Source organism: Sarcophilus harrisii, chromosome 3, assembly GCF_902635505.1.
Source record: "Sarcophilus harrisii chromosome 3, mSarHar1.11, whole genome shotgun sequence".
Classification (NCBI taxonomy): Eukaryota; Metazoa; Chordata; class Mammalia; order Dasyuromorphia; family Dasyuridae; genus Sarcophilus; species Sarcophilus harrisii.
The window spans coordinates 387,661,957-387,806,135 of NC_045428.1; positions in this window are offsets into that span (position 1 = coordinate 387,661,957).

Below are 144,179 nucleotides of genomic sequence, written 5' to 3' on the forward strand. Positions count from 1 at the left end.
TAAGAGTGGGAACTGATAGGGATCTCTAATGGAGCATCCCAAACTGTGTCTTTTGAACTATTCTATTCGACATTTTTATCAAAAACTTTTGATAAAGAGAAAAAGAATAGCTGAATAGACTTCAAAGTTCAAAGAAGGAAAGAGTGTTGGTTTTTTTTTTTGTTTGTTTTTTTTGGTGTGTGTGTATTCAAAAAAGAGGGGATTAGGACAAAGTCCTAGTATTTACCTACAGATAAGGAGTAGGATATGGATTATGAATATGCAAAAGAAAACAAAAAGGATTGGTCTGAAAATGGGAAAAGAAGGATTACACAAACATTAGCATGAAAACCCCACAAAAGAATACCCAGAAGGAAGAATGTTCAGTGGAGTCAAACCCAAGAAGAATGAGCACTTAAAAAAAAAAAAGTGATTGGTTTAAACAACAAAGATTTCATTAGTGACCTTGAAGTAGTTTCAGTCAAATTGATAAAAGAAAACCATATTGCAAAGAGTTGAGAATAAGTGAAAGAGTAAGAAAACAAAACCAAGGAATGTAGACATCTGGCTATGAATAAAAAAGAAGAATTATAGCATGATAACTTAAGAGAATATAAGTGTAAGCAGTGATAATAAGACTTGTGAGAGAAGAAAAGATTTTAAATAACTCATGTGAAGAATAAGATAAGCAATCATCACAGTACAGTAGAAGGATTATTAAGCAATTAACAATCCTGTTGAACTTATGCATGATGAATTTGCAATGGTTTGAATCGGATAAATTTTATGACTCTTCATCAAAGTTTAGCAGCCACTGGAACTACAGCAGAAAAATTAGCAGAAATCATTGAAGTTTAAATATTCACACATCAAAAATAATCGAAGTTTAATGATACAGAGAATTCTGGTGGGCTAGAGTTGAATCATAGAGTAATCAACAACAGGATCAATCAGTATAATGGGATTAGTCTAAATAATTTCTGAGGTCTCCCATTTCTAACATTCTATGATTCTAATATTTTAATCTTGAACCATTTAGTCTCTGATGCAGAAGAGAGAGCATTGGACTTGGAATGAGGAAGACCCAAGTTCAAATTTTGCCTTAAACACTTACCATATAACCTTGGGCAAATTACTTAGCTTCAGCTGCTTCACTTTCCTCAATTATAAAATTGGGTTAATAATAATAACACCTATTTCCCAAAGTTGTTGTGAGGATCAAATGAGAAATTTTTTAAAAAGAGAGTATTTGTAAAGTACTTAATACAATGTCTGGCATACAGTAGATATTTTTAAATGCTTATTTGTTTACCTTCCTTCATTTCTTTATTCTTTCTTTCTATACTGTCAGTCTAACACAATAGGTTGACTGGTCTGCCATGATCAAAGATACCCTTTGATCCCTTGGGAAAGATTTATTTTTTCCTTTTCTCTTTTCTAATTATCATGGTCCTGTTTTACATCAACTTTCAGAAAAAATAGTTAATGATATTGCAATACTTTTTGCCACTTGGTTAAGTACAATAAAGTGCACAAGACTATTTTTCCTAATATTAGAGTAATTTTGTTTGTTGTTCTTTAACTTCTCTTTAACTCTTTATCTCAGTTCTTTAGTTTTTCAGACATAGGTCACACATAATCTAGATATCCTAGTCTATCTGATCTTCCTGAAAACAGAGGGGAAGGAAAGCATTAAAAGTACCTTCCTTTGCACAGTCATCCATCAGCTGATGGTTTGGCACATACAAAATGGAAAATAACAAGCAGTTTCTTTATCTGACCTTCATATTTTCTTTCTATTTTAAGTTGAAGAAATTTTTAGGAGTTTGGGGAAGGAGAAGTTAGACTCTATTCAACATACCATAAATTCAGAAAGACACAAAACCACAAAGGCAGCCTTCAAAAATCTGTGAAACATATATAACTAAAGTTATCTCTTCTTTCACCCCTAGTTCTTTAGGGTAGCAATAAACTACATTAAATTAAAATGGCAAGAATTTTTATTAATAATTTATTTTTTCTAGCCATGACAGAGATGTGAATGGAATACCTTGACATAATTGAAAATGAAATATAGAGTAAAGTGGAAACAATGTACAAGAGGAGAAAAAGTAAATTCCCTCAGGTACTTATTTAGTACACTGAAGCAGCAATTTATCAAAAATAAAGTGACTTATTGGCACAGGCCAAATCTCAGGTGCCCTGTACAGAGGACATATAGGCTATATGGTCACTTTAATTAAGTAGTATCCTAAATCATTGCATATACCATTCTTCAAAAGATCCCCGAGTTTATCCATTGGTACAACCATAATTAATACAAATGGCAATCCCTATATACCTTATCAGATTGTCTTTGTTGAGTTGCTGCAATATAAAAGGAAAGGTTTTTCCTAAGGAATAATACTGCCACACAGTGATAACAGTCATAGAAGAACAAGTGTCAGTGGAGAATAGTAAAAAGCATATAGCCCTTATAATACAGCAAACAGTTGGTGGCTCCAACATGCAGCAGAATGAACGCTCTGCTCACATACCCTAAGCCACCCAGAATTCAAGCTTTATATAAGATTTTATATGAATTTTTTAAACAAAGAGCTTGTATGTATCTTGAAGTTCCATAACTATGAAAGCATGAGTTGAAGAAGAGAGGACAATTATGAGCCATCCCATGAATTCATAGAAAAGGAGTGTCTTTTAGTTTGGTAGATAATAGTTACCAAAATTCTAAATGAATTATAGCTATGAGTTCTTAATAAATGCCTCTTCATTTATTCCATCATAATTCTAGGAGACAGCACTTCCATGAAGAAGAAAAAATGTGACAGAAAAGTTTTATTGGTTTCCTGAAATTTGTTAATGATGCTGTCCAGGAAGTGGAAACCACAATGGGAATGTTTTAGAAAGCCAGGAGACCTGAGGACTCTGGGCTTAAGGTAGGCATGGAAATTAATAGAGGAAAAGATTAGGAACTGAAAGTAGAGGAAACAGAAAACAAACTTTGCTTACTTCATAATTTTGTAAAAGACCTACCTTAAGAGTAATTGATATGCAACAAAAAAAAAAAGGTTTGACCTAAAAAAAAACCTTAATATATTTTTTTTTCTCTTCCTAAAAAGGAGGTAATACAACGTCTTCATTTCAGCCAGTGAGCTGAGGGGAATGAGTAAAGATGCAGCCAGCTAGGGAAGTCATGTAATTAAGGGAATTGAATTTTCAGTAATAGCTAGAAGATGGAAGGAGTGGCAGGAAAAAAAAAAGACTGAGGATGAAGGGAAATTTGTTGTCTATCTAACAGGAATTCCAGAGGACTTAATGGAAAGTATGGATGGTGTTTATTTGGAATTTGGGGATGGGAAGATGGAGGTAGATGGAAATAAGGAATCAGTTGGTGGGGTGAATGGTAATGGAGCTTGGATGATGAACTATATGGTTTCTGAATCACTAGGATGTATAAAAATGTTGCTGGATCTAAGAACATTAATCAATGAGTGCAAAGCACAATTACTCTTCTCAAAGGAAGCAGGGATCACACTATAGTCAAGTGCAATATGAGAATGGAGGAACATTGTTAAATAGTCAAATGGGAAACCCCACTTCAATATTCCTCTTTCCTTGGAGGGCCATTTCCAGAGTCTCTTCTCAACCCCATCACTCAGGAAGCTCTTCTCCTTTGAGGTTCAAGCTATTCCTATCTACCACTTAATCAAAATCCTGGAAGTCATTGTCTACAAACTTGCAAATCATTCTCTTTCCTTCCTCTACATGTTCAGTATATGGGTCACACTTTTTCTCTTCTTTCCAAACCTAACTTCAAAATGAACATTGACTCTCCCTCAAACAGACTAACCACTTAGTTCCTCAACCTATTCACTTCTCAAGTCCCCTTTCTCCACTCTACCTCAGCTACAAAAAGATGGTTATATCCTTCATCTTGGCATAAGCCACAAATGTACCATCTCAATACTTCTCCATCTGTCTTCCTTAAAGAAAAGTATTCTTCATCCACACCATGATCTACAATCCTTCATTCTCTCTCATTCATCTCCCCTATACAATACACTCTCTTGTTTTCCCCATCTTATCCCCTTGATGAACAAATTCAATTTTATACTATCAGCCTCCTTATCATTTCACTAATTGTGTGAGGTCCTGGTATTCCTCAGCCTTGAATTCTACTACATATGTGCTGCTGAATGAAGGATAGAAAATCATATAACTGTTTCTACTGGGTCCATTACAAATTTAGATTAAATAACCTCAATTGGGCCCTCACTGTTGCTAGGTAATATTCCTATACATCCCTTATCAATTTACTGTCCCAATCTTGACATCAGCTTTTCTAAATCTTTTCATCCTTTCTCAAACTTTTTATACTCCTTCTACCCTCACCTTCTAAGCTAAAAAACTTGTTTTATATTTTATAGAAAAAAAATTGAAGCCATACACTGAGAATTCCCTCTTTTTTCCTCTTCCTCAACTCATATCACAAATATGCCTTCTGCTACCATCTCTTCCTTCACCTCTCTAAAATGATTAGGTGGTTTTACTTCTTACAAGGGGAATCCCTTCACTTGCTCAAATAATCCTATTCCATTGTGTTTCTTTTAAAATGTTTCCCCTCCCTGAAGCTTTTGACACTGGTAATCACTTTCCCCCTTGATACTTCTTTCTAGTTTTTGGAGCACCATTCTATCTTGATTCTCCTTCTATTTATCTAACAGTTCCCAATCAGGCTAGTTTGGTGAATATATAACTTGTTTATACTATTTGTTTGTTTATTGCCTCTCTCATTTGATTGTTAGCTCCTTGAGAGCAGGACTACCTTTTGTTACTCCCTTGTATTTCCAGTATTTAGCACAATTCCTGGAACATTCTAGATGCTTAATAAATGTTTATTGAATGACTGCTTACCAGCACATACCTAAAAATAGGTGAATAAGCTATTAATTAGCTTGCTTAATTAGCCATTATAGTGGCTACATAACTAGCACTATAGTGAAATTTCAGTGTGAAAACTTCATTCATTTGTACAGATCACTATCACTCTTTGGCTAAATATATAAATGTCAGAGAACTACTCATAGCACATGAAATTTAAGTGATTTGTCCAGAACTTTATACCTATTGCTAGAGGTGGAATTTGAATCTATGTCTTCCTGACTCCAGAAAGCATTATCTACAAGAGGCTATAACTTATCAAAGTATTTAACCAATGAAATATATAAAATCACTTCTGCCAAGAATTATATTGAAACAATTGTGCTTTAGAATCCCACTGAATTTTTAATGATTTTTTTCTCTGTGAATCCATTTTAAAAAATAAATGAATAGTTTTTCTTTGTATTTAAAATAAAATCCTCATAAGATTCTACTTCCTTTTCTTCGAGCTCCTCAAAGATAAAATTGTGTTTTGTTTTGTTTTATAAAGTCGGGTTTAGTGTTTTCAAATCAGCAAAATGCATTTCTATCTACTTTGAGTAGATGTTAGGCAAATAACACCCAAAGTCACTAAAAAGAATTTATTTCTTTACAAAACTGTCAGTTTTGTAGTTAATATATATCTCTAAGAAATATTTTCTTCATGAGTTAGTTTACTTTATATAAAAATGCAACTGATGACAGGTTAAGATTGTGAAACCTAAGAGCATGGAGAATATTTGTGTTTCTATCCCAGTGCCCTCAGTCGTCATTCAAGGAAACAATCCCTACATAGATGCAGCCTGGCAACTATTCCTGCAAATTTTACAATCATAATTACTTAAGATCTAGAAATGGATGTTCTTATTATAAACATTCTTAGTGCTACTAAATGGTTAAACATCCGAAACTGGTATTTTATTAGTGAAAATGTCATTAAAGAAGAGATATTAACATCTGTTCTATTGTATCCTAAGAATCATAGAATTTTTCTAATCCCCACTGCTAAAATCTTTCATATATGTTGTTTCCCCCATTAGACTGGGATCTTCTTGAATGTAGGAACTGTCTTGCTTTTCCTTAGAAATTTAGAATGTGATTTGCACATAGTAAGCCCTTAATACATGCTTTATTCATTCAATTCAATTTTTCTTTTGCTGAATGTTGGTGTTTTTTCCTTCTTTAAATATAATATAATAATAAGATGATGGTTGTCTCTGGGAGAGAGGGTTTCTTGGGGAGGTTTTCTGGAGGCAGCCTTAGTTTCAGTTACAAGTAAATAATTACTCCAAAATTGCAGTCAGCTGATAAAAGTTCAGATCTTTTATTGTGTCCTTCAATATAGCCCGTTAGCTCAGGCCTATCTCTCTGCTTGGTTCCAAGAGCTCTTGCAACTTTGTCTTTGGCTTCTGCCTCAGCTTTCTTCAGCCTCCAGCCAGCACCAAGTTGGAAGATGCAATAAATCTCTTTTGCCTCGAAGATAGGACTTGTGGGCTTCCTCCCAGAGTGCTCCTCTCCGACCCCAGTCAATGTTCCAGAGAAATTCTTCTAAGCTCTAACAGCTTCCTCCATATATATGATCTCCCAAAGGTTAACTCCTCCTCTGAGAGAGAGGGATTATGGGTTATCTCCCAGAGTGCTCTCTGGCCCTAAGAACTTCAAGGGAGGTGTGAATTCAGATATCTCTTTCTAAACCCTGAAATCTCCCAAACATGTGAATTCCAGTGAGTACTTAAATATTTCTTGCTTTTATGAGCTCTCTAAAAGGTGTGAACACAAGCATCATTTCTATCAGTTGTACTTAGTACCTTGTTTCAAGTTCTGGCCCAAAATATCTCCTTCTAAGATCAAATCAATCATATTGAACCATGCTAAATTAGATAATTATTGTCTCTATCAACTCTAATGGCTTAACAGTTTGTAAAGATTCCAACAGCTGAACAATAATTATATTTCAAAAAATCAAGTAGTTAGGGCCTTGGTTCTAAATTATCTCTTGTCAGGAATCATGAATGATAATTTCAGTTTAGAAAATGATCTATCGTTATACACTTCAACAACATTACTATATGAGAATCAATTCTGATGGACATGGCTCTCTTCAACAAAGAGAGAATTCAAATAAGTTCCAATTGATCAGTAATGAACAGAACCAGCTACACCCAATGAAAGAACACTGGGAAATGAGTATGGACCACAACATAGCATTTCCACTCTTTCTGTTATTGTTTGCTTGCATTTTTGTTTTTCTTCTCTGGTTATTTTTATCTTCTTTCTAAATCTGATTTTTCTTGTGCAGCAAAATAACTGTATAAATATATATACATATATTGTATTTAACATATACTTTAACATATTTAACATGTATGGGACTATCTGCTATCTAGGCGAGGGGGTGGAGGGAAGGAGGGAAAAAGCTAGGACAGAAGTTTTTGCAAGAAGTTTTGTCATTGTTGAAAAATTACCCATTCGTATGCTTTGTTGATAAAAAGTTATAATAAAAAAAAAGACAGAGAATATTAACCACTAATAGGATTCAAAAAAGCCCTTGTTTGGGGGTAACTCCAGAGCTATGCCTTGGAGGAAGCAGGGGAATCTTAAAAAAAAATCTCTTGTAGCATAACAGTAAATGTTATTCTTATTATAGGGAAAGGAGGTGATTTGCCATATTTGCATACGTGCTCCCTTTACAAATGGACACTGGCATTTCTGATTACTAATCTTTTGTCCCAACCAGTAAACCACCTAATCAGTGGACTTGTAGATGAAACCAAACAAATAGCATAGATTGAACACACAAAATGAAGTTGCAAAGGTATTTTCTTGAAGGCTGTGTTATTACAAAATGAGTTTTTTTTCTTTTTTACTTTAGGCCTAACTTCAAATATAGCCTGCTTTGAGGGGAAAAAAAGATGATCTATGTTCTAATCCAAATATACAAATCTATATTATATCGCTATCACATCAGAGCTAGAATCTATGGTCAAAAAGGAGAATTAGAACCCCAACTATCAACCACTTACACTATTCTTCCCAGATTTGTAGCCCTTAGTCAACCCAAGAAAGATGGGTAGGAGACTAAATAGGAGTTTATGGGAAATATTAATCAAGTGATAACAAGCAACTTAAGTAATCAAAGCAAAAGAGTCAAAGCACTTTGGTAGCAATGTGCTTCCTTTCCAAGGTTAACTTTTCTACCTAAGATTGCCTTTATTCTATTAGACTTCAATTCCATCAATTTTCCTTGAGTTATTCTTAATCCTAAACCTTTCCTTTTCAATCAGTTCCTTCTATATTAATATGTACATAAATTTTCTTTTCTCTAATATAAAACAAAAGAATAAGATTCAAAGCCAATAACAGAACTCTCCTTGATCCAATTACTTCTTCAAGGTACCCACTTATTAAAGAGACCTGGATTGGCCCAGAATTCAACATTCTTTAGTCCTGTCAGTCTGAGCATCTTTAAATATTAAATCTATTCAAAGAAAAAATAAGTTTGGTTGCTTGTTTGAAACTTTTTGGCTGAATAATCAGATGAGAGATATCTCTCAAGAACAAGTATTAGTGCAAGGTTTCTATTTTAAATGACTTTTTTGGACTGTATTTCAATTTTTCACATCAGGGCCCAGGAGAACTCTAGTTGTACAGAAATGTGCTGTTTTACTTTTCATTTTTGAAAAGGTTAATGTTCAGTCAAAGATATGGGAGCAAGGTTGGACCTATTTGAATTTTATTCAAACTGTTTCTTTCATCTTCAATATCAATCCCCATTTTCAATTACCTAAGCTCAGTTCAAGAGTTAAAAATCCCTTGGGCTATAAAATTTAAACAGTCAGAAGTATATTCAAATAGCAACTAGACTATTTGGAACCTTATTTTAATTTTCTCCCAAGATACATTTGTAACCTTAATTCAACAACAACAAATCACTGGACCTGCTAGAAAAAGATAATGATTGATTAATTGATTGAGTAGGAGTGAAGAGGGAGAATTTTTTTCTCAGTACTCACTACTACTTCTAAAAACTCACAAATGAGCAGAAAGCAATAGGAAATACAGAATTTTAAAATTATTTTAGTTAACAAAAACATTGTATTTCCATCAACTTAGTCATTTATTAAGCACCCATATACCAGACACTATGTTAAGTTCTGGAGATAAAAACAAGGCAAAGAAAAACCCTGCTTTTAAGAAGTTTACAATATAATCTGAAATAGACAACATACCAACAACTATGTGCAAACAAGTTTGCAGGATAAGCTGGAAAGAATCAACAGAGAGACTATTGTAGTTGTAGTTGTATAGATCAGTTGTTTTTCAAACATTTCTAAGTCTTTGTTTTCCCATTTAGTATTTTCTTGGCAAAAATACTGGACTGCTCCCTCATTTTCTCTTGCACCTTATTTTACACATAAGGAAACTGAGACAAATTTAACTGAGTTAAGTGATTTGCTCAGTCACACACCCAACAAGTTCTAATCTTAAGTAAGATTTGAATTTAGGAAAATGAGTCTTCCTGATTCCAGGCCTACCATTCTATCTTTCACATCATCAAATTATTCAATAGAGAGAAAGCTTTTATTATTATAAATCATAAGTGATTTTCCTTTCAGGCTGAATTTTGATGTGAAAATGGATGCGTTAACAGAGATCCTCTTTCATTTCTAAATTTTCTAAGTATTCTGATTCTAACAAGCTTAATTTTGGAACAGAAACATAATGTCACATTCTTACATGTCAAGTTTAGGTTTGGAGACATACAAAGGTGAATTGAAATCACCTTCTATAATACAATTTTTACAAAACTTCCATTATACAAAATGAAAATGTTCTTTTCAAAATTAAGAATTTCAACCCATTTTATGATCTTAAGTAACTAAGGTATTCAGTAGTTGTTACTATAGAACTTCATAATTCATCTACTCTCCAGTTTCTTCTTCTGTGGGTCATGACACCATCATAACTGAATGTGGGAAGGTCACAAAATTATGATTTATTTAAGTAAATATTTGATTTATATACCTATATACTGAGGGTTACATAAAAAAAATTCCTCTGACAAAAAGGAGTAGCAAGTGGAAAACATTTAAGAAGCCCTAATCTAGTCTATTCAGTTTTAAATAAGAGTCCCCTCTACTATGTCCCTGACAAATTATTGTCTGGCTTGTGCTTAGAAACTTCTAAAGTCAGGCACCCTATGACATCCCTAAGCAGCCCTTATCACTTTTAGACAGTCATTATTGTTAGGAAGCCTTATCTTCATTAAGCCTAAATTTGATCCTCTGAACCTTCCACCTCTTACTTAAATTCTCTCATCTGGAATCAAGCAAAACAAATCTAATCATTCTTCAAATATTTAATGACAATCACCATGTTCCTCCTTACCACCAAGTTGTTTCCTGTTCTGGCTAAATAACTCCAGTTTCTTCAACAAATCCTTATATGACATGACCTCTCACCAAACTGAATGCTTTCCTCTGGACCCAATCTTTGTCATCAATGTTCTTCCTAAAATGTAGTGCCCAGAACTGAATATATTATTCTCCATATATCTTGAGTAGGGTAAAGTACACCAAAACTATCACCTTCCTTCTTCTGAAAACCATATTTCATTTAATAATAAAATCTTAAATTATTAGCCTTTTTGATGAATGTTATATCATTTGATTCATATAAAGTTTAAAATTCATGAAAAACTCTAATTCTTTTTCAAACCATTTTCTACCTGCTCCTTGTGCTATTGATGATTTCTTTAATCCAAATCTATCATTTATACACATCTAACCCTATTAAATTTCATTCTAATAGTTCTAGCATTCTGGCCCCAACAAAAAGGAAAAAAATCTAATACTTATTTTGACAATCGTTCAAATATTTGAAAATAGTTCCCATTGCTTCTCCTTTCCCCAAAGTCTTCATTCTAACTGTCAAGTTCTCTAATGATATCAAATAACTATCCCCCAACAGGCAAGGTTTGCTTCTGAGTTTTATGTCACCTACAAATTGACAAGCCTTCCATTCATTCCTTCGTCCAAGTTTTACAAAAATAGTGAACAGCAAAGATTTAATCTGTGAAATACTCCATTTAAATTAATTTGTCTTCAAATATTTAAAGGACTACTACACACAAGAATAATTAGATTTGTTTTGCTTGATCCCAGATGAGAGAGGGAGTAGGGGAGAGAGGAACAGAAATGATACTTTGGACAACAAAAACCAAATCAATTAATTGATCAGTGAGCATGCAATTGTCAACAAGTACCTGAGGCACATAGCCCCTGTCATCTTAGAGCTTATCTTTTAATGTAAATAATAGCATCAATCAAGCCATGCTAGGCAGCAAATATCTACCCTCCCTTCTCATCTCAATGATATCTTTGCAAGAACATTCTAAATAAGAATTGAGAATATGCTTAATGAAATGCAAGAGAACAAGCAGATTTTGTAGATTATTTTTCTGCTTTTGACAAAATCCTGCTGTACTTCTTGTTTATTAATTTTTTGGGGAAAAAACAGTGTGAACAAAACATATCTTTGAAGATTCTTCTCAGACATGTTCCCCCCACACATATCAAAATCATATGTGATCATGATAATGTGATTATGCATGTAATTGCTCAGTAAACTACTAAGAATGCACATCAATCAAGTCACAAAACAGGGAGATGTACCTTCCAAGATCTTTATCAGTGTTACAGAAAAGGTCCTAGACAAAGCACAAACTAAATATAAATCATATGGCTCTCTATTTGCAAATGGCATTTTATTATTTACATTAAAGTCCTACACGTGCAATCTGCAGCAATGCCAGAGAGTGGCCAAACAGATACACTGATTCATGTTGTATGCAACATCACATAAGAAAAATGTATATTGCCCAGATAATGAGAAGCAAGCAGCCCGTTGAATTAGTCCATCAATATTAATTGTATTTATTGTAAATGTTATATTGTAATATTTATGTGGTAGCTAAGTATTGCAAATGGACAATTATTCAGGCCCAAATTTGAATAGCAAGGGGAACTTAGACTAGATCACATTTGAAAAAGTGAGAAATGTTCTCAGTGATATATCCATATTACTGATATATATACCATAAGCCAAAAACCCATCTTTCACACTAATATTCTTTCATTTATTCCCTATAAATATCACAAAACACAGCAATCTCAGAAGAATGTAAATAATACATTATCCAAAATGTCAAAGAAGTTTTGGTAGGCATACCTAGGTCGTAGTTACACATGGAGAAGTGACATAGAAGAATATTGAGATTTCAAGACAAGCATGTGAAGAAATGAACAGGCTGGTCCTGTTCAGTAGCAATAATGACAGATAATAAGTTGGAGTGCTACACTGGTAATTATGGGATATTAATGAAGTCAGAGAAATACCTCCCTCACATAAATATTATTAAAATAACTTACATAAAGATATAGATAAGAATAGCACAGGATCAGAAGATGGGGGGGAGTCAAGATCTACATTAGAAGAGAAATTAAATCAAGGATCTACCAAAGTGCCTAAAGTTAGGGGCCATCTCTTCACTTATTAATAAGAAATGTCTACTAGTCTTCACCAATTAAAGTATTGCTCATCATAAACATTGCAGAGGTTGGTTTGGTAGACTAGTGGAATGCTATATTGATTTCTCCTCCATAACAGTCACACTAGGATTCTGACACTGACATCACATCAGCAAGCTACTCCTGTTGGAAGCACAGAAGATCCTAATTGATCGGGATGAACATAGGTATTAGAGACTCCATTTTCTCCAAAGTCAGAGGGAATTATACCATTAATTAGTAATAAGCCAGTCAATCAAAATGTTTTCATTGTCTACTACGTGACAAGCACCATGTTAACCACTAAGGATACAAAGAAAGACCAAAAAAAGAGTCCCTGCTATCAAGGAAATAATGATTATCAAGTCTTTTTGATAAACAAAATCAAGCAATTGGGAGATTTTCATTCAAAATAATCTCTTGGTGAATTCAAGGACATTTCATTGGAGTCATCTGGGATTTCTGTAATGGGCTCTCTTAAAATTTCAGAAATGTATTGCCAGTCTCTACAATACAGCTAGGTATTTTGACCATGAAAATTGCCATAGTGGAAATAACGGGCAATCATAAAGCTAGAAACATCCAAGGTCATTATTCTCCACTGGGCACAAGATTCTATATTAAAGTGGTTTTAACTAGCGGCAAATAATGCCATTGTAATTTGTTCCTCCAGTCAGAGGAAAAGAATTCAGGTTGAAGGTTCGGATTCTCCTGCAGGGGTTGATTACATGATTGCTGGTGTGTTTATGAATAAATGATCTTAAAATAATATAGCCACAGATTAAGTACTTTACAAACATATCCCAAGGATCAGGGACCCCCCACAAGTAGCTCTAACTTACATGTATCCAGGATCATTCTGGAGACCTGAATCTAAGAGAAGTCAGAATCTCTTTGGTTGATAAATACCCAACTTGGATTATTCCAGGAATATGTCTGAAATAAATAAAACATGAACATGCTTAGATAAAAGGCTCTTGTCTAGGACTTTTCCCAAATACGTTGTCAGGATCCTCAAATTCATAATAAGCATTTACCACACAATATGAATATCAGATATTAGAAAACAAAGAAAGAAGAAAATAATATAATTGCTGACTTCAAGGAGCTCACAGAACTATTTCTCTACATTCCAAAGTAAATTACTATGGATTGTTGATGTCTTGGAAGAATCACAGTTTCCTTTCTTTAAAGCTATGATCAAAATGTACATGTAATTTCATAAGAATCTTCAACCATATAAGAAATATTGATACTTGCATATGTGTTTGTGGATAAGGTAATGGAGAAAATATCATATCAAGGAAAACAGAAAGGATAGGCTTGAGTCAAAAAAGAATTTATATGAATGCTGGATCTTCTCAACCCAGAAAAATCAGACTTTTATTGTAAATCATCCAAAGTAACAGAACATTTGGATGGGTTGATGAGCACACCAAGCTGACAAATTTATTGACATGAATGGAACAACTGAAATAGTAAGGTGAAGGCTCACTGTGATTTCCAGGAAAAAAAAGTTTACACTTCGTTGATGATGAAATGTCAAGGATAATTTAACAACTTACTGTGGTTTCATACTAAAGTCAATTTTTTTTTAAAAAAAAGAAAAAAGACAAAGCAGCAAAGTCAATGTTAGCTTAGAATCCAAAAATAAAAGCAAATGTATATAAAATTAAAAGGAAGAAGAGGGAAGTAAATTATTTCTGCAGAAAGAAACCATCATGTATTAAAGTCAATGAAAGGTCACAGCTAAAGTTCTTTTATAAGAAATAATTACTGTCACAGCCCTGGGGGACAGATGATTTTAAAGTTTGCTCTCCTTGTGAATCAGCAGGAAAATCAATACACCTGTATCACCTCCTCTAGAAACTACTGGATTTTAAAAAATAATAATTACTATGCAGTAATTCAAGCATATATGGGGTATGAGGTTAATTCATTAAATGGTATTCCCTACATTCATAGTTCTGCTGGTTTTAAAGTAGAAAGGGGTCTAAATGGTAGTAAGCCTGCTGTGGGAAGTCCTCTACAAATCATGATCTACATAAACATTATCCCCTGAAAATGAAGCATGCTATCATATTCTCAATCCATATTTTCTACCAACTAAAGTATCACTAACCACACTGACATCTCTTTGGGCCATTTTGCAAACCAAAAGGCAACTTCTAATAATTAGGTTTGGATGGGGCTACAAAGTTATCTTAATTCAACTGCTTTTGAGTCCAATTGCTCTTTGATTCACTTAAATACCTTTAATGTGTAGGTTCTATTCAAAGGACATAGATTAAAATGGAATAATATCTGTAAAGCACTTTGAAAACCTCAAAATAATATGTAAATATTAGTTATTATTATATTAAAATTGAAGAAAAAAGCTCTGTCTTGTGATAGTATATTTCTTCAGGGCCTATTTTTATCAAAATAGTGTGTCTCAGAGCCATAGCGAGGCAAGGAAATTGGCACTTTACCCTTGGGTAGTGAATTTAGATGATGCTAACATTTGTAGTCCTTTGACAAGCTACAAAAAGCATCTAGTTAGCAAGAATAATTAGTTAAAATAAGAAACTATTAGATGGTGATATGCAGTAAACTTATAGGCAGGTTTCCCTGTTGAGTATTATCCCTAGATTGCTTTATATGCCTCATTTCTGCCCAAGTATAAAAATTTCTAATTATAGCCCAGATATATATATATATATATATATATATATATATATATATATATATATATATATATGAAAGAGAGTTGGAATAGTAGACAAAAGGCTACTCTTAAAGTGAGAAAAATTTGAGTTGAAGTCCTTCCTTGGACCATAATAACTCTGTTGGGCAAGTCATTTAAGCTCTATCACCCATCTCATCTTTAAAATGGGGATAATAGTAATATCTTACCTCCCAGAGTGGTTGAGAGGAAGAAATAAGATAATTTTGTAAAGCACTTATACAGTGCTGGGCACATAGTAGACATTGTATAAATACTAGTTATCATGATCATTATTATTATTATTATTCTGCGATCATGGAAAAAGCATTTAACCTCTTAATGTCTCCAAATTATTCTCTAAGACTATAAATTACAGACGAATTGCCAATCTGCATTGTTGGAGGATGTTTCCATACCAGAAAGCTCCCCTCACCAATGAAATTATAAGTCCAGGCCCAAAAAATGCATACATGAATTCATGAATTTATAACAATTCAGATAAAAGACCGCATAGTAGTACCAAACCGAAACTTAGATACTCTTAAATTCTTACTTATATCAAAAGAGAGAAAAACATACATATGTTTGTTTTGCCCTGGCTTTTAAAATGCATTGGAAACCCTCAAGAGAGTATATCCTGAAAATTCTGAACAGTAGAACAAATGATTTTATTTTTATATAGTCAACGGAAACTTTAAAATAGAATCTGCCTCTGTTAAGCTTTGTTCTGCCCTTCATTTTTCCTTCTTCAATTCCTACTCTCCTTTAAATTCATTTGAAATGTCCTTGCTTCCCAGATCCTGCCCCTTACCACTGCTAACACTCTTCCTTTCATTCTTTCCATACTTCACATAACACTTTAAAAAAACTCTTTTTTCTTATCATATATATATATATATATATATACACACACATCTGATCTTATCAAATATATATACATATATCTCTATATATCTGAACATATCCATGCCTATCCATTCTCTGTGCAGTTCTCATCAATGCTCATAAACTGCCCAGATGCCAACTACTTGGAGCTTTGAGTTCTTTTGACAGTGAACATAGAAATGGAGCACACAAGCTGTCTGCTGGTTATTTCTTTTGCCATGTGACTGAAGCATCTCAGAAATAATCAACTAAATAAAGGGCATTTTTAAGATGAATTTGGAAGGGTGACAACAAGAAAATTAAAAAATAGAAAATATCTGCACAGATTTTTATAATAAGCATTGGCACTTTACCCTTGGGTAATCTAATCATTAAGAACAGAAAAGTCACTAACATCATAGTCCCAGATATCACTGGAGATAAAAGAGAGAGGAAAAGAAACTGGATTAGACCAAACATACAAAAAAAAAAAGCCCATTCTTGAGAGCATTGAAGTGGTCAGTCCTCAAAGAGAAGAGATACCAAAAATATGAAGAAAAAATCTAGCATAATTAGTTTTTTAAGTGACAAAGAGAGATCAATAATTACCAACACATATGATTACATTCCTTTTTTTATAAAGTACAATCTATACATGGATTGACAACATCCTTAATAAGGTTATTAAAAGAAACTAGCAGGCTTTTAAGTGAAATTTACACAATTGAACATATCTTCTTACTCATACAATTGAGTGAAAGATGTAAAGAAGAGATATCAAACACTCTATGCAAGAAGGTCTCATTGCAACCAGCACCACTCTCATGTAGAGGAACTAGATTAAAATGTAATTGTAAAATATTTAACCAAAATACATAAAAATTCAATAAAATAAAGATAGAGGTAATAGATAGTTTTCTGAATCTATATGCTCCCTGCTTCCCTTATCTACTATTTAGTAACACTTATTTCTGAATTTGATGCTATTGAGGTAGAAGGTATGACTTCGGTATTCTCAGCAGTACAATGATCCACAACTACTGTGAAAGACTTATAATTAAAAAATGTTATTAATTTCCAGAGAAAGAACTGATCATATTGATACAGATTGAAGTATACTCTTTTTTTAAATTTATTTTCTTGGGGGGTTAACAAATTTATGTTTTCTTTCACAACATAACTTGTATGGAAATAGTTTGCATAAATTCATGTGTGCCTTCTTAATGAGGGATGGGTTGGGGTAAAAGGGAGAGAATCTGGAATTCAAAGTTTTAAAACCAAATAAAAATATTTTACATGTAACTGGGGAAGCTAAAAATACTAGATATTAAAAATATATATTAATATAGCTAGCATTTATATAATACCTACTATGCATCAAGCATTAAGTGCTTTATAAATATTATCTTATTAGATCTTCATAACAGCCCTGAGATGCTATTATTATTATCCAAATTTTACAGATAAGAAAGCTGAGGCAAACATTAAGTGATTTGTCCAGGGTCACACAAATTGTAAATGATAAGACTAGGTTTGAAGTCAGATCTTCCTGACTTCAGGCCCAACTCATTATCCATTGTAACACTTGGCTGCCCCATAAAGTTGTCTAAGATTCTCAGAGGCAAAGACTATAAATGCTACTCCAAAATCATTGATTTATCATTAATAATCATTTATTTAGCATAGTATATATTTAGTGCATATAATAACACTACATACATATATTACAAATATATAAAATCTCAGTGAATTTTCACAAGAACCAACTAAATTTATAAAAGAGTAGGTTAAAAAAACCTACTCTTTTTTTAAGCTTTCACAAATATTCTAAATATACTATCTTCCTCTCCTAATCTTAATCTCTAGTTAAACAATTCAATTCTTCATTATCCTCTACTCTTAAACCCTTTGCCTCTTTGTTGTATCACTAATCACACCATGCCGAATCTCAGACCTGGATTATTTTCACCATCTGTCTCTTCCAATCCCTCTCATGCTAGAAGTCACACACCTTCATTGACTCATTCTACTTCAAATTTATTATCTAATCTCACCTGAACTCACCATCCCAAAATAATCCTCTTCCTCTTCCCTACATGATTCTCTGTTCTATTCATCATAGTAGCTATTCCAGAACTACTTGCTTTCTCCAGTAAATTCCATCTCTTTCTGTCTTGTGTAGCAAAATATCCCTATTAGATCTTCAGTCTTTCCTTATCTACTGGTTCCTTCCCTACTTTACTCTTTTGAAAGATAATAAAACAAGCACAAGAAAAGTGAGGAAATGAAAATAATAAAGGGTATAAAAAAGAAATTAGGAGATAAGGGGAGGAGACAGAGATAAAAAAGGAGATTGGGTAGGAAAGGAGGTGGAGGAAGGAGAAAAAGAGAAAAAAGGAGAGAAAATGAGATTTAGATAAAGAGAATGAGAAAGACAACATGAGTAATAAAGGAGACAGACAGAAAGAAACAGAAGGAGAGAGGAAGAGACAGAAAAAGGAGACGGAGTAAAAAGAGACAGAGAGAGCTGTCCTCACTAAGCACTCTGTGGTTTTGCCAGAGATATTAAAACAAAGTGAGCTTCTTCAACAATTTTAGCAGACAACAGGGAGTCCGGGATATTTGTGAATAGAAAAGCCAGGAATATTCCTCACTTATGGATACTTGGAATAAACACAAGGAACTTGCTGTTCCTATCATTCCAAAAGAAGTGAAAGGATAACTTGATTGTGCCAAAAGAGGCAGATCATAATCAGCAACAAACATTTTGTTTGTTTCATCTCCTGAAAGAAATTATGGCCAAGAATACCAATGACAAATCTTGTCATAAAGAAAATCACCAAGTCTCTGACATCTCCACAAGTTGGCATATTTTTGCTATGTAGAATATAAGCTAGAAGCCTGTCATAATTGTCCAAATGTTAATTTATCTTTTTTGGGCAGGAAAATAGCTGTAACAAGTTTTCCTGAAAAATATTCCACACTTAAGAAATCCTGAAGCTAAACAAGAAACTTGTCTTCTTCAATTTGTTTTCCCATTGCCCATTCTAGTAATTAGTGACTAAGCATCTCAATCTCTCAAACTGTCTGTATTATTTCAGCTTGTTTCTCATATCTAGAGAAGAATAAATAGATCGTTGGAAAATGTTTTCTAATTGATTTGTTCATTTATTCAAGAAAGACCAAATATGTGTTGCTGTTACTAAGGGTTTTCAACTAAACGGGCTTGCCATATTCTTTCATAAAGTCATTATACCTATAGGCACTTAATTTAAGATAAAACTACAATAGATAATGCTGCTCATAGTAAGCACAGATCCATAATAGCCAAAAACTATAAAGTTTGAAATAGTAGTGCATCCAAAATCTAAGGAATGAGGACAATAAACAATCATAATTGATCATGAATAATGTAGGGAAAATAAAAAGAGTGTCACTTTTATTAACAGTATGTGAAAACTAAGGTCTTGTGCTAAAAGAGGGGCCTAAAGATGCAACGTTAAATCTTCATTGTGAGTTTTTACACTTCAAAAATTGACAAAGCCTACAAACTAGGACTTGATTTATTGTTTTGTTGCTTTTTTAAACTTAATACAGAAAATATTAGTTATGAAGATTCAACTTAAAAGTGTGTATATTTTTTTTAGAACTGGTTGCTAAACATTTACCAACACACCTCTGATTAGGGATCAGTAATGGACATTTCAATTTTAGCATTTGCTGAAGGAACAATGCTACAAGCTAAGAGGTTTTGTTGACTTAAGAAGCTTTTTAGAAGTATAGCAGGAGAAGGAGGTATAAGTAATTCAGTGTCATTCTATTTCAATCTTACTTCAAATAAACAAAACATTATCATTCAATTACAGTATCACAGAAGTTAAGAATTGGAAGATACATTACCATCTGCTTTCTTGTTGCTACCTATGTACCACTGGATCTTTCCATCTGACTTGTGGCAGAAACCTCCTATATCTTTTGTCTTATATCCCATGAAAGAAGGGATTCTGTTGATTTTTTTATTTGCATCACCAGAGCTTGAAACAGCAGTTTTCATATAGTAAGTGCTTAATAAATGCTTTTTCATTTGTTCACTTAGGTTATTTCTGACAGTGTTATCTGGAACCACTTGAGTCAACAGAAATGGGCAATTTTTATTCATTCTGATAAATCTTTGGAGATTTTCATGCCTCATGCCTCTTTATTGTCATTTTCAGGTTGACAGACAACACTTTCAGCATCCCTGGGCAGGCAATCATTGACTGCTGTTCCTATTTTGCTTTTCTGTCTCTCAATGATCTCTCTTGTTACACCTTCTATGATTTTCTATATCATTCTTTGGAGGAATGATATTTGCCTCTCCTCAGAGCATATAATTTTCTCCTATTTAGAAAAAGTCTCAAATATGTGTTTTTTAAATAATCTTTATTGATAGATTTTACTTTACATGTTATATTTCACTTTATTTTAGCATTTCTCTCAGTGTGCCTCAATTTTCCACCTCTAGAGACTTATTTTTTTTTAAAGAAAAAAGGCAGGAAAAATTCAGCAAAACTTAGCAAAAAAAAAAAAAAAAAAAGGCTGAAACCTTGAAAAAGTTTGAAAATACATGTATAGAATCACATCTGTAGAATTTCTTAAAGTGCCTTTTCTTTCAGACCAGTTTCACTCTATATAATAATTTTGCAACATTGAATTTTGATAGTTTTGTGGTTGTTTTTTGTATTTATATTGCTCTAGTCATCATGTATAGTGTTTTCTTGGTTCTGCTTACTTCATTCTGTACTAGTTCATGTATATCTTTCTATACTTCTTGCCATTCCTTATTTCTTTTTTTAAATTTTTTTTATTTTTAATTTGTGGAATAAACTAAGCATGTTCATGACATGGAATTTTTAAAAGTTGATTGAATATGAGACTGCAAGTCTATTATGTATAACTTGCTATTCCTTTTAAATATATAACAAAATTATGATATAAATGATATTGTAACATAGTGATATTCCATTATACTCATGTTCATTTATTTAACCATTTCCCAAATAATGTATATCTGCTTTCAGTTCTTTGCTGTCATAAAAAATGCGTCTATAAATATTTGGTGATGTGGAACCTTTCTTCTTATCAATGGCTTTCTCAAGGTAAAAATCTAATAATAGTATCTCTGGATCAAAGAGCATAGGTACTTTAGTCATTTTATTTGTGTGATTCTAAATTGCTTTTCAAAAGAGTTTTTACTGATGCAGACCTTCACCTTAAATCCATTTTTAAGTTCTAATTGCTTTACTGTCCTTTTCCTTCCCTTCTCCCATTCACTAAAATCTGGACAAAAATAAAGTCTTCTTTTCTCTTCTTAGATCTCTTTGGTTCTTATTGAAGCCTCATCTCTATGTTCTAGTCATTGTGCTAGTACATATTTAATACTCATATAAATGGACATATTGTATTGCCAGAAAAGTCTGCTTTCTGTGACATACAGCTAACTAGTCTGTTATACATTGCTGTATTATACCATATATGCAAAATGTGCAGTGGATAGTAATACACAGAGGAAGTACAATTTTTAAATTGCTCAGGTTGTACAAATACCTTTTCTCCTCATTATACAAAATTCTACATGAGTAACATATAGATAAAGTATGATGATTCATAAAGTATTCACTTGGAAAGATTTCCTTCATGAGCTTTAATCCCTAGTGTGTTCCAAGTCTCCACCAGCTGCTTTGCCCCATTAAGAATGATTCCAATAGAAAGTCCAACTCAGTGAGTAGCAAGTTCCTGCCTAGAACTGGCATGTCATGAGAATTATCTCACTTCTGCCTCACTCTCCAGCTCTGCTTCACTTCCACAGAAGCTCACTTTCCCTTGTACAGGAGCCTTCCACTCTCTACCTTTACCAGCTGCTCTTTATGTACTATCTTCTCCTATTAGAATATAAACTTTTTAAAAGTAGATATGATCTTGCTTTTTTTGTTTTTGTCTCATTCCTGTTGTGTATAACCCCATTTGATGTCTTCTTGGCAAAGACACTTTAGAGTAAGTTTACCATTCCTTCTCTAATTCCTTTTACACAATAGGAAACTGAGCTAAACACAGTTAAACGACTTGCTCAGGCTCACAAAACTACTACGTTTCTGAAATTAGATTTGAACTCAGGTCTATCTGACTCCAGAGCCAGTATTCTAATCATTGTGATATTGTCCTTTCTTTGGCTTCATAAAACTGCACTGTTAGTTGCCCCTGCCACACAGAAATAAATAAATACTTAATCAATCCATCTATACATCTAGCCATCAAAGATCACTAAATAAGACAGTTGTTTTAAAGTCAGAGAAGCTGGGCTTGATTCCAGATTGTGAACTTAATTGTATGACCTTAGGGAAATCATATTATTTTCTAGGCCACAGTTTGCTCACCTGTAAATATGGGAATAATAGCATTTTTATTACTTCATACAACAGCATTAGCACTGTCTGAGAATAAACACTGAACCATATAAATGACCTACTATTAATGAGTAGGGGAATTAGGCCTATGATTCCATTGGTATAGGAAATTCCTAATGAGGAAACGTCTTCTACCACCGTGGATAATAATCAACTCTGAAATTTTTAGTTTTAAAGTATTTCCTGAGGAACTGGAAAGTGAGTGGATGCTCATCAATTGAGGAATGGCTGAATAAGTTATAGTATATGAATGTAATGGAATGTTATTGTTCTGTAAGAAACAATCAGCAGGATAATTTCAGAAGAGCCTGGAAAGACTAATATGAACTGATGCTGAGTGAAATGAGTGGAATCAAGAGAGCATTATACACAGTAACAATAAGATTATGTGATGGTCAACCATAATGGACCTGGATCTCCTCAACAAGGATAGATTAGGCTCTTCATTCAAAACAATTCCAATGGACTTGAAATGGAAAATGCCAATGACATCTAGAGAAAGAACTATGGAGACTGAATATGAATTGAAGCACAGTATTTTCACTTTTTTGTATCTTTTTTTCCCATGATATTTTCCCCTTTTGATCTGATTTTTTGTACAACTCAACAAAAATGGAAATATGTTTAAAAGAATTACACATATTGGGGTTAGATGGCACAATGCTAGAGCACTGGCCCCGGATTCAGGAGAATCTGAGTTCAAAATCCAGCCTCAGAAACTTAACATCCACTAGCTATGTAATCTCCTGTCACTTAATCCAAAGTGTATCATATATTTTGTATACACACAAAAAAATTTATACATATTTAACCTATATCAGATTGCTTGCTGTCTAACATGAATCTTACAAAAATGAATGCTGAAAACTCTTTACATTTTATTATTGAAAATTTGAAACAATTTTTTTAAAAAAGAAAGTGTTCTCGGGGTCAATAAGAGATTAAGTAAATTGTCTAAGATCATACAACTGGTAAATATTAGAGACAGAACTTAAACTCAGGTCTTCCTGGCCCCAAGACTATCTTTCTAACTGTATCATATTGTCCCTCTCTTTATTATTTACAACATTTGTTAAATATACACTTACAAATTATTTATTCTTAAAATTCAGCATCAAATAATTGTTTTAACCCAGGGACATGAATATTTAGCTTTCATGTTATATTTTACACAGATTTGCTAGAAAAAGCTAATAATTCACTTCAAACATAAAATTCACTATCTTTATAAAACTTTATAAAACTGATAGCCAAAAAAGAGGAAAGAAAGAAAAATAAGAAAAAGCCAAGAAAAACCAAAAAGAGCCAGTAAAAGCAAAAAAAAACTCTAGGCAAACGATAGAAAAGCACAGAATCCTGACAGACATGCACTGTGGTCTCATGGGAACCTTACTGATGAATCTTTCAAAATGTTGAGAGCCTTCCTTAGAAGCCAATTCCTCAGTGTATTGAATCCCCGACAGAGTTCATATTGTTTGAAATGTGACACCCAATTTGTTAGCACTCTCTTCCCTCATTTCTCAAAGCAGCTGAAATTTAAGGGCAGTCTCTAAGGTCATGAAAAAAAATAACCACAAGTAGGAGTATACATGGGTGTTTTGGAGAGCTGCTTCTTCTTTAGAATCTATGAAAAAACACAACAGAATTAACATTTATGCAGAAAATCTGTTGAATGGTAGGCATTTATGGTTCATTTTCTCTTTCTTTCTGGAAAACTAGGGATCTAATCTAAGGGAACAAATACATCAGATATATACATATCAGATACATAATCAATCTTTCCAGTTTGGGGTAGCTATCTGTGTAAATATTCCTGAATGATCTTTATCATAAGAACATCATATTAATCAAAAATAATGGTAATTTAGAAGGCAAAAATATGAAAAAATAAAAAGGTTGTCCTTGGCTTAAGACTGTCCTGCTGTAATGATTGATTTGTAGATAGATACAAGTGATATGGTTATGGATGATTACACTTTTTATAGAGAGACAGGAAAGGTATCACTGAACCTAATTCACTGCAGATTATTTTTCAAAGTGCTTTCCATGTGAATTATGTATGGAGAAATCAATATTAAGCAAAGTTAGAAGAACAAAGAAATCTAGTCAAATTCTAAAATTTGATGGGGAAAATTTTATCCTAATTTCTCTATTACTTGGAGTAGGGACTGTGATTTTTTCCCTCCAAGGACAAAGAATTTAAGCTTAAAATCCTTCCAAACCCTAAGATAATCGATATAATAACATCTACCTTTATACCCCTGTTTCTTCAAGTGCTAAATTTTATTTGGAGTCATATGGTATATTAGTTCCAACAGCTATACCACAAACAATTTATAAATTACAACAAATTTCAAAAAGTCATTCATCTTATTAGAGCAGTTGTACTTTTTTTAGTGAGCCTGAAGTCAGAAAAAAGGCAATACTCAATAAATTCAAACATGTGCCCTTCTTTCATTGACCTTGTTACAAAATGTCCCACTAGGAATTCCCTTTTCACAGTGCATAAGCGAGAAATTATTCGTCAGTTCTCCCACCTCAAGAGACTAGTGTTGGAATTTTAGTTTGGTTTCAAATTTTATCTATTATTGTGCAGTTGGCCATTAAGAGTCATAAAATTACACATTTTTCTTATCTTCTTCATCTTATGAGATAATTTCAAATAACATTTCAAAAATTCTAAAACTGATGATTTTTTAAAATGTTTTTAATTTGCTTCCATGTATTTGGTCAGCTTGTCATTAAGCTAAATTTAGGAAGAAAATAAAACCATTGGATTTATATATTTTTCAACCTATAAGCAGCATTTCAACAAGAGAGAGAACAAATAACAAAGACTTTTTCTCTTTTAGCTGGATTTGCTGATAATTAATATTTTTATTATGGTTTGCTACAAAATCCTCTAACAAAGAACTGTGTTATTTCTTTGGGAAAAGACTGAATAGTTAATTGTCTGACTGCCCTTTAGTTATGGCTCAGTTATTCCTTAATTACATTATTATTCACAGATGACCTTAATGGCTTTGATTTACTATTAAAAGCGGTATAATAAGAAAGCTTCAAAGCGCTCAGAGATAAAATACAGATAGATTTTTCCAAAAGCACCATGATAATTTGATATAAACAGCACACAAAAAAATCTAGATGAAACTGATACATCTATGTAAATAATACATTAAACAATCCATACTAGCCATATCCAAGCCACTACTGGCAGCTGAGTGAGATTTAAGTTGCTAGGAAGCTCCAGAGTCTAAATTCTATGTGCTAAGGGAAAAAAAAAAAGATGAAAATAAATAAATACATAAAATTTACCTGCTAATCTTTCTCCCCAACTCCAGTCCCAAATCAAGAGATAAGTGGAAATCTCTACCTATCTGTTCTAGAACTTCAAATTCAGTGTTTCTACAAAAAGCTGATGATCTTCCCTGTTAAGTTTATCACTCTTCCAAACTTCCCTATTTCCATTGAGGCAACATCATCTTTCCAGAAACACATGTTCATACCCTCAGAGTTATACTTACCTCTTTTTTCTCCCTTAATTCTCAGAATCAATCAGTCTTGGCAATTTGACCTTCATATAGCTAGCTTATTTCCCTTTCTTGTCAGTCACATGAGCATTCTACTCTTATCACCTCTTGCCTGAAGTATTTCAATACTTTTCTTCTGGTCTCATGGATTCCAGTATCTCCCCTATAATACACATGGCTATCAAAACAACCATCAAAGTCACAGATGCGACCAAATTCCTACCATGTCTATTTAAGTCTACTAATGCCTGTAGGATAAATTATAAACTTAACTTGAAAGAGATGAAGCTAACTGCCTCTGAAGGCAAACCATTGCACTTTTACATGTCACTAATTGCTAAGAAGTTTTTCATGACTTCAATCTTAGACTTACCTTTTTGTAACTTCTATTAATTAACTAAAATTAACCCTTGTTCTAACCTAAAGAACAAACAGGATAATGAAGTGATTTTTCCCTCCTGATTCAAAGAAAAAGGTGTTTGAATTCCTTTTCAGGAAGGTTGAATGACTTGCTCCGAGTCACATAGCTATTTAAGTGTCATGTTTCACCAAGTCTGGATTTTGATTTAGCTATTTCTGACTCCGAGTTTAGCACTCCAGACAGTATACCAGGTAGAGTCTACTATTCTAGTACATTTCACATTATCCTCCAGTAGTTTCATATGGGCAAGGTTTGAATTTCTAACTAAATTCTAAGTCACAGTAGAGCAAGAATAGTGTTTTCTCTTAAATAGATGCCCAGACAAAAGGAAATCTCATGACTTGTGATACAAATTCAGAAACAAGCATTTGGGAATCAATAGAAGGAAATTGTAATTTTTTAATTCCATTTTTCTCCCACAAAATTTAAAAATCAAGTATTCCAGTTATTTTCATGCTTGACTAACATGAATCCATAATTCATTAAAGACACTTTAACTTGAGTGGATAAAAAAAACACCACCAAATCCCTTTGTTTCAAACACACAGAAAACAAGACTCTAAGATTCCTAAAAAAAAAAAAAAAAAAAAAAAAAATTAACAGACAAGGCATGCACAGTGCATGCATACATGGTAAATATACTGGTTGTAAAGGATCATCTATAATTTGAATGTCTCACAATAACATAAAAACTGTTTTTAGTTTCCCTGAATAGAGCATGTGTGGTACTGTATCAGAGGGAATTCATAAGAGAACGAACTCATTAAAAAGATTAGAGATTCCTCATTATCCCACTTACAAAGTCAGCAATCACAAAATGAATTTAAATATAGATATCAAATATAGTCATTCTTACAGGTTGGGAGATGAAGACAATTTTTTTAATTGAGCTACTAATTTCTGTTGAATATCATGATCATAACATATGCATATACCTCAATTTCTATATAAGAAACTGCTTCCCATACACATTTCAGGGCTTAGTTCAAACCAGAGTTTTGGTGGATTGAGAAGAAAGAAAAAATATTTCACCTTTTTTTAAGAGAATAAACTATTTTAGGGCCTTGGCACACTATATATGCAAGTGGATACTGCTAATCATAACTGATGTTATCTATTCATTAAAGAAGCCCCAGGACTTCAACTTCAAAGCACTTCATGGGACATTTTTGTTATGATACGTACTTTAATAACACTACATGTAGTTCCTTTTTAAAATATTCATCACTCCATATTCCCCTCCTCCTTCCCCCATTAGGCTAAACTAATGAGATTTTGCCTTATGTGCAAGAAGGTGTCAATTATACAGTATATTTGAAATCTAGTTGAAAGAATTTCTGTTTAAAGTAAAAAGCACATTTAGAAAACTAGAAGTAGAACCATGCACTGAGATAGTAGCAAAGATTTCCAAGTTGTCTGGTTAAATGGTCCAATTGAATAAGGAATCTTTATGGATAACTTAAATCATTAATTCTCTATAGGGCACCATTAACTCACACAAGAGGCTAGTTCATCATGAAGGGGTTGTGGGTGGGAGGTCAGGGGGAATGAAGAAACTGATTTAGATTTGCTGTGTCATGCTTAATATAATCACTTACATAGCTAATTTTTTTTTTCTAGCATATGTGCTTTTTAAAGATGTGATAGCTCTCTGGAGAAGTTGTTCCTTTTGAACTAGTCCTTTATAGCTGTGAAATGTTTTAGATCATATTCATCCTTTCCAATTTTGTAATGCCAAAATAATACAGTTAATATATAGGATGAAATGAATATATGTCTTAATAAATTTCTTTCATTAGACTACTCAGCAATTTTTAAAAACTTTCTCATTAAAAAGAGACAGATAAAAAAGAAAATAGTTCATAAATTCTATTTGTAAATGACTCTATAAGTAATTTTAAGGGGAAGTTAGACATTTGATTATGTTCATTTTAAATTTTAAATTATGCTTAGCTTGCTTTGTAAGCCTTTTAAAGTACTGGAGTAGTGAATGGAGAGATGGCTTGTTGGTCAATCTAGGAAGACCTAGGTTGGAGACCAGTCTGTAATATATACATTTGGCTATATACTGGCCACATAACTTAACCTCTCAGAATTTCCAGATACTCTATCAGACTAATTGGACATAAGTATCATGTAATCATAGATTTTTCATGGGAAGGAACTTGAGAAGTTATCTAGTCCAACCCCCTTCTATTTCTAGATGGAAAAGCTGAGGGTCAGAGAAGTTAAGTGACTTCCCTAGGGTCACAAAGATTTCAGAAAATGGCAAAACTTGAATTCAGTTCTTTTGATTCAAATTTTAATTTTTCCATTATACCATGTAAAAATGGTATCTGGATTGAAAGGAAAAAATAGTAGATTTTGCCCAGGGAAAGTTTCCCTTAACATTGAAATCTTGGGCTCAATACATCTTCCCCCAAAAAGCTCCTTTAAATGCCTATTTAGAACTTCTAGGTCATGTAAGCAGCAAGGTGACAGATTAATATGCACCAAATTTAAGCAACTGCAATTGTTACCATGATCTAGAGAGCAAAGAATCCAAAAGAAGGTAAACTGCAGCCTCCCCCCCCAAAAAAAAAAAAAACAGAAAATTACTCTCAATGATCCTGAGCTCACTCAGTCCCTCAGATTCCTTCCATACTACAAGGCTACACTATTAAACCCAAGAACATAACACAGGCTTACATTAAAACCTATCCTTATACCTCATTTCAGAACCAGAGAGACCCTGGCTCCAAGGTGCAGTTATTTACATGCATCTCTTCAACCAGCTCGGCCTCCACACTTCGGGAACAAAAGCTTGTCAGGTGAACAACAATACTTCCAAGGTCCAAATTGCCACAGGTAATAAAAACAGGTTTTCAGCTGCCAGAGAAGTAAGGATAAAACAGGTCACCAGGACAGATGCACATGAGTTGCTGTGTAACACTCCACCAAACACAAAAGAAAGATCACAACATCCTGCTGGAGACAGTTCTGATCATCCAAGTCACTGGGGCAGAGACCTAGGCTGGTAAACTGCGAAATGCCAGTATAGGAGAAAGCTGAGACATTGAAATCTAGCTTCTAAGGACAGAGTCAGGAAGTGATGATTATATGTAATGAAAAAAAAAAAAACTAGCTGCATTCTCAATAAGACTAATAATCATTAATAGAAGATGGTCAAAGAATATGAACAAGCAGTTTTCAAAGAATGCAAAGTACCCACAATCACAAGAAAAATTTTCCAAATCATTAATAATAAGAGATATATAAATCAAATACTGAGGAAACTGGTAAAAATGACCAAAAAATGTCAACAGTCATTAATGGAGCAGTTATAGAAAGAAGGACATACTAATGCATTATTAGTATAACTATTTTTTTAAGCTTTTTATTTTCAAAACATATTCATGGATAATTTTTCAACATTGATCTAACTTACATAGTCTTGTGTTTCAGATTTCCCCCTCCTCCCTCCTCCCCCCTCCCCTAGATGCAAACAACTCAATATATGTTATACATATTAAAATATATGTTAAATACAAAATGTGTAAACATATTTATACAATGAGCTTGTTGCACAAGAAAAATCAAATCAAAAAGGAAAGAAAATGAGTAAGAAAACAAAATGCAAGCAAACAATATCAAAAGGAGTGACAATGTTATATTGTGATCTACACTCAGTTCCTACAGTCCTCTCTCTGAGTGCAGATTGCTCTCTCCATCAGAAGATTATTGGGACTGGCGTCAATCATCTCATTGTTGGAAAGAGTCACGTTCATCAGAATTGATCATAGTATAATATTGATGTGGTCATGTATAATGAGCTCCTGGTTTTGCTCCTTTCACTTAGCATCAGTTATGTAAGTGTCTCCAGGCCTCTCTAAAATCATCCTCCTGATCATTTCTTATAGAATAATAATATTCCATAACATTCATATGGTATAACTATTTTGCAATATAATTAGAATTACGCAAAAAAGTGATTAGAATGTTTATATCCTATGACCCAAAGATTCTGTGATTGGTTATGAACCCCAGAGGAAGCAAGGTATAAAAAATACACCTACAAATTACTTTTTTGTGACAGCTAAAATTAGAAATAAAGTAGATGCCCATCAAATGGGGAATGACTAAACAAATTATAGTAAGCTAATATAATGGAATGTAATGAATACATAGAAACATAGAAAGATCTATATAAACTGATACAAAGTGAAGTAAACAGGACCAAGAAAAGAATATACACACTAATTATAACAATGGGAAAAACAGCAACACATTTTAAAAGCAAAAGCAAATATAACACAATTATAAAGCTCAAAAGGGTCTCAAATTAGGAGATGTGAGAAAAATTTCCCCAATCTACATTTTCCTGGAGACAGGAGGTCTATTTATACTGTATATGTTTTTAGACTTTTTGTCATATCAATCAGTTGTACTTCATAATTAGTGGCTCTCTAGAAGGGGAGAGGAAGGAATACATTGAATATTATGACATAAGAAAGAGAAAATATCAATAAAAATGAATTTTTAAAATAAGGGCAAAACAATGAGATTTAAATGGTTTCTTATATCTCTTTTATATTGAATTTTCCAAAGTACTGTCAATATTTCAGAAGATTTTATCTATGTAGGGGCTTCATCCACCAGTTCAAAGCCCTACTTTTTCATGCTTTATGAGTTAATTTCTCAGTAGATACAACCAAAATTATTCATCATAGGGTAGAAAATTTTAAGCATTAGGCTTTTTTCACATTTACCAAGGTTTCTCCTCTAAGGTAGGACACAGTCACTTTTCCAGGTCATACTTAAAACTACCAACTTGGTAGGATCTATCAGAGTTTGCACTTGGCTTGAAAAACTTTTAATAACCAAGGATCATATGATTTGAATAATATACAGACAACAATGAGGCATCCTGTAGTAAGACTTCAGTGGAGGCCCCCTGAATTTAACATCACTCTAGGAAAGCAAAGGAATACATTTTTTTTATTAATAGTCTCCTTTCATTACACCCCACCACTTAATGTCTTATATCCTCTCTCTGTCAGAATTCAACAGATCAATGGCAAATAATAAATTATATTAACATAACTAATTAATTCGTTTGATTTCAGATTGCCTTGATTTCCAAAATAAGTGTTTTTGGCAATTATCTCTGAATTTATATTGCAGTATTTAAGATATCCCTACTCCTTCAATTCAGAGAGTTCTAGCACTTTTTCCTGTGCAAAGAACTTCCTGCTAAATCTTTCTTCCTTCTCTTGTTTTCCACAGAGCACAAACGTACCCTGTCCTTTCCATTCTTTTGTTGTTGTTCTTCCTTACTATTTAAATAATACACCTCAAAGTATTAGTCTTTGGTCTTTTTTGTTCTAATTCCAAACACAGTATAATGTGTATAAAAAAAAATTCCCTTTTTTAAAAACTCTCATTACCCATCATTTATTAATTACCCATGGAGATTTGTCACTTTATTCTGCTTGACACTTTTATTTTCCATATTTATGGTTCAGAGACATAAATGTGATAGACTATCAAAGATGCCACTATTCTGTACTGGTGTTTCTTAATCTTTCTTTGTTGTCTCTTTGGCTTTAAATGACCTAAGTTTCTCCCAGTTTCTAGCTGAGTTCTTTTATTACTTGCCAGTTATTTCCAACGGGCATAATGAACTGTTGTCTACTGAATCTTTCTGGGATAGAGGAAAGAAAAATTTTTTTGAATTTTTAAAAAATTCTACCATTCTTTTAACTTTTAAAATTACTAGTATCTTACCAATTATTTTAAATTTTATCTAATATAAATCACATCCTCTGTAAATTATGCATTCAATATTTTCATGGTGTCAGACATATAGATATATGTATTGTATATATTGTATGTGTATATGTAAATAAATACATAGACAGAAAGATAGATACACACAGACATATAGATTGATAGATATTATATAGAAAGACACCATAGAGAGGGAAGCTAAGAAGTGAGAAAGGAAGAGAAAGAAGGAGAAATAAAAATCTCTTGAACCCAAGTATCAGACTACAAATTTCATCTTATTAAATTTGACTCAGGAGGTAGAATACTTTTTTAACAACAAGGTTTTAAAATGTGTTTGTTGGTTTTGCTACTCTAGTCTCTTTTTATTTACTACCTTGTTTTTTTGTTATAAAGAATGTTCTTTGCTAGGGGAAGGAAAGAAAGAAACAAGTCATTATTAAGCAATTACCATGTATACGGCATTGTGCTAAGAGCTTTACAAACATTATCTCATTTAATCTTTCCAATAACTCTGGGAAGTATGTTCCATTAATGTCCCTATTTTAGAGTTGAGGAGATTGAGACAAAAATGAAGTCACTTGAACTCAGGATTTCAGATCCAATGTTCTATCCACTACTCCATTTAGATGGGGTAGGTGGGAATATATCAGGAAATATAGTTAATGTAAAAACAAAACATTAATAAAATTTAATTTTTAAAAACTAGGGGAAAATAATACTTGACTCAATAATCTAGATTGTCAAGATCTGTTTTAGAGTCAGACTCTCCCTTCAATGTCTACTATCCCATCCCTTCCCATTCTACTTTGGTCTAACTCTACTATCACTCAGACTACAGGTCCCCTTTCTTTTCACAAGGCAAAAATATTTTGTCAAATGCCTAGTTGGAACCCAGACATCATATCCTTTTTATTTCCTTAATCTTTTAGGTTAGTAACCCTGCCATTAATTAAAAAAGGTTCTTCTGGAATGTTTCATTCTTAATGAAGACACAATAGTTCAAAGGTCCTTTCCAGTTCTAATATTTCATAATTTTTTATCAATTATCTAGATTTTCCTCCCTCCCCCACACACCCTCAATCTACTGAAAAGAACAAAGAAAAAAGTTATAGAACCTCTATATCATATTATCAATCTAGCAAAATAAATTCCTATGTTGATCATGTCCAACAATGTGTTTCCTATTCTACATATTGGGTCATCATATTTCTCTCATAAGATTAGCTCTATCATGTTCTTTATAAGTTTCCTATAATCTTAGTTGATCAGAACTCAAATTTTTCAGAAGAGTTTTATGCTATGGTATATTGGTATGGTATATCAATATGGTATATTGATGCTATGGAATAAATTGCTCTCCTGATTCTGCTCACTTTTCTCTGTATCAGTTGAAGCAAACCTTCCCAGATTTCTTTGAAGCTCTCTTTCTCTTCATTTCCTACAGCACAATAGAATTCCATCATTCATAGAGTTTAACTTGTTCAGTCATTCCTTAAGTCATGAGTAACTCCTAAGATTCCCATTCTTTTCCACTAAAAAGAGATCTCAGACTACAAATATTTTCATATGTACAGGACTTTTCTTCTTTCTCTGGCTCAAAAGTGGCAAAGCTGGATTAAAGGGCTTATATTTAGTAATTTGGCCTGGAGGGGAGGGAGAAGGGAATAATTCCAAATTATTTTCCAGAATGGTTAGACCAATTCATAGCACCACCAACAATGCATAAATGTACCTGCTTTCCTACAGCTTCCTAGAATTTGTAATTTTCTTTTATTTTCAGCTTTGCCAATCTGACAGATATGAAATTTCAAAATTTTGAGAGAACACAAAGACTTTGAGTACCTGTAAATCCAGAAGAAAAATAACAAGGAGTTTAGAAATGAGAGAGTGAACACCTCAAGACAAATTTCACCATTTTTCCTACAAGAATATTTTAAAATATACTAGAGAGATTCACACATTTTAAAACATAGATACCAATGCATTTGAAGTGAGAGCATTTATATTTGGGAAAAGGCAAGGAAAGAGAAGCTATCAATTGTCATAGAGATAAGAGAAAAGGACATGGCTTACTGAATATGAGCATTATGACTGGAAGGAAAACTGAACTTAGCTTGAATGCTCAACTTTCCTTCCAACTCCTAGATTCATATTCAGTAAATCATAGCAAACTTATTCCTTGCAGCTTTCAGCATAAACTAGATAAACATAATAAAGTACTAAAATAAATTCAGATTTCCTCTATCTTATTCTATTACCTCAGAGTCCATGATAGAAGGGGAATGAATATCCTATCCATATTCTACATGCTTAAATTATAGCTAATATATCATTTAAACCCTATGTTTTCACAATTAGGCAGTGAAAAAAGTTTTTATTTTTTTGCTTTTTATATTGCTTACACAGTTGATCTCTCAATCTACCAAGATTCCAGATCTGAAAGAATTTTCCTAAAATAATTTTCATCAAAATGATTTATTCTGCCAGCAGTATGCCACCTGAAATACTTCAAGTTTGGGATTGTTTTTAGAATGTTAAGATCTAAAGCCAAGAGGTTATTAAACATGAAGATGCCAACTGTTTTCCTCTTTGTTGTTTTTCCTCTTGAAGCTGTAAACAGACACATTATCCCTGGAAATCTCACTATTATCAGTCAGCTCCTCTCATCCATACTTCATACCATATGCTTCTCTGGTAAGTTTATTCAATCAATCTAAAGGGCAACATCTATTTCTTTTCCTTCTGCTCCAAATCTTTGTACCCTATAAATTTAATGTGATAATCCAAGAACTAACCACCATAGCATTTTAAAAAATAACATAATGAAAGTAAATTGAGGAAAATATATGAGAGCTTATCTATATTCACACAGTTCCTTTTTCAAAAGATAGGTGATTTTTTCAATGAAGGTACTCTTCTGTTTCCCCTGCCCACTGAGAGTACAGGATCTCCAAGCCTCAGTAGACAATTTCAAAAGTTCTCACAGACAAAAATATCAATCATCTCATAACCAACCCTCAGGTGATAAACTTTTCAAAACTTAGAAAAATTATTCTTAGACACTAGTCTGCTGCTGGATCCATGTTTTAATAGTCTCAAGTCTAATAAGACCTGCCAGAGATTAAACTTAATGGATATTGCCTTCAGGAACCCAGTTTTACCTTCATGCTACAATAAGGCATCAGAATGAAGACACTATGTAAAGGAAGTAAGAAAACAAATAAAAAATATTACATTAAAATAAATCAACTGATCCTGTTATCTAATACGTTCTACATATAAAAACATCAAAAGTTAAAAAAAATGGAACACATACACAAATCTAGAAAATCTCAATCACTCATACTGGCCATCATAAATCTCTAATATTTCTTCTGCAATAAATTTACTGGAGCAATATGAATGTATTTATTCAAAAAATGGTCAAATAAGGCCAAGGGAAAAAGGCTAAGGGAGACAAATATATTCTAAAAACTAATGAGCCAAGGAGTTTTCTAATTTTCTGGGGAAAAAAACATACTTTGCATGAAAGCCTTTCAAAACCAGGAAATGGTGGCCACTTTCTCAAGATTTAACTATTTAATTCAGCATCTTCAAAAACTTGGTTGTCTATGTCTATGTCTATGATATGTGCAAAATAACAAGAGTTGGGTTTAAACCAATTATATGGCCTAAGAATGCCTAATTAAATTTCCCCGACTAAAGTTAATTTAAAGCAAAATATTTATATGGCAAACATAGAATTGTTTTTTGTCATATGAAACTCCTACAAAATATCTCTTAGCCTCCACTCAAACAATTGCAAGTCTTTAAACTCAGACTGCAGGAACCTGTCTGACATTTCATTAATCTCCACATAATTCTAGTTATTTGCAGTAATATGACAAAAAAAACCTCTCAAATATATTTGTATAACAATTGAATCAACTTTTAGATCAACTTTTCTACCTATAGAAAAGTTATTAACTTTAATAAGGGAATAAAATGAAATGAACATACAAATACTGAGAGTTGGGAAATTGAGATTAATTAATAGCTACAAAAGTAATATCAACTTTAAGCAGTGAAAAGGAACCTAAAATAGGAGAATAAAAACATGTAGGCTAGATTTAACTATTGGTTGAGCTACACAAAGGTAAATGTAAAATTGACATTTAACTATTCTTCTTGAAAATAATTCAAAACACCCCCCCCAAAAAAAGAAAAACTCATTTTTCCTTTGATTAATCAAGTTTATCCCCAGAGATTTATGACTGTGACACTGTATCTTTGGAAACATAAATATTTTGTATTTTTTTTAAAAAGACAGCATCAATTTTAAGATATTCTTTTCCTTTCATCAACTTAAAATCACTTGAAATAGTTATATTAACCATGAATTAGGAAAGACAAAAATAGAACTACAACACATCTGAAATTATATTTGATATTCAATCTCCCACCAATCTTCACATTCCCTCTCTCCACTAATTCCTGTCAAATGTGCTGAAATATTAATATTAATTTGGTCCTTCATATCTTTTAGACACAGAATCCAGTACTATTTGAGTCAGTCCCACTCTAGAGCAGAGTATTCTCAGGTGATAAAAAGAAATGATGCCTGGGAATTGTAAAATTTTATAGCACTTAAGAACACACATAGTGACTTTTGCTAAAAGCCAGTCAGTTTCAAATTGTTAAGAATTATATATAACCCACATATGTATTTAAAATAATCACTGAGGGAAAAAAGTATAATGCAGTGATGAAAAAAGTTCCATGCCAGAAATGTAATGAATAAAGTAAAAAGTTAAGGAATATGCTTATCTTGAACAGCTGCATCATTTGAAAAGCTGAGTCCTATAAAAATGTGTAATAAGATCATATGTATATCTGTCTATAAGTGTGTGCCCTTTATTAAAATCATTCTCTCATACCTCATCATAGCATGGAGGTAACTTTGACTTTTGACATCTATTCCTAAGTCACTCAATTATAGAATTTCATATTTGAAAGGTCCCTCAGAAGCTAAGACAACTCATATTTGAATAAGAATCTATTTTACATTAAATGAAAAGAAATCATGTGTCATTTGTTGATGACCTATAAGTGATCATTGACGCTTTAACTGATGACATCCAAGAAGGAGGGCACGCACTACCTCTCAAAGAAACTCTTTCCATTATTGGAACATGCTGATAGTGATTTCCTATGCCTCTGAAGTCTTTCTTCCATTTTTTTAAAGAACCCATCATTTATTCTCCATGACAACTGAGAAAATGGAGAAGCATTTTCTGGGGATCTTTACCTTTTCTTATAGGAAGAAGGCCATCTTGGACTTGGAGTATAAATAGCAGTTACTTGACAATAATAACAGTTGCTAAGACATAAAGACAAAATCTATGCAGGTAACTGCAAAATTTCCCCTCTTCTCCATACTCAATGGTAATAAGATCATCAGTCTATATAAGGTCTTCCATTCTTGCTAATAGGTTTTGTGACCAGCTGCTTCTAGGCAGAGCCATAATAATCAATTCCAATACCCAAAGCAAAAAAAAAAATTCAGCATGGGATAAGGGAGAATTTAAAATATAATTATTTCTGTATATGGTTAAGGTCATGTGCAGATAGAAGCCAGAGGTGTTGAAGAAATTGAAGGGCTGAAAGACAGAATATTCAAAGGAATCAGGGATTGGAGGGGAAAAAAAGAATATTGTGTGCCTAGTACTGAAATTAGTGAGAAGGGAGAAAATCTTGGAAGTCCATAGATAAAGGCAACAAGAACCTGGACAAGATGGAGCTAATTTTAAAGGAGTAGAGGCGATTGCCAACTGGCAGAAGTTGTATCTGTAAAGTGGCAGTGGAGAGGAAGAAGTATGCCAGCTTCTCCTCTTGGCCCCATAATTTTTGGGATGCGAAAAGAAGAGCCATTCTCACAAAAAGTGCTAAGAGATGTGGTGTGATTTCATTAGCATGGGGAACACCTGGTGAGGAAATCCTCTTTACCAGAACAAAATAGCACCTGTTCTGCAAGTAACAATTTAGAGAGTTAGTTGGGAACAGAGAGGTGAAATAATTTCTCAAGGTTCACATAGCCATTATATATCAGAGTCAGGATTTAAAGCCAAATTTCTGAAGCTGGCTATTTATCCACTCTGCCACACTGATTTTGGACAGACATGACATATAAATGTATCATGATCTAACTTAGAGATTACATAATGGTTTGAATCTCGGCTTTGGTTTAGATCAGTATTTTTCAGTTTCTCAAATTGAGGACTCATGAGACCCAGGAGATAGTGAGGGAGCAAAGATGCTAGCTACCAGATTGCTTTCTCTTCACAAGGCTTTTTAAATTTTTTCCATTCAGGATCCCTTTTCATCCAAGAAATTTTTATGTGACCCTGGCTATATAGTTATGTAAAATAAGTATCCAAGTCAAATATTTACTGATAATAAAGTCCTAGTTCTGATTTAATCAGCTATATCATCTGGACAAGTTAGGTCTCCTCTCTGGACTTAAGCTTTCTCATTTCTAAATTCAGGGGATTGTACTATTGAATATCTAAGGTCCCTTCTTTCTTTTTACCCAATACAATAAATATTTATTAAACGCCTACTAAATGCCAGACACTGTTTAGTGCTGGTGATACAATTAGTTAAAAGAAAGTCTTTCATGATCCCCACATGAATTATAAGACCCTATTTGGGATCACAACCCAGAGTTTAAAAAGCTGGGTTCTACAACAGCACAATCTTTCTTGCCAAAATAGTTCTGGACCAGTCACCATCTCCTGTGTTACAGAACAATGAATAGTAGGCTGTTTCTTTCCTAACCTAGCCAAATTACTTCTTTCTTTCCCATCCTCTTTAGCAAAAGCAATGGTACGCACATGCATAAGGGAAGAAGGACTAAATGATTCTATAGGATTGGTAATAATCTCAAAGAGCTATAAATTTTCTTATTTGTAGCACTTTATTGATAACAAATGACCTTGTTTCAATACTGAGCTGCATTTTAGAGTACTAATGTGAATGAAAATGTTTATTCATTGTTAGAATACATGAGAGAGTTGTATCAACCCAACTTCCTTGCTTACAGAATCCTAATAAAATTTAAGGCAAATAATGTATATCTTCATTTTAAATTTTCAATTTTTTTTTAAATGTGACTAAAATTTTTTTTTGGCGACTCCTATTGCAAAGAGAATGATTTTTATGGTCACTATGTCCAAGATGCAAATCACAACAGCCTCATGAGTTACTACCTCAGAAGAAGCATAACCATTTGAATAAAGATAAGAGTAAACATTACAGATATATTACAAGCCAACTATAAGAATGAATGCCTCTCTCTAGGCTACAGTATTCTGAATAAGAAGAAATGTTTCTTTAGCACTTTAAATATCGAGAAAGCTGAGGTCCAGGGAGGAGACCTCACTTGTCCAATCAATATAGCTGATTAAATCAGAACTAGGACTCCAATGCAGATTTCTTAGTCCAGTGATCTTTCCACTGAATTTGCATCATTATCAGATCAATTACTAGGTATTACCTAAGTGTTTCTTCTTCCTTCACCTTCTACCAGATATCTCATCAAATATTTATCACATGCCTTAAAAGACTTTCCCAAAAAAATACTAAAGAGAACTATCATTCTTTATCACATTCATTCTTGTTCTGAAAACTCACTAATACTAAATTCCCTTATCCAATAAATAGGTAACTAAAGAGTTGGAAGATCTCCTATGCAACATGCTATTTACATAAATATCTCAGTTAAAGAAGAATCTAGATGCATGAATTCTATAGACAAAACACTTTGTCTTTCACTCTGCCATTTTTTATTGCCCTCAGGGGTTTAACTCCAAGGACAAATAATATTTCTGTCATATAAACCTAAAAAGTAGTTTCTCAGTAAAGGGTTTATTCATATATAAAGCTATAGATCACTTGATTTTTCACTGCCCGCCTCAAAAATATATTTTACTGGTATGGGAAAGGTCAGTTTCAAAAGGCATAGAAGAACGATTAGAGAAAATAAGCTGACTTTGTCTAGCATTTGTCAATGATAACTACTGTCGACTGGGTAAAAAGGATAAAAAGTATCCTCTGTGTTGCAAGTTCAGTTTCTAAAGAACTATACAACTTTGCTTTTCTTAATAATATACAATGAACTTGGAATTTGGGAGTAGAATCTCTTTCTACTAGGCTAACCCAAGTTTAAAAAAAAAAAAAAAAAAAGGTCCAAACAGTAAATGACAGACCTAAAGAATAGTTTTGTGTCATTTTCAGTGATTATAACTTGGAAATATAACCTTAATATCCGTAGTGAATATGTATTTGTATTGTGAAAGGGAAAGAAATATATGTCTTCTTACATTCCTTCAAAGTTCTGATTTAATCAGCTTTTAACAATACTTTGTTTTGAATCTTAGATTTATCTCTCACAGACATTCATTTTTTCTTCTTTCTTATCAATTACACAATTATAGTACCTACTAAGAAGGCCTCTAATCCTTTAAGAAGACTTTCAAGATTGTGCTGGTGCCAGAACTCACCAGACAGCAAGCAATTTAGATAATCAAGAAAACAAGTAGCGTGGAAGGGCATACAGAATTACATTACAGAGGGGAAAAAAGAACAAATGAAAAGAATTTTTGACTGCTTTCTGAGTAACTACTTATTACTTAAACCAATCCTTCTGTGTTTATTTTATTATTGTTTCTCTCTATTTCTAAGCATCTACACACTGTTAGGTATTTTCTTTTTTAACCCTTAAATTTGGAAGGAACTCCAAAGATATAATAATAAGAGGTTGTCAAATGAAGAAACAAACCAGAATACCTAGATGTACTTGAGCTAAGATCATTACCCTCCTCGAGATCTTATTTTTATATGTGAAAATGAGAGGTTTGAAACCAGAAGGTAGAACCAGCAGCTACAGGTCAAAGTTTCACAAAGCAAATGTTGGTTTGATGTGTTCCTAAAAATTAGAGCAATTCAAAACCTCACTGGAGGTTTTGAAGCAGATACTGAATGACCACTTGATAGAAGGTTGCAGTAGGGATTAGGATTGATTAGAAGACCTGGGTTCAAATTCTATCTCTGTGGGAAAATGACAAAATTATTAACTATAATTTTGTTGATACATATGTGACCTTGGATAACTCACTTAATTCTGCTTGCATTAAAAGTCCCTTCTAGTTCTAAATGTATGATCCTTTCTGGCATGAATGAGATATCAAGAATACTTAACTTTTAGTTATATCTATCTTTCTATACATATATGTATGTGCATGTAGATATATATATAGATTAGTTTTGCTATTCATTTGTTTCAGTTATAAAGAACCCTTCATAACTCCATGTGAGATTTTCTTGGCAAAGATACTGTAGTGGTTTGCCATTTCCTTCTCCAACTCATTTTTCAGGTGAGGAATCTGAGGCAAACAGAGTTAACTAACCTTCCAGAGTCACTAAGCTATTTAGGGTCTGAAGCTAGATTGAACTCATTAAGATGAGTTTTCCTGACTTGAGACCCAGTACTGTCCCACCTAGCTTACCCACATATGTATTTATGTATATAAACATATATACAAATATATCTATTGCATATGCTTATGTATGTATATATGCATAATTATATTTCAATAAAATTTACTTCATTTGTAGTCATATTTTATTTTAGACATTTAAAAACTAGAAGTCTGGTGGGGTCCATGACACAAAAAAATGAGCAGAACCCCTGAAGCTAAGGTGCTTCCTAATTCTAAAAATCTACAATTATATAACTAACTCTAAGCTCCAGTCTAGTTGTAAATGCTATAAACCTGGGCCCAAAATATTCTTAAGCTTCTAAATTTTCAGAAACAGATTTTAGAATGCCTCCTCTGAGGCTAATCACTTTTTGGTGACTATTATCAAAGTTTCACTTATGTAAAGGTACAGAAGAAGGCTAATGAGGTCAGACAATTCTTGCTGAATGGGTCCAGAGGCCTTGGACATTGAATAGGAGATTAATCAGGAAAATTAAACCTATGACAGACATCTAGGTGTGGAATGTTTACGAGCCCAGCTGCCAACTCTTACCCACATACCTAAAGATTTTGTAAAAAGGGAAAAGATTATAAATCAGTGACTAGAAAAGTCAAAGACAGCAGTAAGAAAGAATAAGACTATGTAACTCACAATTTTCATTCCTAAAAAATCTGAGATAAGTCTGTGCTCAAAGAATCTTTGAGTTGCTATTTGAAGGTCACTAGGCTGGGCTGCTCCTGCCCTTTGATCTGAAAATCCTGCAACACCTGTTCTTTTTTTACCTACTCTGCACAACAGTGTTGTTGACCAGCTTGCTACAGATAGCACAATTAAATCATTCTTTAACAGACATTAACTCCGCAAAAACAAATGTTATCAAGGTTAATTTTCTTAGTAAACTTTAAATTTACTCTAAACATGTCACCAAAGACTCTATCAATGGTTATTTGATTTGTGTATATTCTGACAGGGCACCATAAAGAGCCTCTTCTTGTATGCATGATAACTAATGATACAACAGCTCAAAGGAAGGCCTTTGTGTACTTCTGTATATTCTGGAGAAACACAATTTAGATGTTACTGATTCTCATGTCAAGACAAATGTTAACATTTAAAATCCAGGAGCATGAAACCATCCCACTCCCAGTTGTGTGAGAAAATTGAGAAAATATACAAAGCAGAAAAATGTAGCGAGTGACACTGAATAATGCAATCAGTGAGACACTTTTTAAAAATCTACATCTATCTCAGGCTTACAGAAAACTTGAATGGCTAGAAGTTTTCATTTTTAAATGTTTCTTTATAAATCATTAAACAAAACACTTCTGACTATAAATGTACCTTTTTTACATAGCTAAAATATCATTCACTATAGTCTCATAGAGAAAAGTTCAAAATTATGGCTCTACTTAACATTATTCTTTCGGGTTTCACACCAATTTTATGAACTCAATTTAATATAGATAAATGCCCAAGTAAAGAAGTATCACAGTTGAGGGAAAAGAAGGAAAAGAAATAGGGGAAAATGAAATAAAAACTTTTCCTGGGGAAAAAAACAACCTTTAACCCAGTCTTGACCTTTCTGAGTCTCAGTTTCCTCATCTATAATATGGGAACAAAAATAGCACCTATCTCACAGTATTGTTGAGCTGATCTGTATAAAACACTTTATAAATTTAAAAGGAAGCTTAGAAACATGAGCTATTATTGTTCTTGACTTCATTTGGAGTTCAGATAGAAATAGACATGAAACAGGTTGCTAGCTTATTGTCAGTCTTTTATGCTTAAAATTGTGCAGATTGTTGCATAAGTGGTTAAAGGGGTTTCTTTTTGTAATTGAATATGAGAATGGGAATGCAACTTCATCTTTAAGTTCACTAAAAACACCTCTAGATCAACTCTAGTTGGATTTTGAAAATAATGCATATCTTACCTTATTCTCAAATAGTCTTGATTTCATTTAGGTAAAATCTATCCTACATTTTGAAATTTTTCATTCCACATAATTTGGATATTATGAGCATTTGGTATGGTAAAATCTATTAAAACATTGTTCTTAAATTTTTATGTCTCCGTGATGTATCTGGGAAATTGTGAATAACAGTTTTGTCTATGAGGATATCTGTGTCATTAGCATATAACTTCTGTTTTTTTGCTTTTTCTTTGTACTCATAGTGACAGTGCAGTTTCTGACACAAAAAGTTCTATAAATTCTTGTTGATAAATTTAATGATTTTCAAGGATATTTTAGTATCTGTATTTCTAAAATAGAGCTTTGTAGTCCGTTTGTGAAGATAGCAGACTTCTACTGTCCACCTGCTTTTGTCTTTCTAGGTATTTATTTAGTGTTAAATTTTCACATGTTATACGTAGACTACTTTTTCCTTTCATAATGTTAATAAATAAGTCCAGGATCCTTAAAAATAACCTTTCTTTAATGTCTGATAGTCATGACTTAGTCCTCTGTTGCTGATATAAACCTCTCCTTTCTTTAAATAAATCTATGTAGTCAACCATTTGTTTGATGCTTCTTTGTCAACCTATTATTGGCTAAGCTCATGGGGATATTGCCCATGAAAGACTTTTTGGTTCCACTCTTGTTTTTAAGTATTTATGGGCTACATCCAGATGTAAACCACTTCCCTTTACTTTTGACAAATCTGATAGCATACATACCTATTTTAGCCTTATTAGTGCTCTAAACAGGAACATCTCTATCATAAAGTATTTCTGCAGATTTTATCTTGTTTATTCGTCTTTTCAAAATGTCTATCAATGTTCTTCGTTCTTTTGACTAAGAAAGTATTAATCTTTCTATAGCTATTTTAAAATAAACAGCTATACTTATTTTTATTCTTATTGTCCCAATCATTGCAGAAAGAAAGCTGGTTCTTGGGGCAGCTAGATGGCTCAATGGATAGAGCACCAGTTCTGAAGTCGGGAGGAACTAAGCCTTAGAAACTAGGTTACTGGCTGTGTGACCCTGGGCAAGTCACTTCAATTCCTCCCCTCCCCCCCCCCCAAAAAAAAAGAACGTAGACTCTTACAGAAAAGTAAAATCTTTGCTGGAAAATACTTTGTACATACCATAGTCATGGAACTAGTAATAGTTCAGTGTCTATTATTACTGTTCCCACATCTAGACATCTAGATATTTGTATCTTTCTTCCTTTTACCGTAACAATAAACATTTTTAGTCAATCATGGTTGAGGAATTAAAGTTCATTTAGCCCAACCCCCTTATTTTAGCAGTGACAAAAACGAAGCTCAGAGATATTAAAATAATTCCTCAATGCCAAATGGGTAAGATGTAGCAAAGTCGGAATTCACCTCTACACCATATTATAAAGCTCAAAATGGTTGCCCTAAATCAATGGCTTTCAAAATATGGCCCAGAAATCCCTATTAAGAATACAAGCAATTTTATATGTTTTAGATGTACATTCATACAAAACACATTTTCATACTAAGTAGCAAAAGAAAATAAAGAGCAAAAAAAGAAAGAAAGAAAAAGAGAGTTTTAAAAAGTATGTTTCAATCTGCATTCAGGTTCCATTAGTTCTTTCTCTAGATGTAGATAGCATTTTTCAAATGTGTCTTTCAGAATTGTCTTAGATTATTATATTACTGAGAATAAGTTATTATTATTGATCATTGTACAATATTGCAATTAATATGTACAACGTTCTCTTGCATCTGCTCACTTCACTTTATATCAGTCCATGTATATAAGTCTTATTAGGTTTTTCTGAAAGGATCCTGCTCTCATTTCTTAAATAGCCTAACAATATTCCATCACAATCATAAGCCATAACTTATCAGCCATTCCCAAAATGATGTGCATCCCCCAATTTCTAGTTTTTTGCCACTTAAAAAATTGCTTTAAGTATTTTCATACATATAGATGCTTTTCCCTTTTTTATTTATTTGGGATACAGATCTAGTAGTGATATTTCTAGATGAAGTACATGCAAAGTTAGATAGCTTTATGAGTATAGTTCCAAATTGTTTTCCAAAATGGTTCCATCAGTTCACAATTCCAACAAGAGTGCATTAGTGTCCCAATTTACCTTCATCCTCTCCACCATATATATATTTTTGTCACATTTGTGATCTGATACATGTAAGATGGTACCTCAGTATTGTTTTAATTTTTGTTTCTCTACTCAATAATGTTTTAGTCATTTCTATATGACTATAAATAGCTTTGCTGTCTTTATCTGAAAATTTCCTATTCATATCCTTTGACCATTTATCAGTTGATGAATGACTTGTATTCTTATAAATTTGATTCCATTTTCTTTTTGAGATATGAGGCCTTTATCTGAGAAACTTGCTATAAAAATCTTTCATCGTACATGCATTTCTTTTGTTTGGACAATTTTTTTTAATTTAATGAAGTCTAAATTATCAATTTTACATTCCATAATGTTTCCTGTGTCTTCTTTGGTCATAAATCCTTCCCTTGTCAAAAGATCTGGTAGATAACTTATTTCATGCTCCCCTAATGTGCTTATACTATACCTTTTACCCAACATTCTTACAAGAATCTGCAAAGTCAAACATATTTTTATTATTTTGTTAAGATGATTTAATTTCTAAAATAATAACTTTCTAGACAAAACTAACTCACATAAACAAAAATTGGGGGATCCTCAGTTTTTAAGAATATAATCTTGAGTTCAAAACTGTTACTTTTAATGATGACAGGAATTTTATTAAGTTATGGGCACTTGAAATGACCACACTGGAACTGCACATTTTAAAATTTCATATCTTGAAAAAACTATGTGATCCAAAGCATATTATCTTCTAGCAGAAATTCTTTCTCAGGAATCCCCAATAAATTTTACCACCAGCAATCATATTAGATTTTTAATGTTCAAGAGACCTAAACATCACATAATATCAATTTTGATTACTTTTGCTACTTTTAGTGATGATTCAGCCCAAAAAAGAGTACATGAGATGAGAAAGGTCAACTATCAAAGATTTAGGCATGAGTGTCTATCATTCCAGTGATTCATTCCATGAGAGCAAAGATTGTGTATCATCTATTTTTTTCTCTTGTACAGTGGTCTGCACACAATATTTGGTGGATGAATGAATCATAATTATAGACTGGAAGAGAAAGAATTTTTAAAATTAGAAAGAAATTGGAGGTGGTATGGAAATAAAAACTGATGACTACAGAAAAATCCATACTTCTATTGGAGAATTTTTAGCAAATTTTTTAGTCTATTTTACATATTCTATTCCCCAGAAGTTAGATTTCTTAATATGATTCATTTCAACCTCCTTATCAAAAATAAAAATCAATATCTCAACAATACCCTAAAGCAATTTTTATTATAAAACATAGAATTTTAAAGGAAATTCTTGACAAATCCATATCAAAAATAGCTTTATAGATTATATTCATTCGGATAAATATTCTGAAGTCAATTTTCAAAATGTTGACAAGCATTATTTAAAATCTAAGGATTTACTTATTTACATATACTACTAGCCAGTTTTGTTTACTTAAACTTTTCTTGACTTTTATTATGATGTCTCAGATGCTTCATGAATTTAAAAAGAAGAAAAACCTCCCATCAATGGACAGGAAAAAGGGAGAACCATAAGGAGATACAGTAAGGCTTCAGGGCAAAGTAAGTTAGAAATTAATTTCAATTTTGTTCTAACAACTAAAAAAAATCTGAAAAATAAAAATTGTGTTAATTTTGAATAGCAAAAGTTCACAGCAAACAACAAAACCTCTCTGCACCTCCAAAGCAGCAATGTAATTCACACTTTTCCTATCCTTGCCAATTAAAAAATCAGTAGGCTGATTTTAGACTCCTCTTTGTTTTTTCCAAACTAGTCAGGAAATGAAGATAGTTTGCTTCACATCATTTTAATAAGAATTACTCATTCCATTTTCAATGAAAATAATTCTCTTTTGTCTAACTGTCAAACCCTATTTGTTTAATTGTAGGCCGATACTTCCCAGATAAATTAAAGAATACCCATCTACTCCCTTTACACTCTTATTAAGAATGTCTGGTTGACAAAATAAACAGCAACAAAAACTCAGTACCATAAAAATTATGGATTAAGCAACCATTAGAATACTGACATTTTCAAGAGTTTATGAAAAATTATTTTCTCACATATATTTGAGAATGTGTCTTTGTGATTTTTAAAAGAGAGAATATAGTGGAAGAAAAAGGACATAGCCTTGGGCACATTTGTTGCCAAGCAATTATCTCTTAGACTTCAATTTCCTAATCTATATAATGAGGAAAATGGAATAGGCAGTCTCTTAGGTCCTTCAGTTTCTAGATCCAGTGAATTTCTACAAGGTTTAATAGCTAATATATAACACAAAGGTTTGAAAAGCCTTACCTATGTTAATTCACTTGATGCTTACAATAATTCAGTGAGATAGGTACTATGATTAGCCCATATTTGAAGAATCTAAGATACATTAAGATTAAGTGACTTGTTCAGGTTCATACATTTGTAAGTGTCTAAGGAAAAATTTGAATTCATCTTCCTGACTTCCATTCCCAAACTCTATGCACTTTATCACCTAGCAATGCTTACAGCATTTTAGATTCCAGAAGATCTATTAGGGAATCACAGTAAGTTTAAATTATTGTGTAAGTTCCACAAGCAGTAATTAAAGAAAATAAAGACTTCTATGGATCCATATATTACCTTTCCTTATAGCATTTTATCTACTTGTAGAGAAAGCAGTAGCAAACAGGATGACTGGGATGGTATGTGCAACATCCTACCCTCATATCATCTGGATTTTTTCTGCTAAATCTACATTTTGTTCAAATTAAGATAATTCTGAAGTACCACTACACACCTCTCAGATTAGTTAAGATAATAGGAAAAGATAATGATAAATGTTGGAGGGAAGGTGGGAAAACCCGGGACACTAATACATTGTTGGTGGAGTTGTGAATGATCTAGTCATTCTGGAGAGCAATTTGTAACTATTCCCAAAGAGCTATCAAACTGTGCATAACCTTTGATCTAGCAGTGTCTCTATTGGGTCTGTATCCCAAAGAGATCATAAAAAACGGGGAAGAATCCCCATGTGCAAAAATGTTTGTACCAGCCTTTTTTTGTAATGGCAAGGAACTAGAAACTGAGTGGATGTCCATTAGTTGGGGAATGGCTGAATAAGTTGATAGATGACTCTACGGAATATTGTTGTTCTATAAAAAACAATCAGTGGGATGATTTCAGAAAGACCTGGAAAGACTTACATGAACTAAGACTTACTTGAACTAATACTAAGTGAAGAGAATAGAACCAGAAGAAAATTATACATGGCAACAACAAGATTATATGATCAACTCTGATGGACTTAACTTTTTTCAGCAATGAGGTGATTCAAGCCAAATCCAATAGACATGATGGAGAAAGCCATCAGAATCCAGAGAGGACTATGGGACTGAATGTGGATCACAAGGTAGTATTTTTACCTTTGTGTTGTTGTTTCTTTGCTTTTTTCACATTTTTCCCTTTTTGATCTGCTTTTTTCTTGTGCATTATGATAAATGTGGAAATATGCATAGAATTGTACAAGTTTAACATATATTGGATTACTTGTTGTTTAGGAAAGAGAATGGAAGAAGAGAGGGAGAAAATTTGGAATACAAAGCTTTGCAAAAGTTAATAATGAAAACCACAAATGTTTTGAAAATAAAAATATATTTTAAAAAGAGAGGTGGATGGCTCTTAAAAAATCTATATTTTGAAAGTTTTCATTGAACCTAATTTAGAAATGAGAATCAATATGGCATCTATTAATGTCACAATTAATAATGCTAATTAATAGCGTTAATAGTTAAGAACATTGTTCTTAAATTTTCATAGATCAATTTTTATAGATCAATTTTGAGTAACTATTATTTGTAATAATAGTCTATTTCCAGAAGCTTATAATATAGGCTGTTTTAGTTTTTTTTTAATCCTTCCTAAAATGCTTTCTATTAACATAAATCTTATCATAGCCTTCATACTAGCTCTAATAGGAGTTTTAATCTAAATTACTCTTTTGATTTCTTTATACTTTCCTGATTTCCTTCCTATTTTGGTCTCCTTTTCCAGCCCTTTTTTCTCCTTTAATTGCCTAACTGTAATTATTTGTCAAGATCAGATATTCTTTATGCCTTCTCTTTCACACTCAAAAAGGACTCTCCCCAAACAGTATCCCAAACACTATCTCTAACTTTGTCTTTTCTTCTGACCTCTAGAAGCAGAGGCACAAAGAATAAAGTGCTGGACCTGGAATAGGGAAAACCTGAGCTCAACTCCAGCGTCAGATACTTCCTGGCTAGGTAACTCTGGGAAAGCCATCTAATCTATTTGCTTCAGTTTCTTCATCTGTAAAATAGGGACAATGATATCACTTACCTCCAAGGATTGTAATGAGGATCAAATGTGATAAAACTGTGAAATATTTGGTAATAATAAGTATTATATAAATGCTACAACTATCATTAGTTCCTCATCTCCAATATTTCTCTCACTTTACATTCAATGTGTCTAAAACCCAAATCATCATGTTCCTTCCCAAACTATTAAGTCACTCCTCCTTGCATCTTTACTTTTATTAATAATATACCACTTCTTTGATTATCTAGCAGGGATCCTCAAACTTTTTAAATAGGGGGCCACTTCACTGTCCCTCAGACTGTTGGAGGGCCGGACTATAGTAAAAACTAAAACTTTGTTTTGTGAGCCTTTAAATAAAGAAACTTCATAGCCCTGGGTGAGGGGGATAAACGTCCTCAGCTGCTGCATGTAACCCGCAGGCCATAGTTTGAAGACCCCTGAATACTCAAATTCTTTACCTCCACAATCTATGGTGGATTCACTATGTAGTAAATTACTGACTCTTGGTGAATCTTCAAACTCTTTAATGAGGCAATTTGGACTGTGATTCCTCAACTTCTTTCAAGGTCTTAATTTCTATAACTTTGGGTCCTGCAATCTTCTGCATGAGTACAGTAGCAAAAATAAGTAAGAAAGCACTCTAAAGATGCTATCAAGAACACATCTGCTCCCAACTTTCAACATGATTACCATTGCCCAGCCTTCCCGGCATATGAACCCAAGACTGAGGGTTAAATGCCAAACAACTATATGCATGAAAATTTTCAGAAACACACACACACACACACACACACACATACACACACACACACATACACAGGAAAGGGGACTATAAAGTCAAACCCATAGGGAAGTCAGCCCAGTACCCACTTAGGTCTGCATAATTCTTCAGTAATGAAGTCTCCTTTGACTCTCCCTATATCAACACTCTCTGGTTTACAACTACCATACAAAGGCTACTATAGCAATATTATCCCAAAGCTATTGAATTTTCTTTGCCTTGATAGCCTTAATGTAAAAGGGAGACTAATAGTCACATCAAAACCATGACTAACTTTCAATTACCCTGCCTTAGTTGCTTACAAGCTGTGTGACTTTGAAACAATTAACTAAAACCTTTTAGGTTCAATTTCCTTTTCTACAAGATGAAATAATAGAATTCATCTTCAATAATATGGAGAATATCAATAGTAATGTCATATATGATGTGTATTATGATGTAAGTTCATGCTTCACTGAAAGCATCTTCCAGACAATTCCAGTAACAGATAAGGTGCCTGGAGTGATTATAGATTTTTTCCTGTTCCCACATGGTTTTGATTTCTTCTACTATGTCTCTACACTTTGAAACTCCTTTGTTCCACTTAGTTTTAAGATTTTGAGTATTTTGTATGGCAATGTTTATGTAAAACATTGTTCTTAATTTTTTTGGTATTAATATTATAGTCAGGTAATTGTGAAGAATAGTTTCTGGGCAATTCTCCAGTTCCAATAGAATCTATTTGTTCTATTCTCAAGGATATATCAAATTGGTATTTGTGTTATTGGTATTTATTTTCTATTAGTCTATGAAACATAATCAATCAATAAACATTTATTAAGCACTTATTATGTGTCAAGCACTGTGTTAAGTTCTGGGGATAAAAAGAAAGGTAAAAGACAGTTCCTTCTCTCAAAGAATTAGCCTCTGATGCTTCTAATGATCAGATCATGATTTGTTAGATTTTTATTCACAGATGCTCTGCACCAGAGCAAGTTCCTTTAAGAGACTATGTCAAATCTTTCTTTGTATCTACTATAACACCTACTACTATTCTTTGCATGTATTTATGCTTAATACATATTTCAAAAATTATTTATAAGATAATTTATTTAAGATAATACACCTACTGAATTGTTGGGAGAAACAAGATGAGAGCCAAGAGCTTTTGATAGCAGAAAACATAAGATTTCCAGAGAGAAGTATGATTACTAGAGAAATCATTTATTTTTCTAGCTTTTGTAATGGAATTATAACTAAAATAACACTAAAAAATAATAAAAATATTAAATAAAAATAAAATAAAATCATGCTTTGACTTATTAATCAAACCACTATCTTTTATCTTCTCTCAAGCAAGTTGATTATCTCCCATCATTCCACTGCTATTCTTAAGCTGTCACTTTGGGGTGGGAGATATTTCCATCACAATATTCATTGATTCATCAACAAAATTATGTGTGATCACACATTTTAAAACACAAAGAGGTAAATCTTAAGATAAAAGAAATAAAAATTATTTTGAATTGTAATACTTTTATCACCCTTTTTTCCTATCTTTCTGTATTTCTCTAGTAAGTAGAATCCCATTTGACTGAATCAAAATTGCTATGTTTTATACAAACATTTTTGAAAAGAAATATTGCTAACCTGGAGGAGTAAATATTTGCTTTTAGTTACATGAAGCAATTATCAAGGATATGCCACATTTACATAGTGTCCAAATAAGAGAGGGGGTAACTGTCCTGAAAGAAATGTTCCTAAACTCACTGGAACCTGAGAAGGTAAATAATATAATTCTCTTCTGCTGAAATTATATTTTAATGTATTAAAATTATTAATAATTTTTGCATATTTTAATTGTATGCCATGGACCAGAATCTAGAATAATAAGTTATCCAGTCAAATCCCCTCATAAGAGGATAAGGAAACAAATTTCCAAGGAAGTAAAAGAACTTGCCTATAATCAGAGAAATAAAAAACGATAAAGCTGGGATTTTAACATAGTTCTAATTCCAAATACCATGATTCTTCCATTCAACCATATATTCCATTCAACCATATACATTACAGAAAAATAATAATGATAATGAAATATTCTACTAATGTTTTACCCATATCTATATAAAAGCACTATCAAACCTTTGTAATGATAATTATTTTGTAATTACAAAAATAAAAACATTTTTATATCTTTCATCAACTATACCTTCATTAATGCAATATAATCAATAATACCTTCTTCAAATAGTATACTATGATATTATATTTTTTATTAAGTAAACATAATGTTCCATGCACATACACAAACAAGAGAGCTGTGATTTCTTCAGCATGTGACTTGCCTCTGATATTATAGATCAAAATTGTTCTATGAGTTAGTAAATAAATCCCAGTGAGTTTCCTCAGACACAGAGAAAAATTCAATGACTTGATCAGGCTTACACAACTAGTAATTGGCAAAGGTAGGTTCGAAAACCAGACTTTCCTTATACAGAACTCATTCTCTCCACTTTTTAAAATTTAAACCAAACCTATAACTTCATTGGTACATGAAGTTCCTAGTGAGGACAAATCTTTTTAAAAACTGATCTATTTAGAGTCTTAGAGAGATCCAGGAATATTGACTTTTAAGTGAATTCCTTTATGCTCATAAAACCAATATATATCAGAGGAATGACTTAAATGCAAGTTTTCCTGATTCCATAATGAGCTCTCTATCCACTAAGCCACATTACTTATATAAACTGTTGTACAAACAGAAAAAAAGAAAAAAAAACCAATATTCTCTCTCAGAAATCTTTAGCATAAAAATTGAACTGATTTTTCCATTGGGTTTCTTCACTACTCTCTCCAATCTTAGATGAAAATCTTGTAAGCCAAACTTGATTTTGATGCAACCCAAAGCACCCAAATTGTTGAAATTTATGCTGTCAAAAGCTGATGCACTTCAGCTTCCAGAGCACGAATGTTCTTATGCTGTTTTTCATATCCAGGCTCAAATAAAGACATCAGTAATTTTTGACTTGATTGCACTATAATTATTCAAATATCATTAATTTTATGCTCTAGTCTAATTTCCATATCCGTTGTTATTATTAAAAGAGATTATTATAGTTAATGTACCTAAAGTATCCCCACTAATTGAAAAATGCAATTCTTGAGCAATAATAGTCACAACAACAACTCAATATAAAGGCTACTATGGTGATGTGACTGTAATTATTATCAACATAAGCCATGATGGGCACAATAGCATCAGATCATAAAGACATAAGCTATGAACCCTTTTTCTTCTCTTTAAACATGGTATGATCGCCCTAAAAACAGACGACAAGCACAGGACCAAGGATCATTCTGGTTTATGAAAGGACACTGGAATTTTGCAAGTAACACAAACCAGACACAAATCAGGGCTCAAACAACTCTCACTTCTCCTGCTGAGGCTGAATTTGTTGTACTGCTGCTCTCAGCAGGTCTCTCCCTCTCTTATCAATCAAGTCTGGGATTGTGATGCTGAGTAAAGGTGCAACATTTCCTTCTCCCTCACAGGAAACCCTCTCTCCAGCTGGGATGGATCAGTGGGGTGCATAGCGCATCAACAAGACAGATGGGACAGAAAAATACAGGACAAAGAAGACAAGGAGAAAAAGATGGAAGAGGGATCCTAAAGGTATAGACAGGAAATTTGAGGTCATATTTATTCTTAATTTTTCCTATCTATCTAAGAATGTTTCCATGGAGAGTGGATAATCTAGGAATGTTTCCATGGAGAGTGGATATTTATTTAAAACCACCTTTATTAAATCAGTGAAAAATAAGTTTTTTAAAGTTGTCTTTATCATATGTGAAAAGAAATCCAAGTTATTAAGAGGAAAGGACTCTTTAAACTTTAAGGTGTTTTTTTTTAATCTATCTTACAAAACGTAAAATGAGATGCTGTGTGGCAAATTTGAAAGTGTCAACTTTGTTAGAAAGACCCAGATTCATATTCTCCATCTGACACACCAGCTGTGTGAAGTCATACCCTCTCAGTACTCTCAGGAAACTCCCTATTTAGAGTTAAGGGCATGTTAATATATGTTTAACACTCAGATCTTTTTAAAAAATCCAATAGACTTTTAAATTTAATCTACATTACTAACATTTTCTCCATCATTTTCTAAAGTCTAGACAATAAACAAAATCTAGACAATAAACAAAACAAGCATTAAATTCTCACACTGAAAATTTAACAATTGGTTCTAAAGCTAGATCAAGTTGGTTCCAGCATGTTCTAGAATGTGCTACATTCCCTGGATGCATTAGATGAAGACATTTCCAAGCTAGTCATTCTTTGCACTCATGAACACACATATGAAATGAAAAAAAAATTCCCAAAAAATGAACTTTTATTTAACCACTAGAGCAACCAATATATGGGAGAGTAGAAAACATCTCACAGGAAAAAAATTAATCAAATAAATTAGTCATGTTTAAATCAGCCTTATACATAGGGCACTTAAATGTCTGTGAGATTCATTATCAATTGCTTTTGAAAACTCAGAATGGTATATTGAGAAACTAGAGAAGTCAGCATTTCTTAATTTCTTTGTATCATGCACCCTTAATGAAGCCTATAGACCTTGTCTCAGATATTTCATATTAATTTTATTTAAATTTCATCTAAAAGTTAGTGAAAATGAACATATAATTTCTTTTTATTATTCAAGTTTATAATCAGCCAAAGGCCAATGTATTCTAGCATTAAAAATAGGGGGTTGTAGTTGCTTTACCCAAGAAGGTAAAAAATCCAGAGAAAAAGCTAACAGAACAGAAATTCCCCCAAAGCTGAAAGTGGGTGGATTACTGAGTAAAAGAAAAAAAGAAAACAATGCTCAGGACAAATCAAAGAGAAAAACCAAGATTTATTCAAAAGATATCTGAAAGTAGAGTACACAAAGAATTAAGAGAGAAATTTGAAAATGAGATTAGACTACTGATTTGATTTGAAATTAAAATATGGGCAAGAGTAATTGGACAATAACCAGGTCAGCCAAATCAAATACTGGTTCAATTAAGGTAATTCAAAATAAAATATTAAGCACTTACCTACTCTGTACTAATTACTATCTAGAGAATATGAACAAAGAAGGATTAATGGGGAGCTAGAATCCAAGTATGCAAATATATAAAATTCAGAAATGTCAATAGGTCAAAGATAAGTTCAAGACCAACCTATTCTGTGAAAGCCCCCCTCCTGTGAAAGCCTTTTAAAAAAAGTTTAAAAAAAAGAAAAAAGTGAACAAGAAAATAAAACATGTGCCCCACCCTACTGTAAAGAACTAAATGCACAAAGAAATAAAAATGAAGGAAAAACCTTTATTTCCAATTTGTGATACACTGCTTTGCTCTGCTTGATGAATAAGATATTCTTTACTAAGTTTACTTTTTGTTGTTTAGTGTTCTTAGTTCTTAACACTAGATCCAGAACTAGGTTTGAAACCTGGCCTATCATTTCTTACTTCTATGATTTTATATAAAGTCAGATGCTAAATCTAATCCCAGGGACTCATCTACAGGATAAAAGGAATAGATGATTTCTCAGGTTCTTTCAGTATTAACACTTTTGCACTTCTGTAATTTGATCCCTGGAAAATATCATGCAAGGCAGATCTTATTCTTTCATAAATTTTATAATTATCAAAAATTATTTCTTCCTTTCTTCTCTCTCTGTTGCACTCAGTGTCTCTCCCTTTTCTCTCATCTACTTTCTTATATTCCATCTTGGTTCCCTACTCGTTAGGCTTGTTTTATAAGGGCTGTACAGATCTTAGATATCATCTGGTCCACCATCCTCATTTTGCAAAAGAGAAAACTGAAGCAAAATGGCAAGATATAATAAAAAAAAAAATCCTGGATTTGTAATCAAAAGATTTAGGTTCTAATTCTCTTGTGTTGGTTTTCCAATCTATTAAATAGAAATCTCAATTCTATTAAATAGAAATTCACATTACTTCTTTAGGATCTAAAGTTTGGAAAACATTTTACAACCTCCTCATTTTCAAGATGAGAAAATTCACATAACTGTTATGAGAAAAGCATAATATAAATTTTAAAGTAATATATATGACATTATTTTTCATGAAGTGATTTACCCAAGATTACATAACTATCAAGCAAAAGAAAGGGGGCTAATTAAAATCTCAATATCCCACCCACCATTTCATTATATAACTGCTTTTCTTCTAAATCTAGGGGTAACACAATCCACAAAAATATCAAGTCCAGAAAAATGAGCCCTCTCTAAATATCTAAAGGCACAATTTTTTTTTGGTATTTTAATATTTAATCTGATCTAATATATTCTCTTTTCTCAAGAAATCATTTGAATAAATCAAAGTTGCTTTAGAATTGCTCAAAGCAAGATTTTGCTCCAATATCACACAGAAGTAATGTTGGGACCAAAAAACAAATGACCAATTAAATGTGATTTATGAAGGTTGAGTAAATTATTTTTATACCAGTAGGATCCCTGAAATATTGAAGATGGAAAAAACAAACTTATTTGAAAAGACAAAGAATAAATTTTAAATCTTCATTTTAACACCCTTGTCAACTTAAAAATGGCCCCTATAAAACAGCCTAAGCAGTAGGGAAGCAAGGTGGGATAAAGGAAAGTAGATAAGGGAGGAAGAAAGGAAGCAAGAGAAAGGAGGGAAAGAGGATAGAAGAGAGGGTGAGAGAAAGGGAAACCAGAGAGAGATAGAGCTAGAAAATTTAAGTGTTTGTTATGTAATTAGAACTGTTATTAGAACACAAATACAAAATAAAGAGAAAAAGAATACACAAATAATAAGAGAGATCCTTTTCACTAGTTGTCTTAGTCACCAAAGATTTTAATGTCCAGTAACCAAGCTTCTCCACATTTTATTAGGCTAGTCCCTTGATCACCAATCCACAAAACTGTAGCCAGATCCACACTAAAAACCTTGCTAACTTGGTAGAAGCTAGACCTACAGATTTGGGTTCCACTGGCAAAGGCTATAAAACACAGAGCCACCTCTATTTTATAGTCAGGTGTTAGATATTTTCAAAGGGAAATCCCTAATCTAATTTGAATCTAAAAGATAAAATGTGACATGGACACCTTAAAGAACTTAATATTTTTTTATTAAATATTTATACAAAGTAATTAGTCTCTTTAGATCCTTTGGTAGAACAATATATAGTATCAACTTTCACAATGTCTTAAGTCATGAGTTCCAAGTTGTGTCAGTTCTCAATAGAGGAAGCTGTCTGCCAGCTGCAAAATTTTTCCAGAGCTACAGTTGCATAAACCATAATCTAATGAAAAAGCTACTGATGTATGCAGTTTGTGAGAAGACGGAAATCTTGTTAAAAGCAGATCAAGGAGGTGGTGGAAAAGCTCCCAACTGGAGCATGAGAACAGCCTTCTCAAAGTTCTCACTAGCCCCAAACAACTGGAAAAATTTGACTCTCATCTGAGTCTTGTTATCAGATCATTCCTGGTGCCACCAATTCACCAAATGCAGACTCTTCTTTGTAAGTCGTTCTGTTCAAGACTTGCATGAGCCGAGACATGGAAGTTTTTTTCTACCTGGCCCCTTTAGAATATGATTTTTTTTTCATCTCCAAGGATCATCTCACAAAGAGAATTTCTCAGCTAGCAAGAGCTAGTGATGACATATTCAAAAGGACAAACCCTCATGCTGAAAACAGAGCTCTTTTTGGAAGCTGAGTTGCACAAGATGATATCCTAGCCCACACCACTGATCCCAGGACAAATAATGTAATGCACCCTGGCCATTCCTGAAAACAATAGGGCTTTATGTATTGTTGTCACTTTAAAAAAAAAAATCACAGCTTGTTTTTACATGGAAATCAGCAGCAATAGGGTCAGGTTTCAGGGGGGTGTCCCTAGCAGTTTTCTTACTAAATCCGGCTTTTTTCTCCGTGGTAGCAGTCAAGGCCCACTTTTTGACACCAATTCTAATATCTTCGAGAGTGGATCTTGTTGAAATGTAGACTGAAATACATTTCAAAAAATTTTTCTAAATAGAAAAAAGTGACACAATAATAGTAAATAAATATTTACTTAATGACTATTTGTAGTCCTTTATTCAAACTTGCAGTGAAGCATGCAGGTCCATTTTAGGGAAATTCTCATTTCTCTGACTCATCACCTACCTAGAAATTTTCTGTGTGATAGCAACCAGAATGTTGTTATCAATTGGCCCCTGAAAATACATAATTCGCAAGGCTAAAAGAATGAAGAGATTCATTTATCAGTTAAAAAATTGAAATAGTGCTCATTGAAGATAACATTTGCCAATGATCAACCCTTTCCAGAAGTTTCAGTTCCTGTGGTTTCAGTTCCTTAGAATATTTTTCTGAGTAAAGCTCCTGTAAAGGTGCCCAGACTTGCTTCTCCAAAATGTTTTTATCTTCCATTGACTCCTCTGGCTTTCTGCATAAATAATGCTAAACTAACATTTTACCCCTCTTTCAATTCTCTTCAACTCCTATCTGGTATCACCTATAACCATTTTCTATTTTGCTCCTTTCTTCAATACTGTGTCATATCCTTCTTTTTATGTTCCACAGCTCCTGGCTTATGCATCAGATCTCTACTATTGCTCTACTCTATCTTTTACCCAATATGTCACTTCACTCAAGTTCTCATACTATACTAACACATAGCAACAGCTGCCCTTTTGCCCCCAGAAAACTAGTACACATCTATAGGTAAAAAGGACTTCAGAGTCCTTATGGTGACAGAATAAGCTCAAAATGCAGCTTGAAACAAGGATGTCTCCATTTTCAAAGCTTTCCTTTGTGCAATATTTCTCCAACCTTAGGCATAACAGAAGCAAGCTTAATAACCAGAAACACATGTGCTGTTCACACTTTGCAAGAATCTGTTCCCATTACTAAAGGGACTTCACAGAAGAATTAGACAAGTGAGTCAATGCTGAAAGCCATCAACCCTTTTTGGGTGGAGTGTTAAGAGATCATCCCATGCATTTATTATTGTTCATCTTTTATTCTCGAAGAGAACTAGTGATATCACAAGGGTGATGATGTCTTGACTTGCTCATGAGTTAGATTTAAGTGAGACAGAGCTGCACAAAGTCATCAGCCTCATGTTCCTCAAGAATCATCAAATTCCATTGGCAAGACAAAAGTCAAGATGACTGGTGATGGTTCCCCATGACGGTGATACTAAGAGAAATAAACCATGGCAGTCCAATGACTACTGGGGCCAGTATCGAAACTATCCAATGAAAGTAACCCTTCAAACCACTAATAATGCCACTAAATCTGATGCCCTTGAAGTAATCTAATCCCTATATACTAAGGCTGGGAGTAACTCCTCCAAAGCAGATTGGGGAAAAGATAAAGAAAGAATATAATCAAAGGTGTTAGCAAAGTGGTACGTTCAGTGAACTTCAAGCTAGGGAAAAAGAGAAAGTCCCTAATAGTCTAGGACTCCTGGGCCCATGTGCTAAGATAGTTCAGGCAACTCCTGCTGAAATGATCAATTCCAGATGAGATAAAGTGTTCTTACAGAGACAAGAAGAGCCTAGTCAGAAAGGTCTTATTGGTTTCCAGCTGCTATGGGATAAGACAGAAAGACACCAGCCTTCTAGGAACCTGTAATCTTCTTGCCTGAAATGTTCCAAATGAAGCCTTTCCCATGAACTAATTGTCCAGTTCTCTAAAGGATAAGAAGGATAGTTCATGATTCTACACTATGAGTTGGAAATGCACAAAATTAAATCATACAACCTCAGTCTGAGTACCAAACTGAGCACCTGGACATGAGGGTGATCAGGATTGAAAAGAGCAAAAGAATCATGGCTTTAGAGATCAGCAGAGAAGTGAGAGGTTATTCAAGGGGATGTGGCATCCATCACAAGCAGATGAGGGAATACTAAGTAGAGTGAATGTAAATCTGGAGAGGTAGCCATTGCCTCCCTGGAATACAAAGGAAAGTAAGTAGGCAATGGTTTCTTTCTCCTCTCTCTTTTCCCTCATATACATCCATAGAGATAGAGATTTTTTTCCATAGAGCTTTCTACCTCCTCTACATGAATGTTCCACTAAGGAATATTTTTTGATTTATTATTTTAATTTAGCTTGTTTACTTTAGATAGAGTTTATTGTCTAACATTTTGCTGAATATGCCTATCATTGTCATTTGGCAGTGCAAAGGGAAGAGGAGAGGGAAAAGAAAGGCTGGCTGTGAAGATCTAAAGAGGTTTTACACCAGTGATTCACTGAATAGAGTGCTGAGCCAAGTTCAAATCCAGTCTCAGACACTTAGTAGGTATAACAAGTCATTTAACTTCTGTTTAACTCAGTTGTCTTCTCTATAAAATGGGAATAATAATAATATCTACCTGCCCATGTTTTTATGAAGATCAAATATTTGTAAAGTGCTTAGCACAGTGTCTAGCACATAGGAAGAATTATATAAATGTTAGCCATTATTGTTTTGTTTTGTTATATTTTACACATAGTTATAGGCTCCAAAATATCTAAGTGAAAACTCCATTTCTGATTTGGTAGTTAAGAGGACCACTGAAGATACATTTTACCAACCATTTATCCTGTTTGTTTTTGTTGTATTATAAACTTCCAAGAGCAGACTTGAAATGAAAACTAGGGCTTTTGTTCTGTTATTTCTTCAAATCACTAGAATCTATCTTTCCTTTCTATTTGTTGTTATTATCAAGTATAGCTTCCAGTGAAAGTCTTGCTATTGGGCAACATAACCTTTTCCCTCAGTCTCTATAGAGAAAAAATAAAGAGGAAAAACGAGAAGACTCCTGGAAGGCCTTTCCCCTAATTAAGTCCCTGGGCAGAGAGAGAAGTGCCTGTAGAGACTTTCTTCCTACCCCTCATTCTGTTTAGAAACAGGAATTAGTAAAGCTACCTATGGTCATATGAAAAAACATTCTAAATCACTATTGATTAGAGAAAATTGCAAATTGAAACAACTCTGATCTATCACTTCACACCTATCAGATTGACTAACATTATAGAAAATGACAAATGTTGGAGGGGATGTGGAAAACTGGGACACTAATGCATTGTTGGTGGAGTTGTAAACTGATCCAGTCATTCTGGAGAGCAATTTGAAACTATGCCCAAAGGGCTGTAAAATTGTGCATAATCTTTAATCCAGCACTGCCACACCAGGGTTTGCATTCAAGGAATCATGAAAAAGAGAAAAGGGCCATATATGCAAAAATCTTTAAAGCAGGTCTTTTTGTGGTGGCAAAGAATTGGAAAATGAGTGGAAGCCTAGCAATTTGGGAATGGCTGAATAATATATAATATATGAAAGTATGAGAGTAATGGAATATTATTGTTCTATAAGAAATGACAAACAGGTTGATTTTAGAAAACCTTAAAATGACTTACATGAACTGATACTGGGTGAAGCAAGCAAAACCAAGAAAACATTTTACACAGTAACAGCAAGATTGTGTGATGAACAACTCTGATAAACTTGGGCTCTTTCAGCAATTTCAATAAAATTTTGAAAGAACATGCCATTCACATCAAGGGAGAGAGAACTGTGGAGACACAATATAGACTAAAACATACTATTATCTCCTTTATTTTTTCTTGTGTTTTTTTCCCCTTTTGTTCTTATTTTTCTCTACCAATATGACTCTGATAAAAATATGTGTAAAAAAAATGAATGTACATGTATAACCTTAAAAAAAGAAAAAAACAGAAACAGGAATTAGTTTGGTCAATAAATAGCCCTCCTTGTATACCTGGTACACTTTGTGAACTATATATAAAAGCCTCTAGCTATGGTAGGGTTTGGGGAAAAACTTGATGCTTTCTCTGCCCCACCACCACCACTATCACCACTTAGTATATTCCTAGAGGGTTCAAAAACACACCTCCCAACAATCTCTCCTTGACAGCAGGATGAAGTTGTTTAAATTATCTGGCACTTTTACTGGGTACATCTAAAGGAGGGTGAAGGATACAAAAACAATCCCAATACTTCTGAGTACCAAAAAGGAAAAAAAATCAGTATTATCAGCTTCATTCTTATAAGACTACATCAGTACCTAAATGATTTCTTCCTACTGTCTCAATTTTCAGTGCCTGATCACCATTTATTTTATAAGCTTGGTCAACAGAAATGTGCATAATATTGCAATGATTTAACAAGAATGATATGAAATAGGGATCAATAGTGCCTTTCCTTGTAAACAATTCCCCTGTTTCTGCAAAATGAGGCAATTAATATGTGATGGAGGATACTAGATATTTTTGGTAACTGATCTCAGAATATTCTGCTGAGTCATGCCTGATGTAGCCTTCATGTTGTTCCTAGAGTACAAAAATCTCATTTTTAGTCATCCCAGCCAAAGGAAAACTGACAGGGACAAGGAGAAATAAAGCAAAAGAGGAAAACAATTTTTGAGGTTTAGAAAATGTTTTTAATATCAAAAAAGAGTAAAAGCGAAATACAATTTCAGTCATTCTAATCTGTGAGAGGCAGGCTAGCGTGTCAGATAAAAATTCAGCCTTGAAGCCCAGAAGACCATTGTTCAAATCTTTTGTCTGGTACACACTGGCAGTATGCTTGCCAAGTCCTCTAATTTCTCAGTTGCCCAAGGCAACTAATCATCTAAAACTATAAATTGCAGAGAAGATGTTGAAATGTATTGATAAAAGTTCCCTCTTCTAGAAGTTACCTATATCAGTGAAATCACAGTTCTAGGCTATATCTCTATCTCTATTCCTATTCCATTTTGTGACAAACATGTACATTTGAGGATTAAGAAGAAAATATTTCTACATTGGCAAAACTAACATTAACTCTGAGATTTTCCCATCTCTAGGCCTCCTAGAAAACCATTTTGTCCAAACATCTCAGCAAAGGAGCTAATGAGCATCACTTGTGATTTGTCAGCCAAAACTGTATTTTCTGCCTCTCTTTTTGAATTGTTAGGCAACTTTTACTTTTAGCCTGTTAACTTTAAGGTTAATTAGAGATCACATCTTTTCTGTGGGTCTGGAAAAATGCATGAGAGTAACCAGGGAAACTAACCCACATGATGTTACATGTAAGATTAATTTGGGAAGGCTGTGAGAGAAAAACAGAATTTAACCAAAAGATCAGTGTTCATAACCCCAAAGTCAAATACCATTTGGAGCTATAATCTGATACTGTATAATGTGATTATTTGAATTAATCTGTGATATATGAAAGACAAGTACAGTAATGCAAATGTACAAGTATGCTCTTTATAATCACATACAGGCACCTGAATTTTATTTTAGCTGGCACTTCAAAATAATGATAGTCTTCAGAAGTATTTATAATTAAAGTTGATGGGAGAGAGAAAATAGAAGATAAGAGGGTGATAGAGAAAAGAGAATATTAGCTAAAACAAAACTTGAGTGAATCTCCTTCACAGAAAAGAAGGCAGACCTCAAACAGTCCATTTCCAGAGAGCCAACTTCAACAAATATTTAGCTCGGTTTGATATGCATTTATGAAATGTCAATTTGCCAGAGACTGGGAATATAAAGACAAAACTGAAAAATTCCTTATCTTCAATGAGCTTGCACTCTATTGGAGGAAAAATGTACATAGATAAGTATATTGGGAGTCAAAGCAGTACAGTGGAAAGATTGTGGAAAAAATCCTGGCTCTGTTGTATATTTCTCTGTGACCTTAAATGAATCATTTAACCTGTTTAGGATTCTTTCTTCTAAATAATAAAATAAAAGAACTGTATTATATCACCTTTAAGTTCCTTTCCACCTCTAAATCTATTATCTTATGTTCCTAATTACAAATGATTTGAAAAAGTTGAAAAGACAAAGATTCCATGCCATGCATAGGAAGCAGTAATCATGCAAGTTTAAGTGGAACCCTAAATAGAATCCATATATATGATCTATTCCAATATCTCTGTTTACAAAAAAAGCACATTTAAGTGCCTATTTCATTGTTAGACATCCATTACTAGACATAGAAATAATATATAAAGCCTAGGAATATCTTCATAAGTGTGAATTCCCTCCCTACTGAATCTCCAGTACTATTCCTCCCTTCCAAGCAGAGTGAACTATACTTCTTTGGCTATTTCAACTACTCTGGAACAATATTCACCTTTTAATCTCCCATCTGGTATTCAGTAATATGGAAATCTTCTCAGGTGATCTCTTGCCCATTTCCACATGTATCTGGCCACCCAAATCCCATATGTTCATTCCTTTCTCTGGTCCCAGGCCTCCCCATGCAAGACATTGCACATAAGATAGTACCACCGCCCCTTCCTTCTTCGTGGACAACACTGCCTCCAAGCCATCTCCATTCATCTCCAGTTCCAGACTGACTTTGTTAAAAGAATCTTTGTTTCCAAAGAACTTAAATGGTGAATTCTTCTTATTTATATCTAAATATTTCTCAAATCATTATTCTGACTTGAGCTCCAAAAAAATTGATAGTTGCAGCTCATAGAAGTTCCAAACTGCTTTAGAGTGTCAAAGTCCCAGAACCACCAAGGTCACTAAACCATATGGCAGAAACAAACTAAAAAACAGAATGGTTGTGTTGGTTTTTTTCCTATTTCAGTGTATTGTTGTTAATGCTTTCCCAAGGGCCTGCAGGTACATATGGCAGTTTACAAACTAGCAGATTGTGTGTGGGATCAATAAAGTTTTGTTTGAAATCAAACTTTAGAAGTGGAGATTCTGCCTTCTGTGGACATTTGTGAATGCCCAAGTTCGCTTCGGAAAATTGTGAATAATATAGATTAACAAAAATAAATTTTTCTTACTTTATTTAGTCAAAAAATCCCAATGACCCCTGCAAATTCTAGATGTAAGCTTATTTTTGCATGTCATAAACATCAGTGTTCTGAAAAGGAAGGAATAAAAAAAGAGATCCTTACAAATAAATTCTAAACTCTTTCTTCTAGATTATAAATTATAAAAGGGCAAAGACCACATCTTAATCTTTACAATAATCTTTTCCATTGCTTAATATAATGCAGATCAGTACAGTATACTCAAAGATATGCTGAAACCATCTTATACAAGCTCATGAAAGTTGATTATTAAATTTTTAATACAGTCATGTGTACCTTAGAAATAAGCAAACTCAACAAATCAGAATTTAACTTATTGTTTTGTTGATTGCGTAGACTTAGAAAAGTAATCTAGAAAATGTCACTGATGCAGATTAAGCTTTAAAAAGTCATGTTTTGGGAGGGCTAACTGTTAAACACTTGCCAATACATTCCTGTGTAAAAAATACTGTATATATTATCAACATTCTCAAGTTTCTATCTTATCCTTGCTACTTAATATTTGTGCAAGTTGATTTAAATGACTTCAGGTTCCTCTAAATATATGATTCAGTGGTTTATATAATATATACTTAATAATTTAGTTAACATAGTTAATTTATTAATTAAATATAATATATACTTAATAAGTTTCTGGTGAATGAACTATGGTAGAGGTGGGAGGGAGAGACCAAGGTAAGAAGAAAGTAAACAAGGAAGGAGTGTAATAAAGGGGCTGTGGTAGGACAGGCACACTAATATATCCTTGGAGGAGCTCTGAGTTCATTCACGTACTCAGGAAAACAATTTGGAACTATTCAACTAAAATGGATATATTCCTTACCTTGGTGATAGCATTACACAAAAAGGTCAAAAGACAGAGGGAAAAGGTCTACATGTACAAAACATAACAATCTGTGTTTACTTTTTTCAGCCTACTAGAGATATCATTAGGTTAAAATGAATGTACATTTTAGTCACTTTGGGGGGCATATATATATGTAGTGTGTGTGTATATATATATGTGTGTTTTATGTATATATATACATATATAATTTATGAGAGACAGAGAGAGAGTTAGGAGACAGAGGGAGACAGAGATAGAGACAGGAAAAAGAGGGAGATAGGGAAGGAGGGAGATAGAGACAGAGACAGGAAGAAGAGGGGAATAGAGAAAGAGGGAGGAGCTTCTATGATCCTCACCCACCAATTTTTTTTTAAATCTCAAGTTAGAATAATAATTTGAGAAGCATTCAAACATAGACAAGAGAGATGGGGGAAGAGAGAGAAAGAGGAAAGAGGGGAGGGGGAAAAGAGAGAGAGAAAAACACCTCTGTTGCAGAATTTGAAAAAAAAAAAAAAGGTTTCCATCAATTAGGGAATGAATGAATAAATTGAGGTATGCAAATTTAATGTCATTGTATCATCAGAAATAGATAAGAAGATTCAAAAACAATTTCTATGAAACAACATGGATTGAAATGAACAAAACCAGGATAATAGTTTACTTGGTGACCATGGTACTATAAAACAAAACAATAAAACAATTTTGATCAACACAGTGACCAATCATGACGTCAGAAGACTGGAGAGCAAACAAACAAGCCTCTTGCCTCTTGGTAGAGAAGTAGAGAAGTACAGGAGACAAACATTTCCAGACATAGCCAATAAATTGATTTGATTTGCTTAATTATATTTAACTTATTATAAAGGAGAGTTTCTATGGGGACCAGGAATGAGAACAAATTTAAAAGAATTGATAAATAGATAGTTTGCTGTCTTAGAAAGGGAGAAAATAAGAGAGGAAGGGAAAAAATTTCGAACACAAAATTTTGCAAAAATGAATGTTGAAAACTATATATTTATTTTTTAATAAAATATTATTAAAATTTTTAAAGAAAAAAAAAAGAAGGGATAAAGATTCCTACAAAATAACACATTTTACATTTGATCCCACAAAAAATAAACCCCTGGGAGGTAGGTACAGTTATTTTCCTCATTTATATATGAAGAAACAAAGATAAACAGATTATATATAAATTGCCTAAATGACTGAGGTATGATTTGAGCTGAAGTCTTCTTGAATCTAAGTCCTGTCTTCTAAGTACTTCATCATCTGCATCTAAAATTGTTAAAATTTTATATTAAGTAAGCTGTTTTCATTACTATATTATAAATTAGATGAAAGAAATGATGACTACATTATTATTTTCCCCAGTTCCAGGTGTCTTATACGTAGAACACATTTAATAAATATTTGTAGAATGAAATTATTTACATATTCAGTTTTTCATTAGAATAATAATAGCTAACATTAAAATAATGCTTTAATATTTGAAATTGATATTTCATTTTATATACTATTTCATTTGATCATTCAAAAGAATTAATTCATACATGAAAATAAACTTTTCTAAATTTTGTTTATATATATATGTATATATATATATATAAAATCCAAATTGGATTACTTATTCTTTGAATCCATTGCATTACCATTTCCCACTAATTTAATACTTTCTGTGTGTTCTCACAGATTCCTGAAATTTTCCTGCAGTCTATCAGAATTAGATATAGTTTCTGTGTTTTTAAAATATAAGCAAGTAGGAATTTATTTAAAATGCATGAAGCATGAATAATAACATTTTCATTATTAGCTAATACAATGAAAAGAAGTAGAACAAAGTCCCTTTATATAATAAGAAATGCTACCAAAACCCTTGGCATTTATATATTTACCTTCTTTCATCCTAAATACATTTTAGTTCTACTTTTTTTAGCTCATAAATCTTCAAAAAATTCTTAAAGGAGAGGTGACAAACCTTATTTTGACAATTCAAAAAACAAGAAAGCTGAGATATTTAAAAAGCCAAAGTCCTGATACACAAGACCCAAAATAAACATACATTCTGGCACTTCACATACTGGATTTTCAGAAAGTTTTAAACACAAAACTAGACTTGCCCAAAGACACAGTATGTTAGTTATTGGTTGGTCCAGTTGGAAAAAAATTCCACCTACTTCATTTCCAAGGGATTATTTCTTTTTCTTTTTTTTAATTTTAATTTTTTTATTATAGCTTTTTATTTACAAGATCTATGCACGGGTAATTTTTCAGCATTGACAATTGCAGAACCTTTTGTTCCAATTTTTCCCCTCCTTCCTCCCACTGTCTCCCCAAGATGGCAGGTTGACCAATACATGTTAAATATGTTAAAGTATAAATTAAATACAATATATGTATACATATCCATACAGTTATTTTGCTGTACAAAAAGAATTGGACTTTGAAATAGTGTACAATTAATCTGTGAAACAAATAAAAAATGCAGGAAGACAAAAATAGAGGGATTTGGAATTCTATGTAGTGATTCATAGTCATCTCCCAGAGTTCTTTCACTGGGTGTAACTGGTTCAATTCATTACTGCTCTATCAGAACTGATTTGGTTCATCTCATTGTTAAAGAGGGCCACATCCATCAGAATTGATCATCATATAGTATTATTGTTGAAGTATGTAATGATCTCCTGGTCCTGCTCATTTCACTCAGCATCATTGCCAGGCCTTTCTGAAATCATCCTGCTGGTCATTTCTTACAGAACAATAATATTCCATAATATTCATATTCCACAATTTATTCAGCCATTCTCCAACTGATGAGCATCCACTCAGTTTCCAGTTTCTAGCCACTATAAAGAGGGCTGCCACAAACATTCTTGCACATACAGGTCCCTTTCCCTTCTTTAAAATCTCTTTGGGATATAAGCTCGGTAGTAACACTGCTGGATCAAAAGGTATGCACAGTTTGATAACTTTTTGAACATAGTATCAAATTGCTCTCCAGAATGGCTAGATATATTCACAATTCCATCAACAATGTATCAGTGTCTCAGTTTTCCCACAAACCCTGCAACATTCTGCATTTTCTTTCCCTGTCATTCTGGCCAATCTGACAGGTGTGTAGTAGTATCTCAGAGTTGTCTTAATTTGCATTTCTCTGATTAATAATGACTTGGAGCATCTTTATATGGCTAGAAATAGTTTCAGTTTCTTCATCTGAGAATTGTCTGTTCATATCCTTTGACCATTTAGCAATTGAGGAATGGCTTGATTTCTTATAGAGTCAATTCTCTATATATTTTGGAGATGAGCCTTTATCAGAATCTTTGACTGTAAAAATGTTTTCCCAGTTTATTGCTTCCCTTCTAATCTTGTCTGCATTAGTTTTGTTTGTACAAAAACTTTTCAATTTGATATAATCAAAATTTTCTATTTTCTGATCAATAATGATCTCTAGTTCTTCTTTGGTCATAAATTTCTTCCTCCTCCACAGATCTGAGAGGTAAACTATCCTATGTTCTTCTAATTCTAATTCTTCGAATAATAATTCTTTATTTATAATCTCATTCTTTATGCCTAGGTCATGAACCCATTTTGACCATATCTTGAGGCACAGTGTTAAGTGTGGGTCAATGTCTAGTTTCTGCCATACTAATTTCCAATTTTCCCAGCAGTTTTTGTCAAACAATGAGTTCTTATTCCAAAAGCTGGGGTCTTTGGGTTTGTCAAACTCTAGAATATTAAAGTTATTGACTGTTTTGTCCTGTGAACCTAACCTATTCCACTGATCAACTAGTCTGTTTCTTAGCAAGTGCCAAATGTTTTGGTAACCACTGCTTTATAATATAATTTTAGATCTGGTACAGCTAGGCCACCTTCATTTGATTTTTTTTCATTAGTTCCCATTAGTCAAACACTAAGCAGCACAGACAAATACAAAGACCTTTTGTTTTGCCATATGAACTTTGTTGTTATTTTTCTAGGTCATTAAAATAGTTTTGGGGGAGTCTGATTGGTATAGCACTAAATAAATAGATTAGTTTAGGTAGTATTGTCATCTTTATTATATTTGGTCGCCCTATCCAAGAGCATTTAATATTTTTCCAATTGGCTAGATCAGACTTACTTTGTGTAGAAAGTGTTTTGTAGTTTTGCTCATAAAGTTTCTGATTTTCCTTGGCAGATAGATTGCTAAGTATTTTATACTATCAGTAGTTACTTTAAATGGAATTTCTCTTTGTAACTCTAACTGTTGGATTTTGTTAGTGATATATGAGAATGGTGATGACTTATGTGGGTTTATTTTGTATTCTGCAACTTTGCTAAAAGTGTGGATTATTTCTAATAGCTTTTTAGTAGAATCTCTGGGGTTCTCTAAGTATACCATCATATCATCAGCAAAGAGTGACAATTTGGTTTCCTCATTACCTACTCTAATTCCTTTAATCTCTTTCTCAACTCTTATTGCCAAAGCTAGCATTTCTAATACAATATTGAATAGTAATGGTGATAGTGGGCAACCTTGTTTCACTCCTGATCTTATTGGAAATGGTTGCAGTTTATCCCCATTACATATGATGCTTATGGATAGTTTTAAAAAGATGCTACTGATTATTTTAAGGAAAAGTCCATTTATTCCTATACTCTCAAGTGTTTTTATTAGGAATGGATGTTGGATTTTATCAAATGCTTTTTCTGCATCTATTGAGATGATCATATGATTTTTGTTAATTTGGTTATTAATGTGGTCAATTATACTAATAGTTTTCCTAATAGTGAACCAGCCCTGCATTCCTGGTATAAATCCTATCTGGTATAAATCATGTTGTATTATCCTGGGGATGATTTTCTGTAGTCTTTTTGCTAATATCTTATTTAAGATTTTAGCATCAATATTCATTAGGTAGATTGGTCTATAATTTTTTTTCTCTGTTTTCAACCTACCTGGTTTAGGTAGCAGTACCATAACTGTGTCATAAAAGGAATTTGGTAGACTCCATTTCCCAAGGGATTATTTCTTAACTGATCCATCTGAAACAAAAACCCCATCAGAATGTACCTTCACTCCAGTGACTTTATATTTTTCTTTAATTCAAAGAGGAAAGAAAATTTTTTAAATTGCAGTTATAATGCATAATAGATAGAGTGCTGAACTGGAGTCAGCAAATCTCATCTTCCTGAGTTCAAATCTAGTCTCAAGTACTTACCTGTTATATGATCCTGTGCAAATCACTTAATCCTATTTGCTTCCCTTTCCTTATCTCTGTAGAGAAAATCCCCAAAACTGGAATCACAAAGAGTCAGATACAACTGCAAAAAATGAATAACAAAATAAAAAAATAATAATTTAATGCAATTCTATGATGTTTTTTAATTAATTGATTCTGAAAGATCATCTAAAAGTGAATGGCATTATAAAATAAGCCTTTTTAGTTAGTGACTATTTTCTTTAGCTTGTATTTAGAAATAGATCAGATACATTCCTTTGGTAAAGGCAAATTTCTGTCAGTGATTATTCCAAGCTTGCAAGGAAAATGAAAAATAGAACATATGTACATGAGGTCCATAGTTAGCGCTATTAATAATGTTTAATCTAAATTTTGCATCTCCCTCAACCTAGCACAAGGCTCTGTACCTTGTAGTCAAGAATAAGAGAAGCATTACCACTGTTTTGCCACTGCACTAGGAGGATCATGGGACTTTCACATATGACTTGCAACTGAAACCTTCCACATATATTGCATTTCAAGTATTAGAACATGGGGTCTTTGAAAGCAGGATTTCTTGGACTTTTCTAATTGTCTCTCTAATGATTTATTCATTCATTAATTCACAAAGTGATGTTTTATTCATTCATTCTTTCAATAAATCAACAAACATAAACACTATGTGCCAGGCACCATACTATGCAATGGAGAGACAAATACAAGCAAAAAGAGTGGTCATTGCCCTCAATAAGTTTATATTCTAATTGGAGAAAGCAGCATATAAAAGAGACCTTTAGTGGGAGAGAGTGGAAAACAGCATCATGGACGTATGATACTAAAGTACTAAGTGTCAGAAAAAGAATGAACATTGACTGCCCTGTGTCCTTCCTCAAAATGGAAGATTCTAGAAAGAACTCACCAATGAAAAAAAAGGCCATAGTCACTGAGGAAATTTCCAGTATGAGAAAGAAGCTGAAGCATGGTAGTAAAATAGACAATTAATGTTTGCTCGTGTTAAATTGGAATAGAATTTGTGGCTACCATTCCTTTACTGTACAATGTTTATTAAATCTGGAGCCACAGGGTTCGGGTTCAAATTCCACATCTGAAACGTACTACTTTTCCTGGCACAAGTCACTTAATTTCACTGGGTCTCAGTGCCATTTTTGGTAAAATAAAATAAAGAGCTTAAGCTAGATGGCCTCTAGAGTCTCTTCCATCTCTATGATCTATTTCTAGAGTAGATGGCAACCTCCTCATATTAGGTACTCCCATTCCTTATTCTGGTCTCCAGCTTTTGTACACATGGCATATTCATAACAGTACTTCAGTTTACCAATGAAGAAAGAAAAAAATACATTAATCCAATTAGAATTTAGTAAATACCCATCCTATGTAAGTAGACTAGCTGCTGTGAATAAGGATATATAATAATGGTTAGACCTACAATTTTTACTGATATAAGGAATTCCCAAATGGAGATGTTGCTTCTACCAAAACAAGTCAGCATTTTCTCTGCAATGTATAGTTTCGGAGAATTGTCTAGGCCCTCATCAGGTTAAGTGACCTACCAAAGGTTATCAACCAACTTGAGCAGCACTTGAGCTAAGATCTGGATGGCTAACCACAATGACAAACTGGAATTCATGGAAACAAAAATGAAATAAAGAATAGCTCCTGACCTCAGGAAACTTACATTCTGCAACAGAAATTCCCCATAATGCCATTATAAATGCCTAGTCTACAAGATCATCTCAAAGATGTTTCACAAGCCTTCCTACAAAGGTCAAGGAAGACCTTTCTCATATTCATTATACCACTCAGCAGCAAGGTCCTATTTCATGGTGTGGACTCCTATTTGAAGGTTATATATCAACACAGAGAGGAAAGAAAAGGTTGTCTTTTTATTTTAGGTTATTAAACTGCCATGGCAAGTAGTTTGGAGTGAGAAACAAAACTGCAAAATCCAGCCTTGTTAAAGTGGTCTAATCTAAGCTGAAATTTTGCCTACCTAAATATACCTCTCCTCAGCTTGTGGAGAATGGCAAGTTGCTATGGACTCCCTGCCTGGGATGATGAGAGAAAAATGGCATGCACAGTAAATTAAAAAAATAAAAACAAATTGCCAGTTCATAAAGTTGCATCATTTTAAAAAGTACAAATGCCTGTGTAATGCTGTTGAGTAAGTTTGAGATCCAGGCCATCAAAATGATTGATGGCTGCTTTTACAGGTGAAGACAGATCTGTATCCACAATGACTCCACTGCACAAATAAATATGACTTACCTACAAAGCCCACAATGGTCTCCATAAAAGGAGGCATCTAGCAAGGGCCTTAGTTAATGAAAAATAAAATTGGAGATGTGAGCACACTGACAAGATATCTTTCACTTACCAACGTTGTCAGAAATCCAGAGAAAGAGTACCAAGACATTTGAAACATCACACTATCTTGGTATATTATCGCTTACAACCTTGACTCCCTTCACAAATAGGAAGTATCTAGCAAGACTCTTAGTTAATAAGAAATGAAGTTAAAGAATAAGTAGAAAGGCAGGATATCTTTTACTTACCAACACTGTCAGAAGTCCAGAGAAAGAACGCCAAGATCTTCGAAACATCACACCATCCCTGTGTATTACCTCTTATAACCTTGCCACCTTTATTGACAGTCCCATAACACCATATAGCCTCTTGTTAACTTTACTCTCTTGCTCAGGACTGATGCTCACCTGTTTTAAGATCTCAAAGGCAAGTGCTGCAATAAATTGCTGCCTGCCGAGCCATTGAAAAAGCAAAGAGTCTTGTGCAAAAAAAAAAAAAAAAAAGTGTTCACAGCTTTTCATTTGAGTACTGTATTGATCTGCCATATGCCAAGCAATGTGTCATTGAGTCTGAATTTGCTAGTAACACACACAGACACAGATGAGAAAGAAGAAAAGAAGGAAAAGAAACATTTGAAATAACAGGAACTTTCTAAAATTACATTGGATTTTCTCGTTTCACTTTTGGTTTTCTTTATAAGAAAATAAAAACTTTCAAAAACTAATAGTGGGCAGGTCCTGGAAGGAAACAATGAACAACAAAAAGGAAGGAGTAAGTCTTGTGGACTAATGACACATGGATACTTATTAGCCCTGCAACCTATGAAGTGTGTTTCCTTCAGCAAGTCATTTAATTTCTCTAATCTTCAATTTATCCATCTGTCAAATTTGCCTTACAATACCTCCAAAAGTGCTATACAAATGCAAGTTGTTATAACCTTTATAATCGTTAAAGTGAGAACAAAATGAGATAAATTTTCTGAAAGTACTTTGTGAACAAACTAGAAAGAAATGAAGTAGAAATGAAAGTTTCTGAAGAATCAACAGTAGGAAAATCTCAATAGTACTCTTAATTTTACTGGATACAGACTATTTGCAAATTCCGTAACTCCTAGGTGTTCCCATACCTTTGAGTGACTTAAAATCAATATGACTTTACAGATGGCAAATAAAATGAGTACAGTAATTATACTTTTAAAAGTCAAAAGCCCTTCATACAAACCCCCTTTCTTCTTGCAATAAAAACAAAACTTAAAAAAATAAAGGTTTTAAAGCATTTTGCAAATAAAAATTATTCTTTGAGGTAGTTAGCAGCACAATGGATAGCTTACATATATATATATATAGCACTTATTATAATCCAATACTGTACTAAGTACTTTATAATTATTATGTTATTTTATCCTCACAGCTTTATGGGTGGGGAGGGTTATTTTTTTTTCCATTTTACATATGAAGAATTCATTATTTAAAATTAATTAAGTTATCAAGTTGTGGTCTGTAATTTGATGAAATTCTATTGTTCTATAAGAAATAAGATGGTTGAATTTAGAAAAATATGGAAAGAATTGTGTGAAACAATGAAGAATGGAATAAGCAAAACCAAGAGAATATTGTATATAGTAACAGCAATATTATTTGAAAAGCATCTGTGAATGACTAGTCTAAATATTATAAATACTCAAACCAACTAGAAATGACCTGTGAAAGAAAATGCTGTCCACCTACACCTCCAAAGGAAGAGCTGATAAATAAAAATATGCATAGTTTGGTTTTGCATGTATGTATATCTGTATCAAACTGTGGGCTTCTCCAGTACAAAGTCTAGAGAGAGGGAGGAAGAGAGACATAATTTTTAAAATAAATAAATGTTTATAAATTAATAATAACAAATCATTAATTTATTATTTATTAACAATAGACTTTACTTTTTTAAGTAATTAAGAAAAAACACTTTGCATAAATTTGACACAAATCAACCAAGTTAAAATTCACCATACTAGATCAACATTCAATGCTTTTCTAATTCTGGGTTTCAGAGTTTCTCAGTATTATTATTCCAGGGAGGCAGAAGAGATTTTCCTTTATTATATGATATTTAAAGCTCATCTGCTTGTCTTTCTTCAATATTTTGTTTCTATAATGAATTGTTTATCAGAGAGAAAATGTAAAGAGAAATAATTATTTATACAGTGTTTACTATAGGCCAAGAACTGAACTAAGTATTTTTTACAAATATTATTTCATTTGATCCTCACAGCCTCCTTGGGAAATAGTGCTATTATATCTTATTTGTAGCTGATGAAATTGAAGAGAGGGAGAAGTGACTTACCCAGATTCATACAACTAGTAAGTACATAAAGCTGTATTTAAACTCAGGCCTTCCTGACTCTAAATATAGTATTCTATCTACTATGCCACTAGCTAGCTATAATATGACATTAAAAAATCAAAGTAATTTAGATTTATATGATTTTAAGATGCATATTTTTTAAAATCACAATAATTTATATCAATCAATTTTTAATTGCATAAATTTACATGGAGGAGGATAGGAAAGGATAGAGCTGAAATTCGTCTACTTTTTTAAGGCTTTGTTACAAAATTACTTGTAACATGAGGCAGCTCAAAGTCCAGGAAGTTTGTTGCAAACCATACATATACATTTTCATTAAATTTTCTTTTACTTTCAGAAATAGGTTTTCTCTCCCTCTCTCTTTCTTCCCTTTGTCTCACATTGAGAAAGCAAAAAAAAAAAAAAACCCTATTATAAACATGTATAATCAAGCAAAACAGATTTTTACATTGATCATGTTCTAAAAAATAGTTCTTTTTTGTTTTCTGATTCCTTTACCTCTTTATCAGGAATACCTAACATTTTCCATCATTAATCCTCTGAAATCTTTGTTGGTCATAACATTAAGAATTCTACAAATAATATTCCATCATGTTTATATGCTACAACTATTCATCTCTTCCTCAAATTATGAACACCCTCTCAGAGTCCTGTCTTTTGCCACCTGAAAAAGACATGCATATTTTTGTATATCCTTAGACTTTGTTTTCCTTAGAAGCAATCCCTCCCTTGATCTACCCTCTGCCTCATTTCCTTCTTCTACCTTCCAATTATGAGATATTTTTCTTTAACCTTCTCCTTTCCTTTCATAATTTCCCACACCTGTGTATTGGGAATATTTCTATTATATCTTGATGATTTTAAGAAAAAATATAACGAAAAGGGAAGAGGACTTCCTACCTTGAACACAGGCATCATCTCCTCATATTTGAATGTAAGCAGTTTATTATTGCTTAGTCTTTTGTTACTGTTCATTTGTGTTTACCTTTAGAGGTTTCATTTAATTCTTGAGTTTGAACTTCAAAGTTTCCCCAAAACTATGGTCTTTTCAACAGGAATGCTTGGAAATCCTTTGTTTTATTAAAGATACAGTTTTCCCCTGTAGCATTATACTGAGTTTTTCCCAGAAAGTTATTCTTCGCCTTCTCCAATATCATATTCCAAATTTTCTGCTTCCTCCTTTACAGTGGTACCTGGTAAATCATGTGTGATTCTGAGTGCACCTCCTTGGTACTTGAATTCTTTCTTTCTGACTATAAGGTTTGTTTGTTTTCTTTAACCTAGGAGCTCTGGAATTTGGATATGATGCTCCTGGGAGTTTTCATTTTAGAATTTCTTTCTAGGGGTCATTGGTTAATTTTTCTTATTGGTTTTTATTTCCCCTTTGCTCTCTAACTCTAAGAAATACAGATTTGTTGGCATAATTCTTTGGTTCTTTCTTTGGTAATAGTATTCAGATACTTCAATGATCCTTAAATTTTTTCTTCTTGATCTATTTTGAAAGTCAATTGTTTTCAACATGGAATATCCTATATTTTCTTTTCTTTTTTCAGCTTTTAACTTTGTTTAATATTACTTGTTGCCTAATGAAATCACTGGTTTCTATTTAGTCCATTCAAATTTTCAGGGAATTTGTTATTTGATGAGGTTTTTACCTCTTCCATAGTTCTCATTTCTTTTCAAATTTTTTCTTCAAGTGCTCTCATTCCATTTATAAAAACACTTTTTAATTCTTGCTTCATCTCTTCTAGGAATTCTAACTGAATTGGTGCCTAACCCCTGATTTTTTCTGAGGCATTGTCTGTAGATTTGGGAGTCATTTTTCTGTGTTTATGTCTTCAGCATCCTTGACAACATAATAGCTAAATGTTGGGTTCTTTTTTATTGTTGTTTGTCCATTCTTCCTTCCTAATTCCAGTCTTTGGACTTGGTGTTAAATCTAAGCTTTATTATGCTTCTGGAAAGGAGTTTTGAACTGGTCTTATTATTTCTTTCTTGGAGTATTGCCCATTCCAGGATTTCAAAAACAGGTAGAAATCCATGAGTTTTCAATGTTTCCAAAGTTATCTGATCAGAGCAAAGTCTAATTGCTTCCTCTCCTACCTTCCCCTCCAGCTTGAGTTCTTTAAGGTTTTGAGCTGGATTTTGGTCTGTGCAAAAGTTGATTGCTCCTAGACCCTACCTATATTAGTCAAACTGGAAGGTTCTCTTGTCTTAGCATGGCAGAATTATAATTCTTCTTTGGTTTGGGATCCCTGGTGCTGGTACTGCTATTGGTTTCTGAATTTCCTCCTTTCTCCACATTCAGCTCAAGGCCTCCCTACCTGGGACCACCATTCCCCTTGGCAGGTATTCTTTCTAGTCCACCTTGAATCTGTAACTTGGAAATGGGCAGTGAAGGACAAAAATATTTCTTTGCTTCTTCCCCCCCCTTCCAGAGCCCCAGCATAGGGCTTAGCCCTCTAATGCTTTGAAAGAAATTCTCTGGACTACATCTGTAATATGTCTGTAATCCTCCCTCTCTGGGTCCTTTATTTGACCTGGGCTAGACAAATGACTCACTATGACTTTTTGTGGATTTACCCATCAGGATTTTCTGGTACATTTTCTAAATCTGTGTAAATGAGTTTGTAGACTAGCGTCCATTACACTGGATAGTTAGTTCCCTATCACTCAATCTTTTGATTCCCTCACTCCACTTCCACTTCCAACTCATACACAATAAAATCAAGAATTTGGAACAAATGATGGAAATAGGAGAATCCACTTACTTATTTTTGTCCTTGTTTTCTCCTTCTCCTCCATTTGAATGGAAGATGTAAAAGATCTCAGAAAGTAGAAGAAAATTGCAGGACCTCAGAACCAAATACCTTTTGCAGTTTGTTGAATATCCATCCCTGCAGTTATTTGAGGAATATATGTTAGCAATCAGAAATTAGAATGACAAAAATGGACTTATTCCAAGAGGCTTAGCACAGAGATGTTGAGCAGGAAGAAAGAAATTAAAAACAGACTAAATACATGTGGATTTTATTTATCAGTTTTGCTGTCTTACACTCCAAAAGAACTTGGCTCCTGGAGGCCAATATTCTTACACTCTTAAATAAAGAAGCTACTTGCCTCTAATGGGATAATGAGACTTATAAAGGGCCTACTCCCTTCTTAAATAAGTTTAAGCTTAGGTTTTGGACCTTAAGCAAAAAGAGAGCAAAAAAAAAAAAAAAAAAAAAAAACTCTTTTAGGGAAGAGTTATCACCTCTGCTAAAGCCCATTAAAGGACAAAAACAAAAAGAGGGGTGGGACTAGAGTAGTAGAGATACTAAACAATATAATATAGATGAAGATTCAGGGAAACCAATAAGAGAATATCATCAGAAAACATTAGAAATCCTGAAGCATTAGAGGTACATGTGACTTTGCCATTTGTCATATATATCCCCTAATGGGTTAAAATCCTGTATCCTGGCTACACATGTTCCCTTTCGATGTTTAACAGTTGGGTTCTCTGGCCCCCAACACTTGAAGACCAGGTGTGTTGCATTTCACCTTTTTCCCTAGGGTTCAGTACTATTAATGAAATTAGAATATCCCTAGTCTTTTCCAATAATTTAAACCCAGGCATAGTTTTCCCCAAATTTTAGGGATCCCAAGCAACTCAATTCTACTTAATGAATTAACAATAAAATTAGTTTTTCAAAAGAGATATTTATTTCAAAAGTACAGTAAGAACAAACATATGTTTTTCCAAAATCTGGGGGCATAATCTTCCTTTTGTCTCTGGGCAGGGGAGGGATATTGGATTCACAAATGAAATCAATGCCAAAATAATATTAACCCCACCATTTTGCAAATACAAAGTCCCTTTTGAACTTATGTTCCAGAACCCTGACTTTCTAAGACTTCCCTACTCAAGCAACTATAACTCCAACCTGGAATCCTGGGTTGCAAAGACTAAGTGACTGAAGCTCCCAGATCTAGGATTCTCCTATTGAACCTAGAAGTAAAAAGAATAGAGGAAATCTCAAGGCCATTTCTTAGGATCACTTTGTCCCTCCAACTCTCCTACCCAGACTACTGCATGATATCCCTGATACAGATGAACTAGATCTTCACTCTTAGAAATTATTGGAAAAAGAAAGGGGTTGACTCAGATCGATTTAAAAGAAACAAGCAATTCCCACAATGCAGCTAATGAAAAAAAGCTACTCCCAACTCTTTTGTTATCCCATTCAGAATAACCATGCAGGTACCAATCCATCCAGAGGCAAGGTCTATCAGTGGGACAATTTTAGATGACCGGTATGTGTATGGAGTGTTTAGGAAAAAAATAGTGTGAAACCTTTGGTATGAGGTCTTGCCAGCCCCTCCAAGGCTTTTCATTCACCTTTAGTGCTCTAGTGTCCATTAGTCATTCAGCTCTCACCTGTGGCTTCAAGAAACTGTAGGATCCACAGCAGTCACATCCCAGTAAATCCATTTCAACAGAGAGACTAAATCAGGCTGAGCATAACTGAAAGACCTCAAACTTGTTAGTGAATTAGGGGATGTCTACCCCAAACACATGAAGACTTCCCCTAGCACAATAGGCAGATGAGAATAACTTGTTCCAACAGCTATCAAGGCAGCTGAAGCAGGTATTATGGAGAGTTTGGCATTGAAGATGTCAAGATTATTGAAGACACCTCCCAAGAGTCATCTGGACTTTTATCCTGTGCTTGAACTTCAATGACTCTGAAAGAAAAAATGAGGTTGATGACTGTCTCATTTAAATCCAATTCATGTGCAAGACAAGATGTTTCCTTGATTTATGTTCAATCTCTATTAGATGTGTAATATCTATGAGTGTTCACTCTTCCCAGGGATGTTGAATGTATTTGTAAAATGTTCCCCAGTTTTATGGGGGAAATATTCTATTTCCACATTTCTTCCTATATTACTTCATTGAATATTTTTGTGTTTTCTTGCTAAGTAGGATAATCAAACATATTGATAAGGGATTGTGAGCTGTGGTTTTGAGAGGTTGCAAACCGTACTGTATCTTGAGTCCCAAAGTAGTTTTTCAAGGGAGTGCACACTAAGGGATAGGATAACCCTAGATATTACAGTAGAAATTAGATAGCAAGTAGACTATCTAAGCCAAGAGAGTGGGGGTACAGTTTTGGAGGTATTTTAGATACATATTTATACATGGCTTTGAATGACATATTCATACATATACATGCATGCACACATACATATGTATGTGCTTTTTGATAAACAGAAGCAGGAAATGACTTGATCCAAATTGCAAGACTTCCATTAGTAGCCAGAAACAAAGCTGACAATAAAGCTGATCAGAGAGAGCCATTTAGAAAAGGTATATAAGCAAAAAGTAAATTCAGAAAGGAATCTCTTCAAATAGAGGAAGAATCAGCCTAGAGAAGGAATCATTTTTTTTTCTAACTGCAAGAAGCTATAATCAGGAATGAGTTCATAATACTTCAGAGACAAAAGGTTCAACTTGAAACTAAAAAATGGGTCACAACAAGAAAGTAAGAATGTTTCTATAGGATAGGGGCTAAATACTTGTATTTTTTTAAAATCTGCTTTATGGTTAAAAAAAAAAACAGAGGCAACTATAAAAACTTGATGATTTTGTTAAATGTATTAAGGTAGTTTAAATAATGAAGTTATGTTATCTTAGATATCTATTTTTTTTAATTATCTACACCCTTGTATTTCTTCATAACTTTCTAAATGATTAAACTCATATTACACTGAATAAAGAAGAAGGGTACCAAAAATAAATAAAGGAGGAAAGGCTATGGTTTCCAGATTGGAATCAATGACAGAAGAACTCCTTTTCTTGAGTGTGGTAGCAGAAAATTAATAGCAATGAATGCTAAAAAAAAATAAATAAATAAATAAGAAAAGAAAGAAAAGAAAAGAAAAATTCTGATGTTTAACCTATGAATTCTATTATATATTCAGTAAAGCAGGTCCTCAAAAAACCTCTATTTGGCAACACCTCATTAGTCACTAGTTGAAACTGAAAAACCATAAAATTTCTTATCTTTATAAAAAATATTCAGACTTTTCCAGTAATTCTAACTGCCTTTTCTCTTATTGTGGGGGGAAAAAAAACTTTTCCTTTGTTTGGTTTTATGGCACAACAGATTTCAAGAGCCCCACTTCACGTACATGTGTAGGTTTGTAGCAATTTTGACTGTGGTGAAAAAAAAACTGACATGCTTTCTCTAGTTCTATCAACAATCCTTCCTCCACAGAACCTCACCAGGATCTTCTATTTTCTTTTTAACTCAATCTCACCTACTCAAGTGCACTGAATAGACAGGTGCTTCAATAAATGTCTTTGAATTGATTGATATTTATAGCAAATGCAATTGATTCTTTTCCCACTATATCTCCTGCCTCAAGCTAACTGAGAATTAGTCTTAACATGCTTGGAAAGGGAATGATTAAGGTAGAATTTATCTGCTGAGTCTAGTTTATAAAATAATAATCCAATTTTAGGAAAAAAAATATTAATAGTTCTGAGTGGAGTCTTACTAAATCTATATGCACCCAGATATTAAATTATATATAATAATACTTTTTCCAGATCTTCTAGAAACAATTTATCTGCCTCAATGGAGCAGTTAGGAATCAAAAATTGGGTGAAGAATTAGCAAACACAATTTTTTAAAGGATTTAATGAAACATTTATGGATTGTTTCAGGCTTAGAGGAAAAAGTTATTACTCCTTGGTTAGTAATTGTGATCCCTAGGGAACAATAATGCTCCATTCACATCTCAAAATTCTATAACGCTATCAGTTATCGCCTATGGGGAACAATCTTCTATTGACAGGAAGAGATACAATCGATAGCCTAATAGCTGTTCTGATTCTATAAATAAATTTCTACTTTAAATCCCTTTAAACCTTCTACTTTAAGCCTTCTAGGGTTAGTTGCCCAAGTTAAGATATTAATTAATATTTGAATATTCAGGGCTCTTTTCAAACTAAAATAAGATGACAGGAAGTTCAAAAACTACTGAAAACAAATAAGATACTAGAAACTTATCTTCCACACAATAGGGAATATAAAAGCAAAGCAAAGTTTTCTTTACTAGAAATGAAAACTGAGAGAACAGTAGCTACAGAATTATTATGTATTTAATCTGAAAATGACCTTAGCAATCATCTGGTCCAAACTCATTGTGTAAGTAGCCAACCTAAAATTCAAAGTTTAAATGAGCTTACTAAGTCACATTAATGTCACAGCTTTTGCCCCTGCACATGTTATCTTCCTCTAAGAAATGTTTTTAAAGTTTATAAAACAACTAAGGATCAAATTAATGTTTAAATTAATTATATATTTGATGTGTTATTCCCCAACTTAGGAAAACATTTTTCTTCAGATTTAATGAAAACTTGAAAACATAGCCTTTAATTTTGTTCATACAAAAGTGACACATAATAGATAGAAGGTCTGCTTAAAAATCAAGAATTGGATTCAAATTTTGCTTTTGACAAATACTAGTTAGATGACTAAGGGGCTTAATAGTTAAACTACAATTAAAGACCAGATGTTACAGATAAGTAGGCAATCTATATGTGTAGAAGACTTTTCCACTGGTAAAGGGAATAATTCTACACTCATCAGGAGTTCCTGCTCTGATGAAATCTGAGTCCAGATAAGTCCCTCTATCTTGCTAAAAAGATATAAATAAATAAATAAAATTTTAAAAGATGTGATGGTGTTTCTTATTGTCTTTTTCAACAAAATGATTGCCTCAATGTCTTTAATACATGTCTTCAGAGAAGTCTAAATAAGGCAAACCATGCCATCTGCTGGATATTTTAAAGTCAAATCCTTTCTGATTCTTTGCTCTCTAAGAAGGAAGTAATTCAGTGCACTCTCTTAATACAACTAAATAACTTCAGTAAAAACCCCAAAGTTCCAGAATAATTAATATGAACAGAGATTCTTCATATCGGCTTAAATTCATGATTTTAAGCGTGTTAGGAGCTTCATTATGTTCAATAGATGATCTGATCTGATTCTATCCAGTGATTTTGTGTCTTAATAGTACATGGGTATAGGATCTACTTCCCCAACACAACATAACTGATATATCCTAGAGAGCAACTTGAGGCATATAAAGGTTAAGTGATTTGCATAGGATCACTCAGCTAACAGTTGTCTGAAGCAAGATTTAAACCAAGATGGACTTAAAAAGCAACCCAGCACTTCCCCATCCACCAAACTGCCTTATCCTGGAAAAAGTAAAGACAATTTTTATTTTTATACCACAGTGACTCAGGCAAGAACCACACTTCACTTACCCCTACAATGGAAAAATCCCTCTGGGAATTCAAACAAATCTATATTCGTTTTATAAATTTCTAGCTGGAGCTTGATATTGGACATCCAATTAGCATGGTGGGTAGAATGCCAGGGACACAATCAGGAAAGCTCCTCTTCCTAAGTTCAAATCTGGCCTTGGACACTTACTAGCTGTGTGATACAAGTTAAATCACTTAACCTTGTTCTCTTCAGTTTCCTCATCTGTAAAATCAGAACCCCAAATGGTATCATGAAGTTGGTTATAACTGAACAATATAATGTGTGTGTGTGTTTGTGGTTCCGTGACTAAAGTACTGAGACAAGAGAGTGAAGATGTGAATTCAAATGTCACCTCAGATACTTACTTTTCTGTATGATCATTCCCTCTCTGGGGAAAGAAAGGAATCCCCACCATGGGATCAGGGCCACTGAAAATTCACAACGCCATTCACAATCCCACAAGGACCAAAGGTAGAATCCTTCCATGATCAGGAATTTCAAACCAGTGGCAGCCTTCTCTGTCCCATTAAGGTGGTAGACCACAACTATCTCCAACCAGGTTTTTTCCCCTAGGTGGTGACTCAGAAAGGGCAGAAGTCAAAGGAGTCAGGTTGAATTAGCTTAACTTTTCAGGATAGGAGAGCAGAGGCATAGGCTGCCCAAGAGAACTCCTGCCTTCTCTTCTACATTTAGGGACTTTCCAAGTCCTCACTTCTCACTTCCCCCTTCCCTCAGTATTAAAATGCCATCTCCCCACCCCAATAGCTCTTGCCACATACGGATTTGAAGAAGACGAGTACTGTGTAATTTCCCCCAGTAGGAGCTAGATCTCTCCCCTAACCAGTCTCTACCATGTGATTGCAGCATTCCCTTCCACTTCATCTGTTAAGTTTAGCACTTTGATGCACCATGGTATAAATTGAGAAAAATGCACTTAAGTAAATGCAAAATTCATGCTATGCTTAAAGTATTTCCTGATATATTAATCTCATGGAAACAAATGTATGTTTCTGTAACAATTGTTATAGCAAAGCTAATTGTATATATCCCCAGCACTTAGCACAGTGCTTAATAAATGCTTGTTTCCTTCTTTACCCTTTTCTTTTCCTCTTTCCTTATTTCCTTCCAAATCGTGTGTGTAAATTAAGGTGACTGGACAAAATAGTCTCTAAGTTTTCTTTATAGCTCCAGAGCTGTGGTCCTATGATCCCTGCTAATTTGTTCTGCTTTGAAGGCTATATTATCTTCTACCGCATTGTTTTTCAGTTGTGTCTTACTCTTCATGTCCCTACATGGGGTTTTCTTGGCAAAGATACTAACGTCTTTTACCACATCCTTCTCCAACTCTTCTTACCAAAGAGAAAACTGAGACAAGATTAAGTGACTTGCTCAGCCTTCTATAGTCAGTAATTGTCTTGAGGACACATTTGAACCCAGAAAGATGTCTTCCTAACATCAAAACCAGTACACTATCCAACATACCACCATATTCTAATAGACTGTGTCACTATTAATTTGGGAATAAAGCCCTATCTATTTTTAAAATTCTGAAAATTGTATTCCTCTCTATCTCTTTAACAAAACTAATATTCCTCATCTCTTTTGGTAGTTATTGTTTGAAACTTTTTATCCTTTTTCCTTTTGCTATGTTAAATCACATCTGGGAAAATTCAATTACAAGTTCAAGCAAATGATTTGAACTTTGATTTTGTGGTTTATGATACCATGGAAGCTCATCAACTATTTTGTAGCACTCCATTGGGAATACACATTACTCATCACAAGGTAATAGCTTCTTGTGAAGCTTTGCTTTATCTGTGAGGTTATGGTTTATCTGTAAAAAATCTTTTTTTTTCTTTACCCAGCATCCTTTTCATCTTCAAAACCTGAATCATTTTTCTATTTTATTATGAAGTACTAAAGTAACATATCTTGTTGCTAAGAAGAAAATAAACTATCTTTCAAAAGATCCCAGCTTTTGTGTTAGCTGTAAAATATTGTAAGCAGTATCTAACCAGAGATGACGATCTAGGACAAATGTTCTTGTCAATGAATATTGCCAAACCGATTTAATCTCTCAAAAACCAAGCTATATTTAAAGTTTGTTTTGATATCTAAAGAGTGTTTTTTCCTTCATCTTACTCTTTTTTTCCCTTCATCTGAGCTAGAATTTTCTCAGCTCTTTGTATGTTCCTTGGTTTTCTTCTGTTTAAGTACACAATTTGTAGTCAATGCATACATAATTAGTCCATGAATTCTATATCATCTTTCAAAGAAAATATGTTATACTGTTCTTTCCATTGGTCTCCACCGTAGTACTTGACCAATAACATTCAGTTATTGAAAATAGTTAAGAGGTCTATCAGCGAATTTTCCTATCATTTGTTTTGTTACCATAGCATAGCCGTTTAAAATTTATGAAGCACTATCCTCACAAAACTACTGTGAGAGAGCTAATTCTAGTCCCCATCTTACAGATGAGGAAACTGAGGATGAGGACAAGTGAATTTCCCCTGGTTACATAGCTACTCTGTATTAGAGTGAGTAGAGTTCTTAATTACAAGTTCAACATTTTGCCTCCCTACTTTCTCTTCTATAGGAATTATTGTATCATGGATAGAAGTTTCCAAAAACAGAACATATTCTTTAATAATCAAAATAAAAAACAATATTCCTGTCAAATTGATATTCAAAGAAAATCTTAATAAATGCTACCACAGTACAATGAATCTTTCAAACTTCAAATATACAGTTTTGCACATAAACTTCTAAAGTATTTCTGTAAATTATATATGCATGTTTTATATATGTTTTCATATAGTTCCATGGTAACTTTTCACTATATGTGGTTAATACAAGTAAATATCTAAATTAACCAGGCATCCAGTCTGGGTTCTTCCACAGTACAATATATTTGGTTTCATAAAACTTGGGTTCAAGCCCCAGCCTCAATAATTGGGTGATTGTATATAATTTATTCTAAAAGTCTTCGCTTCAAGTGAAATGAGCAGAACCAAAACATTGCGCACAATAGCAACAATATTGTAAAATAAAAAATTATGAATGACTTAACTATTCTTAGCAATACAATGATCCAAGATAATTTTGCAGTACCCATGATGAAAATGCTATCCACCTCCAGAGAAAGAGCTGATGGAGACTGAATGCTGATGATAGCATACTATTTTTCCCTTTCTTTACTTTATTTTGGGAGATGGTCTGTATTTTCTTTTACAACATGACTAATATGGAAATATATTTTGCATGATTATACATAATAACCTATTTCAAATTGCTCACTGTCCCAGGGAGAAGGGAAGGAAGGGAAGAAGGAAAAGAATCTGAAACTCATTTTTTTTTAAATGAATGTATGTAATTTTTTTTTACATACAATTGGGGGAAAATATTTTTTTAAAAAAAGAAATCGCTGCTTCCTTAATTATAAAATAGAAAGTAAAAAAGAAAGACATAACTACTCATCAGTCATAATTGGGAATTCTTTCACCTTCCAGTTGGAGAGAGAGGGGCAAAGGAAGGAAGATATGATAGAGCACAATATAATTAAGTAAGATATGGGAGTGGGCTGTGATAATAGTGGCACAAAGGACAATCTGTGTGGAATAGCGATGCCCTGAACCAGATATTAGCACCGTGGGATAAAGCACTATATGCCTTATCCTAGTTATAGCTCAGGTTGCTGTGAGCAAATGCTCTGTTTAAGCTCTAAAGAGCTGCTTAAAAGTGAGTTGTTATTTAGAGAATGAACAATTCAGTGTGAGGCAGTTGCTGTCAGAAAACAAAGTAGAAGCAGTTTATTCTGGTTTTCTCTTTGGTTTATTGTAGATATAATCCATGTTAAATCAGAAAGGAGGCCACTAACCCTGCCACTGACTTCATTTCCGCAAAGAAAATTGCTAATTAGGTGTATTACTGCCTTTATTAGAACAGACACCTTTGGGAATCCCTCTCTTTATTTTCAGAGGAAGTCTGATTTGGTTTTCAGCTGGAGGCACCCTGTACTATTGCAGGAGGGATTTAAAGATAAGAAAATGAGCTGAATCTTAGGTTAAAATCTCCAAAAAATAAATGCATGCACTTTAGTGCCCCAGAGAAATTGGAAAGCTTGACAACTTAGGACATAAGAACCCCAAATTATAAAGACCAAAGACTGGCAGTGTGCCAGGAGAAAGCTGTCTGCAACTAATATGCTGACTACTTCATTTGTCAGCATGGAATACTGGAAAGAGTTCTGTGTTGGGAGTCTAAAGATTTGGGTTCAAATTCTGAATCTGCTGCTTACTAGATGAATGATTGTAGATGCATCACCTTACCTTTCAGTATCTCACTTTCCTTATCTATAAAATGGGGTTAACAATCCTATATCTACCATCTTCATCACGTCTTTAGAAGGAAAAGACAATATTAACTGTATCAATTGGAGCTACAATTACTTTCAAGAAAGTGGAGTTAGGTACACATAACTAAGGTGTCCTACAACTCTAAGCTAAGAGTCAAAAAAACATTTATATAGAGAGTTGACATAACATCAACAAAAATGGCCAAAATCCTAAGCCTCACTCTACTTGTCTTTCTTGATAAATTAAAATAAATTATTTCTTGGCCAATATTCCAAAGAATGACAACGAAGCAGGAATGTATGCAGAGCTATGGGACAACAGAGCTAAGCTTTGGCCAATATATAACACTAACTTCTAAAGGTCACCTCTTCACATATGGGAAGCTTTTTTAGGACACCTTTTTTTTATTTCTACTGGGCTGTGAGCCATGTATTTTCAAATAAAACAGCTTAGCACTACCATTTAATGAATTCAAAATAAGAAAAAAAATATAATAATTTGTCTTACTCCTCCCCACCAAAAAAATAAAATTTAAGTGACTTTATCCTTGAAGATTAAAAGTTCTATAAACAAAAGCTAAGCAGAAGTACCATTAAACTGTAGAAAGAAAAACATAGTCATTTTTTTTCTGGGAAATGGGATAGTGGGATTGGGAAAAGAAGACATGATGGTCTTTCTTAGGCCATGGACAGTAGCTAAGGGAATGAATCTCAAGAGACTAAGCTACAAGAACTGTTTGAGGAAAATTGTTGTCTAGGCATCCATTTCTCAGATTAAGAACTGGAAAATTAAATTCTAGAGAACTAAAAAGAGCCAATCTGGCCAGTCACCTTAATGTTCATTAAATTAAGATTAGGCCCAGAATAAGAAACATTTAGAAGTGATAGAGGGAAAAAAAGAATAGGCAAATATCCTAAAACTAGTAGAAGACCAAGATTAAAATGAACTTTTGTAAACTGTTAAATATTAACCTCTTCCTTTGTTATTCCAATCTTGCCACTATCATTGCATTTTTTTTCCTGTAGTTCTTCAGATAGTAAATCTCTTCTAAATACCTAAATTGGTGTACTATCACTGGGGATAGAGAAGGGGGTAGAATAAAAGAATCTCTATGAGTTTTTCCCCATAGAAAAATAAAGGAAAAATGGTAGCAGCTTTGAAATCCAAAATTGGCACCAGGAATCTTAGACTTGGTCTTGTTAATGAGGAAAAAAAGAATAGGATTATGAAATAAGGTAGGCATATTTTTTCCTCATGATATCACAGCTTCAAATCCTTATTACCATGGAGAGCCTAGTTCATTACAAAATGCTTCTCTATGACCTTTGAGCATTAAGCAATTCAAATAGTTTTCATCTTCATTATTTTGGTCTTGGCCAAGAAGAGCAAGGTGGAGATATACAAAGTAAACCTTGCTCTCTAGTCTTGTACTCCATGACTTTTTGTCCTATACTTATTTGCTCTCTGATTCTAAACTCCTGTTTTCAGGAAGAAACACTCTTCGCTCCTCAACACTGACTGAGCTAAGCAGAAAGACACATCCATGAGTCAAAAGAGACTATACACTTCAGACTGGTCTTCAGCAAGAGATCAAATTACTTTTATATCTTAGGGTTACAATTAGCTCGCTTCATTTTGGCCATACCCCTGAAGGTAGGTCACCAAATATTGATATTGTAAGGACAAATAAGCATTTAGAGATAAATCAAAAATATTGATATATTTTCATTATCTTCTTTCCCTTGATGGAGTAATTTCACTAGACCAATAGGGGCCATATGATATATGGCAGCACACTTCTTAATTCATGTGTTGGGATATTTGGATGCTATCTCCTGCTGTTCAATAATTTCCTCTGACAATTTTTGGACAGAATATTGAGATAAATATGATAATAAATAAAAAGTACAAAAGTATAACTGCTGATGTATATTGGGCTTTATTATTTATCAAGTATTTGGAATATCTTTTCTCATTTGATCCTCATAATAGTCAAGTTAACAAGCATTTATTAAGTCCCTACTATGTGCTATACCTAGTCTTAAATGCTAGAGTTACAAAGAAAGCCAAAGGAAATGTTATCTCCACTATAAGTGGGAAGCTGAGGAATAGAGATGTTAAATGGCTTGCTCAAGGTTATATTGTTAATAAGTTTCAGATCTAGAATTTGAACCCAGAGTTCTCTGAACTTCAAGTCAAAGCATCTCATTAAAAGAGGTGACATATATTTTAAAAATACTCTAAAGCAATAGTGATTAAAGAAATTCAAATTAAGAAAACTTTCTACCTCGCAGATTGGCTAAAATGACAGGAAAAGATATAAATAAATGTTTGAGGATTTGTGGCAAAACTGGAACCCTAATGTATTGTTGGTAGAGTTGTGAAATGATCCCTAGAGAGAAATTTGGAAATATGCCAAAAGGTCTATATCTTTTGATCCAATCTTTCTTGGGTCTGTCCCAAAGACATCATAAAAGATGGAAAAGGACCCACAAATGCAAAAAAATATTTGTAGCACCCCCTTTTTAATTGCAAGGTATTGGAAAACGAGTGGATATCCATCAGTTGAGGAATGGCTGAATAAATTATAGTATGTGAATGTAATGTAATATATAGAGACTATATAAGAAATGATGAACAGGCTGATTTTAGAAAAGCTTGAAAAGATTTATATGAACTGATATTGAGTAAAGGGGACAGAACCAAGAGAACATTGTCCACATTAACAAGTCTATGTGGCTCTTTTCAACAATCTCTTTCAACAATTCAAGAAAATTGCAATAGACTTTTTTTTTTTGTTGTTTTTTGTTTTTTTTTTTTATTTAATAGCCTTTTATTTACAGGATATATACATGGGTAACTTTACAGCATTAACAATTGCCAAACCTCTTGTTCCAATTTTTCACCTCTTACCCCCCCCACCCCCTCCCCTAAATGGCAGGATGACCAGTAGATGTTAAATATATTAAAATATAACTTAGATACACAATAAGTATACATGACCAAAACATTATTTTGCTGTACAAAAAGAATCAGACTCTGAATTATTGTACAATTAGCTTGTGAAGGAAATCAAAAATGCAGGTGTGCATAAATATAGGGATTGGGAATTCAATGTAATGGTTTTTAGTCATCTCCCAGAGTTCTTTTTCTGGGTATAGCTAGTTCAGTTCATTACTGCTCCATTAGAAATGATTTGGTTGATCTCGTTGCTGAGGATGGCCTGATCCATCAGAACTGGTCATCATCTAGTATTGTTGTTGAAGTATATAATGATCTCCTGGTCCTGCTCATTTCACTCAGCATCAGTTCGTGTAAGTCTCTCCAGGCCTTTCTGAAATCATCCTGTTGGTCATTTCTTACAGAACAGTAATATTCCATAAAAAAATTGCAATAGACTTGTGATAAAAAATGCTATCCTCATGCACAGAGAGAACTATGGAGACTGAATGCAACTCAAAGAATAGTATTTTCATCTTTTTGTTATTATTGTTGGGTATTTCTTTGCTTGTTTTTTTTTCTTTCTTGTGTTTTTTCCCTTTTGATATGATTTTTCTTGCAAAGCATGATGAATATGGAAATGTTTTGAAGAATTGCTCATGTTTAACTATTATAGAATTGCTTACTGTCATGGAAAAGGGAGAAAAAAGGGAGAAAGAAAAACCTTTGAAACACAAGGTTTTGCAAAGGTGAATGTTAAAAACTATCTTTGCATGTATTTAGAAAAATATAACATTATTTTTAAAAAGATATGTGACAGAATGACATGTGTTTGTGATCATAATGTTTCAAATGAAAAAAAAATTGTAGAGGAAACAATGGCTATATCAGAAAATAATTGGATGTGTCTTCCTCCTCTCCTCCCTTGACTCTAGTATATCCAAGCAAGCTCACAAATGTGATATCATGAAAAGATCTAGGAAATAAAAATTTAGCATATTAATCTTCCTTTTCTAAATATATTGAGTGGCTTGTATAATGATCACATGATGCATATAAATAACTCTTGCTTTAAGAATTTATTGCCATCCTTTGATATAATTGGAAATATTTGTGGAGGGAGGAAGAACGTAAGTTTATTATTATTAACTGATTCCGTTTTTTCTTTCTCGAATGACTGAAAATTGAAACTCACCAGGATGATCATTTAGAATTCAAGACCACCATCCCAAAATAACTAAGATACCAGATGAGGATCTCAGTAAAGAACAGATTTGGGGTCCACAGATTATTAAATTCACCAATTAAATTCATCAACATTAAGAAAATCACTCTAATTTTGTTTCTATTATTCTTTGAAGTCAGTTATATTTAAAGTGTATGGAAAAGAATTTAAAAAAAATTGGATACTTTTTAAATAGTCATATGTAAAAATAGCTTTTAAAGAGTTATTGAAAAAAAATATATTAAAGAGATCATTTGGGACATCTACTAAGACATGCTCATAACTCTCTTGAATAGCAAAAAGCCAAGAAGAGATCCCTAAGGGACTTTCCTAAAGACTTTTTTGCCAATTAACAACTAATGATCTTGATGACTAACTCTAGTCTAATCATTCAACCAATTTTGAATCCACATAACTGTGTTATCTTGTAGTTCATATTTCTCCACTATTCCACAAAGATAATGGTTGTCCTTCATTCTCAAAAAGGACTAAGGTGTTAATTCTTAGACCAAAATTAGCATAAGCAGCAGAGAACTGATCTATATTTTGTTATATCTCAGCTTTGGAGGCTGCACTGAGTGCACAATCATCTGCAAACAAAAAATCATGCATTAACACTCCCTCCACTTTAGTTTTGATTTGTAGTCTTTTCAAGTTAAAGAATTTACCATCAATGTGACAATTAACTTTGATTCCATGTTTGTCCTCATTGAAGGCTTTTGACAACATGGCTGAAAATATCATGCTAAAGAGCATGGGAGGAAGTACACAGTCTTGTTTCACTCCATTGGTGACTGGGAGAGCTCAAGAAAATTGTCCATTGTTCAGAACCCAGACAAGCATGCCATCGTGAAACTGGCATATTATGATGAGCTTCTCTGGACAACCAAATTTTGACATAATTTTCCATAAGTCCTCATAACTGACAGTCTCAAAGGCCTTGGTGAGATTTACAAATATTTTACACAGACCTCTGTTTTATTTTTGGAATTTTTCCTGGAGCTATCACATAGTAAACACCATACTGACTGTTCTTGTGCCCCTTCTGAAGTTATGCTGGCTTTCAGGTAGCTGACCTTTTTCTAGGTGGAGAGTCAGCCTATTAAGGAGGACTCTGGAAAGAATCTTGCCAACAACGACTTAAGAGAGGAACCTCCCTGTGATTGTCACAGGACAATCTATTCCCTTTACTTTTATGAAGATGAACAATGAAGGCATCCTTGAACTCTTGAGACATAACATCCTCTTGCCATATAAGCTGAAAATTTTCAGTTAGCTTTTGTATGATCAATGGACCTCCCACCTTGTAAATCTCAGCTGGAATAGAATCAGCACCAAGTGCTTTACCACACAAAAGTCGCCTAATGACATTCAAAACTTCTTCTTCAATTGGAACTTCAGCTAAGAAGTGAATGATTTCAACTTGAGGTAAAGAGTCAATAACTTCAGCACTGATTGATGACGTTCTGTTGAGAACACTATGGAAGCATTCAGCCCATCTTTCTAGGATTATATCCTTATCAATATTCAGTGTGGCACCATCAGCACTGAATAGGTGAGATGCCATAAATAGCTTTTAGAGCATCATAAAAGTGCTTTGAATTGTTACTATCAGTATAAAACTGAATTTCATCTGCCTTCTTATTGAGCCAAGAATCCTGCATCTCTCCAAGTTTTGACTGTATTTTATTTTTGATAGAATTGAATGCTACCTTCTTAGAGATGAACTATCCTGCTGGTATAGTTGAGTTCTTGTTTTTCATTTAGTTGTTTCTGCATTTTTCCATCATTTTCACCAAATCAATATATGTTTGTGAGTGTTCTGATCCAGATGAGAAAATGCAGTATTGTACACAAAATCTTGGAAAACTTCCCACTCCTTTTTGGCTTCATTATTGCCAACTGTGTGTTGGCTCAACTTACCCACCAAGTTGACAACAAATTGTTCCTTCTCAGAGAAGTACTCTAATCTGTTAATTAGATTAATCTAATTCTTCTAGTAGTCTTTTTGCCTTGGAAAGACCACTTTTGTTGAATGAGAATATTCAACTTGGAGAGGATAAATCTATGATCAGTCCAGCACTCTGCACCACACATTGCCTTGGTCAGTTTCACATCCTGTCTCTTCTCCTTATAATCACATAGTCTATTAAATGCTAATGCTTGCTGAGAGGATGCATCCATGAAATTTTATTGGTTTTATGTAAAGGGAATACAGTGTGGGTGATGTGCCTCCATGAGATGCATGAGTCTTCATTAATAAAAGACCATTGCTATTGCTGCTTACAACTCCATTCCTCCCAAGAACTCCTTGCCATGTTTGGTAGTCTGAGCCTACTCTAGCATTAAAATCACAAATATAATTATAAGCTTGTCCTCTTTTGGTACATTGATGATAAGGGTCTCCAGGTTTTCATAATTTTTCTTTGATTTCATCAGGATTCATCATGGTAGGAGCATTGGCACTGATGATTGTGCATGGCAGTTTCCTGAAAGTGACAATCACATTGTCATGAACCTGTCATTCTCTCCTTTTGGAAGGCATGTAAGCTTGTTTAATATATTAGTTTTGATTGCAAAACCTATACCAAAGGGGGCAGAGCCAAGATGGCAAAGAGTATACAGTTCCTTGAGCTCTTCCTGACTTCCCTCAGATTAACACCAGATCAAATCTCTGAACTGGTTTTGAGTGACAGAACCCACAAATATTTGGACTGTAACAAATTTCCAGCAGAAGATATTTTGGAAGAACTTCAGGAAAGGTCTATTTCAATTGGGTATGTGGCTTCCACACACTGGGGGAATCTACTGGGAGGCTCTTAGCCAAAATACAACAGTGCTGGCTGCTCTGTACTGATTTAGAAGCCACTGGATCAGTAGACTAGCTGTGAAACCTCAAACACAACTACAAAAGGCAGATAGTGAGCCCCTGAACCCCAGCATGATGCAAGACTTGGCCATGCCTATCCAGCATGGGAAGGAAGTTAGCAGCCCCAGCCACAGTGCAGTGTAAAGCTGCTGTTGCATATAGAGAAAGTTTGAGACAATCTCCCCTTTGCCCTAAGAGCAGATCTCAATCTTTAAAATGAACAAAAAAGGAAAAAGAGCTCTGACCATAAACAGCTTTTATGAAGACAGGGAAGAATAGACCTCAAATCCTGAGGTCACTAAAGGCAAAACGTCTCCAGATGAAGCCTTAAAGGGTGATATGAGTTGTTCTCTATCTCACAAAGTTCTCTTGGAAGAATTCAAAAAGGATCTTAAAAGAGAGTTGGAAAGAAAACTAGGAAATGAAAGTATAACTTTGCAGAGAATTTGGAAAAGGAAACAAATTATTTGAAAACTCCTTAAAAATAGATTTAATGAAATGGAAAAAAAACCCAATGAAACTTTACACCAGCTTCATGTTGCTCTCTTTCATTGCAGCCACTCCAGAAAAATGTATATCTAGCTCCTGCTTCAGGAAACTGGCCTTCATTTGCCATCCTTGTTTCATTCAGGGCTACTATTTGGATGTGATGTCTATTGAGTTCTCTTGCAACAAGATCTGTTTCTTCTTTTGGGTCTACTGGATTTTGTGTTGTGGATAAATGTGTGCACATTCCATGTATCAATGGTGAGCAGAATCAGCTTTTCAGAAGTTTTTGTATATTTTTTTAGCCTCAACCTCAAGTTGGGAGCCCTGCCTGCCATGGTAATCAGGCCAGGATTGGGTAAACAAACAATTTTAGGACATCTTTTCTAGATCTTTTCTCAGACACAGAGGTGAGCAGTGTGATTCTTAAGAGGCTGAATTCTACTGCTGCTTCCAGTGAGAAGAATCTATGGCTTGGGCCATCTGTATGGAGGATTGTGATTACAACTCCCAAAGTATCAACACCTGCTGCTTCATCATTCATCCACTGCTACAAGTCTTAAGTCTTCCCTGAACACACCCTAGACCCCACAAAGATAATATGAGAGACTCTGCCAAATGCCTTTCTAAAATTCAAGAATATTATGTTTATAAAGTCTCATGCTTTAGTATTTTATTATCCCTCTCTTAAAAGCAAAAACAAACAAAAAAGTTATTCCTCATGGCTATTCACATCTTCTCTCCTACCCCATACTTCAATATTCCTCCACGTATTTGCCAATGTTCTTAACCTTCACTTTTATCTCTGACAGAACTGACCATGATCTTTGCCTGGGGCATCTATACCATTCTCAAGTTTTTCATAGGTCATTAATTATGACAGAAATTATAGTAATTCTGTATTTTACTACATAGTTAATCCTGATACTTAAAAAAAAACACAAAAAATTTAATACCTGAAGATAATATGTTAAACAAGCAGTTTAAGCATCTGCTAAAGAGCATTGTACTACATGTTGGGGAATGAGATGGAATAGAATGGAAAGATATTTATTAAGTTATAGTTATGTACTAACATCAATAATAATAAAGGTATAATATAATTCTGCTATGTTTTGGAATGAGGGAGGGAGAGAAAAAAAGTTTAGATAAGATACATTATCTGTCTTAACCAGGGGTCCTCAAACTACAGCCCGCGGGCCAGATGCAGCAGCTGAGGACGTTTATCCTCTCACTCAGGGCTATGAAGTTTCTTTATTTAAAGGCCCATAAAATAAAGTTTTTGTTTTTACTATAGTCTGGCCCTCCAACAGTCTGAGGGATAGTGAACTGGCCCCCTATTTAAAAAGTTTGAGGACCCCTAAACTATAGTCTAAAAGGTAGATATAACACAGAGGACAATTAGGGAATTTCAATTTGAGGAAATATTATTTAAATTGATCTTTAAATATATGCAATCAAAATATCATAAGCAAAAACAGAGAAATGAGAGTGTGGTATGTATGTTCTACTAGGACAGACAAATAATCCAGCTTGATTGGAGAATAAAGTGCATAGAGAAGAATAATAGAAAATAAATAATAATAAAATGAAATAAAGCTGGAAAAGTGAGTTGGTCCAGATTTTATAGGATCTTAAATACCAGACAGAAGGATTTGAACTTTACTTGGTAGGCTAATAGGATCTACCAAAGATGTTTTAGCCGAGTGGTGACACAATGGTTCTATATAGAATAGTATTATTCTAGCAATGGTATGAAGGGAAGATTGGTAAGGGGAAATTTGAAAATAGAAAGACCCATTGGGAGGCTATTTCAGTAGTTCAGACTTTGGTATGGAAGTGACAGAAGAAATAAATGGAAGAGATATTTCAAGAGTGGAACTGAAAGGGCTGAAATAAAAGAAGCACAAAAGAGGAAAAACAAAAGATAAAGCAAAGTTTGTGAACACAGAAAATAGTAAATGGTGGTGCCACAGAGAGAAGTGAAGACATATAAAGAAGCAGGTTTAAGAAGAAAGATGATAGATGATGGGTTCAGTCTGGAAAATGAGGAATTAGAGGGACTTATGAAACATTCACATATAGGTCTTCTATAAACCAGTAGATATGTCTAGAACTCAGATGTAAAATTAATATAGAAAAATGTATTTAGGAATCAATTATATAAAGGTATAATTAAAGCCATGAAAGTAATGGCATTCCTAAGGGGAAAGTATTAAAAAGGACAAACGTAAACATTTGAAGAATACCTAAGATAGAGTCTAGAAGAGAATGAGGAGATAGAAAATGAGGGCAGAAAAAAAGTAGTTGGGGAAACAGAAAAAGAACCAAAAAAGTATCATAAAACTATAGTAAGGATTATTTACTTCCTTTAGGCTAGTACCCAGGTTCCCAGAACTGCCAGCTTCTCTTCAGCACCTCAAAAAAAGATCATTTGAGAGGCACATGGTAGTTCTTCTCAAGGACCTTTCACAAACATGGTATGTGTAATATGTGAATCTATAAAAAAGGATGATATTATAGATATCAAGGGTATGATCACAGTTCAGTAGAGAATCACGCATAAATTTTACCATGGCAAGACTGGACAAGTCTACAATGCTACTCAATTTAATGTAGTTATTGGTATAAAAAAAATTTAAGGGTAAGATTATAGTCAAGAGAATTAATGAATAAATTGAACATATTGAACACTCTAAGAAAAGATATAGTTTTCTAACATATATAAAGAAAAATTATTGAAAGGAAAAGTCTCCTGGGTTCAAATGAAATATCTTCCTACTCCACCTGGAGGAGCATACTTTGTGATGTATAACAAGCTATTGGGACTAATCCCCTGTTAATTCATGATTTATAAATATAAAATAATAAAGTTTTCTGGATTATGATGGGGAGGGAGAGGGAGAAGAGCCAAGAAATCATACTATCTTTAAAGTCAAAGAAAAAGAGAAAATCCAGCAGGAAATAAGTAACAATAGCTTCTTTAGAAATTTCAGCAATATTAAGAGTCCATAAATACTGAGAGATTTGAGGTTTCATGCTTAGAAACTAATTGGTGACCTCCTGAGAAGGCAATTGTCATGGAATGGTGGAAGAAGAAACTTAATTTTAATGACTTTCAGAGAATATATACAGCAAGGTAGTGGAGGTATCTGAGTAAATTTTTAGAGTTTTAAGATTTAAAAACCACCTGATAAGTGAAGATCAGACTTCTAAAATTAGATAATAACTTTGTTGGGAGACAACTTCTACAAAGCTGGCTGGTGAAAGTGCTAACGTTAGTACCATGGACTTATAATTTAGACAAACATAGAGGAGGGCAAATTAGGATGTGTATGTCAAAACTCCCAAATATAGAAATTAATCCAACTTGCAGTTGCTGCAGTAATGAGGAATTAATAGCTGATTGTTAAGACAGGAACTTAAGGGTCACCTAAAAGTCATTTTTGTTGAGCTAACTTCAACAGTTAAGTGCACCTTCCTTGGCACAACTTTTAAAATGGAACATCATGTCAATACAGAAGCAAACAGAAAACTACAGTACATTTCCCCTCACATAAATCCTAATCTTCCTTGGCTCAAAAAAAAAGTAGAACAACTTGAAAGGAAGCGAGACCTGAGTTCATGTTCCCTCCCTTTAAGCTTTATAATAATAAAAGTTAACATTTATATAATACTCTCAGTTTTGTAAAACATTTTACATATATGATTTTATTTATGCTTAACACAAAGCTGAGATAGGTGCTATTATCATCCCCATTTTACACATGAAGAAACTGAGTCTGAAAAAAATAAGAGACATGCCCAGGTTTGCACAGCTAGTAAATATCTAAAGCAGCATTCAAATTCAGATCTTCAGGTTTCTATCTCAGACTATATACCACCTAGTTGCCAGAGATCAATTTTCACAATGGAAATGTTTAAGCTAAGCTGTTTTCTATAGCAGGCATATGAAAAGACCCCAGTGGAGAAGGAGACATTGAAGATGCATAACAGTAAAGGAATTTCTTTTGGATCTAAATCCTAAAGGAAATTGGAAAGAATGAAATCAAGATTATATATGGAAATATCAAACTTATCATAGAGTCAAGAGGTGACAATTGATACTAAGAACTTTTATTAGGAATGAAAAAGGAAGCTGAAAGAGTTTTACATTGTAAACCTTCAATCTGCATAATGGTAGAGGCTATATCTAGTATCTTGAGCAAAGTAAAAACTAAATTTTTACTTAATTGAGGCAGCTATGGTAGGGTAGAAAGAAGGCTGAATTTGAATTAAGACTACTCAAATTCAAATACTCACTCTGCTACTTTGTATTTATGGGAGTTTGAGCAAGACTTGCTTTCCTCATCTGTAAAATTAGAGACTAGATTAAATAAAATTTTCACTTCCCTTTCAGCTCTAAAACTATGTTACAGATTGAAATGAATTGTTAAGCTTCCAGAGTACCAATGTTTCAATAAATGCCCTCAATTTTTCCTTTAGAGAATATATCCCTTTGGTGAACAAAAGATCATAAAATATTTCCAGGAGTTACAAATTAGGTTGAAAGATACCAACTTCATGTTAAATATATATATATATATATATATATATATATATATATATATATATATATGTATGTATATATTTCAATATTTTAATAAAAAAAGTCATAAAGGGACTTCAAAAGTCCAACTCTTCATTTTATAAATGAGAACCCTGGGAGTAATCAAATGACTCACCCAATACAACATGGTAACTGACAGAACTTTAAAGCTTATATTACTTACTCTAAATCCAAAGCTTTTTCCACTAGCATTATTGACCTTCTAGTCTTCCCAGCAATGAATTTTGGAACTAAATTATTTTTGGGACCTGTTATAATTTTAAATAATGTCAGGGTGTCCAAAAACTTGAGCTCAAAAATCTCAAAATGTCTTGCCTAATTTGATTTAGATCAGATATAAAATGTTTCCAAGTCCCTTCCCCACTTGATTCCTTTTAGTATCAGAGCTAATGATAAAACAAAGACAGTCTTCTGCTGAGATGCAAAGAAGAAACACCAGCTTCATTTAATATCACTTATGCATTCATCACTCATTATGTAATATCTTTGAATTAAGCCAAAAGAGAGGCTCAGCACTGGCTTACAACTAAGAACCTATCCATTGGTTTAACTGTGGATGACTATAGCACCAATGAAAAGATAACAATGATAGATGGCACTCTCTGTTTGTTCACTTTGGGATTTGCTTGCCACTCGAAGTTGATTATCACATTCATTCATTGAAAGTTAAAAAAATTGTGTTCATTTTAAGTGTTCTGACATAGCTCCCAATAATGGGCTTCAACAAAACAAGAAAATAAGCTTCTCTACAGCCAGAATGTTGCCCTTGAAGAAGAATACAGCTTTTTATTAGCACTAAATGTTATCAGAGTAGAAAAAAAGAAAAGATATAAAGCTATATACTGCAGCTGAGCCTCACATCACCCTTATCATATTTCTTATGTTCTTGTAAGCATATCATGACAAATAGAAATTCAACTATAGACAACCATAATTGAGAGAAATGCAGATGTTTAAAGTGCAAACCCAAGAAAAAAATTAAGTAACAAATTTCAAGAGATATGCTTTCATTATGACTTCTGAAAACAATTCTTAATCAAACTAAAATCCAAGAAAATAATATATCCCATCTTCTCTAAGCTTTGTGCCATTACTCTTCTCTAGTATAGCCCCTACCTACTCCATGTCAACAACTTTGTTGTAGTCTCTCTCTTCCTTTGGAGCCTTTTCTGAAGTCTTTTCTCAGCCTAGTCTTCTTGAGGAAAAATATGACTATAAAATTTATCTCATGTCATATGCTACATGAGACTTTTCCTCATTTCCTCATAAACATCCCTAGTTACATTACATATATATATATATATATATATATATATATATATATATATATGCACACACTTGTATATGTGTATATTGTCTCCTGAAATGCAAATTTCTTAGTGGAATTAATGTTTTTATTTTTTTTTCTTAATACTTCTAGCATCTAGCAGTGCCTGATTGTGGTTCTATAGTGGCTTAATAAATGCTTGTTGATTGCTAGAGTCAGGAGACTATTCATTCAGCAGGAGCTGGACTTGAGGTTGGACTATTAGAAGAGGCCTATCTTGGATTTTTAAAAACCTGGCCAAATAATCTGAAATCATAATATTCCCATTAAAAATATGTGAACCAGGAAAGCACCAATTTGGGAGGGAGAAAGGGAGTTCACCAGTCAGTCAACAAACACTTATTGAGAGTTTAGGAAACAAAGAAAGGTGAAAATATGATACCTGCTCTCAAGGAACTCACTTTCTAATGGAGGAGACAATATGAAAAAAAATTTAACATACAAGATAGAGTAAAAATGGTAATCTCAGAAGAAAGGCTCTAGTAGAAATGAGGAGAGGAGACTCAAAAAAGGCTTCCTGAAGAAAGAGCTAAACAGAGTTTTGAAGAAAGATGAGGAAGCCAGTGGGTGAAAGTACGGAAAAAGACCATCCTAGGCATGGAAGATAATCATTGAAAAGTCACAGAGTTAGGACTCACAACTGCTTTCACCCAAGAAAATTTTTACACAACCCTGCGTATACAGGCATATAAAATAGGCATGCAAATCAAACATTTACTAATAATAAATCATAATTTTGTGACCCTCACAAATACCACATGGTTACACAATACCACATAGGGTTGCAACCCACAATTTAAGAAACTTTGGTCTAAAATAACATGTCTTCATGCAAATGGACTGATAAGAAAGCTATTGCAATACTCCTGATATGACATAACGAGGGAATATAACAATGAGGTGTTATGTGAGTGGAGAGAAGAGGACTCCACTTCTTCATGTGGATGATATCATGATATTCCAAGATATCATGAATGTGGAGAAGATAAAAATTAACAAGTAGGAAGAGGAACAGAAGAGAACTATATGAAAAACAAAAACAAAAAGCAAACTAAAGAACACCTAGGAGGAGACGGTAACAACAGTTTCAAAAGCTGCAGAAAGATGAATAGACAAAAATTGAGGAAAAAGTCATTAAATTTGGCAATTAAGAAATTTTTGGAAACTTTGAAGAGAATAGTTTTAGTTTAATGTTGATAAAAACAATAGCTAATATTTATATAACATTTTAAGGTTTGTAAAGTACTTTATAAATATTATCTCATTTAATTCTCACAATAACCTTGTAACATTTGGTTCTGTAAGTTTTGACTTCCCCTTCCTAGTTGAAAAAGGAATCTGAGGCTTGGGAGTTAAATTATTTCCATAGGACCACACAACTAATAAATTCTTGAGAGAAGATTTGAACTCAGATCTTTCTGATTCTGAATCCAATATTCTATTTACTATATCAACTAGTTGGATGATGTCAGAAACCAAATTGCAGAGAGTTTAGAATTGAATGAGAAGACTGGTAAAGGAGGCACTAATTTTAGACAGCTTTCTCAATAACCCAAAAGAGGGAGAGAAGAACAAGATAATATTTAGTGGGGGTGGTTGGATCAATGAGGATTTTTTTTTTAAGATGGAGGCAATATGAGTGTGCTTTTAGGCAGGAAGGAAAAAGAGAGTAGTATAAGGAGGCAGTGAATATTAATGAGATTAGGGATGTTCGAATGGACAATATACTAGGAGGAAAAAGGATGGAATAGAATCAAGGGTACATATATAGAAGCAAATTTGCCATGAAAAAGAAAATGGTTACCTCTTCAGTCTGATGGGAATGAAGGAGGAGTCAGTGGGAGAAGATATCTAAATTATGTCAAATAAAGAGGAGGGCCAAGGAGGAAATGCTGAAAATTGCATCCTTTTATTTCAATAAAGTATGAGACAAAGTCCTAATACTAAGGGCAGGGAAAGAGGCTAGAGGGAAATGGGTATCAGGAGAATCTCGAAAAGGGTTAAAGGTTTGCAATAGCTGCTGAGTAGAAAATCATTTTTCTTCTCAGAAACAGAGTGATCTGGGTTTGAAAGAAGGAAAGCTATGGCCCAGAAGAATGAATTTCCCTGGCTCTTGAGTAACACAACTCAACCTACATTGCCTATCATTGCCTTCTGGTTTTTATTAGCTAATTGACAGGCTATTTTCTCCAAGCTTTATACAATATACATTCCCTTGATGTGAGAATAAGATAAGAAGAATATAGTATGTTGTTAGACCAGATGCCCATGGTTGCCACTGAAATAATAGGCCCAAAGAGGCCCCGCATGACTATACCCAGAGGAACTTGTGGTTCTTTTCCTCTGTTTTAAATCCAACTCTTTTCTGTCCATCATCACAACTCCCAGATCACAGATACTGCTGGCCTTGATGATAAGATCTGCATTTGAAATACAAACCAAAGGGCATCCAATATTCTCAATAAGATAAAAACAAATCCAATATTAAAAACCCAAGTACCTACCTAAATAAGTTTAGGACTCTCTTCTTGGTTCGTTAACACTATAATCCTCTCCATCCTAAATTTATCTCCTTTTCTAGTACTTGATTGATTATTTAGCTATACAGATACACCCACTGGACCTATTTATCTGGAGAGCGATACCTTACCAGATAATTCAGAAATTACTTAACCCTTTCTTGAAGATTTCTATTAACATTGTTTCCTAGGATCCAAAGATTCTCCATTATTTATTTGTGTGTATTATTAGTTATTGCTTCCTATTATATTTATCCCTTCAATGTGAAAAATGGAGATGAATAGAAAGACCTAGAAAGACAAATAGAAAGAATTGTGGCAAAGTACAATAGGTAGAACTAGAAAACAATATATACAAAAATAAATAGTAAGGATGCTCTAATAACAACAACAATGAAACTTAACATTGTAATTAACATAATCAAGCTAATTACCAAGCATATCTATAAGAAATCTGAGAAGATGTCAAGGATATAAACCTTGCATCATTTGCCAGTCATCATTTCCCAACTACCTGGTACATTTTCTGCTTAACAGCTTAAGTAGCTTCATCCTTCATTTTCAAGAAGGACCAATGACATCACAGGGTGATACCTTCAACTAGGTCAACTTTCTCTCTTTAAATAATTTTTATTCAAACAATAACAATTTCTACAAATTCCAATAAACAAGCAATTCCAAAAACAAGGAATAAAATCCCAAACAAAACCTTAAATTACTAATTGTTTATATTTTAACTTTAAAAAAATACAAGTTTAATTATATGACAAAAAACTCACTCTACAAATCTCTCTCTCTCTCCTTTCATCCATGTGCTTAAAATTTTTACTGCTGCATCTTTTTAAATAATTAAAGTAATATTTGTGATTCTTCCTTGACTATCATTCCATATACAATGTCCCATATTTTTGGTGTACTTTATTTTTGTCCTTTTACAACGTAATTATAGTCTGTTTCATTAATATACCACAATTTATTTAGCCATTATCCAATCATTGCACATACATGTTGTTTCCAGCTTTTTTATTATTACAGATAAAGACATTGGAAATATTTTTGTAAAGATAAGACAAGAGCATCTGCTGCCTCTGTTCTCCCCAAACAGAGTATGCTTTCCAACATGGCAGCAGAGACAACCCATCTATTGCCATAGCTTGGTTTAACCTAGTCACATTAAGATGCTCGTGCTTAATGCATATGTGCTTTCTCTCACAACTTTGTGTCTTGGGCATACTTACCATGAAGGTTATGCTTACCCTGTTTGCTCCTTAGGTGGTGTTTTTTATTGGAAAGTTTTTTCCATAATTAAAGAGAAAACAACTGATAATCATTTTCAGTTCTCCTTTCTCCTATCTCTGCTGTCTTTCTAGTAATACATTCACTCGCTGGTTCCTGAGAAACCATCTATTAGTTCATAGTGTTTCTTCTATCATTAAAATAATCGAATATGGGCTAGTTGTATATCAAGAATGAGGGATCTGCACTGAACAATTCATTTCTTTCTTTCATTTCTTATGATGTTAGAACATGAAGAAGGTCTCCACCTGTTAGATGGCTTCCTGGTGGTGAATTTGGGGAAGAACGACCACAAGCCTTTCACAATGTCTAGTTTGTATGGGCTGTGGTGTGATCTGAACTATTATCAGAAATATTCAAATTAATAAGATAACAGATCCATTGGAGGAGAGTAGTACTATCAACGAGTTACAGTACCTTTATCTCCCTGAAGCATGAAAACACTATAAGCCAAAACTAAAGTAGACCAAGTATTGGTGCATAGTTTTTTGTTTGCAGATGATTGTATACTCAATGCCAACTCCGAAGCTGAGAAATAACTAAGAATGAATCAATTCTCTGCTGCTTGTACTAATTTTGGTCTAACAATTAACACCAAGAAAACACAGATACTCCATCAGCCAGCACCACACAATCCATATGTGAAACCATCAATTACAGCAAATGGAGAAGTTTTGAATGCTATGGATAAGTTCATTTACATTGGCAGTACCCTTTCCAGGGATGTACATATTGATAATGAGGTTGACACACGTATTGCCAGAGCTAGCTTTGTGTTTGGGAGGCTCCAAAGGAAAATGTGTGAGAAAAGAGATATTAAACTGACTACAAATTAAAGTCTATAGAGCCATTGTGCTAACTCACACACTGTATGCCTCTGAAATCTGGCACCATGCCAGGAAACTGAATTACTTCCATTTGAATTGTTTTAGGAAAATTCTGAAAGTCACCTGGCAGGATAAGATACCAGACACTGAAGTCCTTTCTTGAATTAAACTGCCAAACATTTCAATTCTATTGCAGAGAGCACAATTCCATTGACTTGGCTACATTGTTCAAATGCCAAAAATAATTACATATATATATACATATACATATATATATATATAATGGAGAACACACACAGGGCAAGAGCTCACAAGGGGGTCAATAAAAGGACACTATCAAAGTTTTTCTTAAGTGCTTTAAACTGATTGCATGATATGGAGACACTGGAACAGAACTACCCAGCATGCTGTACCTTCATCAAAGAAGGTGCTCTATGAGCAAAGCAGAATTGAATTAGCTCAGAAAAACATATGACGCACATAGTTATAGAGTCCACCCCAAATATTCATAAGGATTATTTGTATCCTACCTGTGGCAGAGCATTCTGAGCTTGTATTGGTTTGATCAGTCAAAGTCAGACACTTTATAACTTGACTCTAATATAATGATGTCATTTTGGCCCTCTTCAAGAACAAAGGACAACCAACCAACCAATCAATCTCTTTGGAGCACTAGCATTGATTAACCAATTTAAACAAAAATAACTTGAGCCATTTTCTTTTTTCATTGAATTATAGATTATTTAATCATATTGATAAAATATTTTGGCATTATAGTAAAACAGGTAGAGGCTTTATTTGACTTTCACTTCATTCTTCCTCTTCCTCTAGAAGGAGGAGATACTAATGGTGTAAGTGTCTTTGGAGACAGAGGAAAATGGAAGGAAAAAAATCTTTTATATAATTTATAAAATGACAATTCACTATATAAAAAGAGCTAAATATTTTAATGCAAATTAAAATTTGATTCAAGGTTTTAAATTTTCCACTTTAGATTATATGTTTAGTAATGAAAGGGATCTTGGAAATCATCTAGTCCAAAGCCATCATTTGAGGTCCAAAGAGGGTAACTGTGCTGGTCAAATTCCTAGAGTGAGCACTACAGACAGGACAAGTATTCATCCTAAAATGGCAAAGTCCTTTTTATATCAGTTACTAAGGTTAGATTACTTCTATGATCTGGTAAGGTAACTACAAATATCATATAGAAAATCACCTCAATGTATAAACTTTTTGCAATCCATATATAACTCAGAGTATAAGATTCCTGAAAGTAGAAAGGTTAAATGTCAGAGGCAAACTAAAACCCAACTCTGGCAGATCTTTATCCACTGTACCAAGAGCAGTCTGTCTTTAAAATGTGGCACACTGCAGAGCAATCTTTGGGATGTTTTAAACATTAATCTTTATAGAAATTCAGTTAGTAACTTTTTTCCATAATTAAAGAGAAAATAGCTGATGCACATTTACAATTCTCTTTTCTCTTTCTTGATTTTCTCCTATCTCTACTGCTTTTCTGTTAATACATTCAATCACTAGTTTCCAGGAAATCATCTATTAGTTCATATTGCTTTCTCCTATTATTAAAATATTGGGTCTTTTCCCCCTCGCTTATTCTTTAGCAGAATGATGAGCTTCAGGCTTGTGATTGACTTCCCATTGTTCCCTTAACTTTAACTTCTCACTACTGTGCCAACCATCTGTACCCCCAGAGGGATCTGTCACACAGTTCTTCAATTCTTTTTCTTTCCTGCCAGCAGCTTTTTATTTGATTTCTTTCTTTTTCTTTACTTTTTTTGGTAGAGGGGGAGAGAATTTTATGATGTTAACATTTTTTTCATTTTAAATTGCCTCTTGGTTATAAGAGGAGGAAATGGCCTTAATTTCTTGGAACATGTACAGACTTGACAATGAATGCTGATATTTCTTTCTTTCTTTAATGACCCAAGGGAGTAAAAATGATACTCTTAGGAATTGTGTCACTGTTCTACCCACATTTAAAGTTATTCAAGACTATTATTCCCTTTGGTTTCAATTGGCATTCAGTTTATTTTTAAAATCACTTCACAAAGTAAGTACAGTCAACAATCCTCAAAATGGAATGGAATGCCTGTGAACATAAGACAAAATAAAACTTTCATCTCAGGGAAATGGTACTTATTTGAACTTATGGTCAAAATACCCTACATGATGCCACAAAAATAACTATTAAAATTATTCAACATTTCATATCATCTTGAAAGCCATGAAAGACTCTCTAATGACCAAATGTAAAATTACCTTTGCTTTGAAAGCATAAAAATCAAATATCAGATTAATATAAATGCTATTTTATAATTAAATCATAATCATTATCTGGAGATTTAATCATAACATAATATTAATAATATTCCTCAGGCATTGTCACAAAGTACTACAAACTAACAGTTAGAATGAATGGAAAAAGAAAGTAATTTAAGTGGAACCCAAGTCTGAGCTTTCCCAACAGATACATATGAAATCTCTAAGGTTGTGTGTGTGTTTATATGTGTGTGTGTGTATATGTGTTTTACCAGAGCCAAGCATTTTAGTACAGACTAAAATTTAAGAGGTCAATTTCATGGAAAATAGTATCTCTTTCTTAAAGCATTTTTAACAGGTTAAAAGCATAAGGAAGCATTATAGCAATGGCTAAAAGACCAATGTTAAAAGTCAGGAATACCCAGGTTTAAGCCCTGACTCTGACACATCTTTACTATATGAGAATAAATAATCTTCTCATGTTCTTAGTTCTTCCAGGCATCTTTCTCAGATTATCAGTTAGAACCAATTTGTAGATTTATGTTGCTGAGTTTGTATACCAGAAATTTCTAAGATAGATGAAATCTCATAAACATCAAGATTCCATCATCAACACCTAAAGGAAAAAAGATAATATAATATTGCACAAACATTTAATAATAATTTACATTTTACAGCACATTTCATTTTATAAGGCACTTTCATGATGTCAGTTCTCCGAAACAAAAGCACAAGTTTTATTATTCCCATTTTATGGATGAAAAACTAAGGCTCAAAGAGTTCATGTGATAAATGCATAGCACAGCTATCAAGTGCAGAAGCTGAGATTTGAAATCAGCTCTTTTAACAATAGATCATGTTACCTCTATTTATATATCTACTGTTCTTGGGGCCTAAATGTATCAATGTAGTAGATATATGAATTAGTAGCATTATTTTCATACAAATCGTTGAATATATGAAGGAATTATAATCAAAGTATTAGTGGAATCTTTCTTTTTTTATTTTATATTTTTTCCAATTACAAGTAAAAATAATTTTAGCATGTTTTTTCATTTGTTCCAAATTCTCTTCCTTTCCTCCTCCTTCATTGAAAAGGAAACAATTTGATATAGATTACATGTGCAGTCATGCAAAACATATTTCTATAAGTCATGTTGTAAAAGAAAACACATAGTAAAAAAACCCGACCATAAAAATAGTTGGGTTTTTTTAAAGTATGCATTGATTGGCATTTAGAGTATTAGTTCTTTCTCTGGAGATAGATAGCATTTTTCATTATAATCCTTCACAATTATCTTAGACCATTGTATTGTTAGAAATAGTTAAGAAATTCACAGTTGATTATTGCACAATATATTACTATTGCTATGTACAATGTTCTCCTGGTTCTGTTTATTTTGTTTTGCATCATTTCGTGTAAGTCTTTCCAAATGTTTCTCCAAGCATCATGCTCCCATTTACTACAACTTGTCCAGCCATTCTCCAATTAATGGCCATCTCCTTAATTTTTAATTTTTGTCACCATTAAAAGAGCTGCTACAAATATTTGTGTATATACAAGTCTTTTGACTTTTTTATTTTTTATCTCTTTGAGATATAGATTTAGTAGTAGTAATACTGAGTTAAAAGGCAAGCAAGGTTTTACAGCCCTTTAAGGATAGTTCCAAATGGCTCTCCAGAATGACTAAATAAGTTCACAACTCCACAGTGTGGTATCTCAATTTTCTCATATCCCTTCTAACATTTATCATTTTTCCTTTTTCTATCACATTACCAGAATCTCTCCATAACAAAATATGTACCTTGAAATACAAAACAAAATGATTCTGGTTTGTGTTAACTTTTTTTTTTTTCCCCTGAGGAAATTGGGGTTAAGTGACTTGCCCAGAGTCACACAGCTAGGAAGTGTTAAGTGTCTAAGGCCACATTTGAACTCAGGTCCTCCTGACTTCAGGGCTGGTGCTCTATCCACTATGCCATCTAGCTGCTCCTGTGTTAATTTTTAAAAATCTAAAACATCTCTTTTGTTCTAAATTCTATCTAAGAAAAAAATTTGTTTTGCTCCCTCCTAAAGCCTAGACACATGATTTATCTTGCTTTTTAAAACAACATGAAATGGTTCAAATGCTAAACTAAAATAGGCAGACCACTGAAATCTGAGGTAGAATAATTATAGATGACCAAATGAATCTTGTTAATTAATGACATTTCTAGTCACACAGATTTACTATAGGTTCATATCAATCTACAAGCATTTATTAAGTGCCAACTATGTACCAGGCACTATGCCAAGTGCTAGAAATACAAAGAAAGGAGAAAATTAAACAGAACTTTGTATCAAGGATCTCATAATATAATAAAACATGCAAACCACTATTTGCAAACAAGACATATAAAAGACAAATTAGAGATAATCTCAGAGGGAAAATGTTAAGAGTAAGGAGGGCTGAGAAAATTGTCATGCTTTAAGGGACTTTAGTTGAGACTTGAAGGCATCTAGGAAAGCCAGGAGATGGAGATAAAAAGGAGGAATATTCTAAGGATGGGACACCATCAATGAAAATGCCCATAATCAGAAAGTAGTATATTTTGTGCAAGGAACAGCAAGGAGACTAGACTTACTGGATCACAAAGTATATGTTGGAGAGTAATATATAAGACTAAAAAGGGAGGGGGGGGTCAACTAATGGTAAAGTCGACAGAATACCAGCCCTGAAGTCAGGAGGTTCAAGTTGGCCCTCACACACTTAACACTTCCTAATTTTGTGACCCTGAGCAAGTCACTTAACCCTAAGTGTTAGGGTTACCCACCACCACATACTTTATATGAAAGACTAAGTCAGAAAGGGCTTTAAGAACCAAATATAATTTTGTAACTTATTCTGAAAGTAATAGGAAGCCACTAAAGTAGGTTTTTCAAGATGTAAATTCTTGTATTTACATGTAAAGTATGTCAAACAGGGCTAGCTTATCTATAACCATAGAATCATAAATTCAGAGCTGGAAGAACTAGAAGAGATCATTTAGACTGACTCCTTAGTCTTATGGGTATAAGCAAACTAAAGCCCAGATAGCTTATGTGAATTAACCAGTCACACCAAAGGAGAATTCAAAGCCATTTCTTCTGGATCCAAATATTGTAAACTTTCTAATATCCATAAGTATACAGAATTCAAAATAATTATCCCTGGGTCCATACTCAAATTGTTTCTATTTTAGAGGAACCTGCCATATCTTGCTCTGACAGATCTTCAAGAAACCAAGGTCATTTTCACACCATAAAGCAACATCAGAATAGGAAATAGAAACAGATAAACTTGTTTAATAATTATACCAACATTAAAAACACAAGAGGCAAAAAATACATTTCAGTCTCACTTCTGTTGTTGGAAATTGTAAACATAAGTACAATTCCAAGAATGCTGAACGAAGTTTGGTTTTATTTTTCAAAACATTCCCTTTATAAAAACAAAAAGGAACTCACAGAAAGCTTAACTGACTGCCTGGATACCTTTGAGCCTTACAAAATAATGTTATGATAAGAAAAAATGTAAACAAATAAGATACATCTAAATTATTTTTCCCTTGAAATATGCAGAGCCCTAAAATCTTACAGATAATGGTCTTTGAGTTTTCATCTGAACCTAATTCCTTGTGAAATCCAATGACCCTAAACACAGTATATTTCAATCATCATAAAGTATAGAAGAGGTTCTGGAAGCTTTAGTCACACAGTGATATCATCCTTCTATTCCTGTCCCTTCTGACTCCCAACCAACCATACATATACACAAACATATTCCCCAAATCAAATTATAGATCTGAGGCTTTAAATTAAATCACAATAAACATAAATAATTGAAAGGGATAGAGAAAACATCAAAAGAGATCTCTAACAGTACACAGTCAAATCCATAGTAGATTGTATTCCTGTAAGTCAAAACAATGTAAAGCAAAACTAATCTTCTCATAGATACATTGTTATAATAAGGAAATGTTATTCCTAATTTTTAATAGAAATGACCACAAAGATCATATTTAATCAGACAATCAACAAGTATTTATTAAATGCCTATTATATATAAGGCACTGTCTTGAGCACTGGGATTTTATAAAATCCTTCCCTTAAAGGAACTTCCCTTCTAACAGGAAAAACTAAAATTCAAAATAAAAATATGTTCATTTTGGGTATGGTTCAAAGACCTCTATAGTGCAAAGACCATTTCAAGGGGTACTATTTTAATACTAATATTAAGACTTTATTTGCTTTTTTTTTTTTACTCTTTCTCTAATGAATTTGCTATAAAGGTTTCCAGAAAATAAAATATGTAAATTAAAGATTTAGCTACAAACACTAAGACTGAGCTAATATCTCATCTATAGAAGTGTAATTTTGTCTTACAAACAACTCTACAGATGTGTCTGAGCTTGCTGCTTTGTTTGTATTCATCTTGTATGAGATCAACTAATCATAAATAAAGATCTTTTTAACATAAAAACCTTGACAGCAAACATGACTGGTATTGAAATATTCAAAGTATGCCTTTTTTAATTCATAATTTATCCTGGAACTACTGTGTTAATATTTGCACTAATGAAGTGAAAGCAGTGGTGAATAAAAAAGGCTGCTTCCTTAGCATGAATCAAGGCAATGGCACCAAACTGTACTAGTTATACTCACAGTAATTTTTCAGAGCCACCTTCACTTAAGAATATTTTTACAAAGCAATACAAAAATTTTATTTGAATATATATCTTAACAATATTTTCTGTGACAAAATGGAAAGCACATAGAAAATGGGTCTATTACTTGAAAAAAATAATGATTTTCTCAAAGAAAAACTCTTGTGTTATCATTTGAGTTGTGACTTGCACAAGCCATTTTTTTTTTAAATGGAATACCACTTATAAGAATGACTGACAAACCATGGTTATTTAGATTTGAAATTTATCAGATATTTTCTCAAAAATGAATGAAATGAGCCTGTCTTTTCAAGAAAAACAACTGATATTTGTTGCCAATGAGAAAATTTAAGCTTTCAAGTGAAAACTGAAATTTTCAAAAACTTGAATCTGCCACTATGGAGCTGACAGTTTTTCAATATGTAATGGGGGGGGGGGGGGGAAAGACATTCTTCTGGAGATGGGTACTGTCGTTTTTTTGGATTGCCTCCTCAGCATTCAGCATAATTCCTGGAATATGGGTAGATGTTCATCAAATAAATGATCTTCTATTTGGAATCCTTTGATGAAATCAAAGGATTCCAAAGAATAAACAAAAATTTTTCAATGCCTTGATGAAGAGCTATAGACAAAGCGCTTTAAGTATTGTTTACAATATATTAAATAATATATTAAAGATTACAAATATTTAAAAAATTCCCAAACAAGCAAATGAATGAAAACCAGGAAGTTAGAGAATCAAGTTATATTTTAATTAGTCTCTAATTGCAGGTATTAATAGTACATGAAAATATAGAGAATTTGTTACAGTGGAAAGTCTCAATTGACAATGAATTGATGGTCAAAGAATACAAAGACAATTTTCAAGAGGAAAGCAAATTATCTATAAGTAGCTAAAATGGTTGACTTCATTAATAATCAAAGAGATACAAATTAAACAACTTTAATATATTATTTCATGCCTATCAAGTGGGCAAAAATAAAAGAGAACAGGTGTAATCATCCATTGTTGATAGAATTGTGAATTTAAAGATTTTTTTAAGAGAAATGTGTCAGAACCATACACAGTCAAACTTACAAAAATAATTATACGCTAAATCTAATATTTATCAATAGTTTTGTAATGCTGGAGAAAGTGAGACAAGATACAGATTAGAGGTTTTTAATATTTTAATAGTGGAGAGGACAAGCCACACCATCTTAGCCAGTCAGCTGAATTGGACTGTTGTCTCAAAGCATTCAGCAACAAGCAAGAGATTCCAGAGATTCTTATAGGGCTCCAGCGATCAGGGAAAAAAAGGCAAGTTGGGGTAGAGCACTGGTGAGGAGGAACTCAAGGAAAGGACCAGTTTTGGGGTAAAGAAGGAAGGATCATAAATTCTGATAAGTTGAAGAAGCTAGAGGCACTAAGTCTAAGACAGAAAATGCCCAAACATTGGAGATAACCCATATGGAGCTTTATGATTCTTTAGAATGCCAGAATACCCAGGTCCTTAATTATCTCAGTCCTAATGGCCAGGAAGGGGCATTTCCACCAGGGAAACTGAGGCAGAACAATTAAGGGAAACTGAGGCAGGGAAGCTGAGGAATGACAGTTTTCTTATCTGTCAAGTTATCATTCAATTTAACTCAAAAATTTATTGAGTATTTACCATGTGCAAGGTACTGTTTTGGAAGCTGGAAATACAGAAAGTGGTGAATTCCTTCCAGAGCATCCATTTAAGGAGGCTACTCATAGCAATCATCTAATCATTTCCTACCCAGCTATTCTCATTCAGTCAATCAAATGATGTGTTTACTAAGCAGATACAATATGGTGGCTCAGTAAAAAAAAAACCTGGTTCTGAAATCATAAAGACTATAATTCAAAACTGGTTCAGATACTTACTAGCTATGTGACTCTGGGAAAATCATATAATCCTATTTGTCCCATTTTCTTATCTGCAAAATGAGCTAGGGAAGAAAATGGCAAATTATTCTAGTTTCTTTACCAAGAAAACTGCAAATGGACTTGACTAAAACAACTAAAAATCAGCAACATGCCTAATGGTTCCTGATATATAGTAGGTATTTAATAAATGTTTGTTAATTAGTAATTGCTTGCTTATAACTCTTGAAATATTCACCTCATTGTTGTTGTTGTTGTTGTTGTTTGTCTTTCATTCTCAAAAAAGACCAGGACATCAGCAAGGAGATGCCGTAAGTTGCAAGTGAATTGGATTTAAGTGAGGGAGAGCTGTGCAGTGTCACCAGTCTCGTATCTGGGTGTAGTGGCCAGATATAGATCAGAACAATAGAACATGGCCCCTGATGCAGTAGGAGACATTGGCCTTTTAAAGTTAAGGCCTTAAAAGGTCTCAGTTTGACTGAGGCAACGCCCAATTCAGTGATTAAGATTAGGTGAGAAATGATGCAAAGAATGGTCTCTCTTACCTAGTCAAATAAAAAAAAAAATCAGTCTAGTAGGGGAAAACTCCGGGTTTCATTCAGAAATGAATGCTATTTACATTTACTCTGAGCTATCAGGGCCCAATAATGACAATGCAGAGCTTGGGTTAGAATATACTGTTGGCCAATCAATGAAAGCCAAAATGATTTAGGTTTAAGGTTTCGTCCTTAAGAAAGATTCACTTCTTATGGTTGCAGTGAGAATAAAATGAGATATCCATCAAGCTACTTATAAATCTGAAAGTGATTCTCACCATCTTATGTAACATTTTTCTCCTTAGAACTCCCATTTTTGTATATTTCTCTGATGGCATGTGATATAGCCTACATTAATTATGTGTGCAAGTCTAACCCTTTTGTTTGGCATTCAAAGCCTTTTACAACCTGGCCTCCATTTATCTTTCTGGTCCCTTTACACTTTAAGTCTTCCCCTTTCATGAAATCTGTAATTCAATTAACAATGGATTCCTTGCTATTCTTCAAGCAAGATTCTCTCTCAATTTCAGACATTTTCACAGGCTTCCCACCATGTTTGGAATGCTCTCCAATACCACTTCTACCACCTGGCATCCTTCAAATTACGCCACTTTGTACAAGAAGCCTTTCTTGATTCCTCTTAAATCTAGTTTCCTCCTTCTATTGATTACTTGCAATGTATTCAGTTTATCTCTTATTTATACATAGTTGTTTTCATATAATCACCCCCATTAAGCAGTGAACTCTTTAAAAAAGGAACTATTTTTTTATTTTCTTTGTTTCCCAGCACTTAAATCAGGCCTAGCACATAGTAAGTACTTAATAAATGCTTAACCTCCTCAAGATTAAATACTGGTTTTATTCTTTATATCATCACTCCTCCCCCTCCTCCACTCAATCTTACATGAAGCTTTGAGCTCAAAAGGCAGTCTATATTTGTTAAATGACTAAGTAAAGTTATGAAGTTTCATTTTGTGGACTGATTCACAGTTCCTTACCATCTGTTTTTCACTAGTCATTTGCTGCGATTTCCATTGTCATATTCATCATATTGCTAAATAAGTCTATTTCACTTTAGCCATCCATTCTTTGGCTCATATACTGCAAGACAACAAGCCCTTGAAAATTTGGCCCTTTGCACATACTGCTGATTTTTTTTAATGGATCTTGGCATACGTTGGAAAACCTGAGCTAAGACATTACAGAAAGAGATTGCTTTTTCACAGTGATGTTGAAGTATTAATAACTCTTGGGCAAGCTGTTTCTTACAAAGATCAAGTTGCTTCTTTATGTCCTTGAAAATTGGGCTTATCATCAAGGCACTTAGCATTTCTGAATTTGTGAACATTCTAATAGGACCAGATTATCACAAATGAAACACCAGAAAATTATGGGAACAATTTGACTAATTTAGTAAAAGCTCCAGTCAATTCCACTTTTTTCCATAAAGCCTTCCCTCATTCCCTTAGTCAGAGGTATTTCTTCATGCCAACAATGCAGTCAATTGTCTCCTCCACCTTTTGATTTCATTCAGGACTTAAGCTCAAAGGCAATCTTCTGCATAAGGCTTTTCCTGATTCCCCCACTACCAAAGCCTTCTCATCCAAGGTTACCTTATTTCTGTTTGTGTTCTGGATATTTATATATATACACCCACAGAGAAAGTCACATATATGTATAAATATATACATATATACATATATGTGTGTGTATACATATACATGTGCGTGTATGTGTGTGTGTGTGTGTGTATAAAATCATATAGTTAGATGCCAAAGTAGATAGAATGCTGGACCTGAGTTCAAAAGTGACCTCAGACACTTAGTAGTTTTATGACCCTGAACAAGTAATTTACCCTTTGTTTGCCTCTGTTTTCTCAGATATAAAATGTAGGTAATAATAACACAGTATCAAGAACACTTAGCACAGTACCTGGCACATTGCAAGTACAATATAAATGTTACTTTATTATTATTTACATATATGTATCATGTCTCGATCCTTACAACAGAAGCTTATTGAGGATAGGAATTGTTTTACTCCTGTCTGATATTCCTGGAAACTAACATTATCTGAGATCATTTTAATTGATTAAACACAAAGAACTTTGTACATTTTGCTTGCTTTTGTATTCTAGCTATACATATTTGTATATATGTTATCACTCTCCAAATTATAATAGCATTTAGATGGCAATTGAAAGTTTACAAAGTACTTTCTGAATACCAACTTTCCCGGGATACTATCCCCATTTTATAAATGAAACCAGAGGTTGAAAAAGTTTAAACCCTTTCCTCATAGTCATATAACTAATAATGAATGGTTGGAAGCATGGTAAAACCCAGATCTCCTGATTCAACATTCAGTGTCCTTTCCACTATACAACCCAGCAGCAATTGTGGCTTATTTCTATTCCCTAATATCTAATACTCTTCATGTCATAAAATTATGTTGAACATAATATCCCTTTTGGAATATTTCCCCATTTCCTATTCACCTTGGCAGACCAGGTCCCCATCAGACAAGTGACTACTACTATTAAAGGTTCTAAGATCCCCAGGGACTGGGTTTCTAATATTGTTACTCAAGAGTACCCACTAATGAACTTTCCATCTATCAACATTAGTTTTTATAAAAGATATTTACTAAAAATAGTAGTTACCAAAACATTCCCCCAAAAGTCTGAGGTATACTGTCCCACAAATACAGAAAGAATCCATAAGGAAAGTTGGCACAGATTTAAAGTATGTGTATAGAATATATATGACAAGGGAATAATTCACTAGTTACTCTCTTTATAAAGTTCTCTTAAAATCCCCTTTATATAGCATTCTGCACAACTCTGAGAATCAATGCCTTTGTAGGGTAGCCAAAAATTTTCTCCAACAATAGGATTACAATCCCTAAAGTTGCCTTTCCATGGGTAATTCACTGTTGCTAGCTAGATACGTTCCCTTACTAGTTCAGTCTTTATTATCCTGATTGGATTCATTATCTTTGCTGCTCTGGTCTGACCAATGACATGATCAGTGAGGGGAGAGAGAAGAAAAGAACTCTTTCCCCACACCAATAGGGATTGCCTCTCAGAAGCTTGGCTCATGCTAAAATATTCTGAATAGATTTCTTGTTACATTGATTCAATGCCTGAATGACTTACTTTTGGACTTTCTGCTATTTTTACACCTAGACCTAGATATGAGGATTCTCTCATTTAATGACCTTGATATCTTTCTTGCCCTAAACAAAGATGCACACACATCAGAAAGTGATCATAGCGTATAAATCATCCTGGATTTATACATTTTAAACTTCTTCCTGTTGATTGATTGATTCAGTTGAGATGTCTGGCTTTCTATAATTACATTAATTAGGATGGGGGATGAAATTCTACCTTATACTAATGAATAAATGGATGAAAATTGCCAAGACTGACACAGTTAAAATACTGCTGTGAGTTACATTTGATCTAATCAGTTTATTTTTTTAATAATGAAAAAATAAGCAAGTTAAACATACTTATAATTTAAAAACTCAGCAAAAAGTTATTCTGTAACAAGTATGAAAAATTATTTGGTAATAATAAGATTATTGGGAGGCAGCTAGGTGGCACAGTGAATAGAACACTGGACTTAGAATCAGGATGATTAAACTTCCTGAATTCAAATCAACCTCAAGACACTTACTAGCTGTGTTATTACTGCTTCAAGCTGTCAATTCAGACTTGCAAACCCTTGCAGACAAATCAATGGATCTATGATCTCATTAATGTGGTTATTCACACCAACAATACACATTGCAGCCTTTCACTGTAAATGCCTGATACACTTATCCATATCTTACAAAATGTCTACCACAGAAGGTTCAGCAAACATCCTAAGGAAATCCTACTAGTTCTAGCATTTCAAAGATACCAATAAAATACATAAAAATCTCCCATTCCACAAAAATATTCCTTTACATACTAAGTCATTATCACCTCTATATATATTTATCAAGGTGAACCAATCCCTACTCCTTCCCTCATGATTAAAACAGTCTTCCTTAATTGATACCATAAAACATTTTCATATATATTACTTCATCTATGCTTTACAAGAACCTTACAAGAAAAGATAAACAGGATAAGTAATATTTTTGACAGTTTAATGAGAGGAAACTGAGACCCAGAAAGATAAAATAAATTGCCTGAAATAAATAAGTGGTACACTCAAGATTGGAACTCAGTTATTCCAACTCTACATCTAATGTTTATTCCACTCTACTACAGTGCCTTTATAACACTCAGATGAGAAAGCACATATCCACATAAAAATATATGTACAAATGCATACATATACACATGGACATATCTACATATATGGATATATAAATATCTATTCTGTGGACATATGCAATGTATATATTCATGCATGCACGTATTTGGGGCAGCTAGGTAGCTTAGAGTAGATAGAGTAATAGGTCTAGAGTCAGGAAGACCTGAGTTTAAATCTAATCTCAGACACTTACTAGCTATACAACTCTGGTCAAGTGACTTAACCCTGTTTGCCAAATTTTCCTTATCTGAAAAATGACTTGGAGGAAGAAATGGCAATACCATTGCCATGAAAACCCCAAATGGGCTTACAAAGAGTTCAGAAACCACCAAAAAATGATCAAACACCAAAAAAGCATATATTTAGTTACTCAGTGAACAAATCATTCATAGTCCTAACAAAAAGATAATTGAAGGGAGAAGCAAGCTTAATTACTATACTATATTATAAACACTTGTAAAGACATTATTTGAAGAGGGTTTTTTTAATGAATTTGTTGAGGTGTTGATCGAATGTTGAGGTCTAGATTTGGGGTACCTAAATGAAATTAGGGTTTAGTTAAGGTCTAGTGGCAGGTTTGGGGTACAGGGAGTCAAACAGAGTTTCCCTGCAAGGCGCAAGGATATGGCGGTAAATGAGGTCTAGTAGCGGCGTGAGTCCCCAATAAAAGCATTTATTAGCCGGAGAGCTAGATTGATAAAAGAGGTTTATTATTGAGTTTAGAAGTAGGAGATATCACCTAGGAGATAGGTGAAGGTAGAGATAAGGAGGGCACTGGACAGAGGGTCCCGTGGACAGAGGGTCCTCACATGGCTGCCATGTTTGGAATCTCTGCAAAGAGGGGTTCCCAGTGTGGCCCTTTTAAGTTGGAGACTTAGCTCTAGGGGCTTTTGGGTGTAGCCCCAAAGTTGGCTCAGATCTGGGTGGGGCTGGGACAGGTCCTGATCTATTGGAATTCAAAGGGACCAGGATTTGTGAGTCAAAGGGTAATTTACATTAACTGGGGGAGGGGGGGGGTTGGGAATCAAAGATTGGAATCTTTCCCACATCAAATTCTGTTAGTTAATAGGGTATAGTATAAACTACTTTTTAAATATCTAAGATTCTATAGAATTATAAATTGAAATGAAGGAATCCCAAATATAATTAGAAGTAGCATTACCTTGGCTTCTGGACATAGATATCAAGTCCAAAGTCAAAAAAAGCATTTATTAACTGCTTATTCCATGAGAGATACGGCGCTCAAAAGAACACTCTTGCCCTCAAGGAGGTTACATTCTAACAGAGGGAAAACAACACACAAAATGAATTAGAATATTCCCAGAGGGAACCAATCTCCAGAGTGAGCAAGCAGCTGAGACATGGGGATGACGGTCTGCTGAACAAGAAGAATAAAGCAAAAATCTAAGCTTTCTCCTGGTATTAGTAGTTAAATCCTTCAGCCATGCACCCAATTATTGACTTTCAGACCCCCTTAGTGAACAATCAACTAATTACTTATAATATTACCAGGACTGCTTTGGTAAATTCTAAGTCAGTGAGAAAATGCTCTTTTAACAGAAATTAATGAATTTCAACATTCTTTGCCTTTAGTTTTTTTTTAAATAAATAGTAGGTAAAGATGTCCATAATAACAGAATATTTCATTGGAAGGGAAGCATGAGTATGATCAGTAAAATATATTCTCAAATATTAAAAATAATTTAAGATTTGAATGCAAAAATTTGAAGAAATAAGGAAAGTGAAATCCAACCTCTAAAATTATACTGACCTCTTGTGTATCCCAAATTATTCTCTGATCTTTTTCAGTCCCCTCACAAAATGCTCATGAAAATTATTGCTCCATATTTTAAAGAAACATAAGAGACTTCTTAGTAAAAACTCCTTCTTCAAGATAGCTTCATAAATGACGCCAATCACTTCTCTAATAGGTAATTGTTGACAAGAGCCTTTTAAGCTGTCATGTATTCTAATAAATAGGTATGCACTCTGCAGGTTCTCAGAAAAGTAAAAAAAAAATAATAATAACTAAGAAGAACAAAAGCTTTTCAGCTGGGGAAGAGGTAGAAGCATGGGACTATGAACAACATATTTCAAAAAAGCTTATTTTTAAAAAGCAGGTCACTCCTCAAAATAAAAGTGATACCAAGCACTAGCACAGTGGGACAATTATACATCACAGCAAAATATAGCTAAGTTCAAAGTTTATAACAAGCAAGCAAGGACAACTAAAACTCTGCTGATGCCGCTTTCTTAGCTTTATTCTACCCACCTGACCTACAAGAGTTATCTGAATAGCTCCCATAACTTGGGGAGGTGGGGTTGTAGCTATCTTTATTAGCTGCAGCTGCCAAGGAGTACATCAACTTAAAATAAAAATGTCACATGGCATGTCCTTCAGCATAAAATCACCTAAGTGTTCACTGTTATTAGCAACAAGCAGCTTTATTATGCACTAGGAGCTTCATCTCAGTGCCTATGAATGGGAGGTGGATAACTGACTGAATACTGTCCTCAGTTTATGGCAGAACTTTTTTTTTATTTAAATATTAAAGCTCTGGACATTTCCAGCTGACAAATACAGGAGCCGTTTTCATTTTCAGCAACAACATTAGTTTGCTGCACCATTGGGTAAAATCCAAGCATTTAATCAGGCTTGTTTCCCTTGCTGCCTGGCTTAGCACATGTAATGAGAATTATGTCTTCCCCTTCCATCCAGTTCTAATACATTAGCTGCAAGAATAATAGAGTCAGCACTCGATCAAGATAGACAGCACTGCAGAAGAGATCTACATTCTTGCCCAGGTTGCATTCAATTTCTAAATGTGATAACTAATGAACCATAAAGATCTAATGATTGACTACAGTTTATTTTTAGTGTCACAAAATGTGTCTGTTTTGAATTATTATCCAACATTATTTTCTTTGAAAAATCTCTTGGAGACTGACCAATGAAATTACAATGTATTTATAACAATAACATTATTTGCTTTTTTGCTTAAATTATAATTTAAAGATTAAAATTAAGTACTATGCTATCAGGTCTGGATTGAAACACTTTTTTTCTGTTTAGGAAAGAAATCCCAAAATTAGGGTTCCACTTGCAGTTTTTGAATATAATAAGGAACAAATGCATGGACTTAATCCATTATTTAAATTTATTTTTAGAGATAGAAATGCAAATACCTTTAGTACTTTGAACTAAGGCAACCCCAATACTCAAAATAAAGCATTGGCTAATGAAAAGCTTACTCAGAACAGTCTGAAAGATTAGAAAAATTCCAAACAGAAATGTGTACTAATTTCAATAATATAGACTCAAACTCCTAAAGACCTGCTCAAACAAGGTGATAGCTAAGCAATTATCTAATATGAGTATATAAGACTATAAAATCTGGGGAAATGGCTCTTCCCCTTGTTTCCAGTTTGTACTATATGAGGTTCCCTTGTGGTTCCCTGGAATAGAGGTCACTCATATTTCAGAACTCATTCATGATAAATTTGTCTTCAGTCTTTATTTCTGGTCCTCTGGACTCAAATGGGAGGCTAAAAGTTATCACAATTAGCAAAGCATAATGAAAAGAAAATCCATAAGTGATGATAGTGAATAGAATATATCTGGAGCAATGCTGTATCCATATGGCAGGATGGATGAAATACTTTGTAGGATTATATACAATATTGCCTTTGACCTTCCCTATATTTATATTATTTATCCCACCACATATCATCAGTTTGGAAAAGAGACATTCTTTATCAGTTTGACTTTTTCTTGTTCACAGATTTAGGAAATGATCTTAGAGGTCATCTAATCTAATCCCTTTATTTTACAAGTAAGGAATGTCCAGAAAGAACAAGGGACTTGAACAAGATCTCAAAGATAGTATTCAGCAGAGTCAAAATTTTATTCCAATTGTTATTTTATAAGAAATGATGAGCAGGCTGATTTCATAAAAGCTTGGAAAGACATGAACCGATGCTGAGTGAAATGAGCAGAACCAAATCATTATACACAGTAACAATAAAATTATGTGATAAGCAACTATGATAGATTTAGCTCTTCTAAGCAATACAGTGATCCAAGACAATTCACTTGAGATATAAAATGACCATCCATGTACAGAGAGAACTATGGAAACTAAATGCAGATTAAAACATACTATTTTCACTTTTTTTTGTTGTTTGCTTTTTTCTCTTGTGGTTTTCCCCCTTTGTTCTTATTTTTCTTTCACAACATGACAAATTTGGAACTATATTTTAAATGATTGTACATGTATAATCTACATCAGATTGCTTGATGCCTCAGGCAGAGGAAAGGTAAGGAAGAGAAGGAGAAAAAAATTGAAACTGAAAATCTTACAAAAATGAATGTTGAAACTATCTTTGTATGTAATTGGAAAAATAAAATACTATTGAAATTTTTTTTTAAATAATAATATCTCATGACTACAAATCCAGCGTATAATAAGGTCTTGGACCATAGACTATTAAATGATTATAAAACTTACTTTAAAAGTTTTACGAAGTTCTGTGACATAATATAAGCACAATGTCATCTGCAAACAAGCTTGTCTATAACATTTAAATATCATGATGGAATTCATTTTCCATTTGATCTTTGCATAAGACATTCTCCTTGGCTGTGGCGAAAACATTTGCAAGCAGATAACTTTCTTTTTTAAGCCCTGTTTGGTATTCATAATCAGAGAGAGACAGAGACAGAGACAGAGACAGAGACAGAGACAGAGACAGAGACAGAGACAGAGACATTTCATTGTATATCTAGTAACTAGCACAGTACTTGGTACACAATAAGAATTTAATTAATACTTGATTGATTGACTGAATGAGTCCATAAGCATCATTGATTATTAAGGGAAATTTCACATGGGAGAATAGGGAGAAGGATCAGAGTCAAGCTTTTTTCCCCTAATTTCCTAGTAATTCTGAGCCACATTTTTAAGGCCCTAGTCTAAATTAAAAACCAGTAAATATGGATTTTTATTTTGTTCCTTCAGCACCTGGAGCTTTATATTTTGTTTTGGTGGGAGACTGTACATTTGAACTGAAGAAGAGCCTTATCATACATGCCATGCTCTGATGAAGTCACTTTACAATGGCATTAAAAGAGCACCACTTGATGAACAAGTCAAATATTACACTCTCTCTTGCTCAATAATTATTAAAGGGACACCCTGATTTCACAACATCTTAAGGAAGGCAGGACTTATATAGCCTGAGCTGCAACTACTATATCCCTTGTACCATGAGGAACCCCCTAAGTCTATGTACATCATTTTGTATGTGTCACACAAGCTATCATGATAATACCCCAAACAAGAAATTACATGAATAAACACTGACAAATGAAAAGTAAAAATAGTTTAAAAACTCAGGAGAATCAACAGAAATATTAATAAAGATATTAGATAACTTCAGAAAATTAGCAGAACATAAGACATGTTATTGACAGAAAAAGAAAAATCTATCTATAAAAAATATTCCCAGAAGCACAATTTCTAATAATAACAATTGGAAAAAGCTAGGGCCTCATTAAAGGAGAAAAAGATTTGGCAAACTATTGTTTATCTACATGCAAATATAGACTTCATATATAGACATATGCTTTACAGATTTTCACTTGAAGAGGAAATACATATTAGAACATTTTCACTATATAAACTATTTTTTCAACATTACTGATGCTTCCATGTAACAAGTACAGGTTGAACATTTATTCAGAAGAATATTATATATGGAAGGTGCAGCTAGGCAGTGCAGTGGATTGAATTCTAGGCCTAGCATCAGGAAGACTTGAATTCATATCCAGTCTCAGACACTTCCTAGCTATGTGAACCTGGGCAAGTCACTTAACCCTATTTGATACAGTTTCCTCATTTGTAAAATGAACTGGAGAAAAAAATGGCAAACCACTTTATACCTTTGCCAGGAAAATATCAAATGGGGTCACAAAGTCTGACATGCTGAAGCAAATGAATATATATAATATATATATACATATATATTTCTATATGTGAAATAAATAGAAGATATACTTTATTCACCAAGTGACTCTGCTGCCTAGTCTAACTCTAACAAGTCCATTTGATACTTAATGGTAAGAAGTCAATAAAGCGTTAATTCATTCAGTTTTCACTTTATTTTGTGTTAGGCTGTCATAGTGGGATCTAAGAATGATAAAGTTAAGTTATTGTCTGGTACTGTACTTAAGCCTAAGGAAAAAAAAGATGATGAGCCTAAAAATGCAGAAGAATCTAGAAGGTCAGAGAAACAAAACCATCTATTTAATGATGAATTTGTCATTCCCTGCAATACATTTGATACTTCAAAAAAGGCAAAATTGGAAAAAGTGCCAAAAATATAGTTGATTTTTCAAAGTAGTTCCATAGATCAAGGGTGAAACATCTACTATTAGAGAACTTAGAAAAACTTCTGCTGCATTAGATCAACAGTCAAGTCAATACAGCATACACTTGAGTTTTATTTTTATGTAGTTCAAATAACTGTTCAAAATCTAAAAGAAAAGATGATAGAGTAGTTAAATAACAACAGGAACTGGAATTTAAGAACATTCAAAATTGTTCTGAAATGTTAAGGATTATTGAACTGAGAATTTTTTCACAGTCTAAAAGCTCCAAGCAAAGTCTGTTTCAGCAGACACCAAAACTATAGTTATCGTTCCTTTAGAACTACAAAAAATAATTATGAAGATAGCTGCTATATGTCTAAACAAATCATTAATGTCAAAGAGTTGAGCTTTGGGGATTTAGGTCAAATTCTTCTCTTGTACTATTGGGTGTATGGGTGTAGAAAAGAAATGCACTGAGAGATGGGGAAAGGGAGAAAAAGAATGAGGAAGATTATTAATAAATGGGGCATTCAATTAAAAGTTTATAGGAAGGTAAAGGGGGAAAAAAACAAGTAATCTTGACTGTCATTCTCATCTAAACTGGTTAAAGAGATACACATATACACAGTTAACAGAAATTCACCTTATCAAATAGGGAGGCTTAAGAAAAAAGAGGTAAAGAAAAAGGAGGGGTTGACTAACTACCCCAGTAGTTGGAAGTAAAACAGATTCTTAAAAAGGGACAGGGGGGAAAAAAGAGAAGAAAATATAATAGAATATAATGATGGGGAATAACACAATTAGCAATCATAGCTTGAAAGTGAATGAGATTGATTCACCCATGAAACAAAACAGGCTAATAGAATAGATTAAACATCAGAATCCAGCAATATATTGTTTACAAGACATACCACAAAATAAGAAAATATACATAGAGTTAAAATAAAAAGTTGGAATAGAATCTATTCTGAAGTAAAAAAAAGTAAAGATCATTATTTCAAACAAAGCCAAAACAAAAATCAATCTAATTAAATAGGAAAAGTATATTTTACTAAAAAGTGTCTCAGGCAATGAATTAATATCAATACTTAACATATATGCACCAAATGGCATAGCATTCAAATTCTTAAAGGAAAAATTAAATTAGGAAGAAATAGCCAGTAATGAAAATCAATTTACCTTTCTCAGATACAGATAAATCTAACCATAAAATAAAGAAAAATGAAGTTGAGAGGAATCTAATTTTAGAAAATTATATACGATAAACCTCTGGAAAGTTTTGAATGAGGATTGAAAGTAGAACACTATTTCTCAGCTATGCATGGTGCCTTTACAAAAACTGGCCATGTATAAGTCATAAAAACCTCACAAACAAATGTAGAAAAGTAGAACTAATGAATGCATGTTTCCCAACTATAATCTAATAAGATAAATGCGCTAATATAATCAAATGATGTAATAAATATTATATTCAAGAAAGGGCCTTTTGAAGTATAGATTAAAAATTAATCGGAAGAGGGGATGTGGGAAAAACTGGGACACTGACACATTGTTGATGGAATTGTGAATACATCCAGCCATTCTGGAGAGCAATCTGGAATTATGCTCAAAAAGCTATCAAACTGTGCGTACCCTTTGACCTAGCAGTGTTACTACTGGGCTTATACCCAAAAAAAATTTTAAAGAAGGGAAAGGGACCTGTATGTGCAAGAATGTTTGTGGCAGCCTCTTTGTAGTGACTAGAAACTGGAAACTGAGTGGATGCCCGTCAATTGGAGAATGGCTGAATAAATTGTGATATATGAATATTATGGAATATTATTGTTCTGTAAGAAATGACAAGCAGGATGATTTCAGAAAGTCCTGGAGAGACTTACATGAACTGATGCTGAGTGAAATGAGCAGGATCAGGAGATCATTATATACTTCAACAACAATACTATATGATGAGCAATTCTGATGGGACGGGCCCTCTTCAACTGAGTAAACCAAATCAGTTCCAATAGAGCAGTAATGAACTGAACCAGCTACAGCCAGGGAAAGAACTCTGGGAAATGACTATGAATCACTACATAGAATTCCCAATCCCTCTATTTTTGTCTGCCTGCATTTTTTATTTCCTTCACAGGTTAATTGTATACTATTTCAAAGCTCGACTCTTTTTATAAAGCAAAATAACTGTTTGGACATGTATACATATATTGTATTTAACTTATACTTTAACATGTATTGGTCAACCTGCCATCTGGAGAAAGGGGTGGCGTCAAGGAAGGAAAAAATTGGAACAAAAGGATTTGCAACAATGCTGAAAAATTACCTATGCATATATCTTGTAAATAAAAAACTATAATAATAATAACAAATTTTAATTGGAAACCAAATAACTTAATCCTAAAGAATGAGTTGATCAAAGAACAAATCATAAAAACCATCAATTTCATTAAAAACAATGACAACAGTGAGATAACATACAAAATTTGTAAGATTGAGCCAAAGCATTTCTCGGGGGAAATTTAAATCTCTAAACAGTTATGTCAATAAAAGAAAGAAAAAGCAGATCAAAAAATTGGGCATATAAATAAAAAAACTAGAAAACAAAAAAATTTTAAAACTCTCAATTAAGTAGCAAAATTGGAATCCTGAAAACTCAAAAAGAGCAACAAAATTGAAAGTAAAATTTCCCATTCTCTCCAACTTATACTTTTTTCTCCAATGTCCCCTAGATTCTTCAAGCTGGTTTTCTATAACATCTGCCAATCCGGTCAAGGCTTTCAAGGAACATTCAATTGATCTAACTATTTACCTCATTTCTATCAGGGGTTTCAGTGTTAGTTCTAATTCTTGGAGATGAAATGGTACATATAATAATCCCAAGAAATTTACCTTGTGTGGATCACTGAGCTGATTTTCTGTGATCAAGATAAGATGAAGAAATGCTTTAAAAATAATTCCACTGATTTTTAAAATCTGCACTTAATGAGCTCAGTAATTCTAGCTATTTCTAAATCTGTCTCTACCTCCTCTCTCATACACACAATTTATTATGAGAGTAAGGGGTCTAATCTAATCAAATAGTATCAACATGATCTCACATCCCTAAAGTTAGTCAGTGTTCCCCTGCAAGAGTGACACCTAGAACTAAATACAAGTCTCCAGATATATAGACTTATGAGTTTTAAGTACAATGGTCCCTTATTTGGGACAACATACTTAATTTTTGAAGCCTAAAATCCCATTAGTTGATTTTGGGTGGAGGGTTTGGGATTTTTTTGCCAACCACATCACATTGTAGTCTCATGTAATTTAAGGTCAAATAAAATCCTCACATCCTTCAGTTAAACCATTCAGTGGGTTATATCTGGGGTGATATGTTCAGTTCTAAGCAATACATTTTAGGGATGATCTTCAGGCATAAAGCAGGTACTCATCAAATTTCTAGATGGCACAAAGGTAAGAGCAATTATACATGATGTCAGAGTCAGGCTTCAAAGAAGTCTTAGATTAGGTCTTTCGACTGAATCAATATAATTAAATTTAACAAATATCTAGATAACTACAAAGTCTTACTTTGGGTTCAAAAATTCATCTTCAGTAGAATAAGATGACAGAGACAGTTAAATAGTCATTCATTTGAAAAAGATATACAGATTTCAGCAGACTAAAATGAGTCAATAAAGGTCATTTAATCTTAGACTGCAGAAAGAGACATTTTCAGGACTTGAAAAGTGAGGATCCCTTTATGTTTTATACAGTTCAAGATACTTCTAAAATGATATATTCAGCTCTAGGTATCACTTTTTTAGGAAGGACATTCAAAACCAGGAAAGTATCCAGTAAAGGGAAGCCAAATTTGCAAAGTACCATATAAATATCTATGCTCAAGGATGATGACTCAGGTAATCTGTTGAAATAATTATACTTGTAGCTAGATGATAATGGTAATGTTTACTCATACAATGTCCGACTTGCTTGGAATTACTTATTTTTTTTGATGTGTGTGCTAATTACTGAAAGCTAAATATGCTATTGTTTTATAATTTTTCTTTTCTATTATATTTCCTTTCTGCTAGCAACATGCATTTATTGTAGCAACATTCATTAACTATGCTTGGTTTTACTCTTAGCTATGTGCACATAATTTTGCTATTTCACATATTTGCATTTTGCAGACCTGATTTTAATATCATTTTGGCTTTCTAGGCTTTGTGCATATTTGCTTGTATTGTATGGATATGTTGCATATATATTCTGCGTGTAATTTAGATATTTAATCATGGGAGTCTAAGTGATGTTCTGCTTTATACTATATTTATTGCATGTACTATTGATTTATATTTTCTGTAAGTAGTATTCTAAGGTAATTACATGGGCTATTCTGTTACTCTCTGATATATTTTGATACTAGGCTATTTTTTCTTTATATGAACTATGCCATGGCATAAGGAAATGAAAAATTCCAAACTTCATGGAGTAATATAATAGGGATTTAAGAAGGGATTAGCATCCCAAGACTTGTGATTCATTGGGACAAGCATTTGGACTAACTCAAGTCTTTTAATTATGTCTCTAAATTTTGAAGGGGAACTATGTAGTATAATAGAGTAATATGCCTGGAATTAAAAAGGCTTGTTTTTGTGAGTTCAAATCTGGTCTCAGGATCTTACTAGTTGGATGAACTAGGGCAATTCACTTAACCCTGCTTGCCTCAGTTTCCTCATTTTTAAAATTAACTGGAGTAGAAATGGCAAATCACTCCAATATCTGTCAAGAAAACCCCAAATGCAGTCATGGAAAGTCAGAAATGACTGGAATGACCAAACAACAACCAAATTTTGAAAAAGATATACTATACATAGTCTTCAAGAAAAAGGAATTGGGACAGCTAAGTGGCACAGCAAAGATAGAGTACCAGCCCTGGTCAGGAGGACCTGAGTTCAAATCTGACCTCAGACCCTTAACACTTCTTAGCTGTGTGACCCTGGGCATGTCACTTAACCCCAACTGCCTGAGCAAAAAAAAGAAAAAGAAAGAAAGAAAAAGGAACTTCATTTTAGAGGAAGTGGATTTTTAGAGTATCCTTAATCCCATCCTAGACTTAGAAATATGAGATGGAGAGAAGTAGTGACATAAGAGTAATGAACAGAAAAAGAAACAGAGATAAAGATAGAGATAGAGCAAAAGTGAACAAAAGCAGAGAAGGGAAAGATATAAAGTAAATCAATCAATTATTATGTCCCTACAGACATCTTAGAACAAAGAACTCAGATTGAAGTTATTAGATGTAATTGCCACTTCAAGAATTAAGGGAATTCAGAAAAGGTCTATTCCTTCTCTATTTTCTGGGCCTTCTCCTCATCTCCCTCCTTCACCCCAGTCTATGTCTATCCAGTAATAAACAATGTTATATACTTTTCTCATTTCCTTTATCTAAGCATTTTGTATATCCCTATTTTACTTCATACATATGAATCCAAGATCAGTTCAAAAAAATATATTAAAATTACTGAGGATATTCTTCAAATATGTAAATGACTGCTTTGTTTTTTTTACTTAGTCCCGGGGCCAAACTAGGAGCAAGGGGTAGAAAAGGAAAAGGTTTTATGTCAGGAAAAACTTCCTAAAATGATTATCCAAAAAGTACTATAGATGATCTTAAAAGGTAGTAAGTTGACAAAAGTTTAGATGAGTTTTGAGAAGAAAGTTGTTTTCAGTTTTGGGGAAACTTGATGGCCACTGAGGGTCCTTCCATTTCTAAATCTATTATTCTGTGAAATTACAGAGGCATATGGGAGTTTGTCTCAGTGGCTAAGTTGTTATTCTATATGTTTACTAAAATATCAAAGGCTTTGTCAAAGTTGGCTGAAGAAAACCTGTAAGAATAAAAACACTGGCCTGCTGACTATTCTATTAACAAACACTCAATCTTTCAGCTCCAGGTATTTTCTCTGTCTCACCTCCATGCCTGGAACATTCTCCCTCCTTCAATCCTCCTATTGACATCTCTGGTTTTCTTTAACTCCCAACAGAAATCCCTTCTTTTACTAGAAATCTTTGTCAGCCCCTCTCACTTCTAGTTCTTTCCCCATTCCCTAATTATTTCTTAGTCATCCTGTAATTTACTTTGTACGTATTTATTTGTATGTTGACTCTTCTGTTAGATTATAAAATCCTTGAGAAAAGGAACTGTCTTTTGCCTCTTTTTGTAATCCCAGAGTTTCTTTAGTACAATGTCTGACACGTCATTGGCAGTTAATAAATGTTTATTGATCAACTGGTTGATCTTCATAGCAACAAAATATGCTTGCAGAAATTTTCTGCATTCTTGCATCAAAACTAAGGCAACTCTAGGTATCCAGTGATCTTCATCACCCTTAACAATTAGTTATTATGAGTATGTGCTTGTGATAGTGTATATGCATAAGAGTGTGTAATCACTTATGAATCAAAATAAATTCAATTCTGTTTAATAAATCTTTTTGGGAGGGAGAGGAGAAGGGAGAGGGAAGGTATGTCTAGTAGCAGTTTGTCCATCCTCAAACTAGATAATCACATGTTTTTAAATATTAGGCATTAAACATATCTTCCCTAGTACCACCACAAGAAATGCTTTTTAAACAAAAATACTGATTTGACTTTCTAAGCTTATCCCTGGGGAAAGGTATGAGCCAGGCATACATTAAGTTTGTAGAGAAAAAGGACAATTTTACCTAGATCATTATTTTGCATCATTCTGAAGTGTAATGCCATCCATCTCCTGCAAAGATTAAGAAGTAGGGATGAGTTGAAAAGGAAAATCAAAAAATAATCATTACCTTTCCTTCCAAGTCAGGTCTCCACAATATTTGTATATCCATTTACATAGTAAGAAATACCAGATTATATGTATTAATGTTCTAATATAAGATTAAAGAGTATTCTAAATGTAAATATAATTGTGAACAATCTTTAACCCTCTATTAACATATTTATTACAGGATAATTGTCTAGTTAACTTCAAATAACTTCATATTCATTTAATTTGTTTTAATTTATGCTACCATATGATTCAGGGAATAGTGCACTGGATGTGGAATTAGAAAGATATGAGTTTAAATCCAATCCCAAATACTCATTAACTATGTGGCCCTAGCTGTTTGCCTCAATTTCCTCATCTGTAAAACAAGAGATAATAATAGCACCGACTTCATAGGGTAAGCTCTAAATGAGATATTTGTAAAGTGCTTTGAAAATCCTAAAGTATTATACAATTCAGAGCCTAGTTATTTCCCAAAAGAATAAAAGGTAGAAATGTATATATGTGAGCAAATCTGCATATGCATAATATGCATATAACTATCTAAGGATACCTTTGATAATGTCTAAGGTGAAGGAAAATAATATAGAATGCCTTGCTAATATAAGATGAGAAATAACAGGCTCCAAAAATAAACAAGAAATTTCTCATCTAACACAAAAGTCAGGATGATACATGGTGATAGTACATTTGTCTTTTAAAAAGCAATGCAATGGTATCAAAATAGCTCCTTAAAATGCCAGGCACTATTTTACATCAAATGACAAATAAACAATTGTGGATTTTCTGTTTGTTTGATAATAGTCTGCCATACACTTCAAGCTATAAAAATAGAACAAAATGTTTTATTCAAACAAAATATTTTACTGAACTTAGAATTGTACTAAAGTTACTTATATGATTTTAGTTTCTGACATTAGTATTGTAGGACTTTTCAAATAAGGGGCCAGTTCACTGTCTCTCAAACTGTTGGAGGGCCAGACTATAGTAAAAACAAAAACTTTGTTTTATGGGCCTTTAAATAAAGAAACTTCATAGCCCTGGGTGAGGGGGATAAACATCCTCAGCTGCTGCATCTGGCCCATGGCCATAGTTTGAGGACCCCTGGATCAGCTTAAGTTTGCAAAATAGACACTGAAAGGTATAGTTAACATAGAAAAATGAATCATTGTGGCCACATATTTTTAAATAACAGGAATACTTTAAATTAGCCATTAAACTATTCAATTTTGCCAGGGCAATAAATACTATACATATGTTATTTTGAATAAATTGATTAGTTAAGTAAAATTATCATTTTAAAAATTATATTGGTTTTACCTACTCATGAATAATAAATATTACTTCAATCATTTAGATCTTAATTTGTATAAAAAGTGTTTTATGTTATGTTCATGTAGTTCCTGCATCTGTTTTGGAAGGTAGACACTCAAATTTTATATTGTCTAAGTATTTTAAATGGTCTAAAACTAGACCATTGAATCCAATATTGCTGACACATAGTGTAGTTTCTCTATTTTTCACCTGTGATTTACATTTGTCTGAAATCATCATTATGATCCCTGCTTTTTTATGTAATAAATTTTACTCCTGCCCTTTATTTTTGTGTTTATCTCTCATTTTAAAAATGTTTTCTGAAAGCAAAATATTGTTAAATTCAGATTTTTTATATGCTATCTTTCCATTTTATGGGTAAATTCATCCCATTCACATTCTAAGCTACAATTACTTGTTTCCTACTTTTTTCTCCTTCCTACTTTCCTTCATTATCCTTCTTAACCCTTTTACTCTATTTCCTTACTCCTCAGCTTTATAACTACCCATTACTTTGCCCTTCTATTCCTTAACCTACCTCCATGTCTAAAAGTACCTGTCCTTATCCTCTCCCCATACTCTATCCCCTTGCCCTTCCTTTTATGCCTAATTTGTATGAGATAATTACTTCTTTTTATCTCTCCTTAGATGGTTCTACATGTTGTTTGGTTTTGTTTGGGGGTTTTGTTTTTGATTCATTTTATTTTGTTTGCAAGGCAATTAGAGTTATATGACTTGCTCAGGGTCACACAGCTATTTTATTTGATTGGTTGATTTTTGTTTGGGTTTGGGTTTTTTTTTTTTTTTTTTTGCAAATTTTTATATTTTTAGAATCACCCCATCATTCAGCTCAGCACAAGTCTTTCAAACTACCCAAATAATAATGGCAGTTATAAGAGTGCTGCTAATATTTTCAGTAAACAATTTGACCTTATTGAATCACTTATAATTGGTCTTTAATATTTGCCTTATATTTCTCCTGGATATTATATGCTGAATTTTTCCTTAGCCCTAGAGTTTTTGTCACAAAAACCTGAAAGTCATTCAGTTCATTAAATATCCATGTTTGAATGAAATTTTGATGAGTAAGTTACCCTTTGTCATATCCCCAGTTGTTTTGCTCTATAGAATATAGTATTATAAGACCTGCAGTTCTTCAATGTAATAGCTACTACATTTTGTATAATCTTTACTGTAGCTTCATGATATTTAATATTTTTTCTTCTTCATCATCTATATGTATATTCCTAAATAGTATATTGCCAAGATAAGTGAACTTATCCACAGCATTCAATATTTCTCCATTTCCTATAACTGGTGATTTTACATATGTATGGTACAATGCTAGCTAGTTTCTTGGTGTTGATTTTTAGGACAAAATTAGCATATATAGTAGAGAATTGAAAACTAAAAAGTGTTAAAGACCATGCATGGGTGAAGGGGCAAGTCAATTCTCCAAGAGCTTCTGCAGCTGTGGATCATAACATCTGAAGGAGCTGCAAAGCAGCCTTTGCAGATGTTCCTTGTGGATTGGGAATGAAATAAATTGGAGGCAAGAGGGAAGAGGAGAGAGGTCAGAGAAAACAGCTGCTTCTCAGTCTCCTTGTATCATTATCATCATCTTCTCACATGAAGAGATCCATTCTACAGGTCTGAGGTAGACCTCCAGCAGCCACTGGCAGGTGCCTCCCGTATCACAACAAAAAAGAAAGCTGAGGTAACTATATCAAAATCAAATAAAAATAGCAATTCTCACTTTTTAGTCCTATGAAACAGAGAATTATTCAAGAGAAGTAATACCTTAACCCTTCTCATCCTCCATATACAGACTAGGCCAGCTTTTCCAAAAAATAATAATAATAATTCAGACATTCCTTGAGACTTTTTAGCTCAGACACTAAGCATTCAGACTCTTAATGTCATCTCCTCCTTCCCACCTCAGTAAAAATTGCCATAAGGATCTTAAAGAAGCAGGTTCTCAGCAGTTTGGGTAATCTCAGAAAAATGACTAATTCAGTCAAAGGAGCATTGTTCAACTGAGTCATCCTTAATGTCTACTCTTATGAAATATCCTTATCCTGATATAATAAATAAATCTCCATTTTTAACTATTGGATGGTGTATGTGTTCTGTTTTATCCTTATACATTGCTATATATTTCAAATAATTATTATTTTAGTAAATTGTCACTATGCCTGTGTTTTCTAAATGATAAATTATTTTTTTAGCTATGCCAATATTTTTTTTTCTGACACAATAACAATTTCTTAGGCAATTCAGTTTGAAACTAGGCCTGAGTCAGACCTAGCCCAGAATACCAAAGAACATATTTTCAATTATCTAAAGTAGATACAAATTCTTTGTGGGTCTCATGAATTTCAGCTTTCCTCCCTAACAAAACAAGCAGTTGAACCAGCTAATTTGAGTTTAACCATTTTCCCAAAATCCAATTCATCATATGTAGAAATATAGTAGAAAGAATTAAATGGTAAAGATTCAAATTACAGCATTGGTAAAATGAGCACTTCCTTTAAATTAGGCAGCTAAGTATTAGATAGTGTGGTAGATAGAGAATTAAACCTGAAATCGGGAACATTTGGATTCAAATCTAGCTTTAAAAACTTACTAGTTGTGTGAACTGGGTAAGTCAATTAATCTTTTTTGCCTCATTTTTTTAAATGAAAAAAAGGAATAATAATAGCATCTATTGCATGAAATTGTTATGAGCTGATATCTGTAAAGCACTTTGCATACCTTAAAGTACAATATAAATGTTAGCTATGATAATTATTATTTCCAAAGTCAAAGAAATAAGTACAAGAGTAATGCATAAAAATCAGATTCATTTCCAGGCATACCCCGAAACCCTCTCTCCTCAAAGCCAAAACCTTTTTTTTAGATCAAGAGTCACAACAAAGAAATGGGTACATTCAAATCAAAACATTTAAATAACAAAATGGCAATTTTTTAAATATACAAATTTCAAACCTACTGAAATGTGAAAGTACAATGTAAACAATTTGAATTAAAAATTTTTAGAGAAAAATTACTAAAGTATTATTATTAAAGTTTTACTATAATTTTCCAAGACCTATAATTTACCAGGGTCCTTTCACATCTGGCATTGACATGCCCAAAAGAATGAAGAAGAGCTCAGAAGCTGTTGGCAAGGATACAACAATTGCTGATCTCATGATGCAGGATTATCCCTGCTCATCCATTCAATGTCTATAGTACCTTAAAATCAGTAGTAGTTTATAGCACAGACTAATGCATAAAACTTGTGAATCTATACAACATAGGAGAATAAAAACACAAATACACAAGGAAAGTCATCCAAGGTAACCAGGCTCCCCAGGGTTGCAGTGTTCAGTGATTAAAAAAAAAAAAAAGTCTCTTCTGACTTTCTTACGCTCACTTTCCCTATTCTGTCAACACAGTCTGCTCTACTATAAAAAGGGCAGTTTAGAAAACGTTGTCTTAGAAGCCTTTGCTATCTCTGCTTTAATAAGCTGTCTGCACATGTCTTAAAAGTGAAAGAGAGAAGCTCTTCATTAAGGCTATTGGCAGCAGTTGCTTCCTTTCTGTCCTAAAGATCAATACCATAGCCTTCCCAATAGTTATAACAAATGATTTAATAAGATGTGCCACAATATCTTAAGAAGAAAATAACCATCTTTTATTTGAGGGATGAGATAAAAGTGAGTTGAGGGACAGAATAAGATTATTCAAAAAAGTTTTGAAACAGTTTCTCATTAAACTTTACTAAAGATGCGAAATTACTTCAGGGAAAAACTTGATACTGATTAAAAACTTTTACTGATTAACAACTTGTTTAGCAATAGAAAACAAGAAGCTGTCTTGAATAATTTAAAAAGAAAAAGATAACGGAAGGATTTCATCCATGTGTTTCATTTAATAAATGTTAGTGAGTTAGACAAGGAAATAATATTGTTAGCCAAATTTGCTGAGGTTGCTAACATTTTTTTTGTTGAAATCTATGAGAAGTGGCAGATGGAAAAGCATATTGGGAAATATGACAGCCTAACAGCAAATGAATTCCACTTCTTTAAGTGTTAGGTAAGGCACAATGACAAATTGTCAAGGTGTCTCACTTAGAGTGTACTCAAATTATAGGATCTCCTACAAGAATACTTGATAACTTGGTGTCCATTATGTGTGACCACCAGTCAAAATGTCTCTTTTGAATTTCTTCTTCCAAGTTAAAAACGAAAAATATGATTTAGCATTCTACCTATATGTAGTTCACATTTTTATGGACTCTATTTCTTATATGACAAGGACAATCAGACTGTCTGCTTAAGTAGGAAAAGTGATTGAGTTTTGTTTCATACCATCTAAACGAAATGACAAAGGCTAAGTAATAGCAAATGAAACAGCCCTATGCCTTCCCCCTGACCCAGATACAAGAATCTTAGAATGACAAACCCAGATATTAAGGCACTCTGTATCACTCAAGCTATAGCTTCATAAGTCCCTGATAATGTGGTCATTGTAGTAGTCAGGCAGAATATAAAGGTACTTAATGAAGTCACATAGTAACATTAAATATATAATGCATAGTAAATAAGATAAGACACTTTAGGATCAAATATGATGATATATAAAGTGTTTTTCAAATCTTAAAACATTTCATAAATGATTGATAGTAAGTAGTATTGTAGTAGTAGTTATAGTCGTAGTAGATCATATAGATAATAGATATTTAGAAAAAGACCTGAAATAATGTGGAATTATTGACTATTAGTTATGAACAGAAGGTTCATTCAAGCATTAATAAAACATCTGCTACATGTCAAATACTGTGCTAAGTGTTAAGTATACACATACAAAAGCAAAAATAGTCCCTGATATTAAGGAGCTTATATTCTAATAGCAGAAATACGTTATACAGGGGAGTAATCACCAGGGAGAAGTTATAGGGAATGTGAATGGGAAATAGATTAACAAAAATTAAAATCTCCTTCCTCAAAGAGCTTTTTTACCTTACATTTCTCTTCAAAGTTATTGTTTTTATGAATAATACTGCCAGTACTAATGAACTTTGTATTTACTGAGTATGGAAAAATACCACTTCAAAAGAAAAAGGGAGGGCACCACAATTTAAACCACTGTATATAAGCTATCTCAAAATCATAATGTTTAGCATTTTTCCTTATAACCTCCAGAAGAGATTCATGTGATTAGGGAATTTGGCCTGTAAGGGAGTAAGGTAAAGGATGATGCTCTATATAAATATACTAATAGCCTTAGCTTTTTTTAGTTCCTTAATTTTCATAATCAAGTTTTTCCTTAGCTAATATTGTTCTTATTTTTAATTTCATTCCCCCCAATCCTGTCCTGAGTGAAAACAAAGAACCCTGTCACTCAAACTCTTATTAAGATCGGCCTTCCTCTCCCTGTTGAATCTTCTCATCTCTGGGTCTAACAATTCTAGTGTCTTCATCTTCTGCTAAGGGAGATAAGTTTTCTCATTTTCGTTCTTCTTTCTAACTACAAAATTGGTAGGTATGGTTGCTAAAGAGCAGCTCATTATTCCTGATTGCAAATTTCATCCTGATGCCTAGATTTTAAAAAGTAGGGTAATTGTCAGAGCCCTGAGTTTGCACTTCAGCTCAACTTCCAAATTCAAGTTCTTTAGGGACCATCTCAAGACCACTACTGAATGAAAAATATCAAGCTTTAGAATAGGAAGAGTCTATGATGCTGAATGTCTTTTTAGCATCCCATAAAAAGCAGAGTCATGAGCATTACAGTACAAATAGATCTTGATTACCAGGCAAGAGGCAGGTTGAGTGATTGGCAAGCTCCTATTTACCTTACCAAGACATCTACCCAAGGCCATTGTTCACATTGATTCATCACATATGAGTTCATTTTGAATTCTCTAAAAAGATGATTCTAAAATTATAAGTCTGCTAATTAAGATACTATCAACTATAATGAATTGAATTCAATTTAATTTAAAAAGCATTTATTAAGTACTTAATATGTGCCATAGACTGTGCTAGTTACTAATGATACACAAAAAAAAAAAAAAAAAAGAATGAAACTAACTCTTCCTTCAAGGAGTTTAAATTCTAATGGGAAGAGAAAGGTGGGTGAAGAGGGATGTGAAGATGTATATACAGATAAATAAATTTATGCATTTCTAAATATACAGATATACACATATACATGCATACACATATATACACACATAGAAAACATAAAATAATTCCAGAGACATAAGGAATACTAACTACTATATGAACATATTTTTATTCCCTAAGTAATGGAAAGATGAAACAACATCAGATATTGGGACTTTAGTTCCCTACCTTCCTACCACTAGCCTCAGGCCTCTATTATTCTATGACATGGCTTTTTATTAACAAGGAAATAATTCTCCTGTTATTCCATTTATACTGATGTCAGTTATATAGATACATTTATGGACAGAGAACCAATTCTCTTTTGTTATTTTGGATGAAAAGTAAATATCTTTGCCTAAAAGCAGTGTTTTTTCATTTGCTCTGGAGACCTCATCCTTTTCCTTTTGTTCTCTAGCCAAAAGAATTTCTATAGAACATAAGCCATCAGAAATAGAAAACCCAATCTCCCTAGGGAAGGGGAAAAAAAACCTTGCCCCCAACTATTTTTGAATGCCTCTGTTCCTCACTCCAAATCACCTCCAGCTTGATCTCTCACTATTTTTTAGCAGATCATTTCCCCTCTGCTTACTTTGAAACACTGTAAGCTCAAGGCATCAAAGACTATGTCTCACTATGCTTATAAATTACTATAAATAGCTTAACATTCCTACAGCAGCCTATAAATATACTAGCATAGGCTTTTAAGGTATGCCAGAATTAAGCCAATGGGTGGACTTAGTGTAAGAAATTCCTTTTAAAAAGAGAAAGCTGAATATATTTAAACAGCATTTTCCTATTATTTAAATCACCTATTATATTTTTACCTAACTTCCTACCAACAAACTCAGACATATATAATATATAGAACTTGGCTTATTTCTTAATAAGTAATAACAATGATTCCTTTGATCAGGGTAGGCAATCCATAGTTAATATTTGTATTCTTAAGAATGCAATGCAACGTAAGGTAATCTTGCTGTGACTGTTATCATTTAGGTATACAGTAAGTACTTCCATGATTATTGAAAGAGAAACTTTATGAGTTGTGGCAGAAAATTTTCTCTCTATATAAGTCAGTTGCTGATGAATTCACAACACTCAAAGTGACAGATATTCAGTTCATGTTGGATTCATGCTTGTAACCTTTTTAGCTTGGTAGAATTTTTTTAGAGCTCTGGATGATAGGATTATAAGATTAGAGCTGAGACAGATCTTAGACCTCATTTTGTACAATATCCCCTCCACTTACAAATGGAGAAACAGTTTAAGAGAGATTACAAAACTTGTTTGGGGTCCCACAGCTAGCAAGTATCTGAACTCCAAGACTATTGCTATAGCCCACTGAATCTTGACGACATAGCTTTCAAGAATCTAGAAACATGCCGGGGTTTACTTGTAAGTTGTGGAGGAAGAATCTGTATAAGTAAACACTTAATAAAGAGTTGTTGAATAAAAAAAAACCTTATTTCCACTTATAACCATTGTATCCCACGTGTGCAATAGGGTCTTGTAATCTGTCCAGACCACCTTTTTCTCTGTGGTCCCCTGACAAATGGATGGGAATAGCATCTTTCCATTGATTGTGTAATCAAAACAGGTTGGGGCTTTAAAACTACTGGACTAGGGTAGTCTCAACCTTTTTTTCCAAACAATCTTTCTTACTGTGGTCAGAGAGAGTAAATATCATTTACCCACAGTATGGGCTCCATCAACTAACTCAGTGTAGTGAGAAGGTTTTCCTCTCTTTGCTCTTCCTTCTATCACTTGGCTCAGTGAAACAGGTCTGGGGTTTCTGACTCTCTTGTGTGTTGTTTGTCCTTCTCAGTTTCAGATTCTGGTAGCAATATCAATCACCAGACCTGGGAGTTTGAGCCATGGCAACTTGAGAGCAAAAGAGGTATTTTTATTAACATGCCTATACAATCTTTTATAGAGGATACTATAATTTGAGAATGCTTAAGTAGATTGGGACAGCATAATGGTTCATGAAGTGAAGAAAATCACACAAGAGTTGTTTATTGCAGACACAAGAGAATGTCATTTATTATGTGAAGCAGCCAAATAACAACTAAGCAAAAGTAGAATCAAAAACGATTAAGCAGTGTTTTTCTGGGGTTCAGGAAACTTTAAAGTCTCAGGAAAGTAGAAGAGGAAGAGCAGAGTCTAGGGAGGAAAGGTAGGAATTAGAGAAAGTTGGAGACAGGCTGAGGAGGGATTAAAGAGTCACGTAGACTCCATGTGACTGACCAGACCTCAGACCTGTCCATCTCTAAGTAATAAAGGAAGCAGGATGAGTGGATTAAGGTTCTGACAATGGAGGCAGATGAGCAAATTAGAGTTCTGGGTTCTATATTAATATTGTTAAGGAAAAAGCCAGACAATTGTGTCATAATATCTTATCTTGAAGTCATGTGTTATCATTTGGATGCCACATTTATTATTACTTACTATATAAATATTCTAGGCAATTAATCAACATGTTTTTAAGTGTCTACTCTGTGACAGGCACTGTGTCAGGTTCTGGGGATACAAATACAAAGAATCAAATAACCCCTACTTGCAAAGTATTTTCATTCTAATTAGGGAGACAAATAGGCATAAAAAATGTGT